We start from the raw sequence: 144179 nt of genomic DNA, 5'->3' as shown, positions 1-144179 counted from the left end.
CTCAGCCTAGTTCCGCATTTTATTGAAAATTCCCTGTCCAAACGATCATGGGCTGACTACTCAGCCGCATGGAAGAAGTGGACGGATTTTTGTGTTCTTCACGGTTTTAATGCGTTGGCATCTGATCCTTTTGTTGCTCTGCAATTTGCGGAATCCTTACTCAAGAAGAATTTATCTTACTCTGCAGTAGCGAAATGCTTCGCAGGAGTCTCCTTTTTCCTGAAGGTCCACGGGGAGTCTGCTTTAACTGACCTTTTTCTGGTTAAACAATTTTTGAAGGGCCTAAAAGGGAAATTTTTTTTACCGGATTCCAGACGTCCCAATACTCTATCGTTGTTAAGAAGCATTTGCTCAGTGCTGATTAATGTTTGTTCAAACCCAGAAGAAGCTATGTTGTTTAACGCCATTTTCTCCATCTGCTTTTTTGGAGCTCTTAGAGTGGGGGAGATAGTGTCTTGGAAGAAAGCTGAGCCATCTGGGCTCAGGCTGGAAGATGTTAAAATATTCGATTCCTTCCTTTTGGTGTTCATTAGAAGATCTAAAACGGATCATTTGGGAAGGGGTAGTGAAATTCGTTTGAACTCGTTTCATGACCCAACTATTTGCCCGGTTTTTAATTTTTCCAACTGGATCGTGGCTAGGCCTGCTGTGCAGGGCTCGTTGTTTTTACACAAAGATAAATCCCCAGTCACAGTATTTCAGTTCAATTTCATTTTGAAGAAATGCCTATCTTTTTTGGGGAAGAGTCACCTCAGAATATCTTTTCATTCATTCAGGATAGGTGCAGCTACTGAAGCCTCTAGAGCTGGCTTGTCTGATGCTAGAATCAAAAAAATGGGAAGATGGGAATCTAATCATTTTAAACTGTACGTTCGCCATAATTTATATGCTGACTAATTATTTATTTTCTTTTAGGTCCAACTATTGTTTGGATTGTTGGCCACTCATTTGTTTTCTGGGCCCAGAAGAGGGCTAGTCAGCGTTCTTACTTGGAGAATCTGTCTTTTAACCTTTCTATTACGCAGGTCTACTGGCATAGCATCCGAGGACTGAAGTGGGCTTCGTTGGTTGTTGAGTTAAAAAACTGCTTGTTGAAATTTCCTTATCCGGACTTAATAATTATTCACCTAGCTGGTAATGATCTTGGAAAGATCAATACGCATAATTTGTTGGCGGCCATGCAGTCGGATCTCATTTTTTTGAAGCAGAATTTTCCATTTTCATGCCTTGTTTTTTCTGAGATCATTCCCACACTTTTTTGGCAACAGCATCAATTTTCTTTTATGGATAAAATTCGTAAAAGGGTAAACCGTGAAATGATGAAATTTTTTCCTCTTTTGGGGGGTTTTTCTTTTAGGCATGTAGATTTGGAGGGGTTTTTACCTGACAAGATTTGGTTCATTTGTCCAATATTGGACTTGACATTTTTAATTTGAACATGGGAAACATAATTGAAAAATGGCTGTGTGGTTTGGGGGGGCCTCGACTCTGTTAGTCTTGGCCTTGTGGGACAAATGACCCATGTATGGGTGGATTTGGACATTTGGAATTTTGGAGAATTTTAAATATGTTATATGGAAGTTTATTTATTGGAAATATTTTTAAGGTATTTTATGTAACCCTGAATAAAACCGCACGGCCATTTTATTTCCACTTTAAGTAAAACTGTCTCCAGTGTGTTTATTTGGCATGGGTTTTGTGGGGACATGGAACTAGAGCGAGTACAAAGGAGGGCAACAAAATTAATAAAGGGGATGAGGGAAATACAATACCCAGAGAGATTAGCAAAATTAGGATTATTTAGTCTAGAAAAAAGACGACTGAGGGGTGATCTAATAACCATGTATAAGTATATAAGCTAATTATGCAAATTGTCTCTTCAGAGAGGAAGAGAGCTAGCATGCTTAGCATGTCGATCTCCGCAAGGAGAAATGATACTTCTTGGATAACAGTCTGTGCCTCTCACACAGCCAAACCAGATCTCCGCTTTGCACTGACGAGGTGTAGTACCCCGAAACACAGTGTCTGCAAATAGAGATTCTGGTTTGGCTATTATCCTAAATCATGTGACAAGGCTCATTAAAGGGTCAACATTCAATTGTAGGATTGCTACCTTCCAATAGGTGGCACTAGAGTTCTAGCTCTCTTCCTCTCTGAAGAGACAATTTGCATAATTAGCATATTACCCAGAGGAGCATTGCGGCTTTAAGTCTCCTCATCTCAGCATGCTTAGCATGTCGATCTCTGCAAGGAGAAACGATACTTCTTGGATAAGTATATAAGGGGACAATACAAATATTTCTCCAACGATCTGTTTATACCAAGGAAGGTGACGGGCACAAGGGGGCATTCTCTGCGTCTGGAGGAGAAAAGGTTTCTCCACCAACATAGAAGAGGATTCTTTACTGTTAGGGCAGTGAGAATCTGGAATTCCTTGCCTGAGGAGGTGGTGATGGCAAACTCAGTCGAGGGGTTCAAGAGAGGCCTGGATGTCTTCCTGGAGCATAACAATATTGTATCATACAGTTATTAGGTTCTGTAGAAGGACGTAGATCTGGGGATTTATTCTGACGAAATATAGGCTGAACATGATGGACAAATGTATTTTTTCGGCCTTGCTAACTATGTTACTATGTTACTATGTTCACTGAATTAATAGCGGTTTGAGTATTCTTATGGGGACTGTAAAAACTTCATATGAAATGAGGACAATTAATTTAAAATGCTACAGACACAAACCCTTAGACTATGTTCACTCGTTGCATTTGATGTTTTTCTTGGCAGTAAGAAACTTGCCTCAAAAAAGCAGGTTTTGCTTCGTATATGTTTTTTTGCTGCGTTTTGCTGCATTTTTGGTTTGTTTTTGCAGCATTTTTCCAGAGCACATTATTATCTTATGCATGCTGATAAAGTTTAGTGCGAAAAAAAAATATGATTACACTTCATCAGGTTTTGGCACAAAAAATGCAGCAGAAACTAATACCTGCATTTTTGCAGCATTTTTTTGGTGCCACTTATTGCTTTTAATGGGTGAAAATTGTTAAAAAAATGCTGAAAAAAATGACATGCTGCATTCTGCAAAAAACTAAGGTCCCATGTTCACTGTTTAACCTTACACTCTTTATAGCTCTACACTGTCCCCTGCCATACTAATCTCTCTCCATTCTCTGCCCCAATTTCACCCTGCCCTCTCTCCAAATCCATTCTGTGCCCCCTCCTCACACTTTTTCATCATACTGACCACCAAACTGCCCTCTTCAAACTGTACCCCTTCGTCACACTGCATGATGGTCACCTAATCTTCCCATACAGAATGATATTCACAACTGCCCCAAAATACACTGTGATGTTCATCACATCCCCTATAAAGTATGATGGTCACCACAACTGCCCATACAGAATGATATCCACAACTGCCCCAATATACACTATGATATTCACCACAGCCCCTGATACTGTATGATATCCACCACAGCTCACCATTATATAGTTTGGTCAACACCACAGGCCCCCATATACAGTATGATGGCCCCCACAGCTCCTCCACAGTATTATGGTCCCCCAGTCACTGATACAGTATAATGACCCCCACAGCTCCAGTAAAATGTCCAAAACAGCACCCCACACAGTATAATATATATAACAGTCCCAATATAAAATATGATGTCCACCACAGTCCCAATATATAATATAATGTTACCACAGCCCTCTATATAGTATAATGTCCCCACAGTGCCCATACAGCATGCTCATCAGTCCCCAATTTAACGTCCCTAACAGCCTCAAATACATGATGGTCACCACAGACCCAAATGTAATGTCCTCAACATCCCCAGTATGGTTACAATAGCCCCCTTTATAATATGTATAAAAAGTCCACAGTATAATGTCCCCCATGGCCCCTATATATCATGATACTCCCACAGCTCACTATAGTATGATGTCTCAACAGCCCCCAGCATAATGTCCCTCACAGGTCCCAGGCATAATGTCCCCCACATGCCTCAGGTATAATGTCCCCTACATATACCACAGGTATAATGTCTCCTCACATGTCTCAGATTTAATAGCCTCCTTTCACAGGCAAAATAATACAAGAAATAAAAAAATAAGCTTATACTCACCTAATACAGGCTCCTCGTCCAGCGCAGCCTCTATCTCCTCTTTTGTATGGTACAGAAGTGGGTGTCAGATAGACACCAATACAATTAAGGCCAGGGTGGGAGTAACGGCCGAGGCACAGTAAGTGTTGTGAGTGATGTAAGTAACTCACTGATACTGCTCATCTCTGTGCCTTCATTCTGGCCATCAGTGTGCTGAATACGTACAGCTGGAGGTAGGTGCCGGCCAGCTGAAGGTATTCAGCAATCTCGGGTTTTAATTTTTGTGCGACCATTTGGGGAGGCAAAAGGAAATGCCTCTAAAGAATGCATACTCTGCCTACCTCTCATCCTGGCCCTGTGTTCAAGACAGCAGCGAAGCATGAATTTGTCTAGTTACACTTGCACACAGATTTTGAAGAAATTCTGCAGGGAGGTTGTTCCAAATATCTTGATGAACTAACCACATGTCTTCTGTGGATGTAGTTTTGCAAAAAATTTTCGGTAGCTTCATGTAATCGCAGACAGATTTAAAGATGTTTAGCTCAGTACTCTGTGGCGGACATATTAGCACTTCCAGGACTTCTTGTTCTCCTGTACACTAAAGATAGTTCTTAATGATATTGTCTGTAGGTCTGGGGTTGTTGCTCTAATGTAGAATAATTTTGGAGCCAATAAGATGCCTCCTTGATGGTATTGCATGATGGATAAGTATGTGCCTATATTTCTTAGCATTGATAACACCAAGGAATAAGCAACAATAAGGACCATATATGCAATGGTTGGCCAAGGAAACATTCATATATCGTCTGTGATTTTCTCATAGACTTGTATGGATGATTTTGAGATTTTGACACATGCATCGGACACATCTTTGCGATTTTTTTACATGGACATGTGCATTTCCCTAATAGATTGTAATGTGTAAATGTTCTATCTGTTGAAAAACTTTTTGTGTTTTTTTGTTTAAACAGATGTGCATTTCCATATGTGTAAAAACTTGATAAAACACATAAAATGAATATCTGAATGAGGCAACGCTAACATTCTTACATAGGAAGTATCGTAGATAGTGATGAGCGAACGTGCTCGGATAACGTGTTGACAGAGTATGTTCACTCATCACTCATCGCAGACCTTCATTCTGATGTGTGAGGTGAGCAGGTCGACCCATGGATGATCGAGTTCAAGTCTAATTTCCTGAAATCCACAGTTTCACTCAAATGCACATTTTGTGAGATTCGATTCGTGGTTAAAAAAAAAAAAATCTTGAGAGACACCATTGCTCATAATGCTGAATCATCATAGAGCAGTCAACCATTTTGTATTGCTGCTTGAGCCTCCCCATAATGCCCTGCAGCTATGACATCTTACTGATTTTGTCATACCTTGTACAGTGGTGGTCAGTACCTGGGTCATTAGAGATCAGTGTAGTTCCCAGCATATTTTTCACAGCAGGATCATCTCCAGAGTTTCTAGGTAAGTCTCCTTCGTCTGCTCTGTTGACCAGCAGCAGGTTCCTCTCTCTCTCTCTGTCTTGCCTGTAAACTGTAAGCTCTTGTAGTCAGCAACTTTTTCTGTCTTCTCACTTCCAAATGTATTTTATGAACAATTACAAGCTCTCCAGTATGGAGATTCACTGCAAATCAAATGCTTTGGGAAAATTCAACAAAGTTTGCAAATATAAATTTCATAAAATGTGCACCTTTCTAGTGTTTACATGTATATTGTGATTTGATTTTTAAGCTCATTTCAATTCAAATGTGAATACTTTTTCAGAGGGCAAAACATAGTGTCAAACAAGTACAAAAAAGTCACTATACATACAGTACCTGTGCAGCACATATGCCAGTATATACATATTTTTAGACACTTTTCTGGCATATGTTTGCACACTGTTGGCACGTCATAATTTTTCACAGGTTTTATTGTGTTGTAGAGAGGCTGGTAATAAGACATTTACTCATAATGTACCTCTGTAAAATCATTGTTAAAGTAGTCAAAACATTGCTTCACTTTGATATAGACCATCTCTTTTGGGACCATGAATTTAGATTTTTCAAGTCTTCAAAGGTAATAAGTGCAACTGTTGTCTTAGAGTATAATCCTCTGCTAGTCAATAACAGAGTATAGTAATAAAATATATATACAAGTGCTTCTCACTAAATTATAATATCATCAAAAAGTTTATTTATTTCAGTTCTTCAACACAAAAAGTGAAACTCATATATTCTATAGAGCCAATACAAACAGAGTTCTCTATTTCAAGTGTTTATTTCTGTTAATGTTGATGATTATGGCTTACAGCCAATGAAAACCCAAAAGTCATTATCTCAGTAAATTGGAATACTTTATAATACCAGCTTGAAAAATGATTTTAAAATCTGAAATGTTGGCCTACTGAAATGTATGTTCAGTAAATGTACTCAATATTTGGTCGGGGCTCCTTTTGCATCAATTACTGCATCAATGCGGCATGGCATGGAGGTGATCAGCCTGTGGCACTGCTGAGATGTTATGGAAGCCCAAGTTGCTTTGATAGCAGCCTTCAGCTCTTCTGCAATGTTGGGTCTGGTGCCTCTCATCTTCTTCTTGACATAACCCAATAGATTCTCTATGGGGTTAAGGTCAGGTGAGTTTGCTGGCCAATCAAGCACCGTGATACTGTTGTTTTTATACCAGGTATTGGTACTTTTGGAAGTGTGGACCCTGCTGGAGAATGACTTTTCCATCTTCAAAAAGCTTGTTGGCAGAAGAAAGCATGAAATGCTCTAAAATTTCCTGGTATATGGCTGCGCTGACTTTTGTCATGATAAAACACAGTCCACCTACACCAGCAGATGGCATGGCTCCCCACACCATCACTGATTGTGGAAACTTCACACTAGACCTCAAGCAGCTTGGATTTTGTGCCTCTCCACTCTTCCTCCAGATTCTGGGACCTTGATTTCCAAATGAAATGCAAAATTTACTTTCATCTGAAAACAACACCTTGGACCACTGTGCAACAATCCAGTTCTTTTTCTCCTTGGCTCAGGTAAGACGCTTCTGGCATTGTCTATTGGTCATGAGTGGCTTGATACAAGGAATGCGACACTTGTAACCCATGTCCGGGATACATCTGTGTGTGGTGCACCATGCTGTGGTGAAGCAATGACTCCAGCGCAGTCCACTTCTTGTGAATCTTCCCCAAATATTTGAATGGCTTTTTTCGTAACAATCCTTTCAAGGCTGTCGTTATCCCAGTTGCTTGTGCACCTTTTTCTAGCACACATTTTTCTTCCACTCAACTGTCCATTAATATGCTTGGATACAGCACTCTGTGAATATCCAGCTTCTTTAGCAATTACCTTTGTGGCTTACCCTCCTTGTGGAGTGTGTCAGTGACTGCATTCTGGACATCTTCCAAAACAAAAGAAGGGCTGACAGCACTCATTCAAGGGGCGCCCGTTCCAAGTCCAGGGAACCTTCCTGGATAAACTCCAGCAATCAAAAATGATGAACAGCTCTCCCACCAGGTGAATAAGTATCAAAAATTGATTGTTTATTGGGCGCCCCTTACTATGCGGTCATGGGGATCTTTGGAGAAGACGCACAGCGATGATGCAGGTACAATTGTTATAAGGATACACTGGATTGGCTGTAGATATCGGGATAATATGTATGCAATGTGTGGATAGGCTGCCCTGATCTTCGGCACTATTATTACTTTCTATAGAGCCGTTACCCTTCTATGAGATGCATCCCTCCATTGGTGGGATTTTGCCATGACAACGCCGACACAGGAAGTGGAGCCTCTGGACACAGGATAAACAAAGAGTGGATTCTAAGGTTATACCTGGATAATCAGATCTTTCCACATAGCACATGCATTAATTTTGGTGGCTAGTTAATATCTGTATTGCTGATGTCTATTTTGTGTATTATGTATGTTAATTATTTTAATGGGCTGGTCTTGTTTGGGGATTGGTGCCCTGCGTGGTATCCACCCTTTATAAGCCAGCCCCTGGCAATGTCTGTTATGCTTGAAAAAGACCACATGTTGGTCGAAACGTTGCTTTTTATGGCTTAATAAACATCAATTTTTGATACTTATTCACCTGGTGGGAGCGCTGTTCATCATTTTTGATTGCATTCTGGACATCTGTCAAGTCAGCAGTCTTCCCCATGATTGCGGAGCCTACTGAAACATATTAAGGGAGCTTTTTAAACACTTAGGAACTTAGTGTTTTTGTTAATTATTCTACTTTAATGAGGTAATGATTTTTGGGTTTTCATTGACTGTAAGCCATAATCATCAACATTATCAGAAATAAGCACTTGAAATGGATCACTCTGTTTGTAATGATTATATAATGTATGAGTTTCACTTTTTGTATTGAAGAACTGAAATCAATTAACATTTTGATGATTTTCTAATTTAGTGAGAAGCACTCGTAATACTCTGATACACTATATATTATCATTTTATTCTAAGGTGATCTGTCATCCCAATTAATTCTTTGGACTTTGACTTATCCATTTACAGTTGATTTGGGGGTTCATACTAGCCTATTTTGTGTAGCTGTAAAAAAATGTATTGCAGTCTTGGAAAAAAAACATGATTACCTAAATAAAGTAAACCTGTCATCCCCCTATCCCTCCAAAACTGCCACTAAGTATGTAAAATAACATTGCAAATGTCGCCCATGCATGCAACATATTTCCTCCCTTGAAATATGTAATGAAGATTGGTGTTTGAAACTGACTCCATTTACGCACTGGGCACGCCAAACGCAATTTATTTACTTTCAAATTAAATAAATTGCTCTTGGTCATGCCCAGTGCAACAATGAACCTGGATTCATTGCATATTCCAAGAGAGGGAAAATGTGCGAAAGTACAAGATTTACAACAGCTGGTGGTGACATGGCTTTTTCAGATCATGTTGCTCACACCCACAGGGGCATGCTTGCATTATGAGAGGGATGATTAATCCACGGAAATCAACTTACCCTGAAAAGTTAACCATTAATTTACAAAATGTAAGTGCATCGTCACAGTTAATTTTCTTGTTAGAATGTAGGCAACGGTTGCTATACGTACACGGCCGTTTAGTTGACTAGGGTAGCTGATAGGTTTTGTTATTAAATGAAATCTATCAGAAAAAAGGAAAATAGACAACAAAAATATGCAGTTATAGGGTAAGGGTATCATTGTTGTGTCTGAGTCCAGGCCAACTAGATACAGTAATTCTTAGAGACTCTTGTGGACTAGTTCAAACCTAGTGCCCTGCATTTATTGTCAAATATTGTTTCAGATTTAAATCATGCAAAACCAGAGTATATTTAGCCAATAAAAAACATTTTTATTTATATCATATTAAAACAGAGCAGTATTCAAAATCAATTTAATAGAAAAACATTATAACAGAGGCTGCTGTCCGTGGGCAGAGATCTTTGAACACTTACACACATTGTTGGTATCAATTCACAAAAATCCCTGATGTTGGTTAGAGTACCATAGTTGAATCTAATAATTGAAATTCTTCCATAGCACACTTAATTTGTAGATGCCTGGTAGGTCCATGTTAAAAAAAATAGACACTGCTTCTGCTGAAGATTACATCAAAATGTGCGTTGGGGCGGTGGAGACAAGACACACATAGCAGTGGTCGTTTTCATGACCACTGCTGTGTGTGACCGACTAGATTAGACTATAGTACTCTAACCAACTCCATGATCCATGGTCTCCTTGCAAACGTGCCTCCATATCCTCCGTGATGTCCGCTCACATGAATCACATAACGCGGTCACCACGGTTACTAACTCACGTCGGTGTGTAACGTGCATCACACCATGCCTCCTCCCTGCTGATTGGACGGCACCCTCACCCCCCCATAACACCCATTGGCCTGCAGCATGATATACCATGCTTTTCCTTGATGACTCCACCCTCTGACGAAAGAGGAAGCCGAAACACGTGTCTGGGTGGACGCCACATGGACGAAGGAGCTCTGACTGTGTAAGTTCCCTTTTTTAACATTTATATACCATGGCTTGCACTGTAGGTGACAGAGTGTGGTCTGCTCATACATCGCAGGAACACTGATTTTCTTCACCCTCACCATTGTACTAAGTCCATCCTTATGTATTAGCACATTGACAATTTACAGACATATGGACTTTACTAACTAGCTACCATCTTTTGCACTAGCACTTTATTTTCATATTGTCAGTCCACAGCTGCTTAAATATGGTTAATCATTATTCGCCTACTTCTATGTACCTTATACTATTATGATTACCGTATGTTGTACTAGCCGCCTTGTTTCTCCTTCAAGACACTTGTCTATATCCCTTCTGCGTGTGCACTCCTGTTTTTTATACTGTTTCAATTTTTCTTCATTGTTCTGTTATCCCTTTTTTCACCTGATTATAATGAAGCATTACTTTGCTCACTAATTGTTTCACTGGGACTTTTTGGCTGGTCTCCCTCCTCTTTCAATTTAGTTTTAACGACTGCCCCCTTAGCTAATACAGTCCGGTCTCTTGGGCTGCACTATCTATATTGTTGATAACTACTCAATTACTCGCCTATTACCTGAAGAGACCTACTTTTTGTTCCCCTGTTTCATTTTCTTATCTATCCCTTGGTGTGCATCTAACTACTGGAAGGAGTTTTTATTCTACCCAATAAATGTGAAGTTTTATTTTCTACGGAGCTCCTCTTACTTGACATTCCTCTCCCTTACCTTTACCAGAAATGTTACTTGAGGCAGGAACTGGAGTAACATTTTTGGCGTAAGACATGCAACTTTTCATCAATTCGTCATTCAGGTATTACCATGCACCATCCTGCCCCTGCCAAAAAAGTCACGAAGACACAACCTGATGTTGCACAAAAAGTTACTGACATTTGAAGGCATTTTACACCAGGGAAATTCATCAATCCGGCCCATGGATTTCTTTTTTTCCAGCGTGTCACTTCTGTCCATGGACTGTGACTACAGTGTTTGGAAACGAGGGGTATGATGGATTCTATTGTACGTACTGTAAGTGTGTGAACTTTTTTTTTGCAACGGGACTGTTACGTTAGATAAAAAATTCACTGTAAAAATATATTTAAAAAAAAATCATAGATTTAATATGTTATCATGTCATATCAGAACTGTTCAGTTGCCACGTGTGTGAACCAGGCCCTATGATCCTAGCATCATTTACTGCTACTCCGGCATTTTCATACTGCAGCACTTCTGTCATTGGGCATTATCCATTCTTGCTTATCCTGCCCTGGTTATTTCAGCATAGCATCAAATTGCATTTTGTGCAAGGTGACATTTTGCATTCTGTTATAATTATTGTAATCTATCCCTCTAATTAAGGTTTGCTTCCAAGCCACATGACTTGCTTTGTTGTGAATCCTGAGAGATAATGACTCAGTTCTGCAATTTCTACAGCCGCTGTGTATATGTCCTCAGTAGGTAATGTGACCCATGGCACAATCCTTTATCCATTGTTCATCCAGTGCCTTTCTTAGTTGCTGGACACCTGCTGTGTTTTGCTGAACAGAACTCAGTGAGATGTTGGGAGCAGGTGCAGAAAGGAGACCTCCAAATCCAGCTATATAATTAAACCCACTGCCAGGTTTATAGAAATCAGCAAACCTTTATTCACTCTCATGCTGGCAAGTGAAATGGCCTGTTATTGTCTATATCTACTAAGAGTATCAGGTTCCCGCTATCTTATCAGCATAGCAATATAATTTAAAGGTGTGATATTGTTTTTCAGGCTGTTAATATTCTTATATATAAATTGCATGTGTCTACCTCCTGTTTAATGATGGTTCATTTTTGTTCAGCATCATCTTATTGCACGTGTCGCCTCTCACTACTAATTGAATAACAGCAGAGATCACCTTCCCGTAATCAAAGTGGCCAGACCTATGCCTGAGATGCATGTATACATACTCCAAGGCAGCATTTCCTGTGTGCTCAGCTCAATAAAGGTGGTAATTAGCGGATTATATAGTAATTACATTTCAAGATATTCTCTTATTGAGAGAATTAAAAAAAAATATAGCGGTTGAATATATTACTTGTGATCAAAACCAGTGTAGGACCCATGTGCCTTAGGGAGTGCAGGTTATCTACATTATGATAGATGGTGCTGCTAAATATGCTCTGTGATACCTCACAGCATTTAAGGGGAATGATGCACCAATTCCTTTGCCTGTGGGGGACATCCATCATTGTGTAAAGCTGCAGTGTACTGTTCTCGTTTTCACAATAATCAATGGAGGTTTTTTATCTTCTTTTTTGTCCATTTTCGGCTGACACTCCATGCTGATAAAACTATGTATTGTTGCATTAGCACTGTCCTCTATGATACTATATTGAATTTTACAAGTAAGACCTTTATTAATTGCCCTGAATCGGTGCCTAAAACCTTAGCTGTGTAAAGAAGTTGTCCCATCAAGACATTTCTTTTACTAATGAAGCCAGCCAATAAATAAGATGATCACTTGTGTATGGCCATGAATGAAAGGCACCCTCGGAGTTGGTGTGTGCTGAAAAAAGTTGGTTTTGACCTTACATGCCATCTACTCTACAAGATTACAACTTGTAGATGACTGGGCTGAATTTACCAGAGCTAAAGGTGATCTTTATTAGCCATTAATATGGCCACTAATGTATAGTTCCAAGCAAGGAACCACCGTCCCCTTGGAGACAAGTTTGTTTTGTCCTGCAATACCCAGTCACCTGGGTTGCCAACTGTCCATAAATTCCAGGACAGTTTGTAAAAATAGGCTACTTTTAAGCCCTGTGAGTAAAAAATATTTAAGGTGTCCATTAATTTTTTTGAACCTGAAGAAACCTATACAGATTATGTTAACCATATTGTCATCATTTTGCTGTTTACAGTGTATAATGTCCACAACGGCATCACTGTAGGGAAGAGGAAGAAGGGAAGCTCGCTCACACTTCAGAAAATGACACCAGCAAATAGCTCAGAGGCAAGATCAAGTAATTGAGGCACCCTCACCAGTAGGAAGGTGCCTGAGCAACGTTAGTGTTTAGTGTGTACTTTTCCTACTTAGTTGTAAGAACCCTGTATCTGTCCTACTAAAACATAATCCTGTACATCCTGTCTGAACCTAACCTTATACCCATCCTGCCTTTACCTTATCCTGATCTGCCTTGCTCCCACCTGTACCTCACTTATCTCCGTTCCAGTTTTAACTAGCACCTGAGATCCTGTACATGAACTCCGCCCTGTTTTCCTGAACCTTCCTGTCTATACCAGCTTCGGTATTCTTCCTGTCAACCAATCATACCGCATCCATCTATTCTGTGAATCATGTTCAGGCTGATCTGACTCTCCGAGTTCATCCCTGTCTTGGAGTGGTAGCTTTCAGGCCTCCACCTACTGCTCAAGTCTAACCACATCATTAGGCGCTCTAGCAAAGAACTAGGTGATTGCTTAGTTACGCCCTCTCCAGGCTCTCCCCAGTCCATAGCGCAGTGGTTCCACAACCATCAGCATGACACAGTGAATGCAGCTGATATCTGCATATCAGAATTAATAATAATAATAATAATAATAATAATAATTTTATTTCTATAGCGCCAACATATTCCACAGCACTTTACATTTTAGAGGGGGCTTGTACAGACAATAGACATTAGAGCATGACAGTAAACACATAGATGAGAACAGATACCAAGAGGAATGAGGGCCCTGCTCGCAAGCTTCCAATCTATGAGAATTATGGGCAGTAAACATGTATTACTTATAACCATAACGATTTATTATGTTTTCTAATATGTCCATAAAAATATTGTCTGTTTGTGATTTTTTTTGATAAGCTGTCCAGAAAAAAAGTCAAGTTGGCAACTCTGCCAGTCACATTGTGTCCACCATGTCCATCTAAAAAAAACAGAGGAAGCACAAAACATCAAAACTGGACTATAATAGTTGACACATGATATCGAGGTGTAGAAACGTTTTAGGCATATGAGCACTGACAACTGCAGCAATGCATGTGCATGATTTAGCAATTTTCATAGAAACACTGGAGAATCTAATTATGTTTGGATAGTTTATGATAGACATTGAAGTTTCCTAAGCTCTTTAGCTTCTCCATTTTTCCTCAACATATTTTTGAACTTTTTCACTTTCAGAACTACATTGTGTTTATGTACCTTTATAGCTAGAGAACACTTATGCTGGGTTTATTATTACTGTTACTTCTTACTACTGCCACTTAAGTCTATTTATAATGTACAGATGGTGCAACTGTAAAATAAAAGTAATTCCTTCTCTTATACGTAGTCCAGAATCGAGTGGCTATACTTACAGTGATGTTAACAAGTCCTTCAGGCTTTGACATTCCTTATGAAAAGTCCTATCAGTTATATGTACACATTGAGTATTTTGTCAGTATTTTACCTCAGTTTCTGTAAGCCAAAACCAGGAGTGGAGCAATCGGAGGAAAAGTATATTAGAAACACGTCACCACTTCTGTATTTTTTATCCTCTTCTACTTTTTGCTTACAAATACTGATGTAAAAAAATCACCAAATACTCAGTGTGTGCATGTAGCTATGAACAGGGGCGTCCCTATAATGAGGCAACTTGAGCTTGTTGCCTCAGGCGGCGCCACCTGCAGGGCGGCAGTGGGAGCGCTCAGTGCGGGAGACCCGATGCACAAAGTCCTGAGTAGGGTTGAGCGAAACGGGTCGTTCATTTTCAAAAGTCGCCGACTTTTGGCTAAGTCGGCGTCTCATGAAACCCGATCCGACCCCTGTGCTTGTCGGCCATGCGGTACGCGACTTTCGCGCCAAAGTCGCGTTTCAATGACGCGAAAAGCGCCATTTCTCAGCCAATGAAGGTGAACGCAGAGTGTGGGCAGCGTGATGACATAGGTCCTGGTCCCCACCATCTTAGAGAAGGGCATAGCAGTGATTGGCTTGCTGTCTGCGGCGTCACAGGGGCTATAAAGGGGCGTTCCCGCCGACCGCCATCTTACTGCTGCTGATCTGAGCTTAGGGAGAGGTTGCTGCCGCTTCGTCAGAAGCAGGGATAGCGTTAGGCAGGGTCCACTAACCACCAAACCGCTTGTGCTGTAGCGATTTCCACTGTCCAACACCACCTTCGGTGTGCAGGGACAGTGGAAGCTATTTTTTTTTTTTTTCCTCAGCGCTGTAGCTCATTGGGCTGCCCTAGAAGGCTCCGTGATAGCTGTATTGCTGTGTGTACGCCACTGTGCAAACCAACTGCTTTTTTCAAAGCACATATCCTCTTGTTCCTTCCTTTCTGCACAGCTATCTTTTTTGTTTGTCCACACTTTTTATTTAATTTGTGCATCAGTCCACTCCTATTGCTGCCTGCCATACCTGGCTTACATTACTGCAGGGAGATAGTAATTGTAGGACAGTCCCTGTTTTTTTTTTTTTTTTGTGGAAGATTAAGATTGGCATTTCTGCTACAGTGCCATCCCTGTGTGTGCCATCTCTCACTGAGTGGGCCATAGAAAGCCTATTTATTTTTTTCCTTGATTTGTGTTCTAAAATCTACCTCAACACAAAAACACTACATCAATCAGTGGGAGAAAAATATTGGCCTCAGTCAGGGCTTGTGTGCCACTCCTGTGTGTGCCATCTCTCATTCAGTGGGCCATACAAAGCCTATTTATTTTTTTGTTTTTTTTAATATTATTGGGTTTCTAAAGTCTCCGTGAAAAAAAAAAAAAAACATAAAAAAACAGTGGGAGAGTAATATTGCCCTTTCAGCTTGTGTGCCAGTCTTGACTCCTGGGTGTGCCACCTCTCTCTCTCTAATTGTGGGCCATAGAAAGCCTATTTATTTTTTTGCTTTTTTTAATATTATTTGGTTTCTAAAGTCTCCCTGAAAAAAAAAAAAAATACATAAAAAAACAGTGGGAGAGTAATATTGCCCTTTCAGCTTGTGTGCCAGTCTTGACTCCTGGGTGTGCCACCTCTCTCTCTCTAATTGTGGGCCATAGAAAGCCTATTTATTTTTTTGCTTTTTTTAATATTATTTGGTTTCTAAAGTCTCCCTGAAAAAAAAAAATACATAAAAAAACAGTGGGAGAGTAATATTGCCCTTTCAGCTTGTGTGCCAGTCTTGACTCCTGGGTGTGCCACCTCTCTCTCTCTAATTGTGGGCCATAGAAAGCCTATTTATTTTTTTGCTTTTTTTAATATTATTTGGTTTCTAAAGTCTCCCTGAAAAAAAAAAAAAACATAAAAAAACAGTGGGAGAGTAATATTGCCCTTTCAGCTTGTGTGCCAGTCTTGACTCCTGGGTGTGCCACCTCTCTCTCTCTAATTGTGGGCCATAGAAAGCCTATTTATTTTTTTGCTTTTTTTAATATTATTTGGTGTCTAAAGTCTCCCTGAAAAAAAAAAAAGTACATAAAAAAACAGTGGGAGAGTAATATTGCCCTTTCAGCTTGTGTGCCAGTCTTGACTCCTGGGTGTGCCACCTCTCTCTCTCTAATTGTGGGCCATAGAAAGCCTATTTATTTTTTTGCTTTTTTAATATTATTTGGTTTCTAAAGTCTCCCTGAAAAAAAAAATACATAAAAAAACAGTGGGAGAGTAATATTGCCCTTTCAGCTTGTGTGCCAGTCTTGACTCCTGGGTGTGCCACCTCTCTCTCTCTAATTGTGGGCCATAGAAAGCCTATTTATTTTTTTGCTTTTTTTAATATTATTGGGTTTCTAAAGTCTCCCTGAAAAAAAAAAATACATAAAAAAACAGTGGGAGAGTAATATTGCCCTTTCAGCTTGTGTGCCAGTCTTGACTCCTGGGTGTGCCACCTCTCTCTCTCTAATTGTGGGCCATAGAAAGCCTATTTATTTTTTTGCTTTGTTTAATATTATTTGGTTTCTAAAGTCTCCCTGAAAAAAAAATACATAAAAAAACAGTGGGAGAGTAATATTGCCCTTTCAGCTTGTGTGCCAGTCTTGACTCCTGGGTGTGCCACCTCTCTCTCTCTAATTGTGGGCCATAGAAAGCCTATTTATTTTTTTGCTTTTTTTAATATTATTTGGTTTCTAAAGTCTCCCTGAAAAAAAAAAGTACATAAAAAAACAGTGGGAGAGTAATATTGCCCTTTCAGCTTGTGTGCCAGTCTTGACTCCTGGGTGTGCCACCTCTCTCTCTCTAATTGTGGGCCATAGAAAGCCTATTTATTTTTTTGCTTTTTTTAATATTATTTGGTTTCTAAAGTCTCCCTGAAAAAAAAAAATACATAAAAAAACAGTGGGAGAGTAATATTGCCCTTTCAGCTTGTGTGCCAGTCTTGACTCCTGGGTGTGCCACCTCTCTCTCTCTAATTGTGGGCCATAGAAAGCCTATTTATTTTTTTGCTTTGTTTAATATTATTTGGTTTCTAAAGTCTCCCTGAAAAAAAAAAATACATAAAAAAACAGTGGGAGAGTAATATTGCCCTTTCAGCTTGTGTGCCAGTCTTGACTCCTGGGTGTGCCACCTCTCTCTCTCTAATTGTGGGCCATAGAAAGCCTATTTATTTTTTTGCTTTTTTTAATATTATTTGGTTTCTAAAGTCTCCCTGAAAAAAAAAGTACATAAAAAAACAGTGGGAGAGTAATATTGCCCTTTCAGCTTGTGTGCCAGTCTTGACTCCTGGGTGTGCCACCTCTCTCTCTCTAATTGTGGGCCATAGAAAGCCTATTTATTTTTTTGCTTTGTTTAATATTATTTGGTTTCTAAAGTCTCCCTGAAAAAAAAAATACATAAAAAAACAGTGGGAGAGTAATATTGCCCTTTCAGCTTGTGTGCCAGTCTTGACTCCTGGGTGTGCCACCTCTCTCTCTCTAATTGTGGGCCATAGAAAGCCTATTTATTTTTTTGCTTTTTTTAATATTATTTGGTTTCTAAAGTCTCCCTGAAAAAAAAAATACATAAAAAAACAGTGGGAGAGTAATATTGCCCTTTCAGCTTGTGTGCCAGTCTTGACTCCTGGGTGTGCCACCTCTCTCTCTCTAATTGTGGGCCATAGAAAGCCTATTTATTTTTTTGCTTTTTTTAATATTATTTGGTTTCTAAAGTCTCCCTGAAAAAAAAAAAAACATAAAAAAACAGTGGGAGAGTAATATTGCCCTTTCAGCTTGTGTGCCAGTCTTGACTCCTGGGTGTGCCACCTCTCTCTCTCTAATTGTGGGCCATAGAAAGCCTATTTATTTTTTTGCTTTTTTAGATATTATTTGGTTTCAAAAAGTCTCCCTGAAAAAAAAAATACATAAAAAAACAGTGGGAGAGTAATATTGCCCTTTCAGCTTGTGTGCCAGTCTTGACTCCTGGGTGTGCCACCTCTCTCTCTCTAATTGTGGGCCATAGAAAGCCTATTTATTTTTTTGCTTTTTTTAATATTATTTGGTGTCTAAAGTCTCCCTGAAAAAAAAAAAAGTACATAAAAAAACAGTGGGAGAGTAATATTGCCCTTTCAGCTTGTGTGCCAGTCTTGACTCCTGGGTGTGCCACCTCTCTCTCTCTAATTGTGGGCCATAGAAAGCCTATTTATTTTTTTGCTTTTTTAATATTATTTGGTTTCTAAAGTCTCCCTGAAAAAAAAAATACATAAAAAAACAGTGGGAGAGTAATATTGCCCTTTCAGCTTGTGTGCCAGTCTTGACTCCTGGGTGTGCCACCTCTCTCTCTCTAATTGTGGGCCATAGAAAGCCTATTTATTTTTTTGCTTTTTTTAATATTATTGGGTTTCTAAAGTCTCCCTGAAAAAAAAAATACATAAAAAAACAGTGGGAGAGTAATATTGCCCTTTCAGCTTGTGTGCCAGTCTTGACTCCTGGGTGTGCCACCTCTCTCTCTCTAATTGTGGGCCATAGAAAGCCTATTTATTTTTTTGCTTTGTTTAATATTATTTGGTTTCTAAAGTCTCCCTGAAAAAAAAATACATAAAAAAACAGTGGGAGAGTAATATTGCCCTTTCAGCTTGTGTGCCAGTCTTGACTCCTGGGTGTGCCACCTCTCTCTCTCTAATTGTGGGCCATAGAAAGCCTATTTATTTTTTTGCTTTTTTTAATATTATTTGGTTTCTAAAGTCTCCCTGAAAAAAAAAAAGTACATAAAAAAACAGTGGGAGAGTAATATTGCCCTTTCAGCTTGTGTGCCAGTCTTGACTCCTGGGTGTGCCACCTCTCTCTCTCTAATTGTGGGCCATAGAAAGCCTATTTATTTTTTTGCTTTTTTTAATATTATTTGGTTTCTAAAGTCTCCCTGAAAAAAAAAATACATAAAAAAACAGTGGGAGAGTAATATTGCCCTTTCAGCTTGTGTGCCAGTCTTGACTCCTGGGTGTGCCACCTCTCTCTCTCTAATTGTGGGCCATAGAAAGCCTATTTATTTTTTTGCTTTGTTTAATATTATTTGGTTTCTAAAGTCTCCCTGAAAAAAAAAATACATAAAAAAACAGTGGGAGAGTAATATTGCCCTTTCAGCTTGTGTGCCAGTCTTGACTCCTGGGTGTGCCACCTCTCTCTCTCTAATTGTGGGCCATAGAAAGCCTATTTATTTTTTTGCTTTTTTTAATATTATTTGGTTTCTAAAGTCTCCCTGAAAAAAAAAGTACATAAAAAAACAGTGGGAGAGTAATATTGCCCTTTCAGCTTGTGTGCCAGTCTTGACTCCTGGGTGTGCCACCTCTCTCTCTCTAATTGTGGGCCATAGAAAGCCTATTTATTTTTTTGCTTTGTTTAATATTATTTGGTTTCTAAAGTCTCCCTGAAAAAAAAAATACATAAAAAAACAGTGGGAGAGTAATATTGCCCTTTCAGCTTGTGTGCCAGTCTTGACTCCTGGGTGTGCCACCTCTCTCTCTCTAATTGTGGGCCATAGAAAGCCTATTTATTTTTTTGCTTGATTTGGGTTCTAAAATCTACCTGAAAAAAAAAAACACTACATCCATCAGTGGGAGATTAATACTGTCCTCAGGGCTTGTGTGCCACTCCTGACTCCTGTGAGCGCCATCTCTCACTCAGTGGGCCATAGAAAGCCTATTTATTTTTTTGCTTGATTTGGGTTCTAAAATTTACCTGAAAAAAAAAATCACTACATCCATCAGTGGGAGATTAATACTGTCCTCAGGGCTTGTGTGCCACTCCTGATCCTGACTCCTGTGCGCGCCATCTCTCACTCAGTGGGCCATAGAAAGCCTATTTATTTTTTTGCTTGATTTGGGTTCTAAAATCTACCTGAAAAAAAACACTACATCCATCAGTGGGAGATTAATACTGTCCTCAGGGCTTGTGTGCCACTCCTGATCCTGACTCCTGTGAGCGCCATCTCTCACTCAGTGGGCCATAGAAAGCCTATTTATTTTTTTGCTTGATTTGGGTTCTAAAATCTACCTGAAAAAAAAACACTACATCAATCAGTAGGAGATTAATATTGTCCTCGGGGCTTGTGTGCCACTCCTGATCCTGACTCCTGTGCGCGCCATCTCTCACTCAGTGGGCCATAGAAAGCCTATTTATTTTTTTGCTTGATTTGGGTTCTAAAATCTACCTGAAAAAAAAACACTACATCAATCAGTGGGAGATTAATATTGTCCTCAGGGCTTGTGTGCCACTCCTGATCCTGACTCCTGTGCGCGCCATCTCTCACTCAGTGGGCCATAGAAAGCCTATTTATTTTTTTGCTTGATTTGGGTTCTAAAATCTACCTGAAAAAAAAAAACACTACATCCATCAGTGGGAGATTAATACTGTCCTCAGGGCTTGTGTGCCACTCCTGATCCTGACTCCTGTGAGCGCCATCTCTCACTCAGTGGGCCATAGAAAGCCTATTTATTTTTTTGCTTGATTTGGGTTCTAAAATCTACCTGAAAAAAAAAACACTACATCCATCAGTGGGAGATTAATGCTGTCCTCAGGGCTTGTGTGCCACTCCTGATCCTGACTCCTGTGCGTGCCATCTCTCACTCAGTGGGCCATAGAAAGCCTATTTATTTTTTTGCTTGATTTGGGTTCTAAAATCTAACTGAAAAAAAAATCACTACATCCATCAGTGGGAGATTAATACTGTCCTCAGGGCTTGTGTGCCACTCCTGATCCTGACTCCTGTGAGCGCCATCTCTCACTCAGTGGGCCATAGAAAGCCTATTTATTTTTTTGCTTGATTTGGGTTCTAAAATCTACCTGAAAAAAAAAAACACTACATCCATCAGTGGGAGATTAATACTGTCCTCAGGGCTTGTGTGCCACTCCTGATCCTGACTCCTGTGAGCGCCATCTCTCACTCAGTGGGCCATAGAAAGCCTATTTATTTTTTTGCTTGATTTGGGTTCTAAAATCTACCTGAAAAAAAAAACACTACATCCATCAGTGGGAGATTAATGCTGTCCTCAGGGCTTGTGTGCCACTCCTGATCCTGACTCCTGTGCGCGCCATCTCTCACTCAGTGGGCCATAGAAAGCCTATTTATTTTTTTGCTTGATTTGGGTTCTAAAATCTACCTGAAAAAAAAAACACTACATCAATCAGTGGAAGATTAATGCTGTCCTCAGGGCTTGTGTGCCACTCCTGATCCTGACTCCTGTGCGCGCCATCTCTCACTCAGTGGGCCATAGAAAGCCTATTTATTTTTTTGCTTGATTTGGGTTCTAAAATCTACCTGAAAAAAAAAACACTACATCCATCAGTGGGAGATTAATACTGTCCTCAGGGCTTGTGTGCCACTCCTGATCCTGACTCCTGTGAGCGCCATCTCTCACTCAGTGGGCCATAGAAAGCCTATTTATTTTTTTGCTTGATTTGGGTTCTAAAATCTACCTGAAAAAAAAACACTACATCCATCAGTGGGAGATTAATGCTGTCCTCAGGGCTTGTGTGCCACTCCTGATCCTGACTCCTGTGCGTGCCATCTCTCACTCAGTGGGCCATAGAAAGCCTATTTATTTTTTTGCTTGATTTGGGTTCTAAAATCTAACTGAAAAAAAAATCACTACATCCATCAGTGGGAGATTAATACTGTCCTCAGGGCTTGTGTGCCACTCCTGATCCTGACTCCTGTGAGCGCCATCTCTCACTCAGTGGGCCATAGAAAGCCTATTTATTTTTTTGCTTGATTTGGGTTCTAAAATCTACCTGAAAAAAAAAACACTACATCCATCAGTGGGAGATTAATACTGTCCTCAGGGCTTGTGTGCCACTCCTGATCCTGACTCCTGTGAGCGCCATCTCTCACTCAGTGGGCCATAGAAAGCCTATTTATTTTTTTGCTTGATTTGGGTTCTAAAATCTACCTGAAAAAAAAACACTACATCCATCAGTGGGAGATTAATGCTGTCCTCAGGGCTTGTGTGCCACTCCTGATCCTGACTCCTGTGCGCGCCATCTCTCACTCAGTGGGCCATAGAAAGCCTATTTATTTTTTTGCTTGATTTGGGTTCTAAAATCTACCTGAAAAAAAAAACACTACATCAATCAGTGGAAGATTAATGCTGTCCTCAGGGCTTGTGTGCCACTCCTGATCCTGACTCCTGTGCGCGCCATCTCTCACTCAGTGGGCCATAGAAAGCCTATTTATTTTTTTGCTTGATTTGGGTTCTAAAATCTACCTGAAAAAAAAACCCACTACATCCATCAGTGGGAGATTAATACTGTCCTCAGGGCTTGTGTGCCACTCCTTATCCTGACTCCTGTGTGTGCCATCTCTCACTCAGTGGGCACTGGGCCATAGAAAGCTTTTTTTTTTTTATTATTATTATTTGGTTTCTAAATTGTCCCTGAAAAAAACAATTTATCTTATTTGGTTTCTAAAGTCTCGCTGAGGGAAAAAAAAAAAATAGGTGGGAGATTAATATTGACATTTGTGTTTGAGTGACATTCCTGCGTGTGTGGCATCTCTGTGATTTGGTGCCACAGAAAACAGAGTGTGTAACATTGTGCCTGATTTTCCTTGTGGTCTCACCAACCTGTTAAGGGATATTGAAATCATACTGAAGTTATAGCGCACCGTGTAAGTTGTTTGACAGCAACAAATAAAGTTACTTTGGTTAAGTTTTTAAAACAATGAGGAAGTCTGGTGCAAGAGGTCGTCGTGGGCGTTCATTGTCAGCTGGTAATGATGGTAGTGGTAGTGGAGCATCAGGTGGTCGTGGGGATAAAAATATTCCACGTAAGTCTGGAGCTGTGGAGCCAGTTTCGTCGTCTGGCTACACAAGGCCTCGAACGCTCTCTTTTCTGGGAGTAGGAAAACCGCTTTTAAAGGCGGAGCAGCAACAGCAAGTTTTGGCTTACATTGCAGACTCAGCCTCTAGCTCTTTTGCCTCCTCTTCTGAAACTGGTAAATGTAAAAGCAGCGCGTCACTTGTGGATGTCCACGGTCAGGGACAAGTCGCTTCCTTGTCCTCTTCAGCAAAAACTACAACAAGAGAGAAGGATGCAGCAGGCGACACAACGGGTTACTCCATGGAGCTCTTTACACATACCGTCCCTGGCTTACAAAGTGAAACACTTAACAGGCCATGCCCATTACAAGTTGATTCTGACATGGAGTGCACTGATGCACAGCCACAGCCAGAGTACTATGCTGCTCCTTTGACTCAGACCACCACATTGCCCTCTCAGGGTACTGATCCACAATCAGACCCCGATGAGACTATGTTGCCCCGCCACGAACGCTATACCACCGACCGACACAGTGACACAGACGAAGCTGCACACGAGCTCGAAGAGGAGTTAATAGATGACCCAGTTATTGACCCCGATTGGCAGCCATTGGGGGAACAGGGTGCAGGCGGCAGTAGTTCAGAAGCGGAGGTGGAGGAGGGGCCACAGCAGGCATCAACATCGCAACAGGTTCCATCTGCCGGGCCCGTATCTGGCCCAAAACGCGTGTCAAAGCCAAAACCTGTTGGAGGACAGCGTGGCCATCCGGTTAAAGCTCAGTCTGCAATCCCTGAAAAGGGATCCGATGCTAGGAAGAGTGCAGTCTGGCATTTTTTTAAACAACATCCAATTGATCAGCGCAAAGTCATCTGTCAAAAATGTTCAACTAGCTTAAGCAGAGGTCAGAATCTGAAAAGTCTCAATACTAGTTGCATGCATAGACACTTAACCACCATGCATTTTCAAGCCTGGACTAACTACCAAACGTCCCTTAAGGTTGTAGCACCCTCGGCCAATGAAGCTAGTCAGCAACGCAACATCCCTTCCGTCACTGTAAGGCCACCATTTTCCGCACCACCGGCAGTATCTGTGCAGGTTTCTTTGCCAGCCAAAAGCACTCAGGGTCAGGGAATCACCAGTTTTGTAGGAGGAAATATTGCATCTAGGTCACCGGCGGAAACAATACCATCTCCAACCGTCTCGCAGTCTGCCATGTCCACCGGCACACCCGCAAGTTCCACGATCTCCATCTCTCCAGTTCAGCTCACACTACATGAGACTCTGGTTAGAAAAAGGAAGTACTTATCCTCGCATCCGCGTACACAGGGTTTTAACGCCCACATAGCTAGACTAATATCGTTAGAGATGATGCCCTACCGGTTAGTTGAAAGCGAAGCTTTCAAAGCCCTGATGGAGTACGCTGAACCATGATACGAGCTACCCAGTCGACACTTTTTTTCCAGAAAAGCCATCCCGGCCCTGCACCAGCATGTTAAACAGCGCATCGTCCATGCACTCAGGCAATCTGTGAGTACAAAGGTGCACCTGACTACAGATGCATGGACCAGTAGGCATGGCCAGGGACGTTATGTGTCCATCACGGCACACTGGGTGAATGTGGTGGATGCAGGGTCCTCAGGGGACATCAATTTCGGGACAGTTGTGCCTTGCCCACGGTCTAGGAAACAGTTGGCTGTAGGCGTTCGCACCCCCTCCTCCTCCTCCTCCTCGTCCTCCTGCAGAAGCTACAGCTCTTCCACAGACCGCAGTCGGCCAACCACTCCATCGGCAGATGACACTGTTGCACACCAGTTGTCCCATTATGGGCCAGCTACTGGCAAGCGTCAGCAGGCTGTATTGGCTATGAAGTGTTTGGGCGACAACAGACACACCGCGGAAGTTCTGTCCGAGTTCTTGCAACAAGAAACGCAGTCGTGGCTGGGCACAGTAGATCTTGAGGCAGGCAAGGTAGTTAGTGATAACGGAAGGAATTTCATGGCTGCCATCTCCCTTTCCCAACTGAAACACATTCCTTGCCTGGCTCACACCTTAAACCTGGTGGTGCAGTGCTTATTGAAAACTTATCCTGGGTTCTCCGACCTGCTCCTCAAAGTGCGTGGACTTTGCCCACATATCCGACGTTCGCCTGTACACGCCAGCCGTATGCAGACCTATCAGCGGTCTTTGAACCTTCCCCAGCATCGCCTAATCATAGACGTTGCAACAAGGTGGAACTCAACACTGCACATGCTTCAGAGACTGTGCCAACAGAGGTGGGCTGTTATGTTTTTGTGGGAGGATACACATACACGGGCAGGCAGTAGGATGGCAGACATGGAGTTGTCAGGTGTGCAGTGGTCGAAGATACAAGACATGTGTCAAGTCCTTCAGTGTTTTGAGGAATGCACATGGCTGGTTAGTGCAGACAACGCCGTAATAAGCATGAGCATCCCCCTAATGCGTCTGCTGATGCAAAGTTTGACGCACATAAAGGAGCAGGCGTCTGCACCAGAGGAAGAGGAAAGCCTTGATGACAGTCAGCCATTGTCTGGTCAGGGCAGTGTACAGGACGAGGTAGCGGGCGAAGAGGAGGTGGAGGACGAGGAGGATGATGGGGATGAGTATATTTTTAATGCGGAACCTTTCCCGGGGGCACTGGAAATTGGTTGCGTGTCAAGGCCGGGTTCTGGTTTTTTGAGGGACACAAGTGACGTAGATTTGCCTGCAACTGCCCCTCACCCAATCACAACCGGAGATTTGACAACTGGAACTTTGGCCCACATGGCGGATTATGCCTTACGTATCCTAAAAAGGGACACACGCATAACGAAAATGATGAACGATGACGATTACTGGTTGGCCTGCCTCCTTGATCCACGCTATAAAGGCAAATTGCAAAATATTATGCCACATGAGAACTTGGAACTAATATTAGCAACCAAACAATCAACTCTTGTTGACCGTTTGCTTCAGGCATTCCCAGCACACAGCGCACGTGATCGTTCTCACACGAGCTCAAGGGGGCAACAGACTAGGAGTGTTAGGGGTGCACACATCAGAAGTGGCGTTGGACAGAGGGGTTTTCTGACCAGGTTGTGGAGTGATTTTGCTATGACCGCAGACAGGACAGGTACTGCTGCATCAATTGAAAGTGACAGGAGACAACATTTGTCCAGTATGGTTACTAACTATTTTTCATCCCTTATCGATGTTCTCCCTCAACCGTCATTCCCATTTGATTACTGGGCATCAAAATTAGACACCTGGCCAGAATTGGCAGAATATGCATTGCAGGAGCTTGCTTGCCCGGCAGCAAGTGTCCTATCAGAAAGAGTATTCAGTGCTGCAGGTTCAATATTAACCGAAAAAAGGACTCGTCTGGCTACCCAAAATGTTGACGATCTAACATTCATTAAAATGAACCACAACTGGATTTCGAAATCTTTTGCCCCACCTTGCCCGGCCGACACCTAGTTTTCCTATGAAAAGCTCTTGCCTGTGAATTACTTTTCTAATGTCTAATTTGCTGCAGCTGATTGTACAGCATACAACATGTTTACACCTCCCTAAATGGCCAAACTCCCCACACGGGGCCGTGGTATCGCGACTTGGCGCAAGCACCCGTGAGACTGCTGTTTGTCTGAAGAGGTGGGTGTGCTCGCTTTTGGTTGACGGCATTGCTACTGGGTCCCTCATAGTACAATGTAGTGTCTCTGGCGGTGGTGGTGCGCACCCAACGTCAGACACACCGTTGTAACATGAGGGGCCCTGGGGCGGTCCCGCCGGCCTCAAGAGAGTTCCCCCCTCCCCCAGCTCAAACTGTGCTCTACCATGTGCAAAATTATGTCGCACAGCTCCACCAATCTTTAGTCTATTCGCTGACATCATTCAATGTCTGGCACTGACAATACAAATTTGTAGACATCTATGATGCAACTTAAAGTAGTCTGTGTCTGTGTCCTATATTGGCACCATTAAATAGTTACTGCCAAATTACTATGTCAGAAACTCAGCAGATGAGCCCACCCCTGTACCTAAGTATGCCACCTTTTTTTTTTTTTTGGTTGTTTTGCGAGACATTAACATCTATTTATATTTTGGGAGTACTGGGACAGACACTCCTTGCAATACTCCTCCACTGACCACCAAGCTGCCTGCCCGTGTATCCATGTAACCGATGTAAAACAGCCATGAGCCTATTGTTTGTTATTTTAGGCCTTTGATAGCCTGTCTGTGGTCCCTACTTTAAATACTCCTCCACTGACCACCAAGCTGCCTGTGTATCCATGTAACCGATGTAAAACTGCCATGAGCCTATTGTTTGATATTTTAGGCCTTTGATAGCCTGTCTGCGGTCCCTACTTTAAATACTCCTCCACTGACCACCAAGCTGCCTGCCCGTGTATCCATGTAACCGATGTAAAACAGCCATGAGCCTATTGTTTGTTATTTTAGGCCTTTGATAGCCTGTCTGCGGTCCCTACTTTAAATACTCCTCCACTGACCACCAAGCTGCCTGCCCGTGTATCCATGTAACCGATGTAAAACAGCCATGAGCCTATTGTTTGTTATTTTAGGCCTTTGATAGCCTGTCTGCGGTCCCTACTTTAAATACTCCTCCACTGACCACCAAGCTGCCTGCCCGTGTATCCATGTAACCGATGTAAAACTGCAGTATTTTGCTTATAAAAAAGAAAATACTGGAGAGATATCAAATGCAGACATTTTAACATTAAAAACAAAAACACATACAACAAAAAACTGGTACAGTACAAAAATTGGCCACCAGCTACAAAAACTTTCTCCTGCAAGTAGTTAACTGAAAGGTTTTTTTCCATTGAAAACACAGATATGGCATCCACCGAGTGTTGTCCTGTCGCGTCTTCTTTATATTATTGCCAAGAAGCTGCAACTGAATAAAGCTGAGCTTCTACCTTCTGCCTCTTATTAACTGCTTTTTTTTAAAAAAAATTGTCCACCAGCTACAAAAACTTTCTCCTGCAAGTAGTTAACTGAAAGATTTTTTTCCATTGAAAACACAGATATGGCATCCACCGAGTGTTGTCCTGTCGCGTCTACTTTATATTATTGCCAAGAAGCTGCAACTGAATAAAGCTGTGCTTCAACCTTCTGTTCCAAATTACGAATTTTAAAAATGAAATTGGCTGTTCCGGCCTACTAAAGGTGTCTGCCCCTGCCTGGTGTTGTCCTCAACTGAATAAAGCTGAGCTTCTACCTTCTGCCTCTTATTAACTGCTTTTTTTTATAAAATTGGCTGTTCCGGCCTACTAAAGGTGTCTGTCTGCCCCTGCCTGGTGTTGTCCTCAACTGAACAAAGCTGTGCTTCAACCTTCTGTTCCAAATTACCATTTTTAAAAATGCCATTGGCTGTTCCGGCCTACTAAAGGTGTCTGTCTGCCCCTGCCTGGTGTTGTCCTCAACTGAATAAAGCTGAGCTTCAACCTTCAGTTCCAAATTACCATTTTTAAAAATGCAATTGGCTGTTCCGGCCTACTAAAGGTGTCTGTCTGCCCCTGCCTGGTGTTGTCCTCAACTGAATAAAGCTGAGCTTCAACCTTCAGTTCCAAATTACCATTTTTAAAAATGCAATTGGCTGTTCCGGCCTACTAAAGGTGTCTGTCTGCCCCTGCCTGGTGTTGTCCTCAACTGAATAAAGCTGAGCTTCAACCTTCAGTTCCAAATTACCATTTTTAAAAATGCAATTGGCTGTTCCGGCCTACTAAAGGGGTCTGCCCCTGCCTGGTGTTGTCCTCAACTGAATAAAGCTGAGCTTCTACCTTCTGCCTCTTACTAACTGCTGTTTTTTAAAAAAATTGGCTGTTCCGGCCTACTAAAGGTGTCTGTCTGCCCCTGCCTGGTGTTGTCCTCAACTGAATAAAGCTGAGCTTCAACCTTCAGTTCCAAACATACAACCAAAAACTGGTACATTACAAAAAGTGGCCTCCAGCTACAAAAACTTTCTCCTACAAGTAGTTAAATGACAGTTTTTTTTCCAGTGAAAACACAGATATGGCATCCAACGAGTGTTGTCCTGTCTCGTCTTCTTTATATTATTGCCAAGAAGCTGCAACTGAATAAAGCTGAGCTTCAACCTTCAGTTCCAAATTACCATTTTTAAAAATGCAATTGGCTGTTCCGGCCTACTAAAGGTGTCTGTCTGCCCCTGCCTGGTGTTGTCCTCAACTGAATAAAGCTGAGCTTCAACCTTCAGTTCCAAATTACCATTTTTAAAAATGCAATTGGCTGTTCCGGCCTACTAAAGGTGTCTGTCTGCCCCTGCCTGGTGTTGTCCTCAACTGAATAAAGCTGAGCTTCAACCTTCAGTTCCAAACATACAACCAAAAACTGGTACAATACAAAAAGTGGCCTCCAGCTACAAAAACATTCTCCTACAAGTAGTTAAATGACAGTTTTTTTTCCAGTGAAAACACAGATATGGCATCCAACGAGTGTTGTCCTGTCTCGTCTTCTTTATATTATTGCCAAGAAGCTGCAACTGAATAAAGCTGAGCTTCAACCTTCAGTTCCAAATTACCATTTTTAAAAATGCAATTGGCTGTTCCGGCCTACTAAAGGTGTCTGTCTGCCCCTGCCTGGTGTTGTCCTCAACTGAATAAAGCTGAGCTTCAACCTTCAGTTCCAAACATACAACCAAAAACTGGTACAATACAAAAAGTGGCCTCCAGCTACAAAAACTTTCTCCTACAAGTAGTTAAATGACAGTTTTTTTTCCAGTGAAAACACAGATATGGCATCCAACGAGTGTTGTCCTGTCTCGTCTTCTTTATATTATTGCCAAGAAGCTGCAACTGAATAAAGCTGTGCTTCAACCTTCAGTTCCAAATTACCATTTTTAAAAATGCAATTGGCTGTTCCGGCCTACTAAAGGTGTCTGTCTGCCCCTGCCTGGTGTTGTCCTCAACTGAATAAAGCTGAGCTTCAACCTTCAGTTCCAAACATACAACCAAAAACTGGTACAATACAAAAAGTGGCCTCCAGCTACAAAAACTTTCTCCTACAAGTAGTTAAATGACAGTTTTTTTTCCAGTGAAAACACAGATATGGCATCCAACGAGTGTTGTCCTGTCTCGTCTTCTTTATATTATTGCCAAGAAGCTGCAACTGAATAAAGCTGTGCTTCAACCTTCAGTTCCAAATTACCATTTTTAAAAATGCAATTGGCTGTTCCGGCCTACTAAAGGTGTCTGTCTGCCCCTGCCTGGTGTTGTCCTCAACTGAATAAAGCTGAGCTTCAACCTTCAGTTCCAAACATACAACCAAAAACTGGTACAATACAAAAAGTGGCCTCCAGCTACAAAAACTTTCTCCTACAAGTAGTTAAATGACAGTTTTTTTTCCAGTGAAAACACAGATATGGCATCCAACGAGTGTTGTCCTGTCTCGTCTTCTTTATATTATTGCCAAGAAGCTGCAACTGAATAAAGCTGAGCTTCAACCTTCAGTTCCAAATTACCATTTTTAAAAATGCAATTGGCTGTTCCGGCCTACTAAAGGTGTCTGTCTGCCCCTGCCTGGTGTTGTCCTCAACTGAATAAAGCTGAGCTTCAACCTTCAGTTCCAAATTACCATTTTTAAAAATGCAAATGGCTGTTCCGGCCTACTAAAGGTGAATGTCTGCCCCTGCCTGGTGTTGTCCTCAACTGAATAAAGCTGAGCTTCTACCTTCTGCCTCTTACTAACTGCTGTTTTTTAAAAAAAATTGGCTGTTCCGGCCTACTAAAGGTGTCTGTCTGCCCCTGCCTGGTGTTGTCCTCAACTGAACAAAGCTGTGCTTCAACCTTCTGTTCCAAATTACCATTTTTAAAAATGCCATTGGCTGTTCCGGCCTACTAAAGGTGTCTGTCTGCCCCTGCCTGGTGTTGTCCTCAACTGAATAAAGCTGAGCTTCAACCTTCAGTTCCAAATTACCATTTTTAAAAAAGGCAATTGGCTGTTCCGGCCTACTAAAGGTGTCTGTCTGCCCCTGCCTGGTGTTGTCCTCAACTGAATAAAGCTGAGCTTCAACCTTCAGTTCCAAATTACCATTTTTAAAAATGCAATTGGCTGTTCCGGCCTACTAAAGGTGTCTGTCTGCCCCTGCCTGGTGTTGTCCTCAACTGAATAAAGCTGAGCTTCAACCTTCAGTTCCAAATTACCATTTTTAAAAATGCAATTGGCTGTTCCGGCCTACTAAAGGTGTCTGTCTGCCCCTGCCTGGTGTTGTCCTCAACTGAATAAAGCTGAGCTTCAACCTTCAGTTCCAAACATACAACCAAAAACTGGTACAATACAAAAAGTGGCCTCCAGCTACAAAAACTTTCTCCTACAAGTAGTTAAATGACAGTTTTTTTTCCAGTGAAAACACAGATATGGCATCCAACGAGTGTTGTCCTGTCTCGTCTTCTTTATATTATTGCCAAGAAGCTGCAACTGAATAAAGCTGTGCTTCAACCTTCAGTTCCAAATTACCATTTTTAAAAATGCAATTGGCTGTTCCGGCCTACTAAAGGTGTCTGTCTGCCCCTGCCTGGTGTTGTCCTCAACTGAATAAAGCTGAGCTTCTACCTTCTGTTCCAAATTACCATTTTTAAAAATGCAATTGGCTGTTCCGGCCTACTAAAGGTGTCTGTCTGCCCCTGCCTGGTGTTGTCCTCAACTGAATAAAGCTGAGCTTCAACCTTCAGTTCCAAATTACCATTTTTAAAAATGCAATTGGCTGTTCCGGCCTACTAAAGGTGTCTGTCTGCCCCTGCCTGGTGTTGTCCTCAACTGAATAAAGCTGAGCTTCAACCTTCAGTTCCAAATTACCATTTTTAAAAATGCAATTGGCTGTTCCGGCCTACTAAAGGGGTCTGCCCCTGCCTGGTGTTGTCCTCAACTGAATAAAGCTGAGCTTCTACCTTCTGCCTCTTACTAACTGCTGTTTTTTTAAAAAAATTGGCTGTTCCGGCCTACTAAAGGTGTCTGTCTGCCCCTGCCTGGTGTTGTCCTCAACTGAACAAAGCTGTGCTTCAACCTTCTGTTCCAAATTACCATTTTTAAAAATGCCATTGGCTGTTCCGGCCTACTAAAGGTGTCTGTCTGCCCCTGCCTGGTGTTGTCCTCAACTGAATAAAGCTGAGCTTCAACCTTCAGTTCCAAATTACCATTTTTAAAAATGCAATTGGCTGTTCCGGCCTACTAAAGGTGTCTGTCTGCCCCTGCCTGGTGTTGTCCTCAACTGAATAAAGCTGAGCTTCAACCTTCAGTTCCAAATTACCATTTTTAAAAATGCAATTGGCTGTTCCGGCCTACTAAAGGTGTCTGTCTGCCCCTGCCTGGTGTTGTCCTCAACTGAATAAAGCTGAGCTTCAACCTTCAGTTCCAAATTACCATTTTTAAAAATGCAATTGGCTGTTCCGGCCTACTAAATGGGTCTGCCCCTGCCTGGTGTTGTCCTCAACTCAATAAAGCTGAGCTTCTACCTTCTGCCTCTTACTAACTGCTGTTTTTTAAAAAAATTGGCTGTTCCGGCCTACTAAAGGTGTCTGTCTGCCCCTGCCTGGTGTTGTCCTCAACTGAACAAAGCTGAGCTTCCACATTCTGGCTTTCGCCCTATACTATCAGATATTAAACTGCATTTGGCCTACTAGTGTGGTTAGGCCCTTGAAACAGTGTCTGCTGCTCTTGGGTTTGCTACTCCACTGAACAAAGCAATGCCGCCTGTTTAGTCCTGTTACCAATTTTGAACTGCATTTAGCCTACTTTATTCTTTGGCCCTATATCTGTTTCCTCCTCATCCTGCCCATTGCCCAGCCACTGCTAGATGAGTCTGCTGGTACATTGACCTAGACCACTACATTCCCCTTATACTCTACACAGCCAGAATCTGACCCTGCTGAAAGTAAGGTTCCCCTTCCCGCATGTTATACCACCTTACACAGGGACAGAGAGGAAGGTGCAGATGAAAGTGCAGGTTCCTTCATCAGGTGGGGGGGCATACTCGTTGGCGACGTCACTGGCACAGGGCCCCTCAGAGTACGCAAAAGTGTCGCTGCTGGTGGGAGGCGCCCCCGCCATGCAAACACACCGCTGTACTTTGAGGGGCCCTGTGCCAGTGCCAATGCGAACGAGTGGGCCCCCCCTGCTTGCTCAGGATCACAGCACTTGCAACGTTGAAATACTTACCTTTCCCTGCAACACCGCCGTGACGTAGTCCGCATTTCCTGGGCCCACGAAAAACTTGAGCCAGCCCTACTCCCCCCACAACTTTTGCCAAATGACCCCCAATTCCCTATGCCCAACTATTATTATAAAGTTAATTAAGATTGACAAGCTTCAGAAACAAGAATGGATGTTTTTGGCATTAAAATGGGCACTGTAGGTGTTTTCCTGGCCTCCACTCACTGCCGACTATGCTTCCCCATTGACTTGCATTGGGTTTCGTGTTTCGGTCGATCCCGGACTTTTAGCGATAATCGGCCGACTGCACTCGACTCGACTCTGGACAAAATCGGGTTTCACAAAACCCGACTCGATCTTAAAAAAATGAAAGTCGCTCAACTCTAGTCATGAGCATTGCTCCTGTGCAGAGCTGGGTGCCGCCTCCAGCACTGGCTGCTTCTCTGTCTTCTCTCCCCCTCACTCTCGGGCTGATCATGACATCGGCACTAGTGAGTGACAAAGCAGGAGGAGGTCGGAGCCAGAAATCTCCTCAGTGTGTGACAATTACAGAGGCCAGTAGGTGGCAGTGTCACAAATTGATATTGCCCCTCCTGGCTCCAGATGTAGGTCTGCTCCCTTCACTGCAGGAAGGACCCCCAGCCCCCACCATTCCATAGAATAGATGCTGACACACTGCCTGCTGGTGCCTCTGTACGCTATCCCCTCCATAACTCCTTCTTCTGCAGCTGCCGTCCTGAGATCACAAGGAAGGCAGTCGGAATGAGAGGAGAAGGGGGAGATCTTGTCTGCATCTGCAAAGAGTCATAGAGGAGGCAGCAGCTCCCTGTGTCCTCCTGTGCTAGGGCCGATATGGAGCACTAGCCTCTGCCCCTGGTGTCCTGGGATGGGGTAAGCAGTGAAGTCTCTACTGCAGCACTCGTGAGTATATGGAAAGTCATTTATAGTGTATGTAATAGTGTGTATAGTGTCTGCTTTCCTGTGTGTAAATGGATGCATAGGTTTCTTGTATATGTAATAGTGTATCTGTAGTGTGTAGTGTACAGTATGTGTTTCTCTGTTAATAAATGAGTGAATGTGTGATGAGTAGTGTTGAGCATTCCGATACCGCAAGTATCGGGTATCGGCCGATACTTGCGGTATCAGAATTCCGATACCGGGATTCCGATACTTGCCGCGTATCGGATACCGGAATCGGAAGTTCCCAGATTCAAAATGCACAAATTCAGCCAATGAGAATGATTTCAAGTGTGGGCACATCCTGTTCAGCATGGAGGGCATGAAACTACTGGCATGGCTGTGATTGGCTGCTGAAATGATGTCATGATGCAGTTTAAAAGTCGCTGGCGCCATTTTGCGATCACTCTGCTGTGAATTCAGTTAGTGACAGGACGCTGTTTGCTGACTGAGGGCCAGTTTAGAGATAGCGATTTGCTTCTTTGTGCTTTCCAAAGGCTAATTTAGCAACCGCTGTGTTCACCTACTATTCACCTTGCTTTTGCCTTGTAGCACTGTTTTCACAGCGATCTGCAAGGTCTGTGTGTGTGTGTGTGTGTGTGTGAGTGCAGCCCACTCTCTAGTCTGAGTGCAGCCACATAGGCCATCCATTGCTGGTTGTATTCAGTTCAGGGAGGGTGGTTCATTGCCTCATACTGTTCTTTTTTTTTTTTTTTCCAAGTAGTGTAGTCTGCTGCTAAGTTTTAACAAAAAATCCTATTAGTGTCTTTCCACCCGTCTCCAGCTAATTTGTGGAAAAACACTACATAGGATAACGTAGAGGAGGGTTTTTGGGCCTTGCAGCGCCGTTTACGGCTGTCTGCACGGTCTCCGTGTGACTGCAGCTCGCCCTGTAGTCTGTGAGCAGCCATAGCCTGGTTGTCTCCAGCTCAGGGTTGTTCACTGCGTCATACCGCAAAATCAATTTTCATTTTGTTTTAAGTAGTGCAGGCTGCTGCACATTTTTTCAAAAAATTCCTATTAGTGTCTTTCCACCCGTCTCCAGCTAATTTGTGGAAAAACACTACATAGGATAACGTAGAGGAGGGTTTTTGGGCCTTGCAGCGCCGTTTACGGCTGTCTGCACGGTCTCCGTGTGACTGCAGCTCGCCCTGTAGTCTGTGAGCAGCCATAGCCTGGTTGTCTCCAGCTAAGGTTGTTCACTGCGTCATACCGCAAAATCAATTTTCATTTTGTTTTAAGTAGTGCAGGCTGCTGCACATTTTTTCAAAAAATTCCTATTAGTGTCTTTCCACCCGTCTCCAGCTAATTTGTGGAAAAACACTACATAGGATAACGTAGAGGAGGGTTTTTGGGCCTTGCAGCGCCGTTTACGGCTGTCTGCACGGTCTCCGTGTGACTGCAGCTCGCCCTGTAGTATGTGAGCAGCCATAGCCTGGTTGTCTCCAGCTCAGGGTTCTTCACTGCGTCATACCGCAAAATCAATTTTCATTTTGTTTTAAGTAGTGCAGGCTGCTGCACATTTTTTCAAAAAATTCCTATTAGTGTCTTTCCACCCGTCTCCAGCTAACTTGTCGAAAAACACTACATAGGATAACGTAGAGGAGGGTTTTTGGGCCTTGCAGCGCCGTTTACGGCTGTCTGCACGGTCTCCGTGTGACTGCAGCTCTCTCTGTTGTCAGTTCAGCCCCCCAAAAATAAATAAATAATAAAGTTCACCAAACACACCAGTGACACCACTTTACATTTCTGTAGGCCACATTAGCTCATATTAAAGTCTAGTCCACACTTTAGAAAATTAGTGTTTCTTATACCTGTTAGGAGGAGTTGTTCAGGAATAAGCACACAAAGCCGTTAGTACTTTTCTGCTTATCTTTATCAGTCACCCAAGATGAAGAAGGCAGTGAGTAAGGCACGTGGGCGTGGGCGTGGGCGCGGAGCAGGGAGGGGACGTGGGGATTCTGTGCCCGCTGCGGGCACCGGTGACTCATCAGCACCCACTTTCACAAGGGAACAGTCATTCATGCGCAGCTTTGTCGCAGAGCGCCGTACACCGCTGCTGCGTGAAGACCAAATTGAAGCCGTTGTCGGATGGATGGCAGCTAATGCATCAACTTCAATTAGTGCCACATCCTCTCAGACACAGAGCACTGGAGAGCAGCCATCTGTCTCTTCACCACCTGCCAAATTGCCCAGGCAGACAGAGAGCCCAGGACAGGAGCCGTCTCTACTTCTGTTCTCTGAATCTCTTGGCTTGGAAACAGGGGGCCAGCCAAGCAGCATTGGAGAAATGGAAGAAGAGGCAGGGTGCAGTGATGCCCAACAGCTTTTTCTCTCTTCCTCTGAAGAGGCGGGTGGGCCAGTGGCTCCGGTCACCACATCGCAGGCCGCATCAGCTGATGATGACACTCAGGTGCCACTTACTGGTGCGTGCTCTGCTGCTGAGACTACCCAGGAGGAGCAGTTGGGGGCAGAGGGTAGTGTAGATGATGAGGTCCTTGACCCCTCTTGGCGTGAGGGACAGGAAGGTGGTGGGAGCAGCTCTGAGGAAGAGATTCCCCGTACGGCCCAAAGAGGGAGAGGGAGGGGGAAGACTGCGGATCCTGCAGCCTCCGCTTTGGCAGCCGTTAGGAGCATGTCTCTTCCAAAAGCCAAAAAGGGCGCTCCCAAGACTTGCAGTGCCTGGTCCTTTTTTGACACAGTTGCAGCTGACATTTGCTATGTCAAATGCAAGGTGTGTCATCAGAAAGTCAAAAGAGGTCGAAATGTCAGCAGCCTCAATACCTCCAACATGTGGAAACATGTGCGCACCAGGCACCCGGCGGAGTTAGAAAAACACACTGAAGAGCTAGGCCAACCAACAGCGGCAGCTACCACCTCTTCAGCTCGTGTTGCCTCTTCCTCCAGCTCACACGCAGCTGGTTCGGCTTCCTCCCAGGATCGCCGTGGAAGAACCTCTGGCCCTGTTGTCCAGAGACCCGCTGTAATTCCACCCGCAGCACCACTTTCCCAGTCATCCACACACTCCCAGCCCAGTCTACAGCCATCGGTAGTACAGGCATGGGAGAAAAGGCGGCCTTTCTCGTCAAACCACCCACGAGCACAGGCTCTGACTGCAGGCATTGCCAAACTTCTGTCACTGGAAATGCTGTCATTCAGGCTGGTGGAGACTGACAGCTTCCATGACTTGATGTCATTGGCAGTCCCCCAGTACAATGTGCCCAGCCGCTTTTACTTCAGCAGGCAAGCCGTCCCTGCCCTGCACAAGCATGTGGAGGGACACATAAAACACGCGCTACTGAACGCCGTCAGTAGCAAGGTCCACCTCACCACCGATGCGTGGACCAGTCACCATGGACAGGGGCGATACCTTTCCCTCACTGCCCATTGGGTTAATGTCGTTGAGCCGGGTACAGACCGTGCGAGTGGCGCAGGATGTGTCCTGCCCACTCCAAGGATTGCAGGAATCCATTCTGTACGCATTGACTCCTCCTCCTACACCAGTTCCTCAGAATCATCGCTGCAGGAGCCGTCACAGTCCACCTCCACATGGACCCGTGATGAACGTGTACCTGTTACGACCGACATGAGCACAGCCGTGGCCAAACGTCAACAGGCCGTCTTGAAATTAATTTCTTTGGGGAATCGAAGCCACACAGCGCAGGAGCTCTGGAATGCCATCAAGCAGGAGAGCGATGTGTGGTTTGTGCCAGCGAATCTCCAGCCAGGCATGGTAGTGTGTGATAATGGCCGAAATCTGGTGGCAGCTCTGGGCCTCGGCAACCTCACTCACATCCCATGTCTGGCACATGTGCTCAATTTGGTCGTGCAGAGTTTTCTGAGGGACTATCCGGATCTTGATGCACTGCTGCACAAGGTCCGCCTAGAGTGTGCTCACTTGCAGCGTTCCAGCACGGCAAAAGCGCGCATTGCGGCTCTGCAGCGCCGACACCGCCTGCCGGAACATCGCATCATATGTGACCTACCTACCAGGTGGAATTCCACGTTACATATGTTGGAGCGGTTGTGTGAGCAGCAGCAAGCTGTAATGGAGTACCAGCTGCTTCAGGCGCAAAAAAGTCGCAGTCAGCGCCGTACAGACTTCACAACCACAGAGTGGGCCACTATGAAGGACGTCTGCCAGGTTTTGCGTCCCTTCGATTATTCCACGCGGATGGCGAGTGCAGATGATGCACTAGTCAGCATGACTGTCCCCCTTATCTGCCTGCTTGAAAAATCACTGCAAGCGCTATGGGATGATGTTGTGGAAGAGGTGGAGGATGAGGATTCAGCATTTCCATCATCTTCTGGACAGTCAGCGCCAAGTGGTTCCTCACAAACGCGTAGGCAGGGGACAGTTTGTGAGGAGGATGAGGAGGAGTCAATGGAGGAGGAAGACATCCATCCAGAGGAGGGAGTTACACAATTGTCCAGTAGTCAGTGTGTACAGCGAGGGTGGGGTGATGACGAGCGGGCAGAGATCACGCCTCCAGCAGGGGACAGCGTTTCTTGGGCAGTTGGCAGTCTGCAGCACATGGTGGATTACATGCTGCAGTGCCTGAGAAACGACCGCCGCATCGCCCATATTCTCAACATGTCTGAATATTGGGTGTTCACCCTCCTCGATCCTCGCTACCGGGACAACGTAGAAAGCCTCATCACAACGTTAAACCGGGAGCGAAAAATGCGGGAGTACCAAGACACACTGGTGAATTCCATCATCTTCTCCATTCCAAGTGAGAGAAGTGCTGCTAGTGCATTCCAAAGCAGCTCAGTGCGTCCAGGCAGTGGTGGAGGCTCTGCACAAAGAGGGAGCAGAAGCAGTGCCTCTGCCCAAGGCAAGACCAGTATGGCCCAACTGTGGCACAGTTTTCTGTGCCCGCCACAAAAGTCTACACCATCACAGACGGCTCCAGTCAGCAGGAGGCAACGGTTCCGTCAGATGGTGACAGACTACATGTCTTGCCCTCTTGCTGTACTCCCAGACGGCTCTTCCCCTTTCAAGTTTTGGGTCTCAAAGCTGGATACATGGCCAGAGCTAAGCCAGTATGCATTGGAGGTGCTGTCTTGCCCTGCGACCAGTGTATTATCGGAACGTGTCTTTAGTGCTGCAGGTGGTGTACTAACTGACCGTCGCATGCGACTATCCTCCGATAACGTTGACCGGCTTACTTTCCTGAAAATGAACAAGGCCTGGATCTCGCAGGAATTTGCCACTCCTCTTCCTGATTAAATAATTAGGTGACTGTCTACAGTATCCAGGTCTCCTGTTGTGTTCATCTTTCTACCACCTGAACTTAAATTCCTGGGCTCCAACACCGCCAGTTGAGGCTCAGAAGTGCCGTCTGCACAGTCAAAACATACGACCCAGTGTTATTGGGTTTCAGTAACGTCAGCTGATCCCCAGCTGTGTAGCCGGCAATGTGTCCTGCGACCGCCACGCTGACACAACAACTGAAATGTAAGGGAACCTGTCCCCCCCCAAGGCGTTTGTTACTGAAAGAGCCACCTTGTACAGCAGTAATGCTGCACAAGGAAAAGGCAGCTATTTTTGTTTAGCTCCTTGCACACGCAGAACTTAACACTTATAAAATGTGTCCACTGATACCGTAAAACCGTCCCGGAGGTGGGACTTTCCTTCGTAATATGACGCAGCACAGCCGTCATTCCTACCCCCTTGGCGCCGTGCCCCGGCTCCTCAGCGTTGTTTGATTCCGTCCCGGAGCCTGCGCTGTTATGTTATCCCTTGGCCAGGCACACTTAGCGCTGCCCGTCTTCTGACATCATTTGGTGTCAGGATGGCTGCGCCTGTGCGGCCGCGCTGGCCGAGAGCCCGCCTCGCAGTGTCTTCTGATTTCATCCCACTGGGGGCCTGAGATCCATGGACATGCGCAGTGCATATCTGAACCTCCACCTCTCACTCATCTCCCTACGGCTTCTTCAGACTGTGCGGTGTCAGCTGGTCCCTAATAGCATGCCACGGCCGTGACACCGCACAGTCTTAAGAAGCCATAGGGAGGGGAGTGAGAGGCGAGGATATGCACTACGCATGGTCACGGATCCCAGGCCCGCGGTGGGATTACATTAGACGACACTGCGAGGCGGGCTCTCGGCCAGCGCGGCCGCACAGGCGCAGCCAGCCTGACACCAAATGATGTCAGAAGATGGGCAGCGCTAAGTGTGCCTGGCCAAGGGATAACATAACAGCGCAGGCTCCGGGACGGAATCAAACAACGCTGAGGAGCCGGGGCACGGCGCCAAGGGGGTAGGAATGATGGCTGTGCTGCCTCATATTACGAAGGAAAGTCCCACCTCCGGGACGGTCACACGGTATCAGGGGACACATTTTATAAGTGTTTAGTTCTGTGTTTGCAAGGAGCATCATGAAAAGAGCCACCTTTTCCTTTTGCATCTTTTTTGCTGCACAAGCTGGCTCTTTCAGCTACAAACGCCTTGGGGGGGGGGGGGTAAAGGTTCCCTTTCGACTTTCTCCAATCAGGCTTCGGCCTACATTGTGTTCCTCTGCTTCTCCTCCTGTCCCTGGGCTCCAACACCGCTAGTTGTTGCCTGGTAGTGCTGTACGCACAGTCAACAGTCCCTCCTCTGTTATTGGGGTTCAGTAACGTCAGCTGTTCCCCTGCTGTGTGTGTGGCAATCCCTCCTATCTCCTCCACCTCCTCCTCCTCCACCTGTCCCTGGGCTCCAACACCGCTAGTTGTTGCCTGGTAGTGCTGTACGCGCAGTCCCGACAGTCCCTCCTCTGTTATTGGGGTTCAGTAATGTCAGCTGTTCCCCTGCTGTGTGTGTGGCAATCCCTCCTATCTCCTCCACCTCCTCCTCCTCCTCCTGTCCCTGGGCTCCAACACCGCTAGTTGCTGTCCAGAAGTGTTGTACGCACAGTCAACAGTCCCTCCTCTGTTATTGGGGTTCAGTAACGTCAGCTGTTCCCCTGCTGTGTGTGTGGCAATCCCTCCTATCTCCTCCACCTCCTCCTCCTCCACCTGTCCCTGGGCTCCAACACCGCTAGTTGTTGCCTGGTAGTGCTGTACATGCAGTCCCGACAGTCCCTCCTCTGTTATTGGGGTTCAGTAATGTCAGCTGTTCCCCTGCTGTGTGTGTGGCAATCCCTCCTATCTCCTCCACCTCCTCCTCCTCCTCCTGTCCCTGGGCTCCAACACCGCTAGTTGCTGTCCAGAAGTGTTGTACGCACAGTCAACAGTCCCTCCTCTGTTATTGGGGTTCAGTAACGTCAGCTGTTCCCCAGCTGTGTGTGTGGCAATCCCTCCTATCTCCTCCACCTCCTCCTCCTCCTCCTGTCCCTGGGCTCCAACACCGCTAGTTGCTGTCCAGAAGTGTTGTACGCACAGTCAACAGTCCCTCCTCTGTTATTGGGGTTCAGTAACGTCAGCTGTTCCCCAGCTGTGTGTGTGGCAATCCCTCCTATCTCCTCCACCTCCTCCTCCTGTCCCTGGGCTCCAACACCGCTAGTTGCTGTCCAGAAGTGTTGTACGCACAGTCAACAGTCCCTCCTCTGTTATTGGGGTTCAGTAACGTCAGCTGTTCCCCAGCTGTGTGTGTGGCAATCCCTCCTATCTCCTCCACCTCCTCCTCCTCCTCCTGTCCCTGGGCTCCAACACCGCTAGTTGCTGTCCAGAAGTGTTGTACGCACAGTCAACAGTCCCTCCTCTGTTATTGGGGTTCAGTAACGTCAGCTGTTCCCCAGCTGTGTGTGTGGCAATTCCTCCTATCTCCTCCACCTCCTCCTCCTCCTCCTGTCCCTGGGCTCCAACACCGCTAGTTGCTGTCCAGAAGTGTTGTACACACAGTCAACAGTCCCTCCTCTGTTATTGGGGTTCAGTAACGTCAGCTGTTCCCCAGCTGTGTGTGTGGCAATCCCTCCTATCTCCTCCACCTCCTCCTCCTCCTCCTGTCCCTGGGCTCCAACACCGCTAGTTGCTGTCCAGAAGTGTTGTACGCACAGTCAACAGTCCCTCCTCTGTTATTGGGGTTCAGTAACGTCAGCTGTTCCCCAGCTGTGTGTGTGGCAATCCCTCCTATCTCCTCCACCTCCTCCTCCTCCTCCTGTCCCTGGGCTCCAACACCGCTAGTTGCTGTCCAGAAGTGTTGTACGCACAGTCAACAGTCCCTCCTCTGTTATTGGGGTTCAGTAACGTCAGCTGTTCCCCAGCTGTGTGTGTGGCAATCCCTCCTATCTCCTCCACCTCCTCCTCCTCCACCTGTCCCTGGGCTCCAACACCGCTAGTTGTTGCCTGGTAGTGCTGTACGTGCAGTCCCGACAGTCCCTCCTCTGTTATTGGGGTTCAGTAATGTCAGCTGTTCCCCTGCTGTGTGTGTGGCAATCCCTCCTATCTCCTCCACCTCCTCCTCCTCCTCCTGTCCCTGGGCTCCAACACCGCTAGTTGCTGTCCAGAAGTGTTGTACGCACAGTCAACAGTCCCTCCTCTGTTATTGGGGTTCAGTAACGTCAGCTGTTCCCCAGCTGTGTGTGTGGCAATCCCTCCTATCTCCTCCACCTCCTCCTCCTCCTCCTGTCCCTGGGCTCCAACACCGCTAGTTGCTGTCCAGAAGTGTTGTACGCACAGTCAACAGTCCCTCCTCTGTTATTGGGGTTCAGTAACGTCAGCTGTTCCCCAGCTGTGTGTGTGGCAATCCCTCCTATCTCCTCCACCTCCTCCTCCTGTCCCTGGGCTCCAACACCGCTAGTTGCTGTCCAGAAGTGTTGTACGCACAGTCAACAGTCCCTCCTCTGTTATTGGGGTTCAGTAACGTCAGCTGTTCCCCAGCTGTGTGTGTGGCAATCCCTCCTATCTCCTCCACCTCCTCCTCCTCCTCCTGTCCCTGGGCTCCAACACCGCTAGTTGCTGTCCAGAAGTGTTGTACGCACAGTCAACAGTCCCTCCTCTGTTATTGGGGTTCAGTAACGTCAGCTGTTCCCCAGCTGTGTGTGTGGCAATTCCTCCTATCTCCTCCACCTCCTCCTCCTCCTCCTGTCCCTGGGCTCCAACACCGCTAGTTGCTGTCCAGAAGTGTTGTACACACAGTCAACAGTCCCTCCTCTGTTATTGGGGTTCAGTAACGTCAGCTGTTCCCCAGCTGTGTGTGTGGCAATCCCTCCTATCTCCTCCACCTCCTCCTCCTCCTCCTGTCCCTGGGCTCCAACACCGCTAGTTGCTGTCCAGAAGTGTTGTACGCACAGTCAACAGTCCCTCCTCTGTTATTGGGGTTCAGTAACGTCAGCTGTTCCCCAGCTGTGTGTGTGGCAATCCCTCCTATCTCCTCCACCTCCTCCTCCTCCTCCTGTCCCTGGGCTCCAACACTGCTAGTTGCTGTCCAGAAGTGTTGTACGCACAGTCAACAGTCCCTCCTCTGTTATTGGGGTTCAGTGATGTCAGCTGTTCCCCAGCTGTGTGTGTGGCAATCCCTCCTATCTCCTCCACCTCCTCCTCCTCCACCTGTCCCTGGGCTCCAACACCGCTAGTTGTTGCCTGGTAGTGCTGTATGCACAGTCCCGACAGTCCCCCCTCTGTTATTGGGGTTCAGTAACGTCAGCTGTTCCCCTGCTGTGTGTGTGGCAATCCCTCCTACCTCCTCCACCTCCTCCTCCTCCACCTGTCCCTGGGCTCCAACACCGCTAGTTGCCGTCCAGAAGTGCTGTCCGCACAGAGCCAAACACCTCGCCAATGTGTTAGTGGGGTCCAGTAACGTCAGCTGTTCCCCTGCTGTGTATACGACAACGTGTACTGCGACCGCCACGCAGGCACAACAAGTTAAATTTAAGGGAACCTGTCCCCCCCCCCCAGGCGTTTGTTACTGAAGGAGCCACCTTGTGCAGCAGTAATGATGCAAAGGGAAAAAGTGCCTCTTTTCGTGGTGCTCCTTGCACATGCTGAACCTAACACTTATGAAAAGTGTCCCCTCCTACCGTGATACCGTCCGGTAGGTGGAACTTTCCTTTGTGATGTGACGCAGCACAGCCGTCATACTTACCCCCTTGGCGCCGTGCGCCGCCTCCTCAGCGTTGTTTGAATCAGTCCCGGAGCCTGCGCTGTTAGGTTAGCCCTTGGCCATGCACACATTTTGCGCTGCCCGTCTTCTGACATCATTTGGTGTCAGGCTGGCTGCGCCTGTGCGGCCGCGCTGGCCGAGAGCCCGCCTCGTACTGTCTTCTGATTTCATCCCACTGGGGGCCTGAGATCCATGGACATGCGCAGTGCATATCTGAACCTCCACCTCTCACTCATCTCCCTACGGCTTCTTCAAACTGTGCGGTGTCAGCTGGTCCCTAATAGCATGCCACGGCCGTGACACCGCACAGTCTGAAGAAGCCGTAGGGAGGGGAGTGAGAGGCGAGGATATGCACTGCGCATGGCCACGGATCTCAGGCCCCCAGTGGGATTAAATCAGAAGACAGTACGAGGCGGAATCTCGGCCAGCGCGGCCGCACAGGCGCAGCCAGCCTGACACCAAATGATGTCAGAAGACGGGCAGCGCAAAATGTGTGCATGGCCAAGGGCTAACCTAACAGCGCAGGCTCCGGGACTGATTCAAACAACGCTGAGGAGGCGGCGCACGGCGCCAAGGGGGTAAGAATGACGGCTGTGCTGCGTCACATCACAAAGGAAAGTTCCACCTACCGGACGGTATCACGGTAGGAGGGGACACTTTTCATAAGTGTTAGGTTCAGCATGTGCAAGGACCATAATTAAAAGAGCTAAGTTTACCTTTTCCAGCATTAGTGCTGTACACGATGGCTCTTTCAGCTACAAACGCCTGGGGGGGGGTTAAAGTTTCCCTTTCAACTTGCTCCAGTGCAGGCTTCGACCTACACTCTGCTCCCTCTCCTCCTCCTGCTGACCCTGGGCTCCAACACCGCCAGTTGGGGCCCGGTACTGCTAGCTGCACAGAGAAAAACACCAGCCAATGTGTCAGTGGGGTTTAGCACCGCCAGCTGTTCCCCTGCTGTGTAGCCGGCAACGTGTCCTGCGACCGCCACGCAGGCACAACAGACCCAAAGCTGCCGCCAGTGCAGGCTTCGGCCTACACTCCCCTCCCCCTTGCTCCTCCTCCTGCTCCTCCTCCTGCTGACCCTGGGCTCTAACACCGCCAGTTGGGGCCCGGTACTGCTAGCTGCACAGAGAAAAACACCAGCCAATGTGTCAGTGGGGTCCAGCACCGCCAGCTGTTCCCCTGCTGTGTAGCCGGCAACGTGTCCTGCGACCGCCACGCAGGCACAACAGACCCAAAGCTGCCGCCAGTGCAGGCTTCGGCCTACACTCCCCTCCCCCTTGCTCCTCCTCCTGCTCCTCCTCCTGCTGACCCTGGGCTCTAACACCGCCAGTTGGGGCCCGGTACTGCTAGCTGCACAGAGAAAAACACCAGCCAATGTGTCAGTGGGGTCCAGCACCGCCAGCTGTTCCCCTGCTGTGTAGCCGGCAACGTGTCCTGCGACCGCCACGCAGGCACAACAGACCCAAAGCTGCCGCCAGTGCAGGCTTCGGCCTACACTCCCCTCCCCCTTGCTCCTCCTCCTGCTCCTCCTCCTGCTGACCCTGGGCTCTAACACCGCCAGTTGGGGCCCGGTACTGCTAGCTGCACAGAGAAAAACACCAGCCAATGTGTCAGTGGGGTCCAGCACCACCAGCTGTTCCCCTGCTGTGTAGCCGGCAACATGTCCTGCAAAAGCCACGCAGACACAAGAACTGAAATTGAAGGGAACCTGTCCCCCCTCCCCCAGGCGTTTGTACGTTTTACAGCCACCTCGTACAGCGGTAATGCTGCATGTGTGCAAGGTGGCTCATAAACGTATTCTCCTCGCACATGTGGAACTGAAAACACGTCTAAAATGTGTCCTCTGTGTGACCATTTAACCGTCCCGGTGGTGTGACTTTCCTTTGTAATGACACGCTGCAACCCCCTTTGGTAGCGCTGCCCGTCTTCTGGCATCATTGTTTGGCTGCCTGCGCCTCTGCGGCCGCCCTGACCCACACAACGCCCCTCGGTGTCTTATTTATTGGGACTGCGAGGGTGTGATTGATGGGCATGAGCAGTGCATATCTTCGCCTGTTGTCACTCATCTCCTTCCGCCTTCTTCAGACTGTGCGGCTTCATGGCCGTGGCATGCGATAAGGGATCAGCTGACGCCGCACAGTCTGAAGCTGGTGTAAGGACCCGAGTGTGAGAGGCGAACATATGTGCTGCGCCAGGCCATGAATCCCAGACCCGCAGTGTTTTAACAATGTTAAGACACTGCGGGGCTGGGATTCATGGTCATCGCGAACCGCACCGGCCGACATTACATGATGTCAGAAGATGGGCAGCGCTAACAGCGCTAGGCCAGGGGATAACACGACAGCGCAGACTCCTGTACAGCAAATAACAACGCTCAGGAGGCTGCACCCAGCACCAAGGTGGGATTCTTGACATCTGTGCTGCGTCTCATTACGAAGGGAACTCGCGCCTCCAACACAGTTTGACTGTATAAAGGGCTAAATGTTATACGTGTTTCATTCGGCGTGTGCAAGGAGAAAAATTAAAAGAGCAACCTTTGACTTGTGCGGCACTACTGCTGCATAAGCTGTGGCTCTTCTAGTTTGTAACCCCTGAGGGGGGGTTAAAGGTTACCTTTGAAATCGGTTCAATTAGGCTTCGGACTACACTCTGCTCCACCGGCAGAGCCCGGGCTCCAACAACGCTTGTTGCTGTCCGGAAGTGCTGGCTGCACAGAGCCAAACACCTCGCCAATGTGTCAGTGGGGTTCAGCACCGCCAGCTGTTCCCCTGCTGTGTAGCCGGCAACGTGTCCTGCGACCGCCACGCAGGCACAACAGACCCAAAGCTGCCGCCAGTGCAGGCTTCGGCCTACACTCCCCTCCCCCTGCTCCTCCTTCTGCTGACCCTGGGCTCTAACACCGCCAGTTGGGGCCCGGTACTGCTAGCTGCACAGAGAAAAACACCAGCCAATGTGTCAGTGGGGTCCAGCACCGCCAGCTGTTCCCCTGCTGTGTAGCCGGCAACGTGTCCTGCGACCGCCACGCAGGCACAACAGACCCAAAGCTGCCGCCAGTGCAGGCTTCGGCCTACACTCCCCTCCCCCTTGCTCCTCCTCCTGCTCCTCCTCCTGCTGACCCTGGGTTCTAACACCGCCAGTTGGGGCCCGGTACTGCTAGCTGCACAGAGAAAAACACCAGCCAATGTGTCAGTGGGGTCCAGCACCACCAGCTGTTCCCCTGCTGTGTAGCCGGCAACATGTCCTGCAAAAGCCACGCAGACACAAGAACTGAAATTGAAGGGAACCTGTCCCCCCTCCCCCAGGCGTTTGTACGTTTTACAGCCACCTCGTACAGCGGTAATGCTGCATGTGTGCAAGGTGGCTCATAAACGTATTCTCCTCGCACATGTGGAACTGAAAACACGTCTAAAATGTGTCCTCTGTGTGACCATTTAACCGTCCCGGTGGTGTGACTTTCCTTTGTAATGACACGCTGCAACCCCCTTGGTAGCGCTGCCCATCTTCTGGCATCATTGTTTGGCTGCCTGCGCCTCTGCGGCCGCCCTGACCCACACAACGCCCCTCGGTGTCTTATTTATTGGGACTGCGAGGGTGTGATTGATGGGCATGAGCAGTGCATATCTTCGCCTGTTGTCACTCATCTCCTTCCGCCTTCTTCAGACTGTGCGGCTTCATGGCCGTGGCATGCGATAAGGGATCAGCTGACGCCGCACAGTCTGAAGCGGGTGTAAGGACCCGAGTGTGAGAGGCGAACATATGTGCTGCACCAGGCCATGAATCCCAGACCCGCAGTGTTTTAACAATGTTAAGACACTGCGGGGCTGGGATTCATGGTCATCGCGAACCGCACCGGCCGACATTACATGATGTCAGAAGATGGGCAGCGCTAACAGCGCTAGGCCAGGGGATAACACGACAGCGCAGACTCCTGTACAGCAAATAACAACGCTCAGGAGGCTGCACCCAGCACCAAGGTGGGATTCTTGACATCTGTGCTGCGTCTCATTACGAAGGGAACTCGCGCCTCCAACACAGTTTGACTGTATAAAGGGCTAAAAGTTATACGTGTTTCATTCGGCGTGTGCAAGGAGAAAAATTAAAAGAGCAACCTTTGACTTGTGCGGCACTACTGCTGCATAAGCTGTGGCTCTTCTAGTTTGTAACCCCTGAGGGGGGGTTAAAGGTTACCTTTGAAATCGGTTCAATTAGGCTTCGGCCTACACTCTGCTCCACCGGCAGAGCCCGGGCTCCAACAACGCTTGTTGCTGTCCGGAAGTGCTGGCTGCACAGAGCCAAACACCTCGCCAATGTGTCAGTGGGGTTCAGCACCGCCAGCTGTTCCCCTGCTGTGTAGCCGGCAACGTGTCCTGCGACCGCCACGCAGGCACAACAGACCCAAAGCTGCCGCCAGTGCAGGCTTTGGCCTACACTCCCCTCCCCCTGCTCCTCCTTCTGCTGACCCTGGGCTCTAACACCGCCAGTTGGGGCCCGGTACTGCTAGCTGCACAGAGAAAAACACCAGCCAATGTGTCAGTGGGGTCCAGCACCGCCAGCTGTTCCCCTGCTGTGTAGCCGGCAACGTGTCCTGCGACCACCACGCTGGCACAACAGACCCAAAGCTGCCGCCAGTGCAGGCTTCGGCCTACACTCCCCTCCCCCTTGCTCCTCCTCCTGCTCCTCCTCCTGCTGACCCTGGGCTCTAACACCGCCAGTTGGGGCCCGGTACTGCTAGCTGCACAGAGAAAAACACCAGCCAATGTGTCAGTGGGGTCCAGCACCGCCAGCTGTTCCCCTGCTGTGTAGCCGGCAACGTGTCCTGCAAAAGCCACGCAGACACAAGAACTGAAATTGAAGGGAACCTGTCCCCCCTCCCCCAGGCGTTTGTACGTTTTACAGCCACCTCGTACAGCGGTAATGCTGCATGTGTGCAAGGTGGCTCATAAACGTATTCTCCTCGCACATGTGGAACTGAAAACACGTCTAAAATGTGTCCTCTGTGTGACCATTTAACCGTCCCGGTGGTGTGACTTTCCTTTGTAATGACACGCTGCAACCCCCTTGGTAGCGCTGCCCGTCTTCTGGCATCATTGTTTGGCTGCCTGCGCCTCTGCGGCCGCCCTGACCCACACAACGCCCCTCGGTGTCTTATTTATTGGGACTGCGAGGGTGTGATTGATGGGCTTGATCGGTGCATTTCTTCGCCTGTCCCTCATCTCCTTCCGCCTTCTTCGGACTGTGCGGCTTCATGGCCGTGGCATGCGATAAGGGATCAGCTGACGCCGCATAGTCTGAAGCAGGTGTAAGAACCCAAGCGAGAGGTGAACATATGTACTGCACCAGGCCATGAATCCCAGCCCCGCAGTGTTTTAACAATGTTAAGACACTGCGGGGCTGGGATTCATGGTCATCGCGAACCGCACCGGCCGACATTACATGATGTCAGAAGATGGGCAGCGCTAACAGCGCTAGGCCAGGGGATAACACGACAGCGCAGACTCCTGTACAGCAAATAACAATGCTCAGGAGGCTGCACCCAGCACCAAGGTGGGATTCTTGACATCTGTGCTGCGTCTCATTACGAAGGGAACTCGCGCCTCCAACACAGTTTGACTGTATAAAGGGCTAAATGTTATACGTGTTTCATTCGGCGTGTGCAAGGAGAAAAATTAAAAGAGCAACCTTTGACTTGTGCGGCACTACTGCTGCATAAGCTGTGGCTCTTCTAGTTTGTAACCCCTGAGGGGGGGTTAAAGGTTACCTTTGAAATCGGTTCAATTAGGCTTCGGCCTACACTCTGCTCCACCGGCAGAGCCCGGGCTCCAACAACGCTAGTTGCTGTCCGGAAGTGCTGGCTGCACAGAGCCAAACACCTCGCCAATGTGTCAGTGGGGTTCAGCACCGCCAGCTGTTCCCCTGCTGTGTAGCCGGCAACGTGTCCTGCGACCGCCACGCAGGCACAACAGACCCAAAGCTGCCGCCAGTGCAGGCTTCGGCCTACACTCCCCTCCCCCTGCTCCTCCTTCTGCTGACCCTGGGCTCTAACACCGCCAGTTGGGGCTCTAGGAAGACAAGCTTGAATAGGTCCCCATCCTGGTTCCAGTACCGTCAGCTGGTTCCGGGCAGAGCCTTTGGCTTAGGTGCCTCCCTCTGGGTATCCGAGTTCCACCAACGTCAGGTGGTCCTTGGTAGTGCTTTCAGGCATGGGTACCTCCTGCTTAGTAACCGGGTTCCAGTAACGTCAGCTGGTCCTCGGTAGTTCCATTGGCTCTTGGACCTTCGGCTACCCATCCGGGTTCCAGTACCATCAGCTGGTTCTCGGCAGTGTCTTTTGCTCTTGTACCTTCTGCTCCCCATCCTGGTTCCAGTACCGTCAGCTGGTTCCGGGCAGAGCCTTTGGCTTAGGTGCCTCCCTCTGGGTATCCGAGTTCCACCAACGTCAGGTGGTCCTTGGTAGTGCTTTCAGGCACGGGTACCTCCTGCTTAGTAACCGGGTTCCAGTAACGTCAGCTGGTCCTCGGTAGTTCCATTGGCTCTTGGACCTTCGGCTACCCATCCGGGTTCCAGTACCGTCAGCTGGTTCTCGGCAGTGTCTTTTGCTCTTGTACCTTCTGCTCCCCATCCTGGTTCCAGTACCGTCAGCTGGTTCCGGGCAGAGCCTTTGGCTTAGGTGCCTCCCTCTGGGTATCCGAGTTCCACCAGCGTCAGGTGGTCCTTGGTAGTGCTTTCAGGCACGGGTACCTCCTGCTTAGTAACCGGGTTCCAGTAACGTCAGCTGGTCCACGGTAGTTCCATTGGCTCTTGGACCTTCGGGTAGCCATCCGAGTTCCAGATCCATCAGCTGTTTCTCGGCATTTTCTCAGCCTTCTTGTACCTTCTGCTACATTTCCAAGTTCAAGACCCTAAAGACGATGACCCGGTAGACCACCCCTAAGATGATGACGACACCAGAGACGACAACCACCGAGATGACGACGACCCTGGAGACGATGACCCTGAAGACGACCCCGATGATGACGACCCCGATGACGACGACCCCGGAGACGACGACCCTGGAGACGACGACGACATGGGAGACCGAGAAGCAGAAGAACAAGAGGCTGCAGAACAAAGAGCAGAAGAACATTAAGCATAAGACTAAATATCAGAGCAAAAGATATTATCTAAATTATAAGCAGAAGAAGACTAAGCAGTGTATGGGGGTGAGTCCGTTCCTCCTCGTGGTGCCCCTGGATAAAGCCTGATGCTGCAGGCCAAACTGAACGCGGACAAATGTAACTCTTTTGTGACAGGCAGAACGGAAGGTGTAATCTTCAAACTTTTATAGATAACAACTACGGGAATGCCTGTTACAAATAAGAATATGATGGAGAAGTTGAATATGAAAAAGATAATAGTTAAATAAAAAGAATATGAACAATGTAAAAAAAAAAATTAGAGGTAGAAGAAAATGAATAAGGTGAAGATAGTTGATGTCAAAGAAGCTGATGATGAGGATAATGAAGAAGAAAGTGTGGGAGAAGTAAAAAAGAAGGTGAAGGACGTGGAAGTAGTGAAACATCAATATCTGACAAAATAATTAAAAAAAAAAATAGTCAAAATCTTTCTAACGCCGACCGTCATAAAAAAACCCCAAAAAACCTGCTATTCTATTTGTTTGGGCTAAACCTCTGTGCCTTTAATGTCTCCGCCACCTCCCCCAATACATCCTACATTATTCTTAGTTGTTTCCCTTCATGTAGAATTAACCTACAAGGAAAGAAAGGGTTTATTTTAATTCCGATATTTTCGTCCCATTGACTTGCATTGGGATCGGGTATCGGTATCGGATTAGATCCGATACTTTGACAGTATCGGCCGATACTTTCCGATACCGATACTTTCCGATATCGGAAGGTATCGCTCAACACTAGTGATGAGTAAATGAGTGTATATGGATATACTGCCTGTGATTCTTGAGTATGATCAGGCCTGAATCCACCTTTGTCTCTGCTTAGCAGGATCCCACATAACAAATCCCCCCCTCCAATAACAATCCCTTGCATATATCCAGCGCAGTGTAACCTGTGCGCTCCCCTGAGCATCCGGAGTCCTGTCCAGTACTGTGCTGGGGTGCAGGCAGTGCGGTGCTGGTGTATGTGATGTGCGCTCCCCTGAGTATCCGGAGTCCTGTCCAGTACTGTGCTGGGGTGCAGGCAGTGCGGTGCTAGTGTATGTGATGCTGTCAGTGCAGATGAGCGCTGTGCACTCTGGTACCCAGCACCCAACACCTGAAGGTTCTGCAGTTATCGTCCCTCACATTATCACACTTCAGCTATAATGTCCACTGTGTAACATCTCCTGAAGGATCGTGCATGATTCCAGAGCTCTGCACTCACATATTTATTGTTCTGTTCATGCTAGCAATGGACCTAATAGTCCGGGCAGTGGTGACCACGGTTATTTCACTATATATAGATGTAGTGATGAGTCTGGGTTTAGGTTCCTCTCTGACTGAGAATAATGTCGGTTCTGTGTGGGGGCGGCCAAAGTCTCTTTTTTTGTTTGACTAAACTATTACAGATAGGACAAACAGGCAGGGGCGCCGCTATCATGGGGCAAGTTGAGCCCTTTGCTTCAGGTGGCAGTCGTCACTGAAAGACAGGGGGCGGCAGAGCGGCGGTCAGAACACCTGGTGCCGACTCTCCATAATCCCTGACATTTGCTGTCATTAGTGTGGTGCGCAATATCAGCCGGTCATCCCCGCACCCGCAGAGCAGCACACCATATATTGGCTGCTCTGTGCATACAGGACCTGTGATGAGGTCACAGGAGGAGAGGAGTCAGGGGTCACATGATCGGGACCTCCATGGATTGCAGGACTCTGCTGTGCTGGTTGCCATGGTAAGTGTGTGTACGAGGTGTATGGAGCGGAGCTGAATGTGTACGAGGTGTATGGAGCGGAGGCGTGTGTATATGAGGTGTATGGAGCGGAGCCGTGTGTGTGTATGAGGTATATGGAGCGGAGCTGAATGTGTTCGGGGTGTATGGAGCGGAGCCATATATGTATGAGGTGTATGGAGCGGAGCCATGTGTGTATGAGATGTATGGAGCGGAGCTGAATGTGTACGAGGTGTATGGAGCCGTGTGTGTACAAGGTGTATAGAGCTGTGTATGTATGAGGTGTATGGAGTGGAGCCTGGTGTATATGAGGTGTATGGAGCAGAGCCATATGTATATGAGGTGTATGGAGCAGAGCCGGGTGTGTGCGAGGTGTATCGAGCGGAGCCGCATGAGTACGGAGTGGAGCCGTGTGTGCAAGGTGTACGGAGCGCAGCCGCGTGTGTAGGAGTAACTATGTGTGGCCATTATACAGTATGGAGCATCATGTGGGCCCATTATACAGTATGGAGCATTATGTGTGCCCATTATACAGTATGGAGCACTGTGTGGCTATCATACAGTATGGAGCATCATGTGTGGCCATCATACAGTATGGAGCACTGTTATGATCCTAGTGGCAAGGATCACAGGTCGGACTAGCTAAGTAACTGAACAGACTACTAGCTCTGGGGAAGTGGTAACTAGATTGACCGCAACCTGATCCTATCCGCAAACAACTATAGGCAGCCGTGGAACGTTAAATAAAAATCCTAGACGTCTCGTCACGGCCTGAGAAACTGACTATTCCTGGAAGGAAAGTAAGTCCTCACTTGCCTCAGTGGAATGACCCCAAAGATATAGAATAGCCCCCCACAAATATTAACGGTGAGTTAAGAGGAAAGCACAAATGCAGAGATGAAATCAGATTTAGCAAATGAGGCCCGCTAATACTAGATAGCAGAAAATAGGAAGGAAACTGTGCAGTCAATAAAAAAACCCTATTCAAAATATCCACACAGAGATTGCTCGAGCCCCCGCACCAACTAACGGTGCGGGGGAAGCAACTCCGTACCCCAGAGCTTACCAGCAAAAAGAAATCACATGTTAGCAAGCTGGACTAGACTCATCATACACAGAAATCATATTGCAGGCAGATGAGCAAAAAATATTCAAACAGAACTTAGCTTATCCTGAAGAGGCAGAAAACAAGATAATCAGGAGTAATCAGAATAGCACTGAATACATTGACAGCCGGCAACAAGTGGAAGTGAAGCAGAGCTAAATAGGAGCCTCCCTGGTGAATAACGAGGCAGCTGATCCAGCAGACCCGCAGGATAATAAACCAAACCACCAGGGGGAGCCAAAAAACCAAAGTCACACAATACCATCTGTGACCACAAGAGGGAGCCTGAAAACGGATTTCACAACAGTACCCCCCCCTTGAGGAGGGGTCACCGAACCCTCATCAAAACCCCCAGGGCGATCAGGGTGAGCCACATGGAAGGCACGAACCAAATCGGCCGCATGACCATCAGAGGCGACAACCCAGGAATTATCTTCCTGACCATAGCCTTTCCACTTAACCAAATACTGAAGCCTCTAGAAATACGAGAATCCAAGATCTTCTCCACCACGTATTCCAATTCGCCCTCAACCAGCACAGGGGCAGGAGGCTCAACCGAAGGAACCACAGGCACCACATACCTCAGCAACAACGACCGATGGAACACATTATGAATAGCAAACGATGCCGGGAGGTCCAAACTAAATGACACAGGGTTAAGGACTTCCAAAATCTTATAAGGACTGATAAACCGAGGCTTAAACTTAGGAGAGGAGACCTTCATAGGAACAAAGTGAGAAGACAACCACACCAAATCCCCAACGCGAAGTCGTGGACCCACACAGCGACGGCGGTTGGCAAAGCGCTGAGCCTTCTCTTGTGACAGCTTCAAATTGTCCACCACATGATTCCAGATTTGATGCAACCTATCCACCACAACATCCACTCCAGGACAGTCAGAAGACTCCACCTGACCCGAGGAAAAACGAGGATGAAACCCTGAATTACAAAAAAAAGGCGAAACCAAAGTAGCAGAACTAGCCCGATTATTAAGGGCAAACTCGGCCAATGGCAAAAAAGTCACCCAGTCGTCCTGAACAGCAGAAACAAAACATCTTAAATAGGTTTCCAAAGTCTGATTAGTGCGCTCGGTTTGGCAATTCGTCTGAGGATGGAAGGCCGACGAAAAAGACAAATTAATGCCCATCTTAGCACAAAAGGTCCGCCAAAATCTAGACACAAACTGGGATCCTCTGTCGGAAACAATATTTTCAGGGATCCCGTGCAAATGAACCACATTTTGAAAAAACAGAGGAACCAACTCGGAGGAGGAAGGCAACTTAGGCAAGGGCACCAAATGGACCATTTTAGAAAAACGATCACACACCACCCAAATGACCGACATTCTCTGAGAGACAGGGAGATCTGAAATAAAATCCATGGAAATGTGCGTCCAAGGCCTCTTCGGGACAGGCAAAGGCAACAACAAGCCACTGGCAGGAGAACAGCAAGGCTTAGCCCGAGCACAAATTCCACAAGACTGCACAAAGGAACGCACATCCCGTGACAAGGAAGGCCACCAGAAGGACCTAGCCACCAAATCTCTGGTACCAAAAATCCCAGGATGGCCTGCCAACACCGAAGAATGAACCTCGGAAATAACTCTGCTGGTCCATCTATCCGGGACAAACAGTCTCTCCGGTGGACAATGGTCAGGTCTATCCGCCTGAAACTCCTGCAGCACTCGTCGCAAATCTGGGGAGATGGCAGACAAAATCACGCCTTCTCTGAGGATACCAGCTGGCTCTGAATCACCAGGAGAGTCAGGCACAAAACTCCTAGAAAGAGCATCAGCCTTCACATTCTTCGAACCAGGCAGGTATGAGACCACAAAATCAAAACGAGAGAAAAACAACGACCAACGAGCCTGTCTAGGATTCAGCCGCTTGGCCGACTCGAGATAAATCAAATTCTTGTGATCAGTCAAGACCACCACACGATGCTTAGCTCCCTCGAGCCAATGTCACCACTCCTCAAATGCCCACTTCATAGCCAACAACTCCCGATTACCAACATCATAATTCCGCTCGGCAGGCGAAAACTTTCTTGAAAAGAAAGCACATGGCTTCTTCACAGAGCCATCAGAGCTTCTCTGCGACAAAACAGCCCCCGCTCCAATCTCAGAAGCATCAACCTCGACCTGGAAAGGAAGGGAGACGTCTGGCTGACATAAGACCGGAGCCGAAGAAAACCGGCGCTTCAGCTCCCGAAAGGCCTCCACAGCCGCAGGAGACCAATTAGTAACATCAGAACCCTTCTTGGTCAAATCCGTCAATGGCTTAACAACACCAGAAAAATTAGCGATGAAGCGACGGTAAAAATTATCAAAACCCAAGAACTTCTGAAGACTCTTAACAGATGTAGGCTGAGTCCAGTCAAGAATAGCCTGAACCTTGACTGGGTCCATCTCAATAGCAGAAGGAGAAAAAATGAAACCCAAAATAGAGACCTTCTGGACTCCAAAAAGACATTTTGAGCCCTTCACAAACAAAGTATTGGCACCCAGGACCTGAAACACCATCCTGACCTGCTTAACATGGGACTCCCAATCATCCGAAAAAAACAGAATATCATCCAGATACACAATCATAAATTTATCCAGATATTCGCGGAAGATGTCGTGCATAAAGGACTGAAAGACAGAAGGAGCGTTAGAAAGTCCAAAAGGCATCACCACATACTCAAAATGGCCTTCGGGCGTATTAAATGCAGTTTTCCATTCATCACCTTGCTTAATACGCACAAGGTTATACGCATCACGAAGATCTATCTTGGTGAACCAACTAGACCCCCTAATGCGAGCAAACAGATCAGATAACAATGGCAAAGGATACTGAAATTTGACCGTGATTTTGTTTAGAAGGCGATAATCAATACAAGGTCTCAAGGAACCATCCTTCTTAGCCACAAAAAAGAACCCCGCACCAAGAGGGGAGGAGGAGGGGCGAATAAGTCCTTTCTCCAAAGACTCCTTTATATAACTCCGCATAGCAGCATGCTCCGGCACTGACAAATTGAAAAGTCGTCCCTTAGGAAACTTACTACCAGGAATCAAATTTATAGCACAATCACAATCCCTATGAGGAGGTAGAGAACTGAGTTTGGGCTCATCAAATACATCCTGGTAATCTGACAAAAACGCAGGGACCTCAGAAGGAGTGGATGAAGCAATTGACACCACAGGAGCGTCGCCATGAATTCCCTGACAACCCCAACTTGACACAGACATTGCTTTCCAATCCAGGACTGGATTATGAGTCTGCAACCATGGCAGGCCCAACACGACAACATCATGCAAATTATGCAATACAAGAAAGCGAATCACCTCCTGATGAACAGGAGTCATGCACATGGTCACTTGTGTCCAGTACTGAGGTTTATTCGTAGCCAATGGTGTAGCATCAATTCCCCTTAGTGGAATAGGGAATTTTAAAGGCTCCAAAACAAAACCACAGCACCTGGCAAATGACAAATCCATCAGACTCAGGGCAGCACCTGAATCCACAAAAGCCATAACCGGGTAAGATGACAGGGAACAAATCAGGGTAACAGACAAAATAAACTTAGGCTGTAAAGTACCGATGGTGACAGATTTATCAATCTTTTTTGTGCGCTTAGAGCATGCTGAGATAACATGAGCTGAGTCACCACAGTAAAAGCACAACCCATTTTGCCGTCTATAATTTTGCCGTTCACTTCTGGTCAGAATTCTATCACATTGCATAGACTCAGGTGTCTGTTCAGAAGACACCGCCAAATGGTGCGCAGGTTTGCGCTCCCGCAAACGCCGATCAATCTGAATGGCCAGAGTCATTGACTCATTCAGACCTGCAGGCGTAGGGAACCCCACCATGACATTCTTAATGGCTTCAGAAAGACCTTTTCTGAAATTTGCAGCCAGGGCACACTCATTCCATTGAGTAAGCACCGACCATTTCCGAAATTTCTGGCAGTACACCTCTGCATCATCTTGCCCCTGAGAGAGGGCCAACAACACTTTTTCAGCCTGGTTCTCAAGATTAGGTTCCTCATAGAGCAATCCAAGGGCCAGAAAAAACGCATCCACACTGAGCAATGCAGGATCCCCTGGAGCCAATGCGAAAGCCCAATCTTGAGGATTGCCACGCAAGAAAGAAATAATAATCTTTACTTGCTGAACAGAATCTCCAGATGAAAGAGGTTTCAAAGAAAGAAACAACTTGCAATTGTTCTTAAAATTCAGGAACCTAGATCTATCTCCAGAAAACAACTCCGGAATAGGTATTCTAGGCTCTGACATAGGACTGTGCACAACAAAATCCTGAATACTTTGTACCCTTGCAGCAAGATGATCTACACTGGAGGCTAAACTCTGGATATCCATATCAGCAGCTGAACTCAGAGCCACACCAAGATTAAGAGGAGGAGAGAAGCCAGACACACAGCAGCTAGACACACGGCAGCAAAAAAAAATAAAAAATCTCCAAGCTTCTTTTCTCCTGCTTCTGCCATGCAATTAACACTTTATTGGCCGTCTGTACTGTTATGATCCTAGTGGCAAGGATTGCAGGTCGGACTAGCTAAGTAACTGAACAGACTACTAGCTCTGGGGAAGTGGTAACTAGATTGACCGCAACCTGATCCTATCCGCAAACAACTATAGGCAGCCGTGGAACGTTACCTAAAAATCCTAGATGTCTCGTCATGGCCTGAGAAACTGACTATTCCTGGAAGGAAAGTAAGTCCTCACTTGCCTCAGTGGAATGACCCCAAAGATATAGAATAGCCCCCCACAAATATTAACGGTGAGTTAAGGGGAAAGCACAAACGCAGAGATGAAATCAGATTTAGCAAATGAGGCCCGCTAATACTAGATAGCAGAAAATAGGAAGGAAACTGTGCGGTCAATAAAAAAACCCTATTCAAAATATCCACGCAGAGATTGCTCGAGCCCCCGCACCAACTAACGGTGCGGGGGAAGCAACTCCGTACCCCAGAGCTTACCAGCAAAAAGAAATCACATGTTAGCAAGCTGGACTAGACTCATCATACACAGAAATCATATTGCAGGCAGATGAGCAAAAAATATTCAAACAGAACTTAGCTTATCCTGAAGAGGCAGAAAACGAGATAATCAGGAGTAATCAGAATAGCACTGAATACATTGACAGCCGGCAACAAGTGGAAGTGAAGCAGAGCTAAATAGGAGCCTCCCTGGTGAATAACGAGGCAGCTGATCTAGCAGACCCGCAGGATAATAGACCAAACCACCAGGGGGAGCCAAAAAACCAAAGTCACACAATACCATCTGTGACCACAAGAGGGAGCCTGAAAACGGAGTTCACAACAGAGCACTGCGTGGCCTTTATACAGTATGGAGCATCATGTGTGACCATTATACAGTATGGAGCATCATATGTGGCCATTATACAGTATGGAGCACTGTGTGGCCATCATACAGTATGGAGCATCATGTGTGGCCATTATACAGTATGGAGCACTGTGCGGCCTTTATACAGTATGGAGCATCATGTGTGACCATTATACAGTATGGAGCATCATATGTGGCCATTATACAGTATGGAGCACTGTGTGGCCATCATACAGTATGGAGCATCATGTGTGGCCATTATACAGTATGGAGCACTGTGTGGCCTTTATACAGTATGGAGCATCATGTGTGGCCATTATACAGTATGGAGCACTGTGTGGCCTTTATACAGTATGGAGCATCATGTGTGACCATTATACAGTATGGAGCATTATGTGTGCCCATTATACAGTATGGAGCACTGTGTGGCCATTATACAGTATGGAGCATCATGTGTGGCCATTATACAGTATGGAGCATCATGTGTGGCCATTATACTGTATGGAGCAATATATGGGGCATGTTATTCTGTATGGGGTGCTGTGCGGTGCCCACAATACTGTATGGAGCAATATATGGGGCTCATTATACTGTATGGAGCAATATATGAGGCTCATTATCCTGTAAGGAGCACTGTGGTGCCCAGAATACTGTATGGAGGACTATACTGTCTGATTTATGACCTATTGTAGAATGTACAATAGTTATCACTCATGTAATGTATGGGGGGACTGTATATGAGATGGGAGCCCTATAGGGGGGCTGTACTGTATATGTGTTTGGGGGGGGCGCCGTTTTGAAGTTCGCCTCAGACAGCATTGTGGCTAGGTTCACCCCTGCCTATGAATCACGAACCTCATGTGCCTATTCAGTAAGGAAGCATAATTGAGAAGATGGAGGTTGAAGTTTAAGAAACTAATGTGTCTCTTATTAATATCTCTCAACTATTTTGGATACTTCTAAAGCAGTAACACATATCTTATGGAAAAGTTTAAAAAGTACATGAAATCTTTACAGACATTAGCAGTTTTAATGTCATTAATAAGCTGTTTATATTTGAGCAATTTATAATTGTATAAGAATATTTGACTTTTTGGATTTTTTTTGCCTTCCTTTTTAAGCAATGTTCCTAAGATTAGAGTTTTTAGTGAGCTTTTGATATTGCAGATTTTCTGCACCATTTTTGCACCTATTAAGTAAATTAGGTTACTTGCATTTTTTGAGTGCGGTTTCCTAACATACATTTTTATTGTGTTTTTGATGCACACTTTTTTGTCTCTAGTTGGTATGTCATGCTTTAAATAAAGCTGTTTTGTTTTGGACACTTAATAGTATTTTGCTTTGGCAAAGCTTTATTGATATCGTCATGTGCAGATTGCATGCATTTTTTATGTGTTTCTGCTGCAGAAACGCACTAAAAACAGATGTACATCTTTACCTGTGGATTTTCCTCATCTAGTGCAAGTCTACAAGAAAAATCGGCGGAGAAAACTCAACATACTCTCAAGACAAATTGAAATGTTGCGGATTTGAAACATGCACCACAGGTCAGTTTATGCTGAGTAAAGAAGAAGCAGAGTGGACATAAGATTTCTATAAATCCCATCCACTTTGCAGGAACAGTAAGATGGTGAGTTTTTGATCCAGCAAAAGTGTGCAGCGTCAAAAACGCACCAAAAACTCATTGGGGACACAAAGCCTTAAATTTATTAAAAAAAATGGAAGTTAGCTAGAGAGGCTGGGACTACTACTTCATAGCTGATGGAGATTTTGTTTTGTGGTGCTGGACTGCTCAAGGTGTACCACATTTATTAGAAGGCAATTACTTCAGCACTCTGGATTAAGACCAGTATAAGTAAATGCAACAAAGGATAGTGCTCCAGTAAATTAAAAAAATGAAACGGGAGAAATATCATTGCAAACTCCAAATTCCAGATGTCCCCATCTGTTAGTTTTTTGTGCAAAACAAGAGTTTGAATTGCTTGAATTCTGGCTTGAAAGAATAATAAATATGTAGCACTGAAGTCAGGAGACGCAGCTGTTCAGACACAGTAATAAGGTTGGTTTGATATTTGCAAGATTTGCAGACCCCTATAGCTGCACACACATTAACACTTCTAAAAGATCACATAGTACTTAAACATTATCACCACCTAACCCCCCAAATGATATGAAAAAAATTCTATCAAGACTTATAAAAAAATGAATTAGACTTTACAGGTACCGTGGGGAAAATAAGTATTTGAAGCTCTGCCAATTTTTACAAATGTTGTCACCTACAAAGAATGGAGAGGTCTGTAATTTTTATCGTAGGCACACTTCAACTATGAGAGACAGAATCTAAAAATAAAAATAAGCAAAAAATCACATTGTATAATTTTTATATAATTAAATTACATTTTATTGCATGAAATAAGTATTTGATCACCTACCAATCATCAAGAATTCTGTCTCTCACAGACTTTCAGTATTTCTTTAAGAAGCCCTCATACTCTGCCTTCATTACCTGTATTAAATGCACCTGTTAGAGCTCATTACCTGTTTAAAAGACACCTGTCCACACACTCAATCAATCACACTCCAACCTCTCCACTATGGCCAAGACCAAAGAGCTGCTTAAGGACACCGGGGACAAAATTGAAGACCTGCACAAGGCTGGAATGGGTTAAAGGAAAATAGGCAAGCAGCTTGGTGAGAAGGCAACAACTGTGAGCACAATTATTAGAAAATGTAACAAACACAAGATGACAGTTAATCTTCCTCGGTTTGGGGTTTTATGCAAGATCTCACCTCATGGGGTAAGGATGATTCAGAGAAAGGTCAGGAATCAGCCCAGAACTACATGGGTGATCCAGGTCAATGGCCTGAAGAAAGCAGTAACCACTGTATCAAACATTACTGCTAGTAACACACTACACTGTCATGGATTAATATCATGCAGGGCACACAATGTCCCCCTACTCTCACCAGCACATGCCCTGGCCTGTTTGAAATTTGCCAATGACTATCTGGATGATCAAGAGGAGGCATAGGAGAAGGTCATGTGGTCAGATGAGACCAAAATAGAACTTTCTGGTATCAACTCCACTCGGTGTGTTTGGGGGAAGAAGAAGGATGAGTACAGCCCCAAGAACACAGTCCCAACTGTGAAGCATGGTGGGCAAGACATCATACTTTGGGGGTGCTTTTCTGGAAAGGGGACAGGATAACTGCACTGCATTGAAGGGAGGATTGATGTGGTCATGTATCACGAGATTTTGGCTAATAACTTTCTTTTCTCAGTAAAAGCATTGAAGATGGGTTTTGGCTGGGTCTTCCAACATGACAATGACCCAAATCACACAGGCAGGGAAACTGTTGTGAGTTCCGTTCTTGGGCTCCATCCTGTGGTTGCAAATGGTATTTTTGGGAGTTCTGTGTTATGACCCCAATGGCGAGGGTCTCAGAGGCACTAGTAAGTCTGCAAAATACAAAAATCCAGCTCATAGGGCAGTGGTAACTGGATTGACCATATATCTAATCCTAACGCCAACACTAGAAGTAGCCGGGGATCATGCCTACGTTGATTGCTAGATGACTCGCGCCAGCCGGAGAATCTAACTACCCCTAGAAGAGGAAAACAAAGACCTCTCTTGCCTCCAGAGAAAGGGACCCCAAAGTTGGATACAAGCCCCCCACAAATAATAACGGTGAGGTAAGAGGAAATGACAAACACAGAAATGAACCAGGATTAGCAAAGAGAGGCCCGCTTCACTAATAGCAGAATATAGAAAGATAACTTATATGGTCAACAAAAACCCTAACAAAATCCACGCTGGAAATTCAAGAACCCCTGAACCGACTAACGGTCCGGGGGGAGAACGCCAGCCCCCTAGAGCTTCCAGCAAAGTCAGGAACAGTTTAGGACAAGCTGGACAAAAATGCAAACAAAACAAATAGCAAAAAAGCAAAGAAGCAGACTTAGCTTGATCTAGCAGGAACCAGGATCAGTAGACAAGAGCACAGCAGATTAGCTCTGATTACTACGTTGCCAGGCATTGAACTGAAGGTCCAGGGAGCTAATATAGCAACACCCCTGAACTAACGACCCAGGTGAGAATACAAGGGATGACAGAAAAACCCAGAGTCAAATAACTAGTAACCACTAGAGGGAGCCAAAAAGCAAATTCACAACAGTACCCCCCCCTTAGTGAGGGGTCACCGAACCCTCACCAAGACCACCAGGGCGATCAGGATGAGCGGCGTGAAAGGCACGAACCAAATCGGCCGCATGTACATCAGAGGCGACCACCCAGGAATTATCCTCCTGACCATATCCCTTCCACTTGACCAGGTACTGAAGCCTCCGCCTGAAGAGACGAGAATCCAAGATCTTTTCCACCACGTACTCCAACTCGCCCTCAACCAACACCGGAGCAGGAGGCTCAGCAGAAGGAACCACAGGCACAACGTACCGCCGCAACAAGGATCTATGAAACACGTTGTGAATGGCAAATGACACAGGAAGATCCAGGCGAAAGGACACAGGATTAAGGATTTCCAATATCTTGTAAGGACCAATGAAGCGAGGTTTAAATTTGGGAGAGGAGACCTTCAAAGGAACAAAGCGAGAAGAAAGCCACACCAAATCCCCAACCCGAAGTCGGGGACCCACACCGCGGCGGCGGTTGGCAAAACGCTGAGCCTTCTCCTGTGACAACTTCAAGTTGTCCACCACATGATTCCAGATCCGCTGCAACCTATCCACCACAGAATCCACCCCAGGACAGTCGGAAGGCTCCACATGACCCGAGGAAAAACGAGGATGGAAACCAGAGTTGCAGAAAAATGGCGAAACCAAGGTAGCGGAACTAGCCCGATTATTAAGGGCAAACTCAGCCAACGGCAAGAAAGTCACCCAATCGTCCTGATCAGCAGAAACAAAACACCTCAAATAAGCCTCCAGAGTCTGATTAGTTTGCTCCGTCTGTCCATTAGTTTGTGGATGAAAAGCGGATGAAAATGACAAATCAATGCCCATCCTACCACAAAAGGATCGCCAGAATCTGGAGACGAACTGGGATCCTCTGTCTGACACAATATTCTCAGGGATGCCGTGTAAACGAACCACGTTCTGAAAAAACACAGGGACCAGATCGGAAGAAGAAGGCAGCTTAGGCAAAGGAACCAAATGGACCATCTTGGAGAAGCGATCACATATCACCCAGATAACAGACATGCCCTGAGACACCGGAAGATCAGAAATGAAATCCATGGAGATGTGTGTCCAAGGTCTCTTTGGGACAGGCAAAGGCAAGAGCAACCCGCTGGCACGAGAACAGCAAGGCTTAGCTCGAGCACAAGTCCTACAGGACTGCACAAATGACCGTACATCCCTTGACAAGGAAGGCCACCAAAAGGATCTGGCCACCAGATCTCTGGTGCCGAAAATTCCCGGGTGCCCTGCCAACACTGAGGAATGAATCTCGGAAATGACTCTGCTGGTCCACTTATCAGGCACAAACAATCTGTCAGGTGGACAAGAATCAGGCTTACCAGCCTGAAATCTCTGCAACACACGTCGCAGATCAGGAGAAATAGCAGACAAGATAACTCCCTCCTTAAGAATGCCAACAGGTTCAGCGACTCCAGGAGCATCAGGCACAAAGCTCCTAGAGAGAGCATCGGCCTTCACATTCTTAGAACCTGGTAAATACGAGACCACAAAGTCAAAACGGGAGAAAAACAATGACCAGCGGGCCTGTCTAGGATTCAGGCGTTTAGCAGACTCGAGATACATCAGATTTTTGTGATCAGTCAAGACCACCACACGATGCTTAGCACCCTCGAGCCAATGACGCCACTCTTCAAATGCCCATTTCATGGCCAACAACTCCCGATTGCCCACATCATAATTTCGCTCAGCAGGCGAAAACTTCCTAGAGAAAAAGGCACAAGGTCTCATAACAGAGCAACCAGGGCCTCTCTGCGACAAAACGGCCCCTGCTCCAATCTCTGAAGCATCCACCTCAACCTGAAAGGGAAGTGAGACATCAGGCTGGCACAAAACAGGCGCCGAAGTAAACCGGCGTTTCAACTCCTGGAAAGCCTCCACGGCAGCAGGAGCCCAGTTAGCTACATCGGAGCCCTTCTTGGTCATATCCGTCAAAGGTTTCACAATGCTAGAAAAATTAGCGATAAAACGACGGTAGAAGTTAGCGAAACCCAAGAACTTCTGAAGACTCTTAACTGACGAGGGTTGAGTCCAATCAAGAATAGCTCGGACCTTGACTGGGTCCATCTCCACAGCAGAAGGGGAAAAAATGAACCCCAAAAAGGGAACCTTCTGTACACCAAAGAGACACTTTGAGCCCTTGACAAACAAAGAATTTTCACGCAAAATCTTAAAGACCATCCTGACCTGCTCCACATGCGAGTCCCAATTATCAGAAAAAAACAGAATATCATCCAGATAAACGATCAAAAATCTATCCAGATACTTCCGGAAAATGTCATGCATAAAGGACTGAAAAACTGAAGGCGCATTAGAGAGCCCAAAAGGCATCACCAAGTACTCAAAATGACCTTCGGGCGTATTGAATGCGGTTTTCCATTCATCTCCTTGCTTAATGCGCACAAGGTTATACGCACCACGAAGGTCTATCTTGGTGAACCACTTGGCACCTTTAATCCGGGCAAACAAATCTGACAACAGCGGCAAAGGATACTGAAATTTGACAGTGATCTTATTCAAAAGCCGATAGTCAATACAAGGCCTCAAAGATCCGTCCTTTTTTGCCACAAAAAAGAATCCCGCACCAAGAGGGGAAGAAGACGGACGGATATGTCCTTTCTCCAGTGACTCCTTGATATATGAACGCATAGCGGTATGTTCAGGTACCGACAGATTAAACAGTCTTCCCTTAGGAAACTTACTGCCTGGAATCAAATCTATTGCACAGTCACATTCCCTATGGGGAGGCAATGCACTGGACCTGGACTCGCTAAAGACATCCTGATAATCAGACAAATACTCCGGAACTTCCGAAGGCGTAGAAGAAGCAATAGACACGGGCAGGGAATCCCCATGAATACCACGACAGCCCCAACTTGACACAGACATAGCCTTCCAGTCCAAGACCGGATTATGGGTCTGCAACCATGGCAGACCCAAAACAACCAAATCATGCATTTTATGTAGAACAAGAAAACGTATCTCCTCGCGGTGTTCAGGAGTCATGCACATGGTAACCTGTGTCCAATACTGCGGTTTATTTTCTGCCAATGGCGTAGCATCAATACCCCTAAGAGGGATAGGATTTTCTAATGGTTCAAGAATAAAACCACAGCGCTTAGCAAATGACAGATCCATAAGACTCAGGGCAGCACCTGAATCTACAAACGCCATAACAGGATAAGACGACAGTGAGCAAATCAAAGTTACAGACAGAATAAATTTAGGTTGCAAATTACCGACGGTGACAGGACTAACAACCTTAGTTATACGTTTAGAGCATGCTGAGATAACATGTGCAGAATCACCACAGTAATAGCATAAGCCATTCCGGCGTCTATGAATTTTCCGCTCATTTCTAGTCAGGATTCTATCACATTGCATTAAATCAGGTGTCTGTTCAGACAACACCATGAGGGAATTTGCGGTTTTGCGCTCCCGCAACCGCCGGTCAATTTGAATAGCCAGGGCCATGGTATCATTCAGACCTGTGGGAATGGGAAAACCCACCATCACATTCTTAATGGCTTCAGAAAGGCCATTTCTAAAATTTGCGGCCAGTGCACACTCGTTCCAATGTGTCAGCACGGACCATTTCCGAAATTTTTGGCAATAACCTTCAGCCTCGTCCTGGCCCTGAGACATAGCCAGCAAGGCTTTTTCTGCCTGAATCTCAAGATTGGGTTCCTCATAAAGTAAACCGAGCGCCAGAAAAAACGCATCAATATCAGCCAATGCCGGATCTCCTGGCGCCAACGAAAAAGCCCAATCTTGAGGGTCACCCCGTAAGAACGAAATAACAATTTTTACTTGCTGAGCGGAGTCTCCAGATGAACAGGGTCTCAGGGACAAAAACAATTTACAATTATTCCTGAAATTCCTAAACTTAAATCGGTCTCCGGAAAACAGTTCAGGAATCGGTATCTTAGGTTCTGACCTAGGATTTCTGATAACATAGTCTTGTATGCCCTGCACACGAGCAGCAAGCTGGTCCACACTTGTAATCAGGGTCTGGACATTCATGTCTGCAGCAAGCTTAAGCCACTCAAAGGTAAAGGGGAAAAGAAAAAAAAAAATGAGAGAGGAAAAAAAAAAACTCAGAACTTTCTTTCTTATAATCCCACTTCTGCAATGCATTAAACATTTAATACTGGCCTGGCAAACTGTTATGACCCCAATGGCGAGGGTCTCAGAGGCACTAGTAAGTCTGCAAAATACAAAAATCCAGCTCATAGGGCAGTGGTAACTGGATTGACCATATATCTAATCCTAACGCCAACACTAGAAGTAGCCGGGGATCATGCCTACGTTGATCGCTAGATGACTCGCGCCAGCCGGAGAATCTAACTACCCCTAGAAGAGGAAAACAAAGACCTCTCTTGCCTCCAGAGAAAGGGACCCCAAAGTTGGATACAAGCCCCCCACAAATAATAACGGTGAGGTAAGAGGAAATGACAAACACAGAAATGAACCAGGATTAGCAAAGAGAGGCCCGCTTCACTAATAGCAGAATATAGAAAGATAACTTATATGGTCAACAAAAACCCATCAAAATCCACGCTGGAAATTCAAGAACCCCCGAACCGACTAACGGTCCGGGGGGAGAACGCCAGCCCCCTAGAGCTTCCAGCAAAGTCAGGAACAGTTTAGGACAAGCTGGACAAAAATGCAAACAAAACAAATAGCAAAAAAGCAAAGAAGCAGACTTAGCTTGATCTAGCAGGAACCAGGATCAGTAGACAAGAGCACAGCAGATTAGCTCTGATTACTACGTTGCCAGGCATTGAACTGAAGGTCCAGGGAGCTAATATAGCAACACCCCTGAACTAACGACCCAGGTGAGAATACAAGGGATGACAGAAAAACCCAGAGTCAAATAACTAGTAACCACTAGAGGGAGCCAAAAAGCAAATTCACAACAGTTCTGCTCTTGGGCTCCCTCTGGAGGTTTCAAGTGGAACTTAGCAGCTGCTTTCACTAATCGGTTCCCTGGCCTTGTTATTTAACTGGGCTTTGGGCTGTAGTGGATGCCAGCTGTCAATGTTCCTTCCTGTGGATTCAGTCCTTTCCTGGAAGTTCTCTGTTGGCCAGTCCATTTCAGCTTATGATAAGTTCTGCTAGTTTTTGGGTGTTTCCCTGCCTATGACCTTTTGTTTAGTTTAAGTCATGTCTCTTTTGTCCAGCTTGTCATCATGAAATATTCCGGCTAGTTGGAAGCTCTGGGTTGCAGATTTGCCCTTCCACACCGTGAGTCGGTGTGGAGGTTATTTTTGTAAACTCTGCGTGGACATTTAGTTTTTATACTGACCGCACAGTAGCCTTTTCTTTCTCTGTCTATTTAGATAGTAGTGGCCTCCTTTGCTAAAATCTAGTTCAATTTCTGAGTTTGTCATTTCCCTCTTCACTCACCGTCAATATTTGTGGGGGGCTATCATTCCTTTGGGGGTTTCTCTGAGGCGAGATAGTTTTCCGTTTCCATCTTCAGGGGTAGCTAGTTCTTAGGCTGTGAAGAGGCGTCTAGGCAGAGATAGGAACGCTCCACGGCTATTTCTAGTGTTGGTGTTAGGAGTAGGGATTGCGGTCAGTAAAGTTACCACCTCCTCAGAGCTAGTACATTATTTGTTTTACCCACTAGGTCATTTCAGTGCTGCTCCATAATCACTAGGTCATATAGGTGATTACTGTCTGTAGAGCTGCCACCTCCTCTGAGCTTGTCCATGATTGGTTTTACCCACCAGGTCATCTCAGTACCACTCCGTAACCACCAGGTCATAACAGTACAGCTGGCCCACAAAGTGTTAAATGCATCTCAAAAGAGGGTAGAGAAAGTTCTGAGTCATAGTTTTTTTTTTCTTGTTGCTTGTTTCGTCTTTTTTTTTCCTCTTGATTTTTGGATGGTGCAGGAGCTTGGTACTGATATGGAGGTTCAGGGTCTGTCTGCGCGTGTTGATCATCTCGCTGCAAGGGTACAGAGTATCCAAGACTATGTTGTTCAAAATCCTGTTTCTGAGCCTAGAATTCCTATCCCTGATTTGTTTTCTGGGGATAGATCTAGGTTTTTGAATTTTAAAAATAATTGCAGATTGTTTTTTGCTCTGAGACCCCGTTCCTCTGGTGACCCCATTCAGCAGGTGAAGATTGTTATTTCTCTGCTGCGTGGTGACCCTCAGGATTGGGCATTCTCCCTTGAGCCAGGGAATCCTGCATTGCTCAATGTAGATTCATTTTTTCAAGCACTTGGATTGCTTTATGACGAACCCAATTCGGTGGATCAGGCAGAAAACATTTTGCTGGCTCTGTGTCAGGGTCAGGAAGCGGCAGAGATATATTGTCAGAAATTTAGAAAGTGGTCTGTGCTTACAAAATGGAATGAGGATGCCCTGGCGGCTATTTTCAGAAAGGGTCTTTCTGAAGCTCTTAAAGATGTTATGGTGGGGTTTCCCACGCCTGCTGGTTTGAACGAATCAATGTCTCTGGCCATTCAGATTGATCGGCGCCTACGTGAACGTAAGGTTGTGCACCATATGGCGGTGTCCTCTGGGCAGAGTTCTGAGCCTATGCAATGTGATAGAGTTTTGACGAGAGCAGAACGGCAGGAGTTCCGACGTCAGAATGGGCTGTGTTTTTACTGTGGTGACGCTACTCATGCTATCTCTGATTGCCCGAAGCGAACTATGAGGGTTGCTAGTTCGGTTACCATCAGTACTGTACAGCCTAAATTTCTCTTGTATATTACCCTGATTTGCTCATTGTTATCCTTTTCTGTAATTGCATTTGTGGATTCTGGCGCTGCCCTGAACTTAATGGACCTAGAATTTGCCAAGCGCTGTGGTTTTTCCTTGGAGCCTTTGCAGAGTCCTATTCCCTTAAGGGGGATTGATGCTACGCCATTGGCCAAGAATAAACCTCAGTACTGGACACAGTTAGCCATGAACATGGCTCCAGCACATCAGGAAAATATTCGTTTTTTGGTGTTGCATAATTTGCATGATGTGGTTGTGCTGGGGTTTCCATGGTTACAGGTACATAATCCAGTACTGGATTGGAAATCTATGTCTGTGACTAGTTGGGGTTGTCAGGGGATACATAGTGACATTCCTCTGATGTCAATTTCCTCGTCCCCTTCTTCTGAAGTTCCTGAGTTTTTGTCGGATTTCCAGGATATATTTGAGGAGCCTAAATCCAGTCCTCTGCCTCCTCATAGGGACTGTGATTGCGCTATTAATTTGATTCCTGGCTGTAAGTTCCCTAAGGGTTGACTTTTCAATCTGTCTGTGCCAGAGCATGCCGCTATGCGGACTTATGTAAAGGAGTCCTTGGAGAAGGGGCATATTCGCCCGTCTTCGTCACCGTTGGGAGCGGGATTCTTTTTTGTTGCCAAGAAGGATGGCTCCTTGAGGCCCTGTATAGATTATCGCCTTCTCAATAAGATCACGGTCAAATTCCAGTACCCTTTGCCTTTGCTCTCTGATTTGTTTGCTCGGATTAAAGGGGCTAGCTGGTTTACCAAGATTGACCTTCGAGGGGCGTATAATCTGGTCCGCATCAAACAGGGTGATGAATGGAAAACAGCATTTAATACGCCCGAAGGCCATTTTGAATATCTTGTGATGCCTTTCGGGCTCTCTAATGCTCCATCTGTGTTTCAGTCCTTCATGCATGATATTTTTCGGGAGTATCTGGATAAATTTATGATTGTATATTTGGATGATATTTTGTTTTTTTCTGATGATTGGGAGTCTCATGTGAAGCAGGTCAGGATGGTATTTCAGATTCTTCATGCTAATACACTGTTTGTGAAGGGGTCTAAGTGCCTTTTTGGAGTTCAGAAGGTTTCTTTTCTGGGGTTCATTTTTTCTCCCTCGGCTATTGAAATGGACCCTGTTAAGGTCCAGGCTATTTATGATTGGACGCAGCCCACATCTGTGAAGAGCCTTCAGAAGTTTTTGGGCTTTGCTAATTTTTATCGCCGCTTCATTGCTAATTTTTCTACTGTGGTTAAACCTCTGACCGATTTGACCAAGAAAGGTGCAGATGTGGTGAATTGGTCCTCTGTGGCTGTGGAGGCCTTTCAGAGCTTAAGCGTCGTTTTACTTCTGCCCCTGTGTTGCGTCAGCCAGATGTCTCTCTCCCTTTTCAGGTTGAGGTTGACGCTTCTGAGATTGGGGCAGGAGCTGTTCTGTCTCAGAGAAGTTCTGATGGCTCTGTGTTGAAACCGTGTGCTTTCTTCTCCAGAAAGTTTTCGCCTGCTGAGCGTAATTATGATGTCGGCAATCGGGAGTTGTTGGCTATGAAGTGGGCATTCGAGGAGTGGCGACATTGGCTTGAGGGAGCCAAGCATCGTGTTGTGGTCTTGACCGATCATAAGAATCTGATTTACCTTGAATCGGCCAAGCGGTTGAATCCTAGACAGGCTCGGTGGTCTTTGTTTTTCTCCCGTTTTGATTTTGTGGTCTCGTATCTTCCGGGATCTAAGAATGTGAAGGCTGATGCCCTGTCTAGGAGTTTTTTGCCTGATTCTCCTGGAGTCCGTGAGCCGGCTGGTATTCTCAAGGAGGATGTGATTCTTTCTGCTATCTCCCCTGATTTACGGCGGGTGCTTTGGGAGTTTCAGGCTGATAGACCCGATCGCTGTCCTGTGGGGAAATTGTTTGTTCCTGATAGATGGACTAGTAAGGTGATTTCTGAGATTCATTGTTCAGTGTTGGCTGGTCATCCTGGGATCTTTGGTACCAGAGATTTGGTTGCCAGGTCCTTTTGGTGGCCTTCTTTGTCACGGGATGTGCGTTCCTTCGTGCAGTCCTGTGGGATCTGTGCCCGGGCTAAGCCCTGCTGTTCTCGTGCTAGTGGGTTGCTTTTGCCCTTGCCTATCCCTGAGAGGCCCTGGACGCATATTTCCATGGATTTTATTTCTGATCTTCCTGTTTCTCAGAAGATGTCTGTCATCTGGGTGGTTTGTGACCGGTTTTCTAAAATGGTCCATTTGGTACCTTTGCCTAAGTTGCCCTCCTCCTCTGATTTGGTTCCTTTGTTTTTCCAGCATGTGGTTCAATTGCATGGTATTCCAGAGAATATTGTGTCTGACAGAGGTACCCAGTTTGTTTCTAGGTTTTGGTGGTCCTTTTGTGGTAGAATGGGCATTAATTTGTCTTTTTCTTCGGCGTTTCACCCTCAGACAAATGGACAGACGGAGCGAACCAATCAGACCTTGGAAACCTATTTGAGATGCTTTGTGTCGGCTGATCAGGATGATTGGGTTACCTTCTTGCCGTTGGCCGAGTTTGCCCTTAATAATCGGGCTAGTTCTGCTACCTTGTTTTCGCCTTTTTTTTGTAATTTTGGTTTTCATCCTCGCTTTTCTTCAGAGCAGGTTGAGCCTTCGGACTGTCCTGGGGTAGATTCTGTGGTGGACAGGTTGCAGCGGATTTGGACTCATGTGGTGGACAATTTACATTGTCTCAGGAAAAGGCTCAACGTTTTGCTAACCGCCGTCGGTGCGTTGGTCCCCGGCTTCGGGTTGGGGATTTGGTCTGGTTGTCTTCTCGTCATGTTCCTATGAAGGTCTCTTCCCCTAAGTTCAAACCTCGTTTTATTGGTCCTTATAGGATTTCGGAAATTATCAATCCGGTGTCTTTTCGTTTGGCCCTTCCAGCTTCGTTTTCCATACATAATGTGTTCCATAGATCTTTGTTGCGGAGATATGTGGTGCCCGTGGTTCCCTCCGTTGACCATCCTGCTCCGGTGTTGGTTGGGGGGGAGGTGGAGTATGTGGTGGAAAAGATTTTGGATTCTCGTCTTTCAAGGCAGAAACTTCAGTATCTGGTCAAGTGGAAGGGTTATGGCCAGGAGGATAACTCTTGGGTTCTTGCCTCCGATGTTCATGCTGCCGATTTGGTACGTTCTTTTCATTTGGCTCGTCCCGATCGGCCTGGGGGCTCTGGTGAGGGTTCGGTGACCCCTCCTCAAGGGGGGGTACTGTTGTGAGTTCCGTTCTTGGGCTCCATCCTGTGGTTGCAAATGGTATTTTTGGGAGTTCTGCTCTTGGGCTCCCTCTGGTGGTTTCAAGTGGAACTTAGCAGCTGCTTTCACTAATCGGTTCCCTGGCCTTGTTATTTAACTGGGCTTTGGGCTGTAGTGGATGCCAGCTGTCAATGTTCCTTCCTGTGGATTCAGTCCTTTCCTGGAAGTTCTCTGTTGGCCAGTCCATTTCAGCTTAAGATAAGTTCTGCTAGTTTTTGGGTGTTTCCCTGCCTATGACCTTTTGTTCAGTTTAAGTTGTCTCTTTTGTCCAGCTTGTCATCATGAAATATTCCGGCTAGTTGGAAGCTCTGGGTTGCAGATTTGCCCCTCCACACCGTGAGTCGGTGTGGAGGTTATTTTTGTAAACTCTGTGTGGACATTTAGTTTTTATACTGACCACACAGTAGCCTTTTCTTTCTCTGTCTATTTAGATAGTAGTGGCCTCCTTTGCTAAAATGTAGTTTCATTTCTGAGTTTGTCATTTCCCTCTTCACTCACCGTCAATATTTGTGGGGGGCTATCTTTCCTTTGGGGTTTCTCTGAGGCGAGATAGTTTTCCGTTTCCATCTTCAGGGGTAGCTAGTTCTTAGGCTGTGAAGAGGCGTCTAGGCAGAGATAGGAACGCTCCACGGCTATTTCTAGTGTTGGTGTTAGGAGTAGGGATTGCGGTCAGTAAAGTTACCACCTCCTCAGAGCTAGTACATTATTTGTTTTACCCACTAGGTCATTTCAGTGCTGCTCCGTAATCACTAGGTCATATAGGTGATTACTGTCTGTAGAGCTGCCACCTCCTCTGAGCTTGTCCATGATTGGTTTTACCCACCAGGTCATCTCAGTACCACTCCGTAACCACCAGGTCATAACAGGAAACTAAGGAGTGGCTCTGTAAGAAGCATTTCAAGGTCCTGAAGTGGACTAGCCAGTCTCCAGACCTGAACCCAATAGAAAATCTTTGAAGGGAGCTGAAACTATATTTTTCCTAGTGACAGGCCCGGAACCTTAAAAATCTGGGGAAGATCTGTATGGGGGAGTGGGCCAAAATCTGTGCTGCGCTGTGTGCAAACTTCGTCAAGAACTACAGGAAACGTCTGACCTCGGTAATTGCTAACAAAAGGCTTCTGTACCAAACATTAAGTTCTGTTTTTCTATTGGATCAAATTCTTATTTCATGCAATGAAATACAGATTAATTATGTAAACATACAATGTGATTTTCTGTATTTTGCAAAACATCATTGGACATATATTTATCAGTGCTTAAGACAGTTATTTTTACAGTCTAAATAATATGAGGAGATTGCATTAGGATGGGAGCAGAATGGGGACATTATTAAATAGAGGTACCAGGACAGAAGCCATGATTACAGGATGGGGGCATTAATAGAGGATGAGAGCCATTATTAAAGGATGGGGGCCAGGATCATTATTAAATAACAATATAATATTTAAGGCCAAGTACAGTTTTCTATGTTAATAATTGAAGTTGATCCATAAAAACCTCATAGCATATGGATGGTAACCTTTTTATGATCTATTTTTTATGCACCCATTGATGTAAAAGAGTCTAATCCAAAATATGGATCAAAGTAGTGCGTGCTGCGATTAATGACACACATACCATTGGTTCTGTTCATGTGTAAAATCACTCACATAAGCTACCATATTGATTTGCATTGGTCAGTGTGCTGTTCGTATGTTACTTGACTGAATGAGGCCTAATAATGAATTTGTCTCAGAGAGAAAACCTGGATCATACATATATGCAATTTAGTGCCGCAATGTCTTTTTCCATAAAAGAACGTTTAGTAGCATTTCCCAGAAAGCACAAAATGGCTCAAACTGAAGCAAAACCGCACATATTCAATAATTTTTTTTTTAAAGAGAAGTTGTCATGCACTCCTGCCACACCATTACTTGTACCTGCTGAGTGTAATTACAGTCTCCTCATACCATTTTTTCCTGTGTTTAGGTGTCATTGATTTCTGCCTTGTGAAGAGACTTAAATTGACATAGGGGTGTCAGAAATGCATGCTTGCCATGTAGAGAAACTCGAGCAAAAAGAGATGTTTAAGGATATTAGGAAGGAAATGTTTCATAGATAACACTTAGCTGAGATATTTGTCTGTACCTTGGCATAGCCCTAAAGAAAATTTAAGAAAGAGTTTCACCTGGATTTATATTCATACTATGTCGTTCAGTAAACAGTCTAAATTATTAATAATTGGCAACTATTTTTGGTAATATTTGCACAAAATGACCAAGATCCTACACCCCTGACCATCAAAGTGGCCAAAAACTTTGGGGGACATGATTAACTACAAGTCTATAAAGTATGGTCACAATCTGTTTCCCGCAAAACCTTCTCAAAAGCAAAGGGGGCACTCCATCTACCTGGAAGAAGAAAGGTTCAATCTCCAGAGGAGACAAGGCTTCTAAATCATAAGAACTAGTAGTCTGTGGAACAGTCTACCTCATGTTGAAAGACCCAGCCAAAACTCATCTTCAATGCTCTTACTGAGGGAGGAAGGTTGGTTGGCCAAAATCTCACGATACATGACCACATCCATCCAAGAATATGTCTGCAGCAGGAAAAGTGATGAAGGGAATGTATTTTCAGTGTATACCCAGATGGTAAAGCTGTGTTCAGATAAAAAAAAAGTCCCTGATAGCTGACTTTGCCTAGTAAATCTCGTTCAAATTGTCCAGGATTAGAGAAATATGGTCCTTCTCTTATAGCAACAGCGCCAGGTATTGAACTGAAATATCCACTGAAGTAAACAGAGCTGAGCTGTGTCAATTTCACAGTGGAAAAATGTATTAATGATAAGTAAGTATTTACTGTACGTTGTATGTACTAAACCTATGACCTTGGCACAGGCAAAAGGATCTTTAGTTTTCAGTTTACATCTGAAATGAGACCACTGCTCATATTGACTCCTGATAGTGTTAGCTTTTCTACCATTAGTTACAAATAGACCAGCATTGTGAAACAGAGTAAAATTAGCTAGCATATCAGTAATCCAATCATGCCTTCATGGCGCAGATGGATCTTCAGATTGATTGTTCAGGAGTGCTGAAATTCCTCATTACATGCACTGCCTGCGGCCTAATATAAAAGAGTTCTCTGGGAGCGTCTACCTCTCTCTTTGAGCGAGCTACATTATAAAGTAAAGGCTCTTGCACCACGCGTTATTTTATTGTGTGAGACATTACTACATAAATGTATTTTTAATTATATTTTAAGCATTTCCCATGCAATTTCCACTCAGGTATTTTCTACAGATTCAAAGATCAGGAAGCATATACATTAGAATACATTTCGCTCAAGCCAATATTACATACATACAATCATGTGAATCAAGGCTTTCATTAGAGAGAGTAATCGGAAATGCAAGCGCTAATGGATTCATGAGGAATATGACAAATATTTACTGGATACATCATTATGAATAGTATTATTAAGCTAGTGCAGCAACACACTGTCGATAGTGGTGGGATATTCGCTTCAATGCTTTGCAACTCAGGACCAGCCGCCACTACATTTACCCAGTTTGTGCCAGAGGCAATACACTGTTTGCTATCAGGAGTCTACACTGGCGGCGCCAAGAGCTGTTGACGTGTGATTGCAGGTATATGATCTTCATAAATGCGGTCACATGCCAACTAGATGAGCGCGGTCTCGCTCATTACAAGTTTTTTGAGTGAAGACTGATACAGTCTAGTCAGAATGTGGCTTGAAGTGTGCAAATCACATACTTGCAGTCTTGTGCCCGCAGTTACTGGCGCTGGAGGGCCGCAGTGCATGTGATGTGAGGATTCACAAGTCTTCACTCACAGAGAGTAACAGCAGACTTGTAGCCTAAAGCCAGACAACCCCTTTAAGGGCCAACCACCTCTTCATAAATTTGGAGCAATCTTACACCAGCACACTTTGCATCAAGACTTTCTTAGGAAACACCAGTCATAAAGAATCAACTCCTTTACATTCTTCCTGGCACAGCACCACTTCCAACTCAGATCTGTGTAGGTTTTAGAAATTAGCTTTAATCTTAGGTAGCCAATTCTAGATGATATAGATAAGTCATGTTCATTATAATGCAGTTATCTACCATAGAATTCTGAAATCACATCCAACATGCTATAATCTTGCCAACATTAAAATATAATTTGCTAGTTTTCCCAATATCAACCCTAACTTGCTTATTAAAAATAATAATGTCTCTCATCCTGGTTCCCATACTGTAATAATGTCCCACGCTCTGGAACTCTCCTCAAACACATTTAAATAGATAAAAACAAATGAATATTCTTCCATTTCTTTGCTCCTCTGTGCAGGGTTGCCAACTGTCCAGAAATTCAAGGACAGTCCTTAAAAGTAGAGCACTTTTTTTTTTACCTGTCTGTAAAAAAAATTGAGGCATCCGTGATTTTCTTTTTTGCAGTTGAAGAAAATTATACAGATATTTTGACTGTAATTATCATAATTTTACTGGTCACAACGAATACAGTAGATTTCTTCATATCAGAATTATGGGCTGCAGACATATATCACTTATAATTCTAATGATTTATTGTGGTTTTCCAATAAAAATAATTGTGGTTTCCCATGAAAATATTTTCTGTCCAATAATTTTTGATTAGCTGTCCAGAAAAAAATAAAATGTCTATTTGGCAATCCTTCTTCCATGCCAAGCAGCGCCTTCTTTCTCTTCCATTAATGGTGCAGGGGGCAAGTATTGCATGGCACAGACGTTGCAACGGTCACGCTGATGTCAGCTGCCGGTTTATAACTAACGAGGCACAGGGAGCTGGTGAATCTCTGCACCACAATACATTTAAGCTGAATGTGTGTCCAAAAATGGCAAAAGTCATCTCTTTTTGATGGATAAAAAACAGACTGAATCCTCTGCTCTAAATCTGGCATGGGGTATCTCAACACACACTTTATGTGCACCCTTTTGGGCAAAAAATGCTTGTCAAAATATTTTGCATTTTTTTAAATGATGCACAAGATTTTTCTAGTACTTTTATAGAATATTCCTTGCTTATTATATTCTTCCAGGGAAAGTCTTTTAGTACCTTTAGTTTAGTAAGACTAATTAGTATCTGCTGCTTTACTTTAGTACTTGATCTTAATATTTTGTTTCTTTTTTTGTATGCATTTTAAATACTACAAATCATGTGATTCATAAGTCATATGATTTAATGCTTTTGCTAAGGCCTAATTTATGTGTTCGTGACCATTTTGAGTCTGGTAAAAAGCAAGCTATATTTCAACCATGTGTGACAGTTTTTGGAGCAAATTGCACCAGAATTCTCCTACATTTAGCATTTTAAATCTCCCCTATTTGTGACTCCATAACTAGGCTGCAAGTGTAGGGCACTCTTGAGACATTGTGTGAGTAATGGTACATAGAGACAGCCTAAAAACCAAGGGATTTCATCACATAGCCTGGTTTGACTTGACATATATGAAGATTCCAGAAAAAGGTTTATTTTCAAGCGGAATTCTTGTGCTATGCACAATTACAGTAGTAGAACATGTAACAGCTGCAGTAGGTAGAAACTAGGCATGCACGAACCCAAATTGTAGAAATGCCAGATCACAGGGGTCCCCACCATTCTGCTCTGATTAATGTAGGGACTGAATGCCGCTCGAGTGATGGACAGTTTAAGGTTCTGTGTGCACACTGCACTTGTCTCTGTGTTACTGCTGTGCCAAAAAACCTCTGTGTGTATATTCTGCACCCGCCTCTGTGGGAGTACTGTGCCAAAAAGCCTCTGTGTGTGTGCTCTGCACCTGTCTCTGTGTGAGTACTCTTCCCAAAAGCCTGTATGTCTACCCTGTAAGTGTCTCTGTGTGAGTACTCTGTCAAAAAGGCTATGTGTGTACTTTGCACCCATCTCTGAGAGAGTACTCTGCCAAAAAGCCTTTGTATGTACTTTGCACTTATCTTTGTGATAGTACTTTGCCAAAAAGTCTGTGTGTGTACTCTGCACCCGTCTCTGTGAAAGTACTCTGCCAAAAAGCCTGTGTATGTACTCTACACTCATCTCTGTGGGAGTACTTTGCTAAAAAAAACTCTGTGGGAGTACTCTGAAAACAGGTTCTGTGTGTGTACTCTTCAAAAGTCTTTATAGGAGCACTCTGAAGAAAATATTCCACGTTTTGTATAATGCCCTAACAGCCTGGTATAGAGTGTCATAACAGCTTGGTAGTCGTGGGAGAGTGTGTCATCATCCAATCTTTTCCCAGTCCAATTCCCAATCTTTTTAAAATCATCCAAAAAAGTTTTTATAAGGCCAAGTCAAGTTCTTCCTCTGTCCGATCTTCTCCACAACATGCTAGCATGCATTCATTGACAGATTCAGATAGTTTATGGTCATCTGTAGACAGAAATTCCCAAAAGAAGGCAAAATGTATTAATTTCATGACCATTCGCAGTTTCACTGCACCATTCGTGTGTGTGTGGTATCCTTTTCCAAACTTTTTCAAGTCCAATTCATAATCTTTTTAAAATTGTCCAAAATTTTATTCTGAGGCCATATTTGTGGGAATACTCTGCCAAATAGCATTTGTGTGTGTACTCAGCACCCGTCTCTGTGAAAGTACTCTGCCAAAAGGCATGTGTGGGTGTGTTCTGCAAAGCAAGATCTTTGGGTGTGCTCTGCAAAGCAGCCTCATTGGGGGTATTCTGAAAACAGCCTCTGTGGGGGTGATCTTCAAACAGGCTGTGTAGAGGCACTCTAAATACAGGCAGTATAATAATCTGCTGGGCACTCTCTATCTGCACGATGAGCGCATCAATAGAGAACATGGCTGTGGTCCTGGCGATGGTGTTATAAGTGCTGCAGGGAGAGGATGCGGTCGATCTGTGCCTGCTATGTGCCAAAATGAAACACCTGCCTCTGGTGCATGCAGGTGAAAGGACATTTTGCGTAATTTTGTAGGCCTGAGAACCACTGGATTGTACTCTGCTGAAAGCGCATAGTTTGCATCTGCAGCCCATGGGTATCTGTCTTCCATCTCAGTCCCTTGCAAATCAACAAATCAGCCATGCAGTCTTGCAGCAGTAACTTTTGCTTTTTGATGACTGTGTTTCCATGGACCATCCTTCTGGCCCTGCCCCAGAAGTGGAAGAGATTGAGTGCACTGATGCCCAAACACTTGTTCTGTTTGAGGATGCAAGAGGGCCTTGCACTAGACTGCCAGCTCGATCTGAAGATCCAGCTATGAACTTGGTAATCACAGCAGCTTTAGTGTACACTACTAGAGCTGGAACTCCTTTTTATAAGAAAATTGAAAAACATTGAGGCCCTCTGCTAGTAATAATGAGATTCCACCCCTCACCGGCTTTGACAGAGAGGTGGAAGATGGGGGCTCAGCCCCAAGTTCCATCCTCAGAACCCCCTCTCCTTCCTGGGTTGGAGAGATAGGATCTTGGGCCACTGGATGAATTAAAACTCTCTGGTTTCTCCTGCCACCCAGAGCACGCCCCAAACACAATCACTCCCACAGGTGGCTGGCATCATACTTGCCCTTGAATAGATCCTTATTAAAGGATGCAAAGTACTTATTCCAATTATAGAGCCTTTAAGGAGTCCTGTATTGTCACTACCTTACTGGGTTGGGAGTGGGTAATTTGTGCACATGCAACCTTCCTTGGATGTTGTAGCCATTTCTCAGGCTCCTTCTATTGGAATCAAACTCTGATTCTCCATTATCTGTTTTCACTATGGAAGGGAGCACGTATTGTATGGGGTGGTAGTAAGAAGAGAGAGCAGCTCACTGTGCGAGCAAGTTCCGAAGCGGCAGGTGTCCGGAAAATACCCCTTGCACAGGGAGGGCAAAATTAATGGCCTCCAGATTACACTACGGGTGCCCTGCCTCATTACCCACCATAGCCAAAGTAACACACAGGTTCATTCTGGAGAGGGCCTGGGGGCCTATGCAGCGCATCCATTGGGCTTAAACCTCCCTCTGCTGCAGGGAGTCCTCATCCCACTGGTGCACAGGTGTGGGATTGCAAAAGGGAGGCTGGCTGTCAGAGTCCAGATTGCCTCTGGCACAAACTGGGTAAATGTAGTGGCGGCTGGTCCTGAGTTGCAAAGCATTGAAGCGAATATCCCACCACCATCGACATGTGTGCTGTATTGCACTGCTTCAAGTATTCCACAAATATGGACAGCACTGATGATGCCATCAATGTTGCTATCCCACTTCTATGCTTCCTTGAAAAAATTCTTCAGGCGATGATGGATGAGGTGGTGGTACAGGATCAAGAAGAGAAGGAACAGGGACCATTAACACCTTTATCAGGCCAGGAGTCCATACATGGCTCAGAGGGTGGGTTCCTGTACCAACAGGAACACAATTGTCTAGCCAGGGAACAGTTTTGGATGATGATGAGGAGAAGGAACCGTGTTCACAGCAGGATGGCACTCAAAGCAGCTCACAGGCATCACTCGAGCATGGCTGGGGATATACAGATGACCCATCCGATACACCTCCCACCAAGGACAGCTTGTTGTTGCCTCTGGGTAGCCTGGCATACATGAGCCAATACTCTATATGCTGCTGTGCCTGTGGAAAGTCCGCCGAGTTGTCCAGATTGCTACCAGTGCTGATTACTCAGTGGTCATCCTGATGGATCCCCACTACAAGGAAAACGTACTATCCTTACTTCCATTACTAAAGCAAGATCGGAAAGGCATGAATACAAGCGCATGCTGGTAGACAAACTACTAACAGAATTCCCATCTGACAGTGGAATGCAAAAACAAGGTAGAGGAAGAAGAAATCACCAACGCAGCTGGGCACCGGCACCCTCTCTTCAGGGAGGGTTAGCATGGTTGAAATTTGGAAATCCTTCCTCAGCATCTGGCACCACCAATTTATACAGTCCATGTCAGCAGGAGGCACTGTTTCAACAACATGGTAGAAGAGTACATGTCCACACGTATCCCCTTACTGATTGATGGGTCTGCCTCTTTAATTTCTGGGTCTCCAAATTAGACACATGGCCTGAGCTTGCCCTTTATGCCTTGTAGTTGCTGGCCTGCCCTGCAGCAAGTGTACTGTCAGAACGTGGACAACATGTATGTGCAGAATATGGGGGGGATGTACTGGTATCTTACAATTCTCTTTCAACATGTGTAACTGTAACAGGACATCAGGTCCAGCAGGTGGTCCAGCCACACCAGCTGGTATCTAAGCTCATACAAGATGACCGCCTGTGGAGCCCACGCTGTGTACCTGCTTTGTGCAGTCTAATAGAATTTCATAAGGAGATTTAAGGAGAAAATGTAGTTGTATGTCCAAGCCACACACTGGTTACAGTTTTGAGATGTTTGAAATGGGCCAAATGCTTTCCAGGGTCTTGATCTGTTCTAGCACCCCAGAGTGGGGAGATATACAGAATGGCTAATAGAAGCCAGGGATTGAAGTCATGTTTGATCTCCAATCGGTACAGAGGCCTGGCCGGATCTGATGGCGCCAGCACTAGAACAATATGACCTTCATAGGTTTTGGGAGTGTTACCTTCAAACACCAGGGGAGGGGATAAGGCCCCTCCCGGGGGCAAAAAGGTGTGACCAACCAAATGGATAAATGCATGTGCAAGGCCATGTTCTCCCTCTCTATCTTTGTTATGCTAGATGTTCACTTCTAAAATGGGGGCCACATCATGTAACGTGCTGGAAGGAACTAAATCAGCTGGAAGCTCATGCCCCCACATCACAGCACACATGGTCAAACATGAAACCGGTTTTTGACATGATTCATTTGCTTAGAACTTAATATCACCTGTATTTGCATATGTTACCATTGTATATGTATAACCATTGTGTATATAGTGTATTATCTAGTGTGCCACTGAGTTGATTAAATATATGTCTCAATTTTCAAAATTTTAATTCTTATGCCCTTAAACCAGAGAGTTATGTTGCACAAAATAATTAATACATAACATTTCCCACATGTCTACTTTACATCAGCACAATTTTTGAAGCATAGTTTTTTTTCTGGTAGGAAGTTGGAAGGGTTAAAAATAGATTGGCATCACTTTTGAAGTAACTTTGTGGGGCCTATATGACAAAAAATATCCAAAAGAGGCAACATTCTAAAAACTGCATGACTCAAACTCCTCATTTCCAGGATCCAGTGTGGTTCTTCTCCTCTTCTTAGTGATGCAATCAGCCAGGGCCGCCACTTCCTCACTTCTCTGCTATTTTCAATGTAATCTCCAATATTGACACTGCTTACAGGGGTTGTGCCATGAACAAAGTTCATTTTAATCGTAAAATCTTTGAATAATAATAATTTCCACAATTGGATGTGTTTACAAAAAATGTTCCTGTGCTGAGATAATCTTATAAATTTGCCACTGCTGTGTACTGTGGCTGTGTCTGACCGTACAGGAACATTTTCTGATCATGCCACATCTCCTGGGCAGGGGAGGGAGTAAAAAATATACAGACATTACAGCAAGGGATCGCAAATAATTATATCTTTGAGGCAAGATATTTTTTGAAAACAGGCAGTGAAATGTTTTACTTCACAAAAAGAATCAGCTGTGATCCCATACTGTAATGTCTGTATCCTCTTTTGCTTCCTCCCTTGCCCAAGAGATGTGGTATGATCAGAGCATGCTCCTGCACGATCAGAAACAACTGTTACACAGTACACACCCAATTGTGGTAATTATTATTATTCCAAGATGTATTTAGGAAAATCAACTTAAAAATTAAATTTATTCATTCTGAAACCCCTTTAAGAACCTTTGATGACATCACAGTGACCGTGATGTCACTACAGGTCCTGCACTGTGTAGGAATTTAGAAGAATTGAAGAATCCATTTCATTTTGGGTTTCTGAACACAGAGGCTGTACTGAAGCAATTGCTATATGAATGTGCAAATATTTATACATATCTTGACTAATACTTTTAACCCCTTAACCCCCAAGGGTGGTTTGCATGTTAATGATAGGGCCACTTTTTACAATTCTGACCACTGTCCCTTTATGTGGTTATAACTCTGGAATGCTTCAACGGATCCCGGTGATTCTGACATTGTTTTCTCGTGACATATTGTACTTCATGATAGTTGTAAAATGTATTTGATATTACTTGCGTTTATTTGTGAAAAAAAAATGGAAATTTGGCAAAAATTTGGAAAATTTCACAATTTTCCAACTTTGAATTTTCATGCCCTTAAATCACAGAGATATGTTACACAAAATACTTATTAGGTAACATTTCCCACATATCTACCGTACTTTGTCTACTTTATATCAGCCCAATTTTGGAACCAAAATTTTCTCTTGTTAGGGAAATTTAAGGGTTAAAAGTTGACCAGCGATTTCTCATTTTAACAACACCATTTATTTTAGGGACCACATCACATTTGAAGTCATTTTGAGGGGTCTATATGATAGAAAATACCCAAAAGTGATACCATTCTAAAAACTGCACCCCTGAAGGTGCTCAAAACCACATTTAAGAAGTTTATTAAAGGGAATCTGTCACCTCAAATTGGCGGGCTATGTAAATGCACTATGTCCGGTCCGATGGGCGGTGTTTCGTCTTCTTTTCTACACCCCATCCTTCCCCACTGTCCGCAATATTTTCTTGAATTTGAGTAGGTGTACTCCATAGTTCATGCGTGCGCAATGCAATCTTGCCTCGTGCACGTGCAGTATGCTTTGCCCAACTGCGGGCAAAGCCGAAAAGCATTACTGCGCATGCGCCGCGCTGTGTCGCAGAAGTATTTCACTGTCCCGCAGTTGGGCAAAGCATACTGTACGTGCGTGAGGCAAGATTGCATTGCGCACGTGCAAACTATTGAAGACACCTACTCAAATTCACGAAAATATTGCGGACAGCAGGGAAGGATGGGGTGGAGAAAAGAAGACGAAACACCGCCCATCGGACTGGACACAGGGAATTTACATAGCCCACCAATTTAAGGTGACAGATTCCCTTAAACCCTTCAGGTGCTTCACAGGAATTTTTTGAATGTTTAAAAAAAAATGAACATTTAACTTTTTTTCACAAAAAAATTAATTCAGGTCCAATTTGCTTTATTTTACCAAGGGTAATAGGAGAAATTGGACCCAAAAAGTTGTTGCACAATTTGTCCTGAGCTGTGCTGATACCCCACATGTGGGGGTAAACCACTGTTTGGGCGCATGGCAGAGCTCGGAAGGGAAGGAGCACCGTTTCACTTTTTTAACACAGAATTGTCTGGAATTGAGATCAGACGACATGTCGTGTTTGGAGAGCCCCTGATGTGCATAAACAGTGGAAACTGTGACCCCATTTTGGAAACTAGACCACCTAAGGAACTTATCTAGATGTGTGGTGAGCACTTTGAACCCCCAAGTGCTTCACAGAAGTTTATAATGTAGAACCATAAAAATAAAAAAATCATATTTTTTTCACAAAAATGTTCTTTTTGCCCCCAATTTTTTATTTTCCAAAGGGTAACAGGGGAAATTGGACCCTAATAGTTGCTGTGCAATTTGTCCTGAGTATGCTGATGCCCCATATGTGGGGGTAAACCACTGTTTGGGCGCTCTGAAGGAAAGAAGTGATGTTTTGGAATGTAGACTTTGATGGAATGGTCTGTGGGAGTCATGTTGCGTTTGCAGACCCCCTGATGTGATGCCTAAACAGTGGAAACCTCCCAATTTTAACTCCAACCCTAACCCCAACACACCCCTAACCCCAACACATCCCTAACCCTAATCCCAACCCTAACCATAACCCTAACCACACCCCTAACTCGAACACACCCCTAACACTAATCCCAACCCCAACACACCCCTAACCCCAACACACCCTATCTCTAATCACACCCCTTACCATAGCCATAACCACACCCCTAACCCTGACACACCCCTAACCCAACCATAAACATAATCCAAACCCTAACCCCAACTCTATCCCCAACCTTAACCCTAACTTTAGCCCCAACCCTAACTTTAGCCCCAACCCTAATCCTAATGGGAAAATGGAAATAAATACTTTTTTTAATTTTATTATTTTTCCCAAACTAAGGTAGTGATAAAGGGGGTTTTGATTTACTATTTATAGCTGTTTTTTTATAGAGGATTTTTTTGTTTGGCAGCTGTTACACACTAAAAGATGCTTTTTATTGCCAAAAATATTGTTTGCATCGCCACATTTTGAGAGCTACAATTTTTTTATAATTAGGTCCATGATATTGATATTTGATATCAACAGTGCCGAGTGATATACACAAGAATTGCTTAGTGTTAGGGTTGGCGGAACACACCAAATATATATATGTATATGAGTTAGTGCATTCGCAATCCGGGGTCCACCGTGCAGGAGAGAAACCTGCTGCTAGTAATAGTACTATATGGCGGTATTAGCGAACTCTGTTACTTCACAGATTTGCTAAAATAACAAGATGCTGTGCCCTGTTAACCTCACAGAGGAACACAGCTACCAAACAGAGCAAAACTGTGGTTATGCAGTTAGAATAGCAGACAAACAAGGACCTGAATCCAAACATGCAAACTCCTCACCGGAGGTGCCGGTATTCTACGGGCTTATTTCAGCCAAAAACTGACCACATAGAAGCATGACCACACTGGCGCTGAGCTCTTTAACATTGGTTTGATACTAGCACATGCAAACCTTTTATAGTTTTAGCACTCAAGGACCTTCCTAGTGGTCCAACAGGAACCGCTTCAGGACCTGCACATTTGACCCCCGACCTCCAATGGGAGGTCATCCCGTGGGCATGCTCAGTATGGGAAAAGTGGGACTTAGTCCCATAAAGACCTGCTCGCTGCTGAACATTGCTGACTACAATTGTTAGAGCAGGATCCATTTTATCTTGCTTGCCTCCATTTTGTATAAGTGTTATTAGAGGTCAGAAAAGTAAGATATAATTCACTATTCTTCATTGTGCTGTTATCGTGAATTCCTAAGAACTAATGGAAGGAGTGCAAAATACAGACAGACACACTGGCGCTGGGCTACCCCCCTACAAATGTAGCTGAAGGAGTGAATGTCCTTGGTAAGATAAAGAATGATGTACTGTGTAAAATATGTTTGCGAAATCGTAGGGAGGTAGGGAGTAATACACTCCGACGCTTAGCCAATACATGGGGAATCCGCCTCCAACACAAGAATGCATAAAAGTGTGTGTAAGCTCATTAAAAACTAGAGATATTTCAGATACAGCCCTGGCGTACTGTGTCTTGTCTCTCCGGTACCGTGACTTCATCTCTACAGTGGACTCATCAGAGAGTAGGTCGAGACCTGCGACAACAATTCTGGCTGCCCGAACAGGGACCTGAGTGCTTCATCTGGGACCCGGCCGACTCCAGTAATGGACCAGGGGACTTCCCGGGACTAGTGGCATCACACAGCGCTGGGGTGAGAATACTGATTATATTCTGCCTACGTCATTCCACTTGTGGACGGGTTTTCCCCTGCTTCTAGTCGACCAGGACCAGGTAAGATCACGGGCTTTGCCCGGCTCAGGTACCCTTGAACCCAGATGTTAACCCTCATTGTGTGGATACTGATGACTCCACTGTTAGACTAAAATGATTGACCCCATGATCTTTGTATGGTGTGCTTGTGGAGTGTTTGTTGTTTGTCTGTTCATATACCTGTGTTATCAATCTTGGAAGCAAGCTAATACAATAACCTGTAAGCACAGTAAACCTATAGTTTAGGTTTAGGACTAAGGCAGGAGGACATAGCCTTCTCTAGGTGAGGAGGAAAAGTCCGTCTGATAAGTTTTCAGCCTGCATGTTTAGGGCTAACGCAGGATGACATAGCCTTCTCTCGGTGAGGAGGAAAGGTCTGTCTGATAGTTTTCAGCCTGCACGTATACTAGCAATAGAATTGGGAACTAAGTACAGGGTTCCATAGTGCTAGAGAATTAGTCCAGAGAATAGTTCAGAAGGGAAGGAATCCCAGAAGCAGGTTAGTGTGCTCTTGAAGGCAGGAGGCTTCCACCCCTCAGGGGAATTAGATTCAGGTAAATGGCATGACTTCATGAAAACCCACACAGTGCAACTGACAGTGGACCTCTGACTTACCATGTTGCTAGTAGGTATCAGCCATGGTCTCCCACAGAACAGATGTCTTTGACTGCCCAGCTGCCAGACATTAACCAAGGACCTATGACTTTTGCCAGACAGTGTGGGGTGATACAGCACACTTACTAGGCAACCTGACAGGACGTGCAACAGTTAGTGCGTTCAGCCCTGGGGGAAGCACCTTCCACCGACTGACAGCTGAGACATTTAAAATGTACCCAGGGGGAAATGGTCCCCAAGACGGAGAACCTAACAATGCCAGGTCAGGGTCTGACTTTGTTGAGGCACTGGAAAAAGCCTGTAAGATTAGACAGGAGGAAGTATCAGTGCATTTAGAGGACTGTGTCCAGGACCCGAAGGAGCTCCCCATTGATTATTTCTACAGGTTGCAACAACGATGGTCTGATATGGGTTATGGTGAAGATGATAGAACTGCGACACGTTTGTTAAGTCATGCATATATGCAAGGGATTGATAAGTATGTGAGAGAGAAGGTGATGGCAAGTAGACCAGATTGGAGATCCTGCCCCCCAGGCGATCTTGCTAAGATTGCACATGGAGTCAGTTTGGACTCGCAGAAGCAGAAAACTAAGGTTCACTTTCAGAGGAGTGGACCCTCACAGAGAGGTGGAGGACCCACTACGGGTCCTAGATTGTGTTACGGATGTAAGAAACCAGGATATTTTAGGAAAGATTGTCGCACAAACCCATACCCAGATAAGGTTCCCACCCCCGACTGTACAGTACAGGTGAGCCTGCCAGGAGGAACTACAGCAGACTTTCAGGTTGACACAGGAGCTGACAACTCAGTTATCACGCTTTCAGACTGTCCGTTACCCTTCCGTGACACCACCGACTTTGTCATGGCCACACCTTTCAATGCGCCGACCCAAACCTTGGGACTGACAGAACCCATTCCCCTCTCCATTTGTGGGAAGACCATTCTGACACAGTTAATGGTAGCCCCCAGGGGACAATGTAATTTGCTAGGTGCTGATGTTTTACGGAAACTACAGGCGGTTATTACTTACCATGATGACGGAACGGTGACTATGACCCCTCAACTTAAACCCAGTACCCTCTGCAGGATTATGGCCCTGGATGCAGCTGCAAGTACTGCAGAAAGTGATCCATTCACTGCACCTGCTTTGGATCAACTCCCCACTGATCTGTGGGCAAAAGGCAAAACTGATGTGGGAAAACTAAACGTTCCTCCCATAATAGTCAAATTGAAACCAGGGGTAGAACCACCCCTATTGCGTCGGTACCCTTGAGTGCTGCTCAGGAGGCTGCAATAGACGCACAGTTACAAAAATTGCTGGAATCAGGGGTTGTTGTGCCTACACAGTCTGTTTGCAACACTCCCCTGTATCCAGTAAAGAAGAAGGTTAGGCCTGGGGAGCCGGTGAATTATAGAATGGTCCATGACCTCAGAGCAGTCAATGCCGCAACAGAACTGCTTGCTCCCTTGGTTCCTAACCCACACACCTTGTTGGCACACATACCTGTTAACAGTATTTGTTTTTCAGTGATTGACTTAGCAAATGCCTTTTTCAGTGTTCCATTGTACCCAGATTGTCAGTATCTTTTTGCTTTTACTTTCCGCAACAAGCAGTATACTTGGACTGTCCTACCACAAGGAGCCCAGAATTCCCCTACTATCTTCTCACAGTGCATGGCACAAGTCCTACAAGATTGGGATGTTAAAGGAGTAGTTCTCATTCAGTATGTTGATGACCTATTGCTGTGTGCTCCTTCTCGTTCTCTGTGTAAAATGGCCACAATCTCTTTACTCTTTTTCCTCCATGAACAGGGGTGCAAGGTATCCAAACAAAAATTACAGTTTTGCTTAAGTACTGTTGTGTTTCTAGGACATTGTCTCTCTCCAGGGAAAAAGCACCTCACCCCTGAGCGAAAACAGGCTATCATGGACATGCAGCCCCCACGGAATGTGCAGGGCCTCCGTGTGTTTCTAGGACTAACTTCCTACTGTCGTCCATGGATTCGGTCTGCCTCCATCTTAATGCAACCTGTCCCCTTCTGTCTTACACCAGAGGCACTTGACTGTTTTTACTCTCTGAAATTGTGCATTGTTTCTTCTCCAGCTTTGGGCATCCCCAATTATGCCCTTCCTTTTAACCTTTTTCTTCATGAGAATGCAGGACATGCTACGGGTGTGCTGACTCAGCTTCATGGAGACAAACAGAGACCTGTTGCTTATTACAGCGGCCGCTTGGATACGGTGGCAAGAGGAAGTCCTTCCTGTGTTCGAGCCGTGTTGTCTGTCCAGCTGTTGCTACACAAGTCTTCAGAGATTGTTTTGGATCACCCACTGATGGTCCATACCCCACATGATGTACATAGTATCCTTAACCAAGTACAACCTAGCCACATGTCCATGGCTGGACAGCTGCGACTTCAGTGTGCTATTCTCATGCCTACTAATGTGACTTTGAAAAGGTGCACTGTCCTAAACCCCGCTACTCTTCTCCCAGTTCCTATGGATCCAAATGGGGGAGGGGTAGGTGACATGGAAAAGGACACTCTTTTTCTTTCCAGAATGGATCCAGAGGAAAAAGATCAGATATCTAAACCACATGATTGTCTGGAATTGATGTCTCAGGAGACGGCTGGTCTCCCTACTGTCTCTAGTGTGCCAGTGCCTAATGCTGATTTTGAGCTTTTTGTAGATGGATCCCGTCACCAAGATGACCAAGGACGCTTCTGTACCAGATATGCTGTGGTCTCAGAACATGAGGTAATCAAGGCAGAGTCAATGCCAGCTCATATGTCTGCACAAGAAGCAGAGCGTGCAAACTAGCAGAAGGTAAGACTGTAAATATCTACACTGATTCCAGGTATGCTTTTGGCATTGCACACGATTATGGGCCTATCTGGAGAGCCAGGGCTTTCCTGACAGCAAATGGCCACCCCATTAAACGTGCTGAGGCAGTCCAGCAACTTATGAATGCACTACAGCTTCCCACCCAAGCAGGCATCATAAAGGTAAAGGCACATACCAAAGGCACTGATGGACGGACAAAGGGTAACGCACTGGCAGACCAGGCTGCCAAGAAAGCAGCAAGCACTCCTGTAGCCTCTAAAGTACATCACCTAGACACCCCACCATCTCCACTTGTGTCGAAAGACATCTTAGCCCGGTTACAAGAACAGGCAAGTAAGGAGGAGAAAGATAGGTGGCAAAAGATAGGGGCTTGCTCTGATACCGTCACTGGACTATGGGGGAGGGGTGAAAAGGTCTGCCTACCACAGGTACTGTACCCAATGATGGCACAGGTTCTGCACGGGAATGTGCACCACTCAAAGACGGCCATGTGTGACACCCTACAGAAACAATGGATTGCTCCCGGGTTTTCCACCTGCGCAGAAAGGCAGGTACAGAGCTGCATGATATGTGCCACACATAATCAGGGTAGGACAGTGAAAACCCCATCCAAACACACTCCCCGGCCCTTTAACCAATTCCAGAGACTGCAGATTGATTATATTCAGTTGCCTAGGGTAGGGACGTATGAGTATATGTTGGTCTGCATTGATTTATTTTCAGGTTGGCCAGAAGCCTACCCAGTTGCCAAAGCTACGGCTAAGACAACGGCGAAGAAACTGATGGCTGAGATCATATGCAGGTATGGAGTTCCTGAAGTCATTGAAAGCGATCGGGGTTCCCATTTTACTGGAGAGATCATGTCAGAGGTAATGGCAGCACTGGGGGTAAGTCAAGCATTGCATACTCCATACTCCATCCACAGAGCAGTGGAAAAGTGGAGAGACTAAATGGAACTCTTAAGCTTAAAATCCAGAAGGCAATGGCAGAGACTGGTAAACCATGGACAGAATGCCTTCCTCTAGTTTTGTTTTTAGTAAGATATACCCCAAACAGGAAGACAGGACTGTCACCGTATGAGATTCTGTTTGGCAGGGGCCCCAATCTTGGATGTTTCTTTCCACAACAGTTGCAGCTCAAGTACCAGGACTTGACTAGCTATGTGCAGGCCTTACATGGACACCTTGCCAAAGTGCATTTAACTGTCTTCAGTTCTCTTCCAGACCCAGACAAGGTTCCTGGACACCATCCCTTAGAGCCAGGAGACTGGGTAGTGATAAAGCGGCACGTCCGGAAGAGCCTGGATCCAAGATTTGACGGACCATACCAAGTGCTCCTGACCACAGCCACAGCTGTCAAGCTCGAAGGAAAACCTAGTTGGATCCACGCATCACACTGCAAGCGAGTTAAAGAACCGGACAGCCGATAAAGGAAACATAATGTTTTGGCTGGTTTCGATTTCCATGATATTATGCGTAATCGCATGGGACAGTCTGAATTCTCCAACATCCTTGAATAATAAGTTTGTGCAACATCACCGAAAACTGATAGATGACTTGTTGAAAAATTCCCAGCCCTTATCAGACTGTTGGACCTGTACGCACTCACCCACGTCAGCCACAAGTATCCCCTTCCTAGCTATCCCTGTGTCACCTGAGGAACTGTTTGCCTAGACTGATTGTTCTGACACACTCGCCAACAATGCCACAAATAATGTTAAGTTATGGAACACTACAGTCGGTATACCAATTGTAGGATGGGTGGGATACCCGTGGTGGCAAGGTAATCTCTCAGGAAGTAGTACACATCTACAATATTTGGCCTATGAGGGTGGGGCCTGGGTACCTAGGAATAAGACTGGACTAACAGATTTAGGGCGAGTTCCAACTTATGATTTGCAAATTAGTTTTGATGTGACTTCATACTCTACTGATGCTTTCAAACCAATACTATTAGAAAGAATGATACATAACACGCCCCGCCCTTCAGGGAGACCACACATAGTGCAAACGGGTATAGCCAATAAAATTGTCAGTTCTATTTTTATTTACCCTATGATTACACAAATGTGGGATAAATTGGTTAGGGCCACAGACTATCTAGATGATCAAATTTGGGATATATTGGATATACTAAATACCACCATTGCTGTCCAAAATCAACTCATTATAGTAACCAACCAGCATACTATAGTACTAGACTATCTAACAGCAGCACAGGGTGGTATGTGTCAGATTATTGGACCTGCTTGCTGCCATTATATAGATCCAAATAGTACTCTAAAGATGAAGCTAAAGTTAGAAGATGTTCAAAGACTCAGAAACCGATATGACAAAGATAATGATCGCACTAAGGACAGCTGGTGGTCAGATACTTTCTCTTTCCTAAACCCAGCCAATTGGTTTAAGGGGATCGGGGGCTGGGTAGCTGGGGTTTTGCAAAGCCTGTTGCATATAGTAGTGATTGTCCTTATTGCATATATAGTGTTTAAAATATTTTTTAAGTGTATCTCTGTATGTACTGGGAAATTCTGCACTCACATAGATGATGATATATACAAAAAAAAAAAAAAAAAAAAAAAAAAAGGGGTACAGCTTATTCAGAATAGTGAATAAAATGGGGGAATTTGTTAGAGCAGGATCCATTTTATCTTGCTTGCCTCCATTTTGTATAAGTGTTATTAGAGGTCAGAAAAGTAAGATATAATTCACTATTCTTCATTGTGCTGTTATCGTGAATTCCTAAGAACTAATGGAAGGAGTGCAAAATACAGACAGACACACTGGCGCTGGGCTACCCCCCTACAAATGTAGCTGAAGGAGTGAATGTCCTTGGTAAGATAAAGAATGATGTACTGTGTAAAATATGTTTGCGAAATCGTAGGGAGGTAGGGAGTAATACACTCCGACGCTTAGCCAATACATGGGGAATCCGCCTCCAACACAAGAATGCATAAAAGTGTGTGTAAGCTCATTAAAAACTAGAGATATTTCAGATACAGCCCTGGCGTACTGTGTCTTGTCTCTCCGGTACCGTGACTTCATCTCTACAGTGGACTCATCAGAGAGTAGGTCGAGACCTGCGACAACACAATGACAGAGCCTAGAAGGGCAGTAGTAACCAGTCGTCCAGTATCAGTCTGAGCCAAATGCTGCGACTGACGTCTCCGCTGAGCAGGCTTCACTGCGGCTGGAGGAGAATGGGAGACCGCAGCAGACATGGTTTGAGATTCCCCCTGTGCAGTGGCAGGAACTTGACACCTAACACTTAGTTTTTCAACATCTTATTGGGGGTTCAGGTTTGTCAGGTAAATTACATGGGAAGATAACAGACTTAAATCTTAAACTTCTAAACACGTAGAGTTTTATTACTTGAACCAGAAAACCTTAAATCAGCAAAATTATTAGACTTCCACAAAGATATAACGAGGTAAAGAATCCTACCGCACTTCTCAGTAGTTACACATTAAGAGCAGCTGTGTGTCTGAGTATGATAGTAAGAAATCTGCACACTTTGCAACCAATCAGAGACAGGGTGAGAAAAGCAGTGAAGTGATAAGATCAAATTACAATTGCATTCTTAGGTAAAAGCTCTTATTTAAATGGAGAACAGTGTAATCTCAGATGTAATGTCAGTTGTCCATTTCTAGTAACATTGTATTGTAAGATCAATCTTCATTTTGTGATTAACAACACAAATACCTTCGCACTACGCGTAAGTCAGCTGTAAGTTATTAAAAAATGTAATCTAAAATCTATCTAATTGACAAAGTCTCATAAAATAGAGGGACATATTGTAGCCCGGAGGGGTATAGTTTGGCCTAGGCTATTTTGTACCCCCTGGGTATAGTCTGGCCCAGGACAGTTTATCCCCCGGGGTATACTCTGGCCTTGGCAAAACCATGCACGAGTTTAAACTGGACCCCACACTGGCACCCAAACTTTAAGCCCCACTAGCACCAGGAAATGAACTTTAGAAGAGGCTATCCGTCAGTTGCGGGGATGCAATCACAGCCACCGCTTTCTATACACAGACCAATGACTGAATCTGCACCTTTGCCACCGGTAGTGCAACTCAAAGTGCAGATGAGCAGGTTCAGAACACTATTAACCTGCTGATTGACCCCATATCTGCAGGCTAATTTTTTCACTTATAGGTTCCCTTTAACACACATTACACTACAAACAAACACACATACACACACATATATATATATATATATATATATATATATATATATATATATACAGTATATATATACACTGCTCAAAAAAAATAAAGGGATCACTTAAACAACAGAATATAACTCCAAGTAAATCAAACCTCTATGAAATCAAACTGGCCACTTAGGAAGCACCACTGCTTGACAATCAATTTCATATGCTGTTGTGCAAATGGAGAAGACAACTAATGGAAATTATTGCCAATTATCAAGACACACTCAATAAAGGAGTGGTTCTGCAGGTGGGGACCGTAGACCACATCTTAGTATCAATGCATTCTGGCTGATGTTTTGGTCAATTTTGAATGTTGGTTGTGCTTTCACACTCATAGTAGCATGAGACAGACTCTACAACCCACACAAGTGGCTTAGGTAGTGCAGCTCATCCAGGATAACTAATCAATGTGAGCTTTGGCAAGAAGGTTTGCTGTGTTTGTCAGCGTAATGACCAGAGACTGGAGGTCCTACCAGGAGATAGGCCAGTGCACTAGGAGATGTGGAGGGGGCTGTAGGAGGGCAAAAACCCAGCAGCAGAACCGATACTTCAGCCTTTGTGCAAAGAGGAACAGGAGGAACACTGCCACAGCCCTTCAAAATGACCTCCAGCAGGCCACAAATGAGCATGTGTTTGCACAAACGGTTAGAAACCGACTCCATGAGGATGGACTGAGTGCCCGATGTCCACAGATGGGGGTTATGCTCACAGTCCAACACCATGCAGGATGCTAGGCATTTGCCACAGAACACCAGGATTGGCAAATTCGCCACTGTGACAGCACATGTGACAGATGTGACAGAGTCTGGAAATGCCATGGAGAGCGATCTGCTGCCTGCAACATCCTTCAGCATGACTTGTTTGACAATGGGTCAGTAATGGTGTGGGGTGGCATTTCTTTGGAGTGCCACATAGCCCTCCATGTGCTCGCCAGAGGTAGCCTGACTGCCATTAGGTACCGAGATGAGATCCTCAGAAGCCTTGTGAGACAATATGCAGATGCAGTTGGCCCAGGGTTCCTTCTAATGCAGGACAATGCCAGACCTCATGTGGCTGGAGTGTGTCAGCAGTTCCTTCAAGATGAAGGTATTGAAGCTTTTGACTGGCCCACCCGTTCCCCAGACCTGAATCCAATTGAACACATCTGGGACATCATCCACTAATGTCATGTTGCACCACAGATTGTCCAGGAGTTGGCGGATGCTTTAGTCCAGGTCTGGGAGGAGATCCCTCAGGAAACCATCAGACGCCACATCAGGAGCATGTTTAGGAGTTGTAGGGAGGCCATACAGGCACGTGGAGGCCACACACACTACTGAGCATCATTTCCTTGTCTTGAGGCATTTCCACTGAAGTTGGATCAGCCACTTTGATTTTGAGCATCATTCCAACTCCAGACCTCCGTGGGATATTAGCTGTGATTTACGTTGATAATTTTTAGGTTTTATTGTTCTCAACGCATTCCGCTATCTAATGAATAAAGATTTACAACTGGGATATTTCATTCAGTCCCATTATTTTTTTGAGCAGTGTATATATATATATATATATATATATATATATATATATATATATATATATATATATATAGTTATATGAAAAAGTTGAAGTTACGCAGGGGATGGATCTTTCAGCAAGACAATGATCCAAAACACCGCTCCAAATCTACTCAGGCATTCATGCAGAGGAACAATTACACTGTTCTGGAATGGCCATCCCAGTCCCCAGACCTGAATATCATTGAACATCTGTGGGATCATTTGAAAAGGGCTGTCCATGCTCGGCGACCATCAAACTTAACTGAATTGGAATTGTTTTGTAAAGAGGAATGGTCAAAAATACCTTCATCCAGGATCCAGGAGCTCATTAAAAGCTACAGGAAGCAACTAGAGGCTGTTATTTTTGCAAAAGGAGGATCTACTAAATATTTATGTCACTTTTTTGGTGAGGTGCCCATACCTATTAACCTGTCAAATTTTGTTTGAATGCAGATTGCACATTTTTTGTTAGTACAATAAACCTCATTTCAAGGCAGAAACATTACTGTGTCTAACAGTTATTAGATATATGAAACTGAAATAGCTGTTGCAAAAAAAAAACAATTTTTATAAAACATTAAGCTTAAGATTAATAGGGGTGCCCAAACTTTTTAATATAACTGTATATACTGTATATATATATATATATATATATATATATATATATATATATATATATATATATTGTAGGGTTTTTACTCGCTCAGGTTCAGCGGGAGGCAATCAGGAGGCACGTTCCTTTAAAAGTTCACAGGGTTTATTGCTTCACAAACCAACGAAACAAAACATAAAAAACAGATAGCCGTAACATTTCATACACTGGATTCAGCCCAGCGAGCCTTCATGGATGCTGAGTTCACCTTGGAGGAGATAGAGTATGCTATGATGGATATGGCCTCTGGGAAGGCTCATGGTCCAGACGGGTTTCTGTTATGACCCCAATGGCAGAGGGTCTCAGGAATAATGCTAAGTCAGTAAATACAGAAAACCAGCTCATAGGGCAGTGGTAACTGGGCTGACCATATAACAAATCCTAGCACCACAAATACCAGCAGCCGGGGAACGTTCCTACGTTGATCCTAGACGTCTCGCGCCAGCCGGAGAGCTATCTACCCCTAGAAGGGAAAAGAAAGACCTTTCTTGCCTCCAGAGGAAATACCCCAAAAAGTTGGATAGAAGCCCCCCACAAATAATAACGGTGAGGTAAGAGGAAAAGACAAACATAAGAATGAGCTAGGAATTTAGCAAAGAGAGGCCCACTAGCTAATAGCAGAATATAGAAAGATAACTTATATGGTCAGCAAAAAATCCTATCAAAAATATCCACACTGGAAATTCAAGAACCCCCGAACCGTCTAACGGCCCGGGGGGAGAACACCAGCCCCCTAGAGCTTCCAGCAAGGTCAGGAATCACATTTAGTACAAGCTGGACAAAAATGATAGCAAACAAATAACCCAAAAAACAAAGAAGCAAGACTTAGCTTAATTTAGCACGAACCAGGACCAGCAAACAGGAGCAAACAGAATGTGTCTGATAACACCGATGCCAGGCACTGGACTAAGGTTCCAGGAGGTTTATATAGCAACACCCCTGAAGTAACGACCCAGCTGGGTGCAAACAGAGGGAAGGAAATCCCAGAGTCATATCACTAGTAACCACTAGAGGGAGCCAAAAAAGTCTAATTCACAACAGTACCCCCCCTTAAGGAGGGGTCACCGAACCCTCACCAAGACCACCAGGGCGATCAGGATGAGCAGCGTGAAAGGCACGAACCAAATCGGCCGCATGCACATCAGAGGCAACCACCCAGGAATTATCCTCCTGACCATAACCCTTCCACTTGACCAAATACTGAAGCCTCCGCCTGGAGAGACGAGAATCCAAGATCTTCTCCACCACGTACTCCAACTCGCCCTCAACCAACACCGGAGCAGGTGGCTCAGCAGAAGGAACCACAGGCACAACGTAGCGTCGTAACAAAGATCTATGGAACACGTTGTGAATGGCAAACGAAACGGGAAGATCCAAGCGAAAGGACACAGGATTAAGGATTTCCAATATCTTGTAAGGACCGATGAAGCGAGGCTTAAATTTAGGAGAGGAGACCTTCATAGGAACAAATCGAGAAGACAGCCACACCAAATCCCCAACACGAAGTCGGGGACCCACACCGCGGCGGCGGTTGGCAAAACGCTGAGCCTTCTCCTGTGACAACTTCAAGTTGTCCACCACATGATTCCAGATCTGCTGCAACCTATCCACCACAGAATCTACTCCAGGACAGTCAGAAGGCTCCACATGTCCCAAGGAAAAATGAGGATGGAAACCAGAGTTGCAGAAAAATGGCAAAACCAAAGTAGCGGAACTAGCCCGATTATTTAGGGCAAACTCAGCCAACGGCAAGAAGGTCACCCAATCATCCTGATCTGCCGAAACAAAACACCTCAAGTAAGCTTCCAGAGTCTGATTAGTTCGCTCAGTTTGTCCATTAGTCTGAGGATGAAAGGCAGACGAGAACGATAAATCAATGCCCATCCTAGCACAAAAGGATCGCCAGAACCTGGAAACAAACTGGGATCCTCTGTCAGACACAATATTCTCAGGAATGCCGTGTAAACGAACCACATTCTGAAGGAACACAGGAACCAGATCGGAAGAGGAAGGCAGCTTAGGCAAAGGCACCAAATGGACCATTTTTGAAAAGCGATCACATACCACCCAGATGACAGACATACCCCGAGACACCGGGAGATCAGAAATGAAATCCATGGAAATATGTGTCCAAGGCCTCTTCGGGACAGGCAAGGGCAAGAGCAAACCCGCTGGCACGGGAACAGCAAGGCTTAGCTCGAGCACAAGTCCCACAGGACTGCACAAATGACCGTACATCCCGTGACAAGGAAGGCCACCAAAATGACCTAGCCACCAGATCTCTGGTGCCAAAAATTCCCGGATGACCTGCCAACACCGAGGAATGAACCTCGGAAATGACTCTGCTGGTCCACTTATCAGGAACAAACAGTCTGTCAGGTGGACAAGAGTCAGGTCTACCAGCTTGAAATCTCTGCAACACACGTCGCAAATCAGGAGAAATGGCTGACAAAATAACTCCTTCTTTAAGAATACCAACAGGTTCTGTGACTCCAGGAGAGTCAGGCACAAAGCTCCTTGAAAGAGCATCAGCTTTCACATTCTTTGAACCTGGTAAATACGAGACCACAAAGTCAAAACGGGAGAAAAACAATGACCAGCGGGCCTGTCTAGGATTCAAACGTTTAGCAGACTCGAGATACATCAAATTTTTGTGATCAGTCAAGACCACCACACGATGCTTAGCACCCTCGAGCCAATGACGCCACTCCTCAAATGCCCACTTCATGGCCAGTAATTCCCGATTGCCCACATCATAATTCCGCTCAGCAGGCGAAAACTTCCTAGAGAAGAAAGCACATGGTCTCATTACCGAGCAACCAGGGCCTCTCTGTGACAAGACGGCCCCTGCCCCAATCTCAGAAGCATCCACCTCGACCTGAAAGGGAAGTGAGACATCAGGCTGGCACAAAACAGGCGCCGAAGTAAACCGGCGCTTCAACTCCTGGAACGCCTCCACGGCTGCAGGAGCCCAGTTAGCAACATCAGAACCTTTCTTGGTCATATCCGTCAAAGGTTTAACAACGCTAGAAAAATTAGCGATAAAACGACGGTAGAAGTTAGCAAAACCCAAGAACTTCTGAAGACTCTTAACTGACGTGGGTTGAGTCCACTCATGAATAGCTCGGACCTTGACTGGGTCCATCTCCACAGCAGAAGGGGAAAAAATAAACCCCAAAAAGGGAACTTTCTGTACTCCAAAGAGACACTTTGAGCCTTTAACAAACAAGGCATTCTCACGCAAAACCTGAAACACCATCCTGACCTGCTCCACATGTGAGTCCCAATCTTCAGAGAAAACCAGAATATCGTCCAGATAAACAATCATAAATTTATCCAGATACTTCCGGAAAATATCATGCATAAAGGACTGAAATACTGAGGGAGCATTAGAAAGCCCAAAAGGCATCACCAAGTACTCAAAATGACCTTCGGGCGTATTAAATGCAGTCTTCCATTCATCACCTTGCTTAATGCGCACAAGGTTGTATGCACCACGAAGATCTATCTTGGTGAACCACTTGGCACCCTTAATCCGGGCAAACAAGTCCGACAAGAGAGGCAAAGGATACTGAAATTTTACAGTGATTTTATTCAGTAGCCGATAGTCAATACAAGGTCTCAAAGATCCGTCCTTCTTAGCCACAAAAAAGAATCCCGCACCAAGAGGGGAAGAGGATGGACGGATATGCCCCTTCTCCAGAGACTCCTTGATATATGAACGCATTGCGGCATGCTCAGGTACTGACAGATTAAATAATCTTCCCTTAGGAAATTTACTACCTGGAATCAAATCTATGGCGCAGTCACAGTCCCTATGAGGAGGCAGAGCACTGGATCTGGACTCACTGAATACATCCTGATAATCAGACAAATACTCAGGAACGTCCGAAGGAGTAGAGGAAGTAATAGACACCGGCGGGGAATCAGCATGAATTCCCTGACAGCCCCAACTTGACACAGACATTGCCTTCCAATCCAGGACTGGATTGTGGGTCTGTAACCATGGCAGACCCAAAACGACCAAATCATGCATTTTATGCAGAACAAGAAAACGAATCACCTCCCGATGTTCAGGAGTCATGCACATGGTCACCTGCGTCCAAAACTGCGGTTTATTTTCCGCCAATGGCGTAGCATCAATACCTCTAAGAGGAATAGGATTTACTAACGGTTCAAGAACAAAACCACAGCGCTTGGCAAATGACAGATCCATAAGACTCAGGGCGGCACCTGAATCCACAAACGCCATAACAGGGTAAGAAGACAAAGAGCAAATTAAAGTCACAGACAAAATAAATTTAGGTTGCAAATTACCAATGGCGACAGGACTAACAACCCTTGTTAGGCGTTTAGAGCATGCTGATATAACATGTGTAGAATCACCACAGTAAAAACACAACCCATTCTGACGTCTATGATTTTTCCGTTCATTTCTAGTCTGAATTCTATCACATTGCATTAAATCAGGTGTTTGTTCAGACAACACCACCAGAGGATTAGCGGTTTTGCGCTCCCGCAAACGCCGGTCAATTTGAATAGCAAGCGCCATAGAATCATTCAGACTTGTAGGAATGGGGAAACCCACCATCACATTCTTAATGGCTTCAGAAAGGCCATTTCTGAAATTTGCGGCCAGAGCACACTCATTCCACTGAGTAAGCACGGACCATTTCCGAAATTTTTGGCAATACACTTCAGCTTCATCCTGACCCTGAGAAATAGCCAGCAAGGCTTTTTCTGCCTGAATTTCAAGATTGGGTTCCTCGTAAAGCAATCCGAGCGCCAGAAAAAACGCATCAATATTTGCCAATGCCGGATCTCCTGGCGCTAGCGAGAAAGCCCAATCCTGAGGGTCGCCCCGCAAAAAAGAAATAACAATTTTAACTTGCTGAGCAGAATCTCCAGATGAACGGGGTCTCAGAGAAAGAAACAATTTACAATTATTCTTGGGTCTAAGGGGTATCGTTTCTCCTTATGGAGAGTGACATACCATCTCTGGCTTGCCAAGGTAAGGAGGCTTATTTGCCCTACAATGCTCCTCTGGGAATTTAAATATGCAAATTGCCTCTTCTGAGAAAAAGAGGACTTAAACTCTACAGCGCCAATAGGTGGCGCTGTAGAGTTTAAGTCCTCCTGTTCTCAGAAGAGGCAATTTGCACAATTATTCTTGAAATTCCTAAACCTAAATCGATCTCCAGAAAACAATTCCGGAATAGGTATTTTAGGTTCAGACATAGGACTACTGGTAACAAAATCTTGTATACCCTGCACACGAGCTGCCAGCTGGTCAACACTTGTAATCAAGGTCTGCACATTCATGTCTGCAGCAAGCACACGCCACTCAAAGGTAAAGGGGAGGAAGAGAAGGAAGGAAAAAAAAAAAACTCAGAATTTCCTTTCTTATTATCCCACTTCTGCAATGCTTTAAACATTCAATATTGGCCTGGCATACTGTTATGACCCCAATGGCAGAGGGTCTCAGGAATAATGCTAAGTCAGTAAATACAGAAAACCAGCTCATAGGGCAGTGGTAACTGGGCTGACCATATAACAAATCCTAGCACCACAAATACCAGCAGCCGGGGAATGTTCCTACGTTGATCCTAGACGTCTCGCGCCAGCCGGAGAGCTATCTACCCCTAGAAGGGAAAAGAAAGACCTTTCTTGCCTCCAGAGGAAATACCCCAAAAAGTTGGATAGAAGCCCCCCACAAATAATAACGGTGAGGTAAGAGGAAAAGACAAACATAAGAATGAGCTAGGAATTTGGCAAAGAGAGGCCCACTAGCTAATAGCAGAATATAGAAAGATAACTTATATGGTCAGCAAAAAATCCTATCAAAAATATCCACACTGGAAATTCAAGAACCCCCGAACCGTCTAACGGCCCGGGGGGAGAACACCAGCCCCCTAGAGCTTCCAGCAAGGTCAGGAATCACATTTAGTACAAGCTGGACAAAAATGATAGCAAACAAATAACCCAAAAAACAAAGAAGCAAGACTTAGCTTAATTTAGCACGAACCAGGACCAGCAAACAGGAGCAAACAGAATGTGTCTGATAACACCGATGCCAGGCACTGGACTAAGGTTCCAGGAGGTTTATATAGCAACACCCCTGAAGTAACGACCCAGCTGGGTGCAAACAGAGGGAAGGAAATCCCAGAGTCATATCACTAGTAACCACTAGAGGGAGCCAAAAAAGTCTAATTCACAACAGGTTTCCCATTGAGCTATATAGGAAATATCGAGACATACTAGCGCCACCTTTATTGAGAGTGTTTCTGGGGATATGGGAGGAAGTATCTATGCCTGACACTTTTTATGAGGCAAACATTATTATACTTAGGAAGGAGGGGAAAGGACCCTTTGGAATGTGGATCTTACCACCCTATATCATTGGTAAATGTAGACTATAACATTTTTACTAAAATTCTAGCTACTAGACTAAACTCGATTATATTAGACCTTATACATCCGGACCAAACGGGCTTTATGACTGGAAAAAATACTTCTATTAACATTAGACGAGTCAGGTCGGTGATTCAATATAGCACATTGGTACCAGACAACTGCTGGGCATTTGCATCGCTGGATGCGGCCAAAGCCTTTGACTCCCTTGAGTGGCGCTTTCCATCCACATGTCTGCAAAAATATGGTTTCGGTGATAAATTCTTAAAATGGGTTGGTCTACTATATATGAAACCAAGAGCCCGTATAATTGTAAATGGCTCCATTTCTCAGCCCTTTTCACTATATAGAGGGACCCGTCAGGGATGTCCCCTTTCCCCGGCCCTATTCGCTCTCACAATAGAGGCATTGGAGATATGCATAAGGTCCTCTCCCGACATTAGAGGTATAGACATAGCTGGTGATGTGGATACCATCGGTTTATACACTGACGATATGGTGATATTTATGGACAGGGCAGAGAAAACACTGCCACAAGTAATTGCCACTATAGATAAATTTAATAAATATTCAGGCTTGTACACAAATTGGGACAAATCCACATTGATGCCCCTCTCCCACATCCCAATGCCCCATCTTGAAACTCTCTCCTCCCTCCCTATTGTACCCAGCTTTAAGTATCTAGGCATACACATTTCTCAATATAGTAGATCAGATTTACAACTTAATATATTCCCACTGTTAGAATTGGTCAAATCTAAATTTGCAGCTTGGAATAAACTCCCACTATGTCAGGACTCTGGATTCCCTGTTTTCAATTGTGGTACTTTTCGCCCTTTTCCAAAATGGCGTCTGCTGCCTCGCTTCTGCTCATGTGATCCACCTTCCCTGTCTTTATAACCCTGGTTCACATCCAACTCCTTGCTTGTGTATTCTGCTAGAATTACTGGCTTGTGCTACAAGAGACTTTCCTCTTCATATACACCGGCTCCGCCTCGTCAGCAAACCTGCTCAGCTCTCAGTGGTGTCTGTGCTGCAAGCTGTTTTTGCCTGTGTCTATCTGCAATCTTTTCCTGCCTGCTAGGACACGTAAGCTCTGCCTGCTACAGCCAATATAGTTTGGAATCCGCTGCCAGTTTGACTGTTTCTGGACTCGAAGCTCTGCACTGCTTCTGGACTCTTTTCTAGTGACTGCCAAACCTTGTATGAACTGTGTCTTATTATCTGCTTCACCACAGAGGGTGCTACACCCATAAGACTTTGCCCCCAGCAGAGCTGCAAATGAACTACTCCTGAAGGACCTTGTTTGCTATTTACTTGAACTGTTGTGCATAGGGTTGAGCGAAACGGGTCGGCAATTTTCAGAAGTCGCCGACTTTTGGCATAGTCGGGTTTCATGAAACCCGACCCCTGTGTGGGGTCGGCCATGAAGTCGGCGATCTTCTGAATCTGGAATCGGAATTCCGATACCGATTCCCGATATGTTTAAGATATCGGGAATTGGTATCGGAATTCAGATTTAAGTGTAAAATAAAGAATTAAAATAAAAAATATCGCTATACTTACCCTCTGATGCGCCCTGGTACTAAGCGGGAACCTTCCTTCCTTAGAATCAGCCTTCCAGGACCTTGCGGTGACGTCGCAGTGACATCGCGGCTTGTGATTGGTCGCGCGGCCGCCCATGTGACCGCTCGCGCAACCAATCACAAGCCGCGATGTCACCGTGACGTCACCGAAGGTCCTGGAAGGGCTGATTCTTAGGAAGGAAGGCTGCCGGAAAGAAGCAGGGCGCGTCCGAGGGTGAGTATATACCTAATAGGAATATACTCACCCTCGGCTTCTTTCCGGCAGCCTTCCTTCCTAAGAATCAGCCCTTCCAGGACCTTCGGTGACGTCACGGTGACGTCGCGGCTTGTGATTGGTCGCGCGAGCGGTCACATGGGCGGCCGCGCGACCAATCACAAGCCGCGACGTCACTGCGACGTCACCGCAAGGTCCTGGAAGGCTGATTCTAAGGAAGGAAGGTTCCCGCTTAGTACCAGGGCGCATCAGACGGTAAGTATGGCGATATTTTTTATTTTAATTCTTTATTTTACACTTAAATATGGATCCCAGGGCCTGAAGGAGAGTTTCCGCTCCTTCAGACCCTGGGAACCATTGGAAACCCAATGCACTGCATTGGGTTTCGAGTTTCGGCCGACCCCGACTTTTTTATAGGATCGGCCGATTTCACTCGACCCGACTTTTGAAAAAGTCGCGTTTCGTGAAACCCGACCCGATCCTATAAATGTAAAGGTCGCTCAACCCTAGTTGTGCACATGCTGCATCCACGTTTGTGCATATAAACACTAACTCTGCCTGCAGCAGAGCTGCTAAAGGTACCTTCACACGAAGCGACGCTGCAGCGATAGCGACAACGATGTCGATCGCTGCAGCGTCGCTGTTTGGTCGCTGGAGAGCTGTCACACAGACCGCTCTCCAGCGATCAACTATGCCGAGGTCCCCTGGTAACCAGGGTAAACATCGGGTAACTAAGCGCAGGGCCGCGCTTAGTAACCCGATGTTTACCCTGGTTACCAGCGTAAAATCTAAAAAAAACAAACAGCACATACTTACATTCACGTCCCCCTGCGTCCACTTCCTGACTGACTGAGCGCCGTACAGTGAGAGCAGAGCGGTGACGTCACCGCTGTGCTGCTTTCACTTTCACTTTGCGGCGCTGAGTCAGAGGAGGAAGCAGACTGCAGGGGACGCAATGTGAGTATGTGCTGTTTGTTTTTTTTACATTTTACGCTAGTAACCAGGGTAAACATCGGGTAACTAAGCGCGGCCCTGCGCTTAGTAACCCGATGTTTACCCTGGTTACCAGTGTAAAACATCGCTGGTATCGTTGCTTTTGGTGTCAAACACAACGATACACAGCGATCGGACGACCAAATAAAGTTCTGGACTTTATTCAGCGACCAGCGACATCACAGCAGGATCCTGATCGCTGCTGCGTGTCAAACGAAACGATATCGCTAGCGAGGACGCTGCAACGTCACGGATTGCTAGCGATATCGTTATAATGTCGTTTCGTGTGAAGGTACCTTAAGGCACTTCTCCTGATATCATCTTGTTTGCTGTGTTTGAACTTGCTCACGCCTTGCACCTGTGTTTATTTTGTATAATACAGACTTTACACTGCACTTTGGTTCAGTTGCCTTATTTGTCTCAAGCCAAGAGATTCCTGAGTGTACCACTGTAATTGTTACAGGATACACAAGCCAAATAAGGAATCTGCTGAGACAATGGCTACTGATCCTAAGTTGGAACAATTGTTGTCTATGATGATGAGATCTCTGCAAAAGAAGATGGGCACTCTGCAGAGTAAAGGTACCGTCACACCGTGCAATTTTCGTCGCTACGACGGCACGATCCGTGACGTCGCAGCGTCGTATGAGTATCGCTCCAGCGTCGTAGACTGCGGTCACACTTTGCAATCACGGCGCTGGAGCGATGCCGAGGTTCGCTGGTAACCAGGGTAAACATCGGGTTACTAAGCGCAGGGCCGCGCTTAGTAACCCGATGTTTACCGTGGTTACCAGCGTAAAAGTAAAAAAAAACAAACCGTACATATTCACCATCTGATGTCCGTCAGGTCCCTTGCAGTCTGCTTCCCGCTCTGACTGACTGCAGCCGTACAGTGAGAGCAGAGCGCAGCGGTGACGTCACCGCTGTGATCTGCTCTCACTTTCCGGCCGGCGCTCACAGTCAGAGCGGGAAGCAGACGGCAAGGGACCTGACGGACATCAGATGGTGAGTATGTACGTTTTTTTTTTTTTTACTTTTACGCTGGTAACCACGGTAAACATCGGGTTACTAAGCGCGGCCCTGCGCTTAGTAACCCGATGTTTACCCTGGTTACCAGCGAACGCATCGCTGGATCGCTGTCACACACAACGATCCAGCGATGACAGCGGGAGATCCAGCGACGAAAGAAAGTTTCAAACGATCTGCTACGACATACGATTCTCAGCAGGGTCCCTGATCGCTGCTGCGTGTCAGACACTGCGATATCGTAACGATATCGCTAGAACGTCACGAATCGTACCGTCGTAGCAATCGTAATTGCACTGTGTGACAGTACTTTAAGGTGGGAGGCTTGTAACATAATCAGCAGGTGTTTGGACAGACTCTGCAGGATTTGAGTACTCGCATGGACGCCCAGGAAAATACATTTAAGAGCATGGAGTCTCAGTATGGACAGGCCTTTCAGGACTTAAGTGCTCAGATGGCCACTCAGGCGGTCTCACCCCCAGGGCAACCGCAGGCAGCCAGTCCTCTTAAGCTGCCACCATTTAGATACAATGGCAATCGTGACAAATTTTGTGGCTTTGTAAACCAATGTATGTTGTATTTTGATGTGCATGCCAACCGCTTTCCCACTGATCGTTCTAAGGTGTTGTGTATAATTATGTTATTGACATCACGAGCACTTGCCGGGGCGAATCCAATGATCGACCCACGTCTAAATGTTTTGGAAGACTTTTAGCTGCTATGGCCTTAATGTTCGATGATCCTAACCGTCGTGCCTCTGCTGAGACCGCCTTACTGTCTTTACGCCAGAGTAAACGTTCAGTAATTGAATATGCCACTGATTTTAGAAGGTTAGCAGTTGATACTAATTGGGATTGTTATGATCAGTTGCCTATTTTCAGGAGAGGTCTGTCTAGTGTTATAAAGGATGAGCTAGCTCGTTATGAGTCACAACAAGAACTAGAAACATTTATCCAACATTGTGAACGCATTGATATTTGCCTTACTGAGTGGAGACAGGAGAAAATGGCAGTATTTAATCGCATGTCTAACTATTCCCTTTCTCCCAAGGAACCTGCAGGTAAAGCCACTCGGGAGTCTGAGGTGGTGCCTATGCAAATTGACTCAGTCCAGAAGCATGAGAGTAATGAACGCCGGGAACACCGCTTCTGTGAGAGTCTATGCTTCTATTGCGGCCAATCTGACCACTTCCTGATCAATTGTCCCAAGCGGCCTAAAAAGGTGTTAGCAGCAGTAGGGGAATATGATAACTGTGATGCTGAGTCAGATGTCTCTGAATTTAGTCTACCAGTGAATGCTGTTTTCCATGCACTCTCAATGACTTCTTCTACTGAGCAGAAGGAGAGGAGTTCTCACTGTTCACTTCCAATAAAAGTTTTATGCTCTGGACAGTGGATCTCTAGTGCAGCCATGATTGACTCTGGTGCAGGGGGTAATTTCATGGACATTGCTTTTGCTAAGAAACATGGTATAGATTTTCTGCATAGAGCTTCCCCAATTGCCATGGAGACAGTGGATGGGTCACCTTTAATCTCTGGGCCTGTCGATCAGGAGACCGTACCTCTTACCATTGTATTGGAGCCAGATCATCAGGAGCAGCTCTCCTTCTTATTAATTTCTTCTTCCCATTTTCCTGTGATTCTAGGCATTCCCTGGCTGCGTTCACAGAATCCAACAATCAACTGGGAGACCAGAGAGATTACATTTCCAAAAAGAAGTGATTCAACATTAACGAAAACTCTACCAAAGTCCCTTGATTCGGAACCTCCAGAACCGGTATTCACTTTACCTTCTGTGTATAAGGAATTCTCAGATATCTGTGATAAGAAGAAGGCAGATCAGCTTTCACCACATAGGTCTTATGATTGTCCTATTGAACTGCTTCCAGGGGCAGCCATTCCTTTAAGCAATGTATATCCATTAGCGCCTCCTGAACTCCAAGCTTTGAAGGAGTATATAGATGAGAATTTGGCCAAGGGCTTTATATGTCCTTCTTCCTCACAAGCAGGGGCGCCTATTTTTTTTGTGAAGAAGGATGGGACTCTGAGACCCTGTATCGACTATCGGGAACTCAACAAGGTGATCATCCGGAATAGAAATCCTTAGCCTTTAATTCCAGAACTATTGGAAAGAATCTGTCATGCCAAGGTATTTTCTAAATTGGATCTTCGCGGGGCATACAATCTGGTATGTAGTCCAGGTGATGAATGGAAGACTGCTTTCAGATGTCAGTATGGACACTTTGAATACTTGGTGATGCCTTTTGGGCTGTGCAATGCCCTTGCAACCTTTCAACATCTTGCCAATGATATCTTTAGAGATTTACTGGACCAGTTTGTCATAATCTATCTGGACGACATCCTTATTTTTTTCTGATTGTCTACAGGAACATCAAGAACATGTCAAGGTGGTTTTGAGACGTTTGCAAGAAAACCATCTTTATATCAAGCCAGAGAAGTGTGATTTCCATAGTTCTGAAATACAATTCTTGGGGTATGTCATCTCTCCTCAAGGGATAAACATGGAATCTGGTAAGATTCAAGCAATCCTTGATTGGCCGGCACCCAAAAAAAAAGAAGTTCAACGCTTTATCGGCTTTGCAAATTTCTATAGACGTTTTATCCAAAATTTTTCAGAGATTGTCTGTCCCATCACTTCTCTGACTAAGAAGGAGAAATCCTTTAAGTGGTCTTCACAGTCTCAGGAAGCTTTTGATCAGCATAAATCATGTTTCACTTCAGCTCCGTTCTTGATTCATCCGGATCCAGCAATTCCTTTCATCGTGGAGGTGGACGCTTCTGATTGGGCGTTGGGGGCTATTCTCTCTCAAAGAACTGGAGAGAAGGCCATATTGCATCCTTGTGCTTTCTTTTCCCGTAGGCTTACCCCTGTAGAGAGGAACTACGACATGGGAGATAAGGAACTTCTAGCGATTATTGCAGCCTTTAAAGAATGGAGGCACCATCTGCAAGGGGCCGCACAACACATCATAGTGCTGACCGATCATCGAAATTTAGAGTTCCTCAGATCTGCTAAATGTCTATCTCCACGTCAGGCTCAGTGGAATTTATTTTTAAACCAATTTAATTTTGTGATTTCGTACCATCCAGGTTCACGTAATGGAAAGGCTGATGCTTTGTCCTGAATCCATTCTGCGGATTCAATACCTGGAGCCCCACCCAACACCATTTTATCGGATGCCAACTTCATTGGAGTAATCCATGATCTGGATCTGTAGACGGAGATCAAGGAGGCCTATGATGGTGATGTATATCTTGCTAACCCGCCTGTGGATCTCAATCTTGTCCTTAAGGGAGGCTTGTGGTTCCCTGATCAGTGTATCTACTTACCTGAGGCCGTACGTTTGCAGATTCTCAAGTTGGTACATGATTCCATGTTGGCTGGTTATAAAGGGGTATAGAGGACACAAGAATTCTTGAGCAGATTCTTCTGGTGGCCAACTTGCCTGAAGGACATTAAGGACTATGTTCTTTCTTGTGAGGTATGTGCTCATTATAAGACTCCTCGTGCTTCTCCTATGGGTCTACGTCAACCACTACCAGTTCCATCTCGCCCATGGGGCTCAATTTCTATGGACTTCATTGTGGATCTTCCTACTTCTGGTGGTATGAATACAATCCTAGTAGTGGTTGATCATCTGACTAAGGCTGCTCATTTTGTTCCTTGTGCCGGCCTCCCCACGGCGAAAGAGACTGTGAACTTAGTGATTCAGAATATTTTTCAGCTGCATGGGGTCCCAGATGAAGTCATCTCTGACCGTGGAGTACAATTCACATCAAGATTCTGGAAGGGGTTTTGTGCTGCACTTAATATTAATGTTCGTCTTTCTTCTGCATATCATCCTCAGACGAATGGTCAGACCGAGCGAACCAATCAGACTTTGGAGCAATATCCACGATGATACATCTGCCATCTTCATGATGATTGGTTGGAGCTACTTCCTTTAGCAGAATTCTCCTACAACAATTCTCAGAGTGCCTCCACTATGGTAACTGTTGTGAAATTGGATTCTGGGCTCCCCCGGTGGCCACTTGTGGAATTGTACTTGTGTGCATCATCCCCTCTGTTCACCTGCTCCTATCAGGATGTGGGAGTCGCTATATAACCTTGCTCCTCTGTCAGTTTCATGCCGGTCAACAATGTAATCAGAAGCCTTCTGTGCATGTTCCTGCTACTAGACAACTCCTAGCTAAGTTGGACTTTTGTCCTTGTGTGTTTTTGCATTTTGTTCCTGTTCACAGCTGCTGTTTCGTTACTGTGTCTGGAAAGCTCTTGTGAGCGGAAATTGCCACTCTGGTGTTATGAGTTAATGCTAGAGTCTTAAAGTAATTTCTGGATGGTGTTTTGATAGGGTTTTCTGCTGACCATGAAAGTGCCCTTTCTGTCTTCATGCTATCTAGTAAGCGGACCTCGATTTTGCTAAACCTATTTTCATACTACGTTTGTCATTTCATCTAAAATCACCGCCAATATATGTGGGGGCCTCTGTCTGCCTTTTGGGAAAATTTCTCTAGAGGTGAGCCAGGACTGTCTTTTCCTCTGCTAGGATTAGGTAGTTCTCCGGCTGGCGCTGGGCATCTAGGGATAAAAAACGTAGGCATGCTACCCGGCCACTTCTAGTTGTGCGGCAGGTTTAGTTCATGGTCAGTATAGTTTCCATCTTCCAAGAGCTAGTTCTCATATATGCTGGGCTATGTTCTCTCGCCATTGAGAATCATGACAGTTTGACCGGCCCAAAAAAGGGTTAAATTACTGGCTGAGAAAGGAGAGAAAAAAGAAGTCTGCTACAATTTTTTTTTTTTTTTTTTTTCCCTCTAGTTCTGAGTGTGCTCTTAATTGAATCACTTGCTAGTCTGCCTATACTGCAGCCTTCCTCTCTTTCTCTCCTTCTAATCCTTGAATGGCTCTGTGTTCACCTGTTTCAAATGGATCTTCAGAGTGTAGCTACAGGTTTGAATAATCTCGCCACAAAGGTACAAAATTTGCAAGATTTTGTTGTTCATGCACCTATGTCTGAGCCTAGAATTCCTTTGCCTGAATTCTTCTCGGGGAATAGATCTCACTTTCAAAATTTTAAAAATAATTGCAAATTGTTTTTGTCCCTGAAGTCTCGCTCTGCCGGAGACCCTGCACAGCAGGTCAGGATTGTAATTTCCTTGCTCCGGGGCGACCCTCAGGACTGGGCTTTTGCATTGGCACCAGGGGATCCTGCGTTGCTCAATGTGGATGCGTTTTTTCTGGCCTTGGGGTTGCTTTATGAGGAACCTCATTTAGAGCTTCAGGCGGAAAAGGCCTTGATGTCCTTGTCTCAGGGGCAAGATGAAGCTGAAATATACTGCCAAAAATTCCGCAAATGGTCTGTGCTTACTCAGTGGAATGAGTGCGCCCTGGCGGCGATTTTCAGAGAAGGTCTCTCTGATGCCATTAAGGATGTTATGGTGGGGTTCCCTGTGCCTGCGAGTCTGAATGAGTCCATGACGATGGCTATTCAGATCGATAGGCGTCTGCGGGAGCGCAAACCTGTGCACCATTTGGCGGTGTCTACTGAGAAAACGCCAGAAAATATGCAATGTGATAGAATTCTGTCCAGAAGCGAGCGGCAGAATTTTAGACGAAAAAATGGGTTGTGCTTCTATTGTGGTGATTCAACTCATGTTATATCAGCATGCTTTAAGCGTACTAAGAAGCCTGACAAGTCTGTTTCAATTAGCACTTTACAGTCTAAGTTTAATCTATCTGTGACCCTGATTTGTTCTTTGTCATCTATTACCGCGGACGCCTATGTCGACTCTGGCGCTGCTTTGAGTCTTATGGATTGGTCCTTTGCCAAACGCTGTGGGTATGATTTGGAGCCATTGGAGGCTCCGATACCTCTGAAAGGGATTGACTCCACCCCATTGGCTAGTAATAAACCACAATACTGGACACAAGTGACTATGCGTGTTAATCCGGATCACCAGGAGGTTATTCGCTTTCTGGTGCTGTATAATCTACATGATGTTTTGGTGCTGGGATTGCCATGGCTGCAATCTCATAACCCAGTCCTCGACTGGAGAGCTATGTCTGTGTTAAGCTGGGGATGTAAAGGAACTCATGGGGACGTACCTTTGGTTTCCATTTCATCATCTATTCCCTCTGAGATTCCTGAATTCTTGTCTGACTTTCGTGACGTTTTTGAAGAACCCAAGGTTGGTTCACTACCTCCGCACCGGGAGTGCGATTGTGCCATAGACTTGATCCCGGGTAGTAAATACCCTAAGGGTCGTTTATTTAATCTGTCTGTGCCTGAACACGCGGCTATGCGAGAATATATAAAGGAGTCCTTGGAAAAGGGACATATTCGTCCTTCGTCATCTCCCTTAGGAGCCGGTTTTTTCTTTGTGTCTAAGAAAGACGGCTCTTTGAGGCCGTGTATTGATTATCGACTTTTGAATAAAATCACGGTTAAATATCAATATCCGTTACCACTGCTTACTGATTTGTTTGCTCGTATAAAGGGGGCCAAGTGGTTCTCTAAGATTGATCTCCGTGGGGCGTATAATTTGGTGCGAATCAAGCAGGGGGATGAGTGGAAAACCGCATTTAATACGCCCGAGGGCCATTTTGAGTATTTGGTGATGCCTTTTGGTCTTTCAAATGCCCCTTCAGTCTTCCAGTCCTTTATGCATGACATTTTCCGCGATTATTTGGATAAATTTATGATTGTGTATCTGGATGATATTCTGATTTTTTCGGATGACTGGGACTCTCATGTCCAGCAGGTCAGGAGGGTTTTTCAGGTTTTGCGGTCTAATTCCTTGTGTGTGAAGGGTTCTAAGTGTGTTTTTGGGGTTCAAAAGATTTCCTTCTTGGGATACATTTTTTCCCCCTCTTCCATCGAGATGGATCCTGTCAAGGTTCAGGCTATTGGTGATTGGACGCAACCCTCTTCTCTTAAGAGTCTTCAGAAATTTTTGGGCTTTGCTAACTTTTATCGTCGATTTATTGCTGGTTTTTCTGATGTTGTAAAACCATTGACTGATTTGACTAAGAAGGGTGCTGATGTTGCTGATTGGTCCCCTGATGCTGTGGAGGCCTTTCGGGAGCTCAAGCGCCGCTTTTCTTCCGCCCCAGTGTTGCGTCAGCCTGATGTTGCTCTTCCTTTTCAGATTGAGGTCGACGCTTCTGAAATCGGAGCTGGGGCGGTGTTGTCGCAGAGAAGTTCCGACTGCTCCGTGATGAGACCTTGTGCCTTTTTTTCCCGTAAATTTTCGCCCGCCGAGCGGAATTATGATATTGGGAATCGGGAGCTTTTGGCCATGAAGTGGGCTTTTGAGGAGTGGCGTCACTGGCTTGAGGGGGCCAGACATCAGGTGGTGGTATTGACTGACCACAAAAATTTAATTTACCTTGAGTCTGCCAGGCGCCTGAATCCTAGACAGGCGCGCTGGTCGTTGTTTTTCTCTCGGTTTAATTTTGTGGTGTCTTACCTACCGGGTTCTAAGAATGTTAAGGCGGATGCTCTTTCTAGGAGTTTTGAGCCTGACTCCCCTGGTAATTCTGAGCCCACAGGTATCCTTAAAGATGGAGTGATATTGTCTGCCGTTTCTCCAGACCTGCGGCGGGCCTTGCAGGAGTTTCAGGCGGATAGACCTGATCGTTGCCCACCTGGTAGACTGTTTGTTCCTGATGATTGGACCAGTAGAGTCATCTCTGAGGTTCATTCTTCTGCGTTGGCAGGTCATCCTGGAATCTTTGGTACCAGGGATTTGGTGGCAAGGTCCTTCTGGTGGCCTTCCCTGTCACGAGATGTGCGAGGCTTTGTGCAGTCTTGTGACGTTTGTGCTCGGGCCAAGCCTTGTTGTTCTCGGGCTAGTGGATTGTTGTTACCCTTGCCTATCCCGAAGAGGCCTTGGACGCACATCTCGATGGATTTTATTTCGGATCTGCCTGTTTCTCAGAAGATGTCTGTCATCTGGGTGGTGTGTGACCGTTTCTCTAAGATGGTCCATCTGGTTCCCTTGCCTAAGTTGCTTTCTTCTTCCGAGTTGGTTCCTCTGTTTTTTCAAAATGTTGTTCGGTTGCATGGTATTCCGGAGAATATCGTTTCTGACAGAGGGACCCAATTCGTGTCTAGATTTTGGCGGGCATTCTGTGCTAGGATGGGCATAGATTTGTCTTTTTCGTCTGCTTTCCATCCTCAGACTAATGGCCAGACCGAGCGGACTAATCAGACCTTGGAGACATATTTGAGGTGTTTTGTGTCTGCGGATCAGGATGATTGGGTTGCTTTTTTGCCTTTGGCGGAGTTCGCCCTCAATAATCGGGCCAGCTCTGCCACCCTGGTGTCCCCGTTTTTCTGTAATTCGGGGTTTCATCCTCGATTTTCCTCCGGTCAAGTGGAATCTTCGGATTGTCCTGGAGTGGATGCTATGGTGGAGAGGTTGCATCAGATTTGGGGGCAGGTGGTGGACAATTTGAAGTTGTCCCAGGAGAAGACTCAGCTTTTTGCCAACCGCCGTCGTCGTGTTGGTCCTCGGCTTTGTGTTGGGGACTTGGTGTGGTTGTCTTCTCGTTTTGTCCCTATGAGGGTTTCTTCTCCTAAGTTTAAGCCTCGGTTCATCGGCCCGTACAAGATATTGGAGATTCTTAACCCTGTGTCCTTCCGTTTGGACCTCCCTGCATCCTTTTCGATTCATAATGTTTTTCATCGGTCATTGTTGCGCAGGTATGAGGTACCGGCTGTGCCTTCCGTTGAGCCTCCTGCTCCGGTGTTGGTTGAGGGTGAGTTGGAGTACGTTGTGGAAAAGATCTTAGACTCTCGTGTTTCCAGACGGAAACTCCAGTATCTGGTCAAATGGAAGGGATACGGTCAGGAGGATAATTCTTGGGTCACTGCCTCTGATGTTCATGCCTCCGATCTTGTCCGTGCCTTTCATAGGGCTCATCCTGATCGCCCTGGTGGTTCTGGTGAGGGTTCGGTGCCCCCTCCTTGAGGGGGGGGTACTGTTGTGAAATTGGATTTTGGGCTCCCCTGGTGGCCACTTGTGGAATTGTACTTGTGTGCATCATCCCCTCTGTTCACCTGCTCCTATCAGGATGTGGGAGTCGCTATATAACCTTGCTCCTCTGTCAGTTTCATGCCGGTCAACAATGTAATCAGAAGCCTTCTGTGCATGTTCCTGCTACTAGACAACTCCTAGCTAAGTTGGACTTTTGTCCTTGTGTGTTTTTGCATTTTGTTCCTGTTCACAGCTGCTGTTTCGTTACTGTGTCTGGAAAGCTCTTGTGAGCGGAAATTGCCACTCTGGTGTTATGAGTAAATGCTAGAGTCTTAAAGTAATTTCTGGATGGTGTTTTGATAGGGTTTTCTGCTGACCATGAAAGTGCCCTTTCTGTCTTCATGCTATCTAGTAAGCGGACCTCGATTTTGCTAAACCTATTTTCATACTACGTTTGTCATTTCATCTAAAATCACCGCCAATATATGTGGGGGCCTCTGTCTGCCTTTTGGGAAAATTTCTCTAGAGGTGAGCCAGGACTGTCTTTTCCTCTGCTAGGATTAGGTAGTTCTCCGGCTGGCGCTGGGCATCTAGGGATAAAAAACGTAGGCATGCTACCCGGCCACTTCTAGTTGTGCGGCAGGTTTAGTTCATGGTCAGTATAGTTTCCATCTTCCAAGAGCTAGTTCTCATATATGCTGGGCTATGTTCTCTCGCCATTGAGAATCATGACAGGTAACTCCTTTCTTTGCTAATTTAGGTTAGGTTAGGAGGAGGAGGAGGAATGCTGGCACCTCCGGCGAGGAGTGTTGTGTGCATGCATGACCACTGACTGCTCTCTTCTGGGTAGTTAGCCTGTGTCTCTGTGAGAGTTAACAGGGCACAGAGCTTTGCTTTCTCGGCCACTCTGTGAAGCTAATAGAGCTGGTTAATACCGCCATTTTGTGCCGCCATTCACTTAGCGGCAGGATATTTCCTGCACGGTGGATCCTGGGTTGCGAACGCACCAATCACATCAATAAATATATTCGGTGCGTTCCGCAAACCCTAACAGAAGTTCATCGGTCCTTTGAAGATCAGCGGTATCGTAAGCTCTGTGGCCTGCCGTCTAAAGCTGCCAAGGACTATGAAGGTACATCCAGTATTTCATGTCCCTCTATTGAAACCTGTCTCTCCTAATAAATTTCAGGGATGCAGATTGCCCCCTCCAACCCGTACTGGTAGACGGGCAGGAACAATTCTTGGTGGAAGAGATCATTGATTCCAGGATCCGCAGGAATCGACTTCAGTATCTAATAAGATGGCAGGGGTATCCACCTGAGGAGGACTCCTGGGAATGCGTGGCTAACATCTGTGACCCACAGAAGATTGCTCAGTTTCATCAAAGATACCCAGAGAAACCAGGTCCAGGATCATCCTGAGGCCACTTTTAACCCCTTCCTGACCTCTGACGCCACGTAGGCGTCATGAAAGTTGGTGCCAATCCGACCTGTGACGCCTATGTGGTGTCATGGAATGATCGCGTCCCTGCAGATCGGGTGAAAGGGGTAACTCCAATTTCACCCGATCTGCAGGGACAGGGGGAGTGGTACTTCAGCCCGAGGGGGTGGCTTCACCCCCCCGTGGCTACGATCGCTCTGATTGGCTGTTGAAAGTGAAACAGCCAATCAGAGCGATTTGTAATATTTCACCTATAAAAATGGTGAAATATTACAATCCAGCCATGGCCAATGCTGCAATAGCATCTGCCATGGCTGGAGACCCCGATCTGCCCCCCCCACAGCCACCGATCGCCTCCCCAGTCGTCCTTTCTGCCTCGTCCTCCTGTCCGCTCCCCTCCATCCTCCTGTCCGCTCCCCCGTCCTCCTGTCCGCTCCCCCGTCCTCCTGTCCGCTCGCCCGTGCTCCGATTCCCCCCCATGTTCCGATCCCACCCCCCCATACTTACCGAGCTCCGATGTCCCTCCCACTGTCCGTCTGTCTTCTCCATGGGCGCCGCCATCTTGGAAAATGGCAGGCGCATACGTAGTGCACCCGCCGAATCTGCCGGCCGGCAGATTCGTTCCCTGTACATTTTGGTCGCTGTGATAGGTTCTATCACAACGATCAAAATAAAACAAATAGTAAATAAACCCCCCCTTTTATCACCCACATAGGTAGGGACAATAATAAAATACAGAAAATATTATTATTTTTGTTTTTCCATTAGGGTTAGGGGTAGGGGTAGGGTTAGGGTTAGGGGTAGGGTTAGGGTTGCACTTTGGGTTAGGGTTGCACTTAGGGTTGCACTTAGGGTTGCACTTAGGGTTGCACTTAGGGTTAGGGTTGCACTTAGGGTTGCAAATAGGGTTAGGGTTGCACTTAGGGATAGGGTTGCACTTAGGGTTGCACTTGGTGTTGCACTTAGGGTTGCACTTAGGGTTAGGGTTGCACTTAGGGTTGCACTTAGGGTTAGGGTTGCACTTAGGGTTAGGGTTGCACTTAGGGCTAGGGTTGCACTTAGGGCTAGGGTTGCTCTTAGGGTTGCACTTAGGGTTAGGGTTGCACTTAGGGTTGCACTTAGGGTTAGGGTTGCACTTAGGGTTAGGGTTCCACTTAGGGCTAGGGTTGCACTTAGGGCTAGGGTTAGAATTAGGGTTAGGGTTGCAATTAGGGTTAGGGTTACAATTAGGGTTAGAATTAGGGCTAGGGTTGGAATTAGGGTTAGAATTAGGCTATGTGCACATGGTGCGGATTTGGCTGCGGATCCGCAGCGGATTGGTCGCTGCGGATTTGTAGCAGTTTTCCATCACGTTTACAGTACCACGTAAACCTATGGAAAACCAAATCCACTGTGCCCATCGTGCGGAAAATACAGCACGGAAACGCTACGTTGTATTTTCCACAGCATGTCAATTCTTTGTGCGGATTCTGCAGCATTTTACACCTGCTCCATAATAGGAATCCGCAGGTGAAATCCACACAAAAAACACTGGAAATCCGCGGTAAATCCGCTGGTAAAGCGCAGTGCGTTTTACCTGAAGATTTTTCAAAAACGGTGCGGAAAAATCCACACACAAATCCGCAACGTGAGCACATAGCCTTAGGGTTAGGGTTTTAATTAGAGTTAGGGTTGGAATTAGGGTTAAGACTAGGGTTAGGGGTGTGTTGGGGTTAGGATTGTGGTTAGGGTTTGGATTAGGGTTTGGGGTGTGTTGGGGTTAGTGTTGGAGTTAGAATTGAGGGGTTTCCACTGTTTAGGCACATCAGGGGGTCTCCAAACGCGACATGGCGCCACCATTGATTCCAGCCAATCTTGCGTTGAAAAAGTCAAATGGTGCTCTCTCCCTTCCGAGCCCCGGCATGTGCCCAAACAGTGGTTTACCCCCACATATGGGGTACCAGCGTACTCAGGAGAAACTGGACAACAACTTATGTGGTCCAATTTCTCCTGTAACCCTTGGGAAAATAAAAAATTGCGAGCTAAAAATTATTTTTGAGGAAAGAAAAATGATTTTTTTTTTTCATGGCTCTGCGTTATAAACTTCTGTGAAGCACTTGGGGGTTCAAAGTGCTCACCACACATCTACATAAGTTCCTTTTGGGGTCTAGTTTCCGAAATGGGGTCACTTGTGGGGGGTTTCTACTGTTTGGGCACATCAGGGGTTCTGCAAACGCAACGTGACGCCCGCAGAGCATTCCATCAAAGTCTGCATTTTAAAACGTCACTACTTCACTTCCGAGCCCTGGCATGTGCCCAAACAGTGGTTTACCCCCACATATGGGGTATAAGCGTACTCAGGAGAAACTGTACAACAAATTTTGGGGTCAAATTTCTCCTGTACCCCTTGGGAAAATAAAAAATCCAGGGCTAAAAAATCATTTTTGAGGAAAGAAAACGTATTTATTATTTTCACGGCTCTGCGTTATAAACTTCTGTGAAGCACTTAGGGGTTCAAAGTGCTCACCACACATCTAGATAAGTTCCTTTGGGGGTCTAGTTTCCAAAATGGTGTCATTTGTGGGGAGTTTCTACTGTTTAGGCACATCAGGGGCTCTGCAAACGCAATGTGATGCCCGCAGAGTATTCCATCAAAGTCTGCATTTCAAAACATCACTACTTCCCTTCCGAACCCCGACATGTGCCCAAACGGTGGTTTACCCCCACATATGGGGTATCAGTGTACTCAGGAGAAACTGGACAACAAATTTTGGGGTCAAATTTCTCCTGTTACCCTTGGGAAAATAAAAAATTGTGGGCTAAAAAATAATTTTTGAGAAAAGAAAAATTATTTTTTATTTTCATGGCTCTGCGTTATAAACTTCTGTGAAGCATTTGGTGGTTCAAAGTGCTCACCACACATCTAGATTAGTGCCTTGGGAGGTCTAGTTTCCAAAATGGGGTCACTTATGGGGGAGCTCCAATGTTTAGGCACACAGGGGCTCTCCAAACGCGACATGGTGTCCGCTAATGATTGGAGCTAATTTTCCATTCAAAAAGCCAAATGGCGTGCCTTCCCTTCCGACCCCTGCTGTGCGCCCAAACAGTGGTTTACCCCCACATGTAGGATATCAGCGTACTCAGGACAAACTGGACAACAACATTTGGGGTCCAATTTCTCCTGTTACCCTTGGGAAAATAAAAAATTCTGGGCTAAAAATCATTTTTGAGGAAAGAAAAATAATTTTTTATTTTCACGGCTCTGCGTTATAAGCTTCTGTGAAGCACTTGTTGGTTTAAAGTGCTCACTATGCATCTAGATTAGTTCCTTGAGAGGTCTAGTTTCCAAAATGGGGTCACTTGTGGGGGAGCTCCAATGTTTAGGCACACAGGGGCTCTCCAAACGCGACATGGTGTCCGCTAACGATTGGAGCTAATTTTCCATTCAAAAAGTCAAATGGCGCGCCTTCCCTTCCGAGCCTTGCCGTGCGCCCAAACAGTGGTTTACCCCCACATATGAGGTATCCACGACTCAGGAGAAATTGCCCAACAAATTTTAGGATCCATTTTATCCTGTTGCTCATGTGAAAATGAAAAAATTGAGGCTAAAAGAATTTTTTTTGTGAAAAAAAGTACTTCATTTTTACGGATCAATTTGTGAAGCACCTGAGGGTTTAAAGTGCTCACTATGCATCTAGATAAGTTCCTTAGGTGGTCTCGTTTCCAAAATGGGGTCACTTGTGGGGAAGCTCCAATGTTTAGGCACACAGGGGCTCTCCAAACGCGACATGGTGTCCGCTAAAGATTGGAGCCAATTTTTCATTCAAAAAGTCAAATGGCGCTCCTTCCCTTCCGAGTTCTGCCGTGCGCCCAAACAGTGGTTTACCCCCACATATGAGGTGTCAGCGTACTCAGAACAAATTGTACTACAACTTTCGTGGTCCAGTTTCTCCTTTTACCCTTGGGAAAATAAGAAAATTGTTGCTAAAAGATAATTTTTGTGACTAAAAAGTTAAATGTTAATTTTTTCCTTCCATGTTGCTTCTGCTGCTGTGAAACACCTGAAGGGTTAATAAACTTCTTGAGTGTGGTTTGAGCACCTTGAGGGGTGCAGTTTTTAGAATGGTGTCACTTTTGGGTATTTTCAGCCATATAGAACCCTCAAACTGACTTCAAATGTGAGGTGGTCCCTAAAAAAAATGGTTTTGTAAATTTTGTTGTAAAAATGAGAAATCACTGGTCAAATTTTAACCCTTATAACTTCCTAGCAAAAAAAATTTTTGTTTCCAAAATTGTGCTGATGTAAAGTAGACATGTGGGAAATGTTATTTATTAACTATTTTGTGTCACATAGCTCTCTGATTTAACAGAATAAAAATTCAAAATGTGAAAATTGCTAAATTTTCTAAATTTTCTCCAAATTTCAGTTTTTTTCACAAATAAACGCAGAAATTATCGACCTAAATTTAAAACTAACATGAAACTCAATATGTCACGAAAAAACAGTCTCAGAATTGCTAGGATCCGTTGAAGCGTTCCTGAGTTATTACCTCATGAAGGGACACTGGCCAGAATTGCAAAAAATGGCGAGGTCATTAAGGTCAAAATAGGCTGGGTCATGAAGGGGTTAAGGAGGGAGTAATGTCAGGACTCTGCATTCCCTGTTTTCATTTGTGGTACTTTTCCAAGATGGCATCTGCTGCCTGGCTTCTGCTCATGTGATCCGTCTTCCCTGTCTTTATAACCCTGGTTCACATCCAACTCCTTGCTTGTGTATTCTGCTAGAATTCCTGGCTTGTGCTACAAGAGACTTTCCTCTTCAGATACTCCGGCTCTGCCTCCTCAGCAAACCTGCTCAGCTCTCAGTGGTGTCTGTGCTGCAAGCTGTTTTTGCCTGTGTCTATCTGCAATCTTCTCCTGCCTGCTAGGACACGTAAGCTCTGCCTGCTACAGCCAATATAGTTTGGAATCCGCTGCCAGTTTGACTGTTTCTGGACTCGAAGCTCTTCACTGCTTCTGGACTCTTTTCTATAGACTGCCAAACCTAGCATGAACTGTGTGTTATTATCTTATTCAGCACAGAGGGTGCTATACCCATTAGGGTATGTGTCCACGTTCAGGATTGCATCAGGATTTGGTCAGGATTTTCCATCAGTTTTTGTAAGCCAAATCCAGGAGTGGAACAATTAGAGGAAAAGTATAACAGAAACATATGCACTACTTCTGCATTTATCACCCACTCCTGGTTTTGGCTTACAAATACTGATGAAAAATCCTGACCAAATCCTGATGCAATCCTGAACGTGGACACATACCCTTAGACTTTGCCCGCAGCAGAGCGACAAATGAACTTCTCCTGAAGGACCTTGTTTGCTATTTACTTGAACTTTTGTGCACATGCTTCATCCACGTTTGTGCATATAAACACTGACTCTGCCTGCAGCAGAGCTGCTAAGGCACTTCTCCTGATATCATCTTGTTTGCTGTGTTTGAACTTGCTCACGCCTTGCACCAGTGTCTATTTGTATAATACAGACTTTACATTGCACTTTGGTTCAGTTGCCTTAAGGCCCCGTCTCACATAGCGAGATCGCTAGCGAGATCGCTGCTGAGTCACAAGTTTTGTGACGCAACAGCGACCTCCATAGCGATCTCGCTATGTGTGACACGTACCAGCGATCAGGCCCCTGCTGCGAGATCGCTGGTCGTGTCGGAATGGCCTGGACCTTTTTTTGGTCGTTGAGGCCCCGCTGACATCGCTGAATCGGTGTGTGTGACACCGATCCAGCGATGTCTTCACTGGTAACCAGGATAAACATCGGGTTACTAAGCGCAGGGCCGCGCTTAGTAACCCGATGTTTACCCTGGTTACCAGCGTAAATGTAAAAAAAAACAAACAGTACATACTCGCCTTCTGATGTCCGTCAGGTCCCTTGCCGTCTGCTTCCTGCTCTCACTGACTGCCGGCCGTACAGTGAGAAGTGAGAGCGCAGCAGTGACGTCACCGCTGCGCTCTGCTCTCACAGTACGGCGGCTCAGTCAGAGCAGGAAGCAGACGGCAAGGGACCTGGACACCGAAAGGCGAGTATGTACTGTTTGTTTTTTTTGGTAACCAGGGTAAACATCGGGTTACTAAGCGCGGCCCTGCGCTTAGTAACCCGATGTTTACCCTGGTTACCCGGGTGCTGCAGGGGGACTTCGGCATCGTTGAAGACAGTTTCAACGATGCCGAAGTCGTTCCCCTGATCGTTGGTCGCTGGGGAGAGCGGTCTGTGTGACAGCTCCCCAGCGACCACACAGCGACTTACCAACGATCACGGCCAGGTCATATCGCTGGTCGTGATCGTTGGTAAATCGCTTAGTGAGACGGGGCCTTTATTTGTCTCAAGCCAAGAGATTCCTGAGTGTACCACTGTAATTGTTACACTATCTGTAGCCGGTCGTATTAATCTAATCTAACTAAAATGATACTGCCCCCCAAGCTTAGTTATTGTCTTCAACACAGTGCTTTGCTAATACCTAAATCCTTTCTTGCGAATTTGAACTTTCATGTGGGGGAGGTCTAGGCCCAAACTCAAGTTATTTACACTGCAGAGACCAAAACAGGGGGGGTGGAGTGGCGCTGCCGGATTTTTATCTATATTACTTGGCTGGTCAGGGTAGAGCAATCAATAAATGGATGCCCAATATCTATCTCCCTAATTCTGAAAACCACCTGCTTCATTCGGCCCAAATTGACTGTCCACTAAAATTCCTGGAACTGGAGAAAATTATTTTCCCCCTTTACTACCCTTACTTCGTCTGGCACGATCAGTTTGGAGGCAAATTAAAAAAAACTATTGGATTTATGGATATTATAGCGGAAATGCCTTTGTGGAAAAATGGCTATTTTCCAGCTCTGTTGAATTACCCATCCATTGACTTTTGGATTGTGCATGGTGTCTCCTCAGTAGGTGATCTATAATGCGGGGGGATCTTTGCGTCTTCTGAGCAATTGGATACTAAACATGGTATACCGAGATCCCAATTTTTTTCGATATCTACAACTAAGGTCAGCCGTTCAATCGCATATGAGACATACATGTGCAAGCTGAGCTATATCTTCTCTAGCCTTGATAGGAATTCTTAACTCGCACTGTCCCCAAGGCCTTATCTCCTCTCTATATACCTATATGTTATCATCGGGAGCTGTATCCACCGTAAGATCTATCAAGGGGAAATGAGGGAACTTCTTTCTGGTATACAAGAGGAGAAATGGGAAGATATTCTAGAATCTCCAATTAAAGTATCCCCGTCAGTCAATAATAAGATGACCCAGCTATATATAATACATCAATTGTACTTAACTCCGATACGACTTTTTAAAATGGGTCGATTCCAAATACCAGAGTGTCTGCGATGTCACTCAATGGATGCAGACTTTATCCACATGATATGGAGGTGCCCTATCATTCTTCATTACTGGAAAGAGGTGGTGTCACTATTGACATCTTTGCTATTAATTCCTGCTCCCCTTGATCCATTAACTTGCATATTTGGAGTATGGAAAGAGGAGACTTGGGACCATTATATTGATACTTTCCTACGAGAGACGCTTTTTATGGCACGGAAGGTGTTGGCACTGTGGTGGATGGGGGGGCTCTTGTCTATCTCTTAGAACTTGGATTGATTTAGTAAACTCGGTTATTCCATATGAACGTACGCTGTACCAGAACGGAGGGTGTCCGGGGAAGTTTGAAAAGATCTGGGGTAGATGGAACTTTTTCCATCTTACTCTATAGATACGTTATAGTCAGCTTTGGTGCTGGTTTTGGGGGCATCGCATAGGAGACAGACATAATGCAAAGTTTCCTTTCTTTTCCATTCCTTCTAAGGCAGCAAATTAGTAGTTATTGTAGTTATAGTTATAACTCAAGATTTATGACTTTATGTTTCTATTTACACAACACATATGGTGCCGACGACCCGATATACACAATTTATTGTTAAAAGATAACACTTGTTACAATAAAATGCGTATTTTTATTTATATATTTAACAATGCATAAAATTATATGTACTTTATATTATGTTCAATAATAATGGATACAAATGTGTATGTAACATAGCTTATTTTGTTGTTAATAAACTAATTTTTAAAAAACAAAAACAAATAGCTTTTAGCTCAGGCAAAAGAAAGTACAAGTGACCAGTACTTTTGGCTCAGTCCTGGAGCCTCAATACACACTGGAGGCTTCCACCTCCTCACATACAGGCCCTGTGTTAAGCAGTAGTCTACATTATATAGCTATAACCACACCCAGAACCTATCATATGATTAGTCATGTGGTCGTGATATCACTGCAGATCCTCAAACACATATAGAGGTACAGTGATGCCCTTACCCAGGGGTGAGTTATATGGGTAGCCAGACCCTCCCATCTCTCACAGCTACCCATAACCCGAACCCAAGTGTACTAAATGATCCCTTAGTGCTTATGTGCACTAAAGAAAACACTCCGGGTTACATCACAGAGACAAGCAATGTCCGAGACACATACCTCCCGTCGACTATATGACCCTAGGCCACATACCTCCCCTCTCTGCCTAAAGCCATGGGGCTTGGCACTTTCCCCCACTAGACAAGGGATTCTTGAGAGGGCATCAGCATTACCATATAGCTTATCTGCCCTATGTTCTACATAGAAGCTGAAGTCCTACAGGACAAAGAACCAGCGGGTGACCCTAGAATTTCTACTCTTTGTTTCCCTCATCCATCTGAGTGGGGCATGGTCGGATATCAATCTAAACTTACATCCCACCAGATAGTACTGTAACATATTCACTGCCCACTTTATGGCCAAGCACTCTTTCTCTACGACTGAGTAATTCCTTTCACATGAAGATAGCTTCCTACTCAGGTAGAGAACAGGATTCTCGTCCCCATGTATCTCATGGGAAAGGACTGCTCCTACCCCAACATCAGAGGTGTCTATCTGAAGAATAAACTCTTTCTTAAAAGTCCGGGGCCATCAGAACGGGTTGCTTACACAGAGCCCTTTCATTTCTTGGAAGGCTGACTCTGCCTCTTCGGACATCTAACCATTGCTGATTTTATCCCCTTAAGAAGATTGGTCAGAGGTGCAGCCACCGTGGCGAAGTTTGTGATGAACCTCTTGTAATGTCCCACGATCCCCAGGAACGCTCTAACTTGCTTTTTGGAGAATGGTCTTGGTCATATTTGAATTGCCTCCACTTTACTGATTTGGGGTTTTATTTTGCCACGACCCACTACATATCCCAGGTACTTGGCTTCTTCTTTACCCAAGGCATACTTCTTCGGGTTTATTGTAAACCCCACCTACCTTAGAGCATCAAACACTGCTTGGACCTTTTCCAGATGACTCTCCTAGTCTGGGCTAAAGATGACGCTATCATCCAGGTATGCAGCAGCATATGGCTTATGAGGTGCCAGGATTCTATCCATAGCCCTCTGGAAGGTCGCCGGAGGTCCCTGTAGGCCAAACGGCATCCGGAAGTACTGAAGCATCCGTCTGGTGTAGAAAATGCAGTCTTCTCCTTGGCTTCCTGTGCCATGGGGATTTGCCAATATCCCTTCATCAAATCCAAGGTGGTTATGTACCTGGCGGGCCCAAGTTTTTCGATGAGCTCATCAACGCGTGGGATATATACGTAGAACTTGGAGACCTCATTCAGCTTCTGAATGCAGTACCTCCATTGACCATCGGTTTTTGGGGCCATGACAATTGGGCTTGACCAACCGCTCTTGGCTTCCTCAATGGGCAGTACAGTGGTGCAGTGGTTAGCACAGCAGCCTTGCAGCGCTGGAGGAACCCATCAAACAGCACCAAGGACAACATCTGCAAAGAGTTTGTATGTTCTCTCCGTGTTTGCGTGGGTTTCCTCCATGTACTCCGATTTCCTCCGGAGTGCAAACTGTAAAGCGCTGTGGAATATGTTAGCGCTATATAAAAAATAAAGATTATTATTATTATTACTACCCCAAGCTTCAACATATGCTCCACCTCCTTGGAGATTACTTCTCGATGGGCCTCAGGAATTCGATAAGGCTTCACATTCACCCACACATGTGGCTCTGTCAGGACTTTGTGCTCTACAACCTTCGTGCACCCTGGCAACTCTGAAAACAGGTCCCTGTTCTTCTGGAGTAACTCCTGGCACTGCTGATTCTGGGCCTTCAATAGCGTCTCTGCTATAGTAACCCCTCCAACTTTACCTTCTGGGTTGCCCAGCAAGCACGGAGTTACCGCTGGCTCTCTATCTTGCCATGGCTTGATGAGATTGACATGGTAAACCTGGTTTGGTTTCCATCTTCCTGGTTGGTGGAGGTGTTCTTTCATGATGGGCATCACCTTCGCCATCCTCTGCTGCATCAGTGCCACATGCCCAATGACGCTTCTGTAGGGTGTGACTACGGCTTCCCAGGTTTCCTTGGCTATTGATGAGACCTCGCGGATGTCGGCCATACAGAAGCTCGAATGGCAAAAACCCCATGGTGGCCTGTGGAACTTCACGGATGGAAAACAGCAGATACGGTAAGAGACAGTCCCAGTCTCTACCGTCTTTATCTATGGCTTTTCTTAGCATGCTCTTCAGTGTCTTGTTAAATCTTTCAACAAGGCCATCTGACTGAGAATGGTACACTGAAATCCTCAACAGGGAGATTTTCAGGACCTTGCATAACTCCCTCATCACCTTGCTCATAAAAGGAGTCCCCTGGTCAGTCATTATCTCCTTCTGCAACCTGTCCGTGAAAACACATGGACCAACTTGTGGTCTATACTCTTCGTGGAAGAATTTCTCAGGGGAATTGCCTTAGGATAGCGTGTGGCATAGTCCAGGATGACTAATCTATACTGATTGCCCAGGGCTGATTTAACTTGGGGACCGACCAAGTCCATGGCAATTCTCTCGAATAGCACCTCAATAATGGGCAAAGGCACAAGGGGGCTCCAGAAAAGAGGGGTGGGGCAATTAACTGACAAGTCTGGCAGGACTTGCAATAGTTCACTATTTACCGGTGACACCCAAGCCAATAGAACCTCTGCACAACCCGTTTCTGCATTTTTCCACCCACAGGTGTCCCCCCAAGATGTGTGAATGGGCCAATGCAACACCTACCATCTATAGCAGTGTTTCTCAACTCCAGTCCTCAAGACCAACCAACAGGTCATGTTTTCAGGATTTCCTTAGTATTGCACATGTGATAATTTCATTACCTGCTCAAGCATTAATTCCATCACCTGGGCAATAATAAGGAAATCCTAAAAACATGACCTGTTGGTGGGTCTTGAGGACTGGAGTTGAGAAACACTGGTCTATTGGAACCTGGCACTATCAACTGTTCTACTAACTCCTCCCTTGTTTTCGTGACCCAGCACAACTCGCCACTCATCATAAAATAGGGAAATCTTGTGCCTGCCCCTGGCACCTGTGCAACCCCATTAATGACGGTGACATTGTTGAAGGCTTCCCTCAGAGTTGGGTCCCTAAGTTGGGCAGTCCCAAAATTGTCACTGGCCACCCCTAACGCCGGATTGTCAGATACAGGGTACACTTCCTCCTCATCCCCTACAAGGACACAAAAAAGAAACCCTTTCTGCCCGGCTTTCTCTGTGCCCCTTTACGACATCTTTCTTTATATTTGGCTTCCACGTGCATGACCCTGCTTGGCATATAGACTTGTCGTCTCGTCTTCTGATTTTGTACATCCATGTATTCTCTGGCTTCTGACCCTCTGCTTATTCCTGACATTGCTTTCTACCTCATCCTCTTGTATCTCTGCACCAGGCTGGTTTCTGACCTCTGGCTAGTTACGTACCTCTCTTCCTCTTGGCGGTCACGCACCTCTGCAGATATCAGGAAGCTTGGTTCTGTTTGAGCACTTTTTTCTCTGCTATTGATGCCCTCCTCTCTGGCTGGGTTTTGCGCTGCGGCATCAGCACTTTCCTCACTGGCTGGGTAATGCTGCATGTCTGCAGCATTGACTCTGCTTCCTGCCAGGTCCTCACTCCGTAGACTCTTCTGTCAGGCGCTGCTGCGCCACCTAGTAGTCATTGCCATATCGCATCCTTTGAGACATGACAGTACCTTTGCAGAGACACAGCCCCGAAGCATGATGTTACCACCCCCATGCTTCACAGTAGGTATGGTGTTCTTTGGATGCAACTCAGCATTCTGTCTCCTCCAAACATGACCAGATTTGTTTCTACAAAACAGTTCTACTTTGGTTTCATCAGACCAGATGACATTCTCCAATACTCTTCTGGATAGTCCAAATGCTCTATAGCACACTTCAGATGGGCCTGGACATGTACTGACTTAAGTAGGGGACTCATAGGGCACTGCAGGATCTGAGTCCCTGGTGGCGTAGTGTTATGATCCGGTGACCCTGGAGCCACATGAGACGTTCTCTGGAGTAGGTGGTACCTGTACTGACCGCAATCCCTGAACTGACACCGCAACTAGAAGTAGCCCGTGGGGTGTACCTAACACGTCCTAGACACCTCGACACAACCGGAGGACTAAATACCCCTATAGATGGAAATGGGAATTCTATCTTGCCTCAGAGCAGAACCCCAAAGGATAGGCAGCCCCCCACAAATATTGACTGTGAGTATAAGAGGAAGGACATACGCAGGCAGAAAGCAGAATTTAGCAAAAGAGGCACTTCTAGCTAAATAGAAAAGGATAGGACAGAATTCTAAGCGGTCAGTATTAAAACCCTAAAAATATCCACAGCAGAAAATACAAAATATACTACATCTAACTAAAGACATAGAATGTATATCTGCCTCTCCAGAGAATCCAGCATGACTGAAAAATCCAAACAAGTCTAAGCTGGACAAAAACACAATGGATTGCACTGAGATGTAAAGCACACTACATATGTGCTACAGAGACAAAAAAAAAAACAGAACTTATCTTAGCTGAATTGACAGCAGGGCATGAGGAGCCAGACAGAGATGCAATTCCTCCAAGTACAATGGACAACTGTATATATGTAACCATGAGCCACCAAGTAAACCTGTAGCTGAGGGTATATAACCCTCCCTGGACACCTTAAACAGGTCCAATACAAAGGACAACTCCAAATAGATGTAAACCAAAGAGCAAGGAGTATAAAAATCCAGACCATCATATTAAAAGCAAACTTTTATTAAATTAATTGCACGATAACAAATTCTAAAATAGTACCGTATACATATCATAACCAAGTACGAATTATACAGAGGTGCCAAAAAGGGAGACCTAACGGTGGCCAGGTTAGATGCACACTACAAAATACATCCCAGACATGGGTAATAGCGCCAAAAATGAATGAAAGGATGGCATTGGCTAGGACATTATAACAGACAATGCATAGTGCACAATAAACCGTGCCCATATAGAGCACAAGGTCCACAGCCCACCATCACAACATAGTGATTGCACGCTTACCCATAGTCAGTTCCAAGGGGAGTAGTCTGCACTTCACCCGGCGGCCCCGGACGCGCGTTTCGCGGTGTAGCTTTATCAACAGGGTTCATAATGTTGATAAAGCTACAACGCGATGCAATCACTATGTTGTGATGGTGGGCTGTGGACCTTGTGCTCTATATGGGCACGGTTTATTGTGCACTATGCATTGTCTGTTATAATGTCCTAGCCGATGCCATCCTTTCATTCATTTTTGGCGCTATTACCTATGTCTGGGATGTATTTTGTAGTGTGCATCTAACCTGGCCACTGTTAGGTCTCCCTTTTTGGCACCTCTGTATAATTCGTATTTGGTTATGATATGTATACGGTACTATTTTAGAATTTGTTATCGTGCAATTTATTTAATAAAAGTTTGCTTTTAATATGATGGTCTGGATTTTTATACTCCTTGCTCTTTGGTTTACAATGGACAACTGGCAGGGAATAATGGATCCTGCACACCTAAATACCTAGTAGAGCTGCAATCAGCAGAAACACCTGCCCTGGATTACAACCCAGAGACAACTGCACTACCACCAAGAACCACCGGAGGGAGCCCAAGAGCAGAATTCACAATAGCGTAGTGTGTTACTGATGGTAGCCTTTGTTACTGTGGTCCCAGCTCTATGCAGGTCATTCGCTAGGTACCCCTGTGTGGTTCTGGGATTTTTGCTCACTGTTTTTGTGATCATTTTGACCCCACGGGGTGAGATCTTGCGTGGAGCCCCAGATCGAGGGAGATTATCAGTGGTCTTGTATGTCTTCCATTTTCTTATTATTGCTCCCACAGTTGATTTAATCACACCAAGCTGCTTGCCTATTGCAGACTCAGTGTTCCCAGCATGGTGCAGGGCTACAATTTTGTTTCTGGTGCCCTTCAACAGCGCTTTGGTCTTCACCACAGTGGAGTTTGGAGTGTGACTGTTTGAGGTTGTGGACAGGTGTCTTTTATACTGATAACAAGTTCAGGTGCCATTACTACAGGTAATGAGTGGAGGACAGAGGAGCCTCTTAAAGAAGAAGTTACAGGCCTGTGAATGCCAGAAATCTTGCATGTTTTTAGGCGACCAGATACTTATTTTCTACCTTAATTTGGAAAATAAATGTAACCAAATCAGACAAGGTGATTTTCCAGATTAATTTTCTAATTTTGACTCTCATAGTTGTGGTCTACCTATGATGTAAATTACAGGCCTCTCTCATTTTTTTAAGTGGGAGAACTTACACAATTGGTGACTGCCTAAATACTTTTTTCCCCACTGCATATACACAAAAAACGTAATTAATGTTATTAATGGCAAGGCTTCTATAACATTGTAATGGATATGTATAACTTATTTATGCATTTATTTATTCATTATTTTTTCATAGGATGGTAAAAACAGACACACTGACCAAACCCTGATGAAACTCAGATTTAAAACATTGTGTGTATACAAGAAAATATGCAAATTGCCTCTTCTGAGAAAAAGAGGACTTTACTCTATAGCGCCACCTATTGGAAGTAGCGATCCTACAAGTCACAATCAACCCTTTAACGAGTCGTGCAATATGACTTAGGATAAAAGCCAAATCAGTATCTCAATTCGCAGACACGGTGTTTCGGGCTGTTGGCCCTCGTCAGTGCGAAGCATGAGAACTGATTTGGCTAGGTGAGAGGCTCTGGAGTGGGGTCTAAGGGGTAACGTTTCTCCTTATGGAGAGTGACATACCATCTCTGGCTTGTCAAGGTAAGGAGGCTTATTCGCCGTGCAATGCTCCTCTAGGAATTTAAATATGCAAATTGCCTCTTCTGAGAAAAAGAGGACTTTACTCTGTAGCGCCACCTATTGGAAGTAGCGATCCTACAAGTCACAATCAACCCTTTAACGAGTCGTGCAATATGACTTAGGATAAAAGCCAAATCAGTATCTCAATTCGCAGACACGGTGTTTCGGGCTGTTGGCCCTCGTCAGTGCGAAGCATGAGAACTGATTTGGCTAGGTGAGAGGCTCTGGAGTGGGGTCTAAGGGGTAACGTTTCTCCTTATGGAGAGTGACATACCATCTCTGGCTTGTCAAGGTAAGGAGGCTTATTCGCCGTGCAATGCTCCTCTAGGAATTTAAATATGCAAATTGCCTCTTCTGAGAAAAAGAGGACTTTACTCTATAGCGCCATCTATTGGAAGTAGCGATCCTACAAGTCACAATCAACCCTTTAACGAGTCGTGCAATATGACTTAGGATAAAAGCCAAATCAGTATCTCAATTCGCAGACACGGTGTTTCGGGCTGTTGGCCCTCGTCAGTGCGAAGCATGAGAACTGATTTGGCTAGGTGAGAGGCTCTGGAGTGGGGTCTAAGGGGTAACGTTTCTCCTTATGGAGAGTGACATACCATCTCTGGCTTGTCAAGGTAAGGAGGCTTATTCGCCGTGCAATGCTCCTCTAGGAATTTAAATATGCAAATTGCCTCTTCTGAGAAAAAGAGGACTTTACTCTATAGCGCCACCTATTGGAAGTAGCGATTCTACAAGTCACAATCAACCCTTTAACGAGTCGTGCAATATGACTTAGGATAAAAGCCAAATCAGTATCTCAATTCGCAGACACGGTGTTTCGGGCTGTTGGCCCTCGTCAGTGCGAAGCAAGAGAACTGATTTGGCTAGGTGAGAGGCTCTGGAGTGGGGTCTAAGGGGTAACGTTTCTCCTTATGGAGAGTGACATACCATCTCTGGCTTGTCAAGGTAAGGAGGCTGACGAGGGCCAACAGCCCGAAACACCGTGTCTGCGAATTGAGATACTGATTTGGCTTTTATCCTAAGTCATATTGCACGACTCGTTAAAGGGTTGATTGTGACTTGTAGGATCGCTACTTCCAATAGGTGGCGCTATAGAGTAAAGTCCTCTTTTTCTCAGAAGAGGCAATTTGCATATTTAAATTCCTAGAGGAGCATTGCACGGCGAATAAGCCTCCTTACCTTGACAAGCCAGAGATGGTATGTCACTCTCCATAAGGAGAAACGTTACCCCTATACAAGAAAAATAATTGATGTCAGAATGAGTCCTTAGATGGCATATCAGTTCTTCGGCACCAATATCCAGCTGATAGAGCTATTCAGTGAAAGCGGAACAAGGCTCTCAAAACGGTTTGTCACTTGTTCTCAGTAATGTAGATTGAAGCACTTAAAATGACCTCCTGAAATGTCACATAGATTTTTAATTAAAGAGGGGTATCACCGAGATTTAAAATGTCATATTTCAAAGGCTTTTTCTTGTTTAGTAAGTGAAAAAGCATACACTTTGAAGAGCTTAGGCCACTGACAGGTTAGTGGTAGCCTTTAGGAGTTTCTACTCTGCAAGAAGGATTTAGACATATCATTCTTAGATAATGCTAATTGTTTAATTATTCTGAACAATGTTCTATAATAATTATGTTTAATTACTCTGATTTTAAAAAAAATCATGGCAGCCAACTTGACCTATCTAACAGATTATTTATAGAATGACAGTTGTGTTATTTTCTTTTAGTGTTCCCCAGAAATACATACTGCAGATAGTGTGATAAAATACCCAGGGTTCAGGCTGGCACATACTACAGCTAAGCAGGGGGGCTATCTCAGCCAGTATAAAAGATGTGGGCAGGCCAACAAGCGCCATTTTATGCTTGTACAGTCTAGGAGGTCAGAGCACACAGCTCATTCCACATTGGGACAAACAAGGCCTTATCTGGTTATGGTGTTCTATTTCAGAACTCAAGGAGATAGAAAATGGGAATGATGGTCTCAATCTGGGAATCCAATTCAAAGATTCAAATGATATAAAGGGAAGTGCTGCACCTGAACAGTCACTCAGCATGACTGAATTGATTGATCTTAGATATACTGGAGTAACAGCACTTTAATAGGAACTTTTTTTTATTCTTCACACACTGCAAACATGGAGGGCAGTATTAAAACCATCAGTGCTAATTTAGCAACAACAAAAAATCATCCTGAATCCAAGGCTGTATCACATATATATGCTTCCTGCATTGTAAGACAGACAAGCCTTTTTTTTACACCCCTAATTCAGATGTCTATTTTCTGTGATCTTCACAGACAGAACACATATCCATTATTCTCTATGAGATGGTTCACACTGTCCCTTTATGAGGTTATAACTCTGGAACGCTTCAACAGATCCTGATGATTCTGACACTGTTTTCTCATGACATATTGTAATTCATGATAACGGTAACATTTCTTTGATATTAGCTGCATTTATTTGTGAAAAAAACTGAAATTTTTCATAAGTAAAATTTCCCACATATCTACTTTACATGAGCACAATTTTGGAACCAAATTTTTTTTTGTTAGGGAGTTATAAGGGCTAAAATTTGACCAGCAATTTCTCATTTTTACAACACCATTTTTTTTTAGGGAGCACATCACATTTGAAGTCACTTTGAGGGGTCTATATGATAGAAAATACCCAAGTGTGACAACATTCTAAAAACTGCACCCCTCAAGGTGCTCAAAACCACACTCAAGAAGTTTATTAACCCTTCAGGTGTTTCACAGGAATTTTTGGAATATTTAAAAAGAAAAAATGAACATTTAACTTTTTTCACAAAAAATTTACTTCAGCTCCAATTTGTTTTTTCTTACCAAGGGTAACAGAAGAAATTGGACCCCAAAAGTTGTTGTACAATTTGTCCTGAGTACGCTGATACCCCAGAGGTGGGGGTAAACCACTGCTTGGGTGCATGGCAGAGCTCGGAAGGGAAGGAGCGGCGTTTGACTTTTTCAATGCAAAATTGACTGGAATTGAGATAGTACGCCCTGTCACGTTTGGAGAGCCCCTGATGTGCCTAAACATTGAAACCCCCACAAGTGATGCCATTTTGGAAAGTAGACCCCCTAAGGAACTTACAGACATGTGTGGTGAGCACTTTGACACTCGAAGTTTATAATGTAGAGCCGTAAAAATATAAAATCATATTTTTTAACAAAAATGATATTTTCGCCCCCAATTTTTTAGTTTCCCAAGGGTAACAGAAGAAATTGGACTCCAAAAGAGAAATTTAACCCAAAATATTGTTGTCCAATTTGTCCTGAATACGCTGATACCCCATATGTTGGGGTAAACCCCTCTTTGGGCGCACGGGAGAGATTGCAAGATAATGAGCACTGTTTTACTTTTTCAACGCAGAATTGGCTGAAATTGAGATCGGATGCCATGTCGCGTTTGAAGTGCCCTTGATGTGCTTAAACAGTGAAAACCCCCCAATTCTAACTGAAACTCTAACCCAAACACACCCCTAACCCTAATCCCAACCCTAACCATAACCCTAACCACACCCCTAACCCTAACACACCCCTAAACCTAATCCCAACCACACCCCTAACCCCAACACACCCCTTACCCCAACACACCTCTAATCTCAACCCTAACCACACCCTTAGCTCCAACACACCCCAACTCTAATCCCAACCATAACCCTAACCACACCTCTAACCCTGACACATCCCTAACCCTAATCCCAACCGTAAATGTAATCCAAGCCCTAACCCTAACTTTAGCCCCAACCCTAACCCTAACTGTAGCCCCAAACCTAACTGTAGTCCTAACCCTAACTGTAGCCCAACCCTAACCCTAATGGGAAAATGGAAATAAATACTTTTTTTATTTTATTATTTTTCCCTAATTAAGGGGGTGATGAAGGGGGATTTAATTTACTATTTATAGTTGGTTTTTAGTGGATTTTTATGATTGGCAGCTGTCACACACTAAAAGACACTTTTTATTGCAAATAATAGTTTTTGCATCTCCACATTTTGAGAGCTATAATTTTTACATATTTTGGTCCACAGAGTCATGTGGGGTCTTGTTTTTTGCGCGATGAGTTGATGTTTTTATTGGTACCATTTTCGAGCACATAACATTTTTTGATCGCTTTTTATTCTGATTTTTGTGAGGCAGAATTACCAAAAACCAGCTATTCATGAATTTCTTTTGGGGGAGGCGTTTATACCGTTCCACGTTTGTTAAAATTGATAAAGCACTTTTATTCTTCGGGTCAGTACAATTACAGCGATACCTCATTTATATCATTTTTTTATGCTTTGGCGCTTTTATATGATAAAAACTATTTTATATTAAAAATAATTAGTTTTGCATCCCTTTATTCTGAGGACTAAAGCTTTTTTTTTCTTTGCTGCTGATGCTGTATTATGGCTCATTTTTTGTGGGACAAGATGATGTTTTCAGTGGTACCATGATTATTTATATCTGTCTTTTTGATCGCGTGTTATTCCACTTTTCGTTCACAGGTATGATAATAAAGCGTTGGTTTTGCCTCGTTTTTTTTTTTTACGGTGTTCACTGAAGGGGTTAACTAGTGGGGCAGTTTTATAGGTCGGGTCGTTACGGATGCGGCGATTCTAAATATGTGTACTATTATTGTTTTTTTTATTTAGATAAAGAAATGTATTTATTAGAACAATATATATTTTTTATTTATTCAGTTTTTTTTTTTTCTTACACATGATAATATATATTTTTTTACTTTTATACTTTGTCCCAGGGTGGGACATCATATTATAGTGTCAGATCGCTGATCTGACACCTTGCACAGCACTGTGTCAGATCAGCGATCTGACAGGCAGTGCTGCAGGCTTGCAAGCCACCTCCCTGCAGGACCCGGAAGGAGCCCCGCGGCCATTTTGGATTTTGGGGCCTGCAGGGAGGAGATGCTGGGAACAACGCGATCACATCGTGTTGTTCCGAGGGTCTCAGGGAATCTCGAAGGGAGCCCCCTCCCTGCGCGATGCGGAAAGGGGTTAATGTATTAATTTATATATCCGTCAAAACACTCATGAAACACTGTAAAACCTTTCACATTGACTAAACACAAATTGAACTTAGATCCAAAGCACTGATCGCACTCATACCATCTTTTCCATACATGAAAAAACATGAATGTCTGAATGAGTCCTTAATAGAGTTTTTCGTAATAATTTGAACATAACTGTTTATCTCACAAAGTGTGTGCATTCTAAAAAAAATATGTTTTGCACGCTTTGTTGTTGTAATAATCCAATATTACACCTGTACACACGACACCTGAATACAGTAGCCTTTTGCAGGTGCTTGTTTAGGGGTGAATCTTCCTAGCCTTTCTTGTTGTGTCCTATTTTGTAAAGTCACGTGGCTGGTTTTTTTTTTAGACTTGTAAAAAAGTAAAGATATTTTATCTTTTGAATACCTGTTTAAATTTTCAAACTTATCGACTGTACAACATACACCTTACATCCATATTACATGCTGATGCCGCATTTTCATTTCTGGTCGTCAACCTATGTGTAGCTACTTCAACCTATGTGTAGCTGCTTCACAGTATTTTAGGCTTTTTTAGCTTACGTTGCATTTTTGTAGAAAGTGATATTGTTTAAATGTAAAAAATATAAATGATAAAAAATATGCATGTATAAGAAAGGTTAAAGAGTAACCACCATTTTAAATTTTATTTTACTTTAGATATCAATAGTCCACATAAAAAAGATAATTTGTAATATATATTTATATAGGTGTTTCCAGCCAGCTAACGCTCGGCACGCTCATTGCTATCTAATTATCGCTGCTGGTGATTAAACTAAAGTAAATAATGACAACATTCAATAGCGCTTACGCAGCTGGTAAATTAACGTGTGGTAATGTGTGGGGACGGAGCCTCGTGTGGTAATGTGTGGGGACAGAGCCTCATGTGGTAATATGTGAGGACGGAGCCTCGTGTGGTAATGTGTGGGGATGGAGCCTTGTGTGGTAATGTGGGGGGACGGAGCTTCGTGTGGTAATGTGTGGGAACGGAGCCTCGTGTGGTAATGTGGGGGGGCAGGATTATGTGTGGTAATGTGGTGGGGGTGGGATTATCTGTGGTAATGGGGTGGGGGGCGGGATAATGTGTAGTAATGTGGTGGGGGCAGGATTATGTGGTAATGTGGTGGGGGGCGGGATTATTTGTAGTAATGTGGTGGGGGGCGGGATTATGTGAGGTGATGTGATGGGGGCAGGATTATGTGTGATGATGTGGTGGGGGGCGGGATTGTGTGTGATAATGTGGTGGGGGGCAGGATTATCTGTGGTGTTGTGGTGGAGGGCAAGATTATGTGTGGTAATGTGGTGGGGTGGCGGGATTGTGTGTGGTGATGTGGTGGGGGCAGGATTGTGTGTGGTAATGGAGTGGGGGGCGGAGCTACTGTGCAGTGGGCGGGATTAGCAAGTAATCACGATGCCTCTTATATAGATATATATATATACATATACAGTGGGGAAAATAAGTATTTGATTCACCGCAGAATTTGCAAGTTTCCCCACCTACAAAGATTAGAGGTCTGCAATTTTTATCACAGGTCCACTTCAACTGTGAGAGAGAGAATCTTTAAAAAATTCCAAAAATCATATTGTAGAATTTTTACATAATTAATTTCCATTTTATTGCAGTTGTATAATCAACAAGAGATTAAACTGCAGAAGGTCAGCTTTTATTTGAAGGTATTCACACCCTAACTGGAGTAAGGGTTTAGTAGTTACAACTCTTTAATAAGTAGCAGCCTCTTTTTAAAGGGAGCAAAAGTAATTGGACAATTTTCTCAAAAGCTCTTTAATGGGCTGCATAGGCTATCCCCCTCATTAATATATCACCAGCTAAGCAGGTAAAAGATTTGGAACTGACTCCAGGTGTGACATTTGCATTTGGAAGCTGTTGCTATGAACCCACAACATGCAGTCAAATGAGCTTTCCATGGAAGAGAAAAAAATGAAATAGACCATCATGAGGCTAAAAAAAATAATAAATCCATCAACGAGATAGCATAAATGTTTGAAGTTGCCAAATCAACAGTTTGGTTCATTCTGCAAAAAAAGGTCTACCACAGAAGGTAACAGTGGTGGGTGATAACAGAATCATTTCCATGGTGAAGAAAAACCCTTTCACAACATCCACCCAAATCATGAACATTCGTCGGGAAGTACGTGTTTCAGTATCCAAGTCTACCATAAATGGAGGACTTCATGAGGACAAATACAGAGGGTTTACCATGAAGTGCAAACCATTAATAAGCCTCAAAGGGGTTGTTGTCCACTACTAGGACAACTCCTTCTCATTCTCCACGCTTGGCCTCGATATATAAAAAAAGCTCATACTCTCCTCCTGTGCTGACGATGTTCCTGCGGTGTCAGGACTTGTGGTCCCAAAGCTCTCGTGCGGTTGTATGACATGTGGCTTTGGAATTACTATACCCGCCCTCAAACAAATTGAACATGATGAATAAGTCAGCTTATCTACAGGTGCTTTTCACAAAATTAAAATATCATCAAAAAGTTAAATTATTTCAGTTCTTCAATTTAAAAAGTGAATCTCGTGTATTATATAGAGTCATTAAAAACAGAGTCATCTATTTCAAGTGTTTATTTCTGTTAATGTTGATGATTGTGGTTTACAGCCAATGAAAACTCAAAAGTCATTACCTCAGTCAATTAGAATACTTTATGACACCAGCTTGAAAATTGATTTTAAAATCTGAAATATTGGCCTACTGAAATGTATGTTCAGTAAATGCACGGCATGAAGGCGATCAGCCTGTGGCACTGCTGAGGTATTATGGAAGCCCAGGTTGCTTTGATAGCAGACTTCAGCTCATTTGCATTGTTGAGTATGGTGTCTCTCATCTTCCTTGTGACAGTACCTCATAGATTCTCTACATAGTTAAGGTCAGGTGAGTTTGCTGGCTAATCAAGCACAGTGATACTGTTGTTTTTAACCCCTTCACCCCCGGAGCTTTTTCCGTTTTTCCGTTTTCGTTTTTCGCTCCCCTCCTTCCCAGAGCCATAACTTTTTTATTTTTCCGTCAATTTGGCCATGTGAGGGCTTATTTTTTGCGGGACGAGTTGTACTTTTGAACGACATCATTGGTTTTAGCATGTCGTGTACTAGAAAACGGGAAAAAAATTCCAAGTGCAGTGAAATTGCAAAAAAAGTGCAATCCCACACTTGTTTTTTGCTTGCCTATTTTGCTAGGTTCACTAAATGCTAAAACTGACCTGCCATTATGATTCTCCAGGTCACTACGAGTTCATAGACACCTAACATGACTAGGTTATTTTTCACCTAAGTGGTGAAAAAAAATTCCAAACTTTGCAAAAAACAAAACAAAACAAAATTGCGCCATTTTCCGATACTCGTAGCGTCTCCATTTTTCGTGATCTGGGGTCAGGTGAGGGCTTATTTTTTGCGTGCCAAGCTGGCGTTTTTAATGATAGCATTTTGGTGTAGATACGTTCTTTTGATCGCCCGTTATTGCATTTTAATGCAATGTCGTGGCGACCAAAAAAACGTAAATCTGGCGTTTCGAATTTTTTTCTCATTACGCCATTTAGCGATCAGGTTAATGCTTTTTTTTAGTTGATAGATCGGGCGATTCTGAACGCGGCGATACCAAATATGTGTAGGTTTTTGGTTTTTTTTATTGATTTATTTTGATTGGGGCGAAAGGGGGGTGATTTAAACTTTTATGTTTTTTTTATTTTTTTCACATTTTTAAAAACTTTTTTTTTTTACTTTTGCCATGCTTCTATAGCCTCCATGGGAGGCTAGAAGCAGGCACAGCCCGATCGGCTCTGCTACATAACAGCGATCATCAGATCGCTGTTATGTAGCTAAAATGCAGGTGTGCTGTGAGCGCCGACCACAGGGGGGCGCTCACAGCCACCGGCAATCAGTAACCATAGAGGTCTCAAGGACCTCTATGGTTACAATGGAGGAGCATCGCCGACCCCCGATCATGTGACAGGGGTCGGCGATGCGCTCATATCCGGCCGCACGGCCGGATGCGGTAGTTAAATGCCGCTGTCTGCGTTTGACAGCGGCATTTAACTAGTTAATAGCGGCGGGTGATCGCGATTTCACCCGCCGCTATTGCGCGCACATGTCAGCTGTAAAAAACAGCTGACATGTCGCGACTTTGATGTGCGCTCACCGCCGGAGCGCACATCAAAGCGGGGGTCCCGACATGTGACGTACTATACCGTCACATGTCGGGAAGGGGTTAAACAAGGTAATGTTAGTTTTGTCAGTGTGGACCGGTGCTAAGTCCTGCTGGAGAATGAAATTTCCATCTCCAAAAAGCTTGTCAGCAGAGGGAAGTGCTCTAAAATTTCCTGGTAGACGGCTGCGCTGACTTTGGTCTTGATAAAACACAGTGGACCTACACCAGAAGATGACATGGCTCCTCAAACCATTAGTAATTGTGGAAAGTTCACACTAGACCTCAAGCAGCTTGGATTGTGTGCATCTCTACTATTCCTCCAGACTCTGGGACCTTGATTTCCAAATGCAAAATTTACTTTCATCTGAAAGCAACACCTTGGACCACTGAGCAACAGCCAATGAAAACCCCAAAGTCATTATATCAGTAAATTACAATAATTAGCAAAACACCTGCAAAGCCTTCCTAAGCATTTAAAAGGGTCCCTTAGTCTGTTTCAGTAAGCTCCACAATCATGTGGAAAACTGCTGACTTGACAGATGTCCAGATGGCAGTCATTGACACACACTAAAAGGAGGGTAAACCACAAAAGGTCATTGATAAAGAAGCTGTCTGTTCACAGAGTGCTGTATCCAAGCAGTTTAATGGAAATTTGAGTGGAAGGAAAAAGTGTGGTAGAGAAAGGTGCACAAGCAACCGGGATAACTCCAGCC

At 45.1% G+C, this 144179-nt stretch overlaps 1 long non-coding RNA gene across 1 annotated transcript; it reads left to right on the top strand.

Annotated features, from left to right (window-relative positions):
* The first annotated feature begins 34223 nt into the window (after positions 1-34223).
* Positions 34224-133907, top strand: LOC143793937 (uncharacterized). Its single transcript, XR_013220343.1, has 3 exons — positions 34224-34361; positions 61218-61305; positions 133835-133907. It is a non-coding gene; the product is annotated as an uncharacterized LOC143793937 (long non-coding RNA).
* The last annotated feature ends 10272 nt before the right edge of the window (positions 133908-144179 follow it).

The sequence above is a fragment of the Ranitomeya variabilis genome, chromosome 1 (assembly GCF_051348905.1).
Source record: "Ranitomeya variabilis isolate aRanVar5 chromosome 1, aRanVar5.hap1, whole genome shotgun sequence".
In the NCBI taxonomy this organism is placed as follows: domain Eukaryota; kingdom Metazoa; phylum Chordata; class Amphibia; order Anura; family Dendrobatidae; genus Ranitomeya; species Ranitomeya variabilis.
Note: the sequence above shows the minus strand (reverse complement) of the source record. Positions and strands in the feature narration are given on the sequence as shown.